Source organism: Melozone crissalis, unplaced genomic scaffold (assembly GCF_028551555.1).
Source record: "Melozone crissalis strain CALT ecotype California unplaced genomic scaffold, PUWL_Pcris_2 ptg000009l_1, whole genome shotgun sequence".
In the NCBI taxonomy this organism is placed as follows: Eukaryota; Metazoa; Chordata; class Aves; order Passeriformes; family Passerellidae; genus Melozone; species Melozone crissalis.
Window position 1 is genome coordinate 11,507,125 of NW_026535787.1, and position 144,179 is coordinate 11,651,303.

General features: G+C 41.1%; 1 protein-coding gene across 2 annotated transcripts; it reads right to left on the minus strand.

Moving 5' to 3' along the window:
* Positions 1 to 13,823: 13,823 nt before the first annotated feature.
* On the minus strand, positions 13,824 to 83,649 carry NRIP1 (nuclear receptor interacting protein 1). Of its 2 annotated transcripts, XM_054270407.1 has the most exons (4): positions 83,573 to 83,649; positions 76,808 to 76,892; positions 33,448 to 33,496; positions 13,824 to 19,229 (listed from the first exon to the last, which is right to left on the minus strand). In XM_054270407.1, the coding sequence occupies exon 4, from the start codon at positions 18,868 to 18,870 to the stop codon at positions 15,382 to 15,384; it is 3,489 nt and encodes a 1,162-aa protein (XP_054126382.1). In that variant the 5' UTR covers positions 18,871 to 19,229; positions 33,448 to 33,496; positions 76,808 to 76,892; positions 83,573 to 83,649; the 3' UTR covers positions 13,824 to 15,381. The 2 variants fall into 2 exon arrangements, with proteins under 2 accessions (XP_054126382.1, XP_054126381.1); XM_054270406.1 differs by lacking the exon at positions 33,448 to 33,496.
* Positions 83,650 to 144,179: the final 60,530 nt, after the last annotated feature.

Here is a 144,179-nt window from a genome sequence, read left to right on the forward strand (position 1 = left end):
GGTGAGCTAGCATACAAGCAAATATTTCAAAAAATATTTCTTTCAACAAGTATTTGCTCATGGTACACAAATAATCTTTAGAGATTCTTTCTCAATAACAGATATTTTTTCAAGTAGGGCCACAGGGTCTCTGAGCATCCCTGGAAGAGACAGCTGGAAAAAGCAAATATGTTGTCAGGATGGTTGAATTCACTGGCTTAGAAGCATCTGCACTGATATGAAATAAATGTAGGAGGCTATAAATTTCAGAAGCCTTGCTCTGAACTGAGCAGTTGGGGAATGCAGAAACTGAAGACAATGGCAAACTCCCCCTCCCTGCTCCCAAGTGAACATTCAGATATCTAGAAAAGGGTATGCACTTCACCTAGATTTGTACCTAAATGTCCTGTTCTTCAGCCCAAGCCTCTGTGTCCCCCACACAGGAGGTCAGCAGGGTCAGGCTGTAGAGGTGAAGTGTATCCACGTTTATTATGTTACACCACAGGAGAGCCAAAGGTCTCACCCAAAAGCAACAGGGCTGCTCTGTTTGCCCAGTGCCAAAGGTAGGGCTGGGCACCCACAGCTTGACAAATCCAGGGGCAGGAGATGTTCTTGCATAAGTTTTGAAAAGGATAAAGAATTCCTCCCTGAAATTTATGATCTGGGAAGAAAGATTGCCTGCTCCTTCTCTCCCTACTTTGCTTAGGGAGCAGCCAGGATCATCTGCTACCCAAAACTTGGCTCCTCTGTGAGTGTGCAGCCCCACTGAGAACACAATAATAACATGAGAAAACAGAAGGTGCAAGGAGGCTCTTTTATAATTTATAGAGTGGGCAAGTGTTGTCTTATATATCAGGAGTTCTATTATCATCATAGTGCAAGGATTCCACATCACCAGAATTTCATACCTGCTCAATGCTTCTTGTAGGCATCTCCTCTAGGCAGTGACTCTTCCTTGTCCTCACAGCAGCCAACTGACTCCAGTTCCCACCAATCCACTCTTTTATAACACTCTGCTTATTGGCTACAGCTGTGGCCTGTTGACATCATACCTGCTCCTAATCTTTAGTAATTGGTTCAGCTGCAACTCTTTGGGGGTAAGATTACTTTCTACACCACCTTTATTTACCCATACTGTATCCCCCTTCAGGTAAGATCTCCTACTTCATCAGACTCTGTTTAAAACCATGGCTGGTTTGAAACCTGCCCCAGAGCCATGGTAAACCAGCCACAATTTGTTATTTTCTTGTCCCTTGCAACCAGAAACCAGCAAGATTCCCTAAAATTCACTGCAAGGAAGTGCCATTGCATTCTTTTTCAGCTTGCTGTGATAAGATGGCATTGTCAGCACTAGCCTTTAACCAAGCAAAGCCTAGCCTTGGGTTCTGCGTGGGGACCACCCCCACAGCAGGATATACTTCTCTGTTAGTTAAAACCACCTCAGTATAAACAAAGGGAGGCACCTGGCCACTCAGAGTCAGCTCCTTCCACGTGGCTTTTCCTGATTTTACCTCACTGCTGCTCATTTTTCAAATCCAGATGACACTTTTTTTTTTGTCCTCTAGGCAATTTAATAAGCAACTTCTCTTTCATCCCACCTTTGATCTTCCCTTTTCTTCCTTCATACTTATTGGGTTTATAGATTTATTTTTTTAATGTTTCACTGGACAGCCCCACAGCAATAGGTCCCCTTCTGTTTTCTGATCACCTCCATAACACAGGCCATAGATAATAATTTTTGTTTTAAATTAAGAAACAACACATACTTGAAATAAGGATAGGCAGTGCCCAGGCAAGGAATTAATTAAATGAAGCTGAATTAATTAATTGAAGCTTTCCCCTCCTCTACTCTTGTTTTATTTACAATTTTTCTACATTTCCTATGGTATTGAACGCTCTGGATTCACTCAGCTCCCAAAAACCATCTCAGTACCATCTGTAACCAATGTTCCTTGACTAGCTCCAAATCAAGCTCAGTTGTCATTGTAGCTCCATGCATCCAAATTATTTCCCCTTTCCTTCTTCTCTTCCCTTCTTGATCTTCAAAAGCTCCCTCAATTCCCACCATAAAACCTTTCCTTCCATGCCAACCTGCCTCACTTTTCTCCTCCTTCCCCCAACTGCCTCTCCAAGTGGGAAGTCATCTTCCCCCAGCATCAAGGATAAAAGTCAGAGGAGAGCAGAGGAGCTGGTGTCAGGTCCACTTAAGTCTTGCAAAGAATTTCACCTCAGATGACTTTCCCCTCTCCTGCTCCTCCTCCAGACTCATTCCTTTCACAATGCTTTTCAACAATGACCTCAGCCAGATTCCTTCACTACTGCTAACTTGTACCAGCACTTAATGTACTTTATGTGCCCGCAGTGGCTTTTTCTGAGTTTGTAATAGGCTGCAAATTCCTTGAAGCATGTCTCATTATATTTTTGTATAGCTCAACTCACTCTGCCTCTACTTAATAAATAATGGCTACTCTACAGGAATGCTCACTACGCGCCCCTCCTGCTTTAAATACCAGCCCTTGCATTGTCAGCTTTCTTAATTTTTCTTTTGTCTGCATGAGTCATTGTACCATCTTCTGTGTGTGTGTGTGCTTACACATTCATGCTCATTGACATTTCTCTCCACAGAAAGAAATGCTAAAGTAACCCTCTGCACCAAAATTTCTGACTTTGCCCATAAATCTGAACAGTTTGATTTAGCTGCAGAGTGTCAGCTTCAAAAATTTTCCACTTTTTTATTCTTTTATTTATTTTATTCTACATTTATTTTTATAAAAGTTTCCAAAAAAAAAAAAAAACAAACAAAAAGCCTAACCAGAGAGTATAAAAGCACTGTGTTCTCCAAGAAAAGCTATTTTAGACACGAGACCCCATGTTTAACTTGCCCTGCTGTTGCTATAAGAAATATATGGCAGATGATAAACAAACAACATGCTAAAAATACACAGAAATCTTGACTACTGGAACTAAGCCTAAGTGAAAGAGCTTTATCTTGAGGGGCACAAAGTGAAGTGGAGCCTGGCTGAGAAAAACACTGGCTCCCACAAGCCCAGTCACAATCAGGCACTTTCACTGCTGCAAGGTCTTATTTACCTGTCCAAGCCTATTAGGGGTTAGACCTGCTCTGCAATTGCAAGCCTGGGGTCAGCTTTCACAGGTTTCAGGTACAAATTACAGCCAGTGTCCTGTTTCTGCTTTGGTTACTCACTGGCTTCAGAAACCTTTCTTTCATTTTCTTCACTCACACTGGCTTTTAAATTTGCTCATTTAGCACGCTGCAAGTGAGCTACATTTCCAAAATGTTCCTCTTGCAAGTACGTTTTAACCCAGTTCTACTCAAAGGTCTCAGGTGAGATAACCCAAGCAGGGGCAGGGTTAGGGAGTGTGATTTAAATAACCAATGCAGGCAGGAAGCTCCATCAGAGCAGTGGAGCTCACTGTCTGCTCTGTGATCTGTCGCTTGTCCAAGTGTTTCTGACCACATCATAGCATTCCCATCACTGCCAGGGATGTTGCCATCTGATAGGAAACCTCACGTTCAGGTGCTTTAAACTCAAAAGGCCAACCCACATTCTATGCATTTTTAACACAGCCAAACTTGAAATACTGCAAATTACATTCTCTTGTCTATGTCACATATATGTGCAGCTGATATTCCACTAGCACTGAAGTCTCTCTAAAACAAGAACTCTTTTTTCAGCTTTTTAGCAGAGAAATCCTGACATATAGTATGGCCATAAGCCCCACCTGAAATTTCATCCAACTCCAGAGTCAACTGCAGTGCAATCTGGGGTTCCTCAGTAATAATTTGCAGACCATCCCTATTCTCTTCTCTGTGAGAATCATGGTAGGAAATCCAACCAGTCACAACAGGTTACAGACAACCCCTGAAAACAACACAGATTTGTTTCACATAAATGCTGTGGAAAGAGCCACCCTTGCTCATGGCAGGAAAACGGCAGCAATTACTGCAGAGCCCAGGTAAGCAGAGATGAGATAGCAGCTGGAACTTCTGCTGTGGAAAAAGAAAATACAGTAAACAGGATTCCTGCTGTCACAGGAGTCTTACCACTTTGGCTTCATGACCTGACCTTGTTTGCTCAGATGCTGAAGCACGGCATCCTGGAACCACAGCACTCCTCTGGAGGTGCTTTTCTGCATCTCAGTGAACTCAACACAGCCTGGGGATGGAGCATCTGCCCACTGTGCATGCCCCAGCCCCACTGAGCACCAGCAGCAGCCGCTGTGGCCAGCAGGGCTCCCTTACACTGCCCCTTTTAGAGCAGCACCTCTTTTAATCCCTGTCAGGTGTCAGGAATTTGAATATCAGATCAAAAAGAGCATCTCTCTGAGCACTCCTTTGACCAGTATAGTGCTGCTGCTGTGCCCTGGCCTTAAGGCATTTCTGAACAGAGGTTTCTGTGCTTCATCACCTTCAGATTTGATCCTGAGGGTGATGAAGCACAGAATTTTGCCCCACAAATGCTGCTCTCATCCATCTGCCCCTTCCCCTCCTGGTTCCCCCTCCAGAATAACACCTGTATTGAGCAGAAGAGTGAACCCTGAGCATCCGGAGTGAAACTGCAAAAACAAGAAGCTGTGCCCTGCCCTACAGATGTTTCCACACTTGTCAAGAACTTGATCTCCTCTGCTTCTCTGAACTCTCTGCTTTCCCTGCAAGGCACAGCATTCCCTGCCACAGGCAGCCACGTTCCACATCAAAGGGGACAGCACCGTCCCGGCTCCTGTGGAACCGAGTTTTCTTCAGGCCAGCTGGGCACAGGCTCAAAGGGTGACACTGGCACAGCTGCACCATTAATGCAGGCTAACAGGAACACAGGAGATGACTGGAAACCAGCTGCTGCTCCTGCAGCCCATAATGTACGGCCAAAAATCTCCATATCCCCTTGATTCCAACTGGGAGACAGAAAAACTGAACGAGGCAGGAATTTCTACAGAATCACACATGACCAAAATTACCATTTACTGCTCCAGGCACCCTAGGAGGAAGGCACAGCACTTAGCCTGGGTCAGAGGAGACTTCTGTTCCATGCAGGAGCTTCCTGGGACTGTCAGGAGACATTTTGCAGCAGCACTGTGCAGAGTTACAGGCATTATTTGATATCAAACAAGTGATAGCAAGCCATATTGTTCTACTAGAAGCACAACAAAAATGGTTAAAAGAAAAAGAGATAAAGATGGCAGGAAAACTGGAATAGTACCTTTCTGACTAAAGAGAACTAGGCTTTCAAGTGGTAGACATATGGTGGAAGACAATGGAAAAATCTGTTGAAAATACTGAATACATAAAATTTGGTTTTTTTCTTATGCAACTAGTTTTATCCCCAGACCTTTTAAGTTTTAAAGAGTGAGAAGTATTCAATAGGATAGCTACTGTCAGTTTCTAGACAATTATTCCTTCCACCTCTAAATTAACAACTGCAAATCTATGCCATGCAAAACCACAGGATGATTCTTTGGGCTGGGAACGTTTTCAGCAGGGGATTTCAGTGCTTTTCCTTCTTCTACCAGGAGCTGCCACAGTTTTGTCTGTGTTGGGACCAGTTCTTTGAATCAGATATACAAATGGCAAAATTTGGCCTCCCTGGGAAACAACCACTACCTGCACCACCATAGTGGGAAACAGGTGGTGGGAGCAGGCAACAGGCTGCCAGGTAGACCATGCTGAGGAGGACACTTAAAAAAAATAAATAAATAAAATTCCCCTCTCATTTTCCTTTTCTGACCTTGAACCTGCAGTTTTCATTCTGTGCCATTTTCGAAAGGGAATTTTTTGGGGGGGAAAAAAAGCTTTGTGTCATACAGTTTGCTTCTTTCTGCCACAGTAAGCAGCACTCTAAAATAAAGGGGGGGCTGGGGGTAGCTGCTGTTAGCTGCCATCACCTCTCTGCTCAGTGTGCAGGCACGATGCAATGCCTTGGGTGAATACTTTCAGAGAAGAGACCAAGACACAGCATTCAGTGCAGAAAATGCATAACACACAGTACCTTAGGCAAACACTTATTTCAAAGGAGTTGTCTAAAAATACACACTTCTTTTGTCTCCTCTGCCCTTCATGGGTGATGACTGGGCTCCTGTGTAGTTTAAAGATGAGATGAAAGGATTGAAAATAATAGGTAAGAGGAAGGGGGAAAATAGCATGAGAGTCAACAGTTCCTTACACAAGAGACAGGCATCACTCTATGCAAGATTACCTAAACCATTCTTTTCTGATTTTAAACATATTTATATGCTGACCAACCTGGTACTTGTTATCTCCTGGTACTTGTTCATAATGAAATTTAAAACTTTAAATTTTGGACCAGGAGTGGGCAAACCTGCATCAGTGATACTGCATGATTCAAGTTGTGGTATTGATCTCTGTACACTCAGCTGAACTTTGGATGTGCTGGGCTCATCCAGAGCCCCGTGGGCAGCAGGGCAGGGAGGAGATTCTGCCCCTCTGCTGAGACCCCACCTGCAGGGCTGCATCCAGCTGCCCCATCCTTGGAAATGTCCAAGGCCAGGTTGGATGGTGCCCTGAACAACCTGGTCCAGTGGAAGGTGTCCATGCCCATGGCAGGGGGTTGGAATGAAATTATCTTTAAGCTCCTTCCCAAACCAAGCCAATCTACAACCTATGACATAAATAGCTACGCAAGATTTTTGTTTCCTGGATCTATCAAATTCTTGCTGCAAATGCCAATGAGGATTTTTTCACTATGGCCATGTTAAATAGCAGAAAATTACGCAGGATTAGAAAGTAAAAGGCACTTGGGAATAACATCTTGTAGCTTGCCATCTTAAGATTCCCCTTCACTGTCCTTCTTCCCTCTCCACTTTAAATAACTGGGCACAAAAGCCAAGAGCCCCAAGCCACTGGTCCCCTACTGCACACACAGAGGACAGGACACAGATGCACCCCTGTGGGGACAGCACACATCCCTTGAAGGGACACAGCTCCCTTGGCTGTCCAAAGGTGAACCATTGAGCCATTTGTGAGGCATGTGAGAGTCAATGAAGCTTCTTGAAAAAAAACCCAACACCAGACCAAAGGATTCTTTCAGAGTAAAATGTGAATACAGGGAAAAAAAGAAATGTGCAATTTTGTCAGTTAGTAGAGGAACTTCCCTCTTCCACAGAAATTCTTGCAAAGCATTTTCCAAGGCACAGCATACAAGAGACTGAGCACCAGGGCATCCACCTCCAAATCATCCTTGAATTTCATCACTTATTCTCTCTCAGTACCTGAGATTTGGGCATGGGATCTAGTCAGGCAGAACTTGAAAAGCTGCAACACTTTGCTGGAGTTCCAGAGGTGCAGACAGGCAAATGTGGAGAGGTAACCACAGACTCCATGTATCCATCTCAGTGCCTACCCACACTCATCTGCAGAAGTAACCTTTGGGCTGAAGTTTTTGAAGGACTTTGAGCACACAGAAGGGTCTGACTCTCAAAGTCAGCAGCAGCTTCAGTGAAGACTGGGGTCAGAGAGCCCCCACTAAAATAAGGAGTAGCCCACTTTACCACCCCCTGTTTAGTGAGAAATTTTCACCACCCTCCCAAACTAGCCTGAAGACAATCCAGATCATCTGTAGTGAGGATGAGGGCAGCTGTCTCTCCATCTCTCCCCAACACATCACAATGCACTGAAGGCACAGGCTGACTTTAATTGTGGAAGCAGGCATCAGGTTTATCTAACTGGCATATTCACAAGTCAATTATGTTTGTTCTGCACTCAGCTAAGTTCTGAGTAATTTAACCAGAAAACTAATCTGGAAACAGTGACAAATCTCTTTATTCATTAAGAGCAAGCACTCCTTAGAAAGCCAAATCAAAGTGGGCTGCTGTGAGCTCAGATCAGCATATGCTCCTTCATTAGCAGCATTGATAGCTACCAGCAGAGAGGATTTTTATGCCTCAAGTTTGTGCCATGCTCCCTTTGAGTCACTCTGACAATCAAAAGGAAATAAAAATATTATCAGCAATTACTGCCTGCACATCCTAGCCTCTGCTCCAGGCTCATATCAAGTCCCTACAGACATTCCCAGGGGTGTATTCCAGAGCCCTGATGTGCCAAGCTGTGCCATACAGCAAAACATTGCCATTGTATTCTTTAGTTTCAAACCCACATTTTTTTCCTTGGCAAGTTTACAGTCAGTGAAGAATAATTTGCTTTACTTTTCTTATTTAAAAAACATGTCTGTACTACTGCAGTAAGTTTCTCTATTCTTACAAAGGCTTCCACAATGCACATCCCTGCAAATGATCTATCAGAGTCCACAGCTGTCCTTGTGACCGTGTTCACAGGGTCGTAGATTGAGAGATGAGGATCTGACTCCATGTTTCAGAAGGATGATTTATTATTTTATGATACATATTATATTAAAACTATACTAAAAGAATAGAAGAAAGGATTTCATCAGAAGGCTAGCTAAGAATAGAATAGAATAGAATAGAATAGAATAGAATAGAAGAGAAGAGAAGAGAAGAGAAGAGAAGAGAAGAGAAGAGAAGAGAATGATAAAGGTTTGTGGCTCAGGCTCTTTGTCCAAGCCAGCTGACTGTGATTGGCCATTAATTAGAAACAACCACATGAGACCAATCACAGATGCACCTGTTGCATTCCACAGCAGCAGATAATCCATGTTTCCATTTTGTTCCTGAGGCCTCTCAGCTTCTCAGGAGGAAAAATCCTAAGGAAAGGATTTTTCATAAAAGATGTCCATGATAAAGTGCCATGAACAAACACTACTGCTGTCCCCTACCCCCCTCCAGTTTGGAAATCTCTGAAGCAGAAATGAAAATTCCCTCATCCAGCAGCTGTTTTGTGAAAAAAAAAAAAACCATCACCACCACATGCAATTTTCATTCTGTGAGGAACAAACTGGGGACCAAGACTATTCCATGGTACCACAGGTCTGTCAAGAGCTCACTGGCAGAGTGAAGCACTTCTGAGTGAATTCATCCTGAATCACCAAGCAAATGCTGTTCACATTCCCTCAAAGGGGAATGGTTTTTGGGATATCACACCCATTCCACATCCTCATCACCCCACAGGCTGTCCAGCACACTCAGCTCCACAACCCTGCTTGTTCTGGTAGGTGCTGTGCAAGCTTTACTTGGTGTTACAGCACAACTGAATAAATGCAGTGAGTTTACAAGTGCCTGGAACCCCCACCAAGTAATAACAGAAAAGTCAGAGACACTCAGGTGCTCCATGGAACTGTCCGGGGCATCACCACTGCAGAAACAGAGGCAGAGTGCTGGCTTTGCCTGGTGGGCAGACTCAAAACTGAAAGAAACACAGCACTCATTAAACCATGTATTTCAAGAAATTATTTCCAAGCTGCATTGCCATTAGAAGGTGAGACTGGCTCCTTAACAATATTGCTTTTCCAGGTGGTATTGCTTTTCCTTTTGGCTCAGCCCTTGATCCCTCGCATCAAGGCTACTTACAGAGAGGAGTCCGGGCAGAGGCTGGGTCAGGTCCTTTCCCTCTGAAGCACAGCTGGGCATCACTGGTGGCACTACATCCATACTGATGTACCCAAAGTGAGACAGCATCCCCATGCTGCTCCATTTTGGATACTGGACAATTAAAATGCTCAGTTATACACAGTTAAGGAAGCCTCAGCTGAGATCTATGGAGTTGGAATTACTGTTTTAAAATTACCTTCATGTATTTTCTGCTTTCCAGAATGCTCCCAAAGAACCTCAGGCACACAATTTATTGCTGGGACCAGGAAGCAGAGGATGATTCATGAAAATAGGTGTTACTGTTACCCAAGACAGTCATGACCTGTCCTATGTGCTTGCTTGCAACTGTGCAGATCCAGACACTGTCTGGACACCCTGGAGCAGAAATTTTCTGGAGAAACAGCACTTGCACTAATGCTGCAATCCATCATTTGCACTATGCCATAAGCTGACTTAACTCCAAAATACGATGAAGTGCACTGCTAAACCTTTGTGTGGGCTTCATGGGCACACTGTGTTCACTTATTATTCTATTTATGTTCTTAAGCAAACATGAAGAAACTGAGAAGTCTTCTTTGTGGCATGAACCAAAGTAGATTCTAGTGGAAAAACACATCTTTCCACCCTGCACAAGGGACCTGAACAACGCTTTAACATTCAAAATTATTTTCACATGAGAATTCCCACTTAGAGGTTTCCAGTTTATGGTCACTGATTTCAAATTAATAAGCAGAAGGGTATTTAAATAAAACATAATACAGAGCTTTGTGAAGTAAAGCTGCTAATCTCATTTAGATTGCTTCATTTCCAGCTCCACAACACTCAGCTTCCAGTCAGTAGCCTTGCTGAAGGCTGTGTGTGCCTAAGTTTTTTGTTGTCAGAAATCTGCATCAACAGCACTGATGCAAAGAGCCCACTAACACTCCAATAATGCAAGTACACATGAAATAAAGCAGATTTAAAAACCATCAAGACAATGCATTTTTCTCATTTATTCAAATCTTCTGCAGGAAGTAAACACTGAAAGATTTAAAAAAACTTCACACTGCAGTATGTACAGTTTTGTGACATCACATGAGGAAATTAATTTCTAATAAAAAAAATGAGACCAGTTAAATTACTGAAGACACATCACAATAAAACTGGTTGTGGTAAAATCCCAAATTCTTATGTATGGCAATGAAAATCAATACTCCTTTGTTTTACAGGGATGGAATAGTCCAGGTACAATATTTCAGTTATGCAAAATGGAGTCCTGAACTTACATGACTTATTATAGTTGTATGAGCACTTCATGTTTTAAAAGTAGGTTTGCAATTTTTTTCCCAGACCCTTTTGAATTGAAGCACATTCTTTCACAAAGCTAAAATACCACAGCAGAAGTCATGTCCAGAAGTGGAATACTGTTGTGTTTTGAACTGACCTGACTTGTTAAGACTTTTTTTTTTTTTGCCAACGCACAGATGCACAGGGTCCCCCATGCACTTTTCATGCAGCAGTTAATCACAACTTTAAATAAAAGAATTTTTTCTATACATTCTTCCAGACTTGCAACTGTATACATACATGCAAAAGTTTTTAAACCTATGTGATCATATTTACACTTATACATGGAATATACATAACAAAAAAGATTAAAAGGTTTTTTTTTCCTTTGCATTAGAACAATACAAAATATGTATTTTTCATTAAGGAAACCACTATTTACATCACCTTTTAAAAACCAATTTCAACATATTATAGGCGTAACAAGTCAACATATTTACATTATATATAAATATATATATAATATATACTTACCAGTTTACTCCTCTGTAAGATGTGGCAGAGAACAAACTGGTAATATCATGTCACTGACGTCAATGAGAGCTGTAATACTTTCACCAACATTGAACAGGGAAAATTTAAACCACTCGTTTCTTTCTTTTAAAAACATTTGTAAATTAAAAATTTAAAAACTTCACTAAGAGCAAATGGCTACGAAAAGTAAAAGTTATGGCTGAATTCCCTTTTGATCTCATATAAACTTCTCCAACTGAGCTGCCCAGCTCTGTGGTATCAGCAGAGAAACCCTCCAGCTCTCCGCTTTTGATTCTGTGGTCAAGCCTTACCCACCGCCTTTTCCTCAAGCTTGGGCAGAGGAGACACTAGGACCTGGATATCTGAGTGCCAGACACTTCCCTCTGGAAAGAAAAGGCCAATCTGCGTGGCAGCTCCGAGTCCATCCCCAAATGCAGGCGCTGCTGACGCCCCTCCAGCAAGGCACCGGGGTCTCACAGCTCCAGCTGCAGCCCCAGCCCTCCCAGCCAAGGCGGGCAGAGTTAATTCAGGCTAAAGCTCCAAGGGGCTGCCATTGCACTCTCAGTGTGGCACAGACACAATTCCCTAACTCACTTCCTCCTGCTCTGAGAGCTGGAGGCAGCTGTCCCCAGTCTGTGCTGGCTGTACCTGGGATGTGCCCTCCCTTCCCGCCCTGCTCCTTGGATGGGGAGATCCCACACCAGCACCCCCTGATCCTGCACTGCTCCGCCTGCACAGCTGCTGCTGCCAACATCTGCCAAGACCCCATTTTGCTCCAAATTTGTACTCTGAACACCTAGAGGGAACAGGAGTTGCTGAGAGTACCGAGGGCTACTCAGGAGATGACCTTGGTTTGCAGTTCATCTGCAGGGACTGGTGGAAATCAGGGATCTTAGAGCTGCTTGGGAAAACATGGCCAGCCCTACCAACAAACCCAGCTCCCACACCCCTCTTCTCTGATGGAAAAGTCCCCAAGGAAAGAAATAGCAACTCCTTTTTACTCACCCATGCTATACAAGACAAAAAACAGTTAAAGAGCCTTTGGTCCTAAGGTGTCAATGCTGTAAATGTGGATGGGGTAGATCCAGAGAAGACCTCTCTTCCCTAGGGAGGGGTAACGCCAGGGATACTGGAGAATTCCATACAGGAGGAAACAGGTGTTGCCCTCCTAGCAGCTGACTGAGCATTCCCTTGGCATGTCCTGCCCTCTCCCAAGGGCCCCATTCTTGTTACCTGCTGTTTGAGAGGGCAATGCCTACAGGAGATAAGATTCTTCCATGAACACCATGTCCCAAACTTAAATTCTTGTATATCAGGGTTTACTGACGTCTGTGAGGATGGCAATACCCTTTTGTTAACATCAACTCAAAAGAAAGCTAAATCCTTAACTGGTCAAACTGTTAAAATTTTAACTTAACTGTTTTACAAAACTTTCAAAACTAAATGTTCAAAAGTATATATTATAACAATAGACTACCCTAGAATAAATACAAAGGTCAGCACATTGCTCGATTCCAGTATTATTTTTTGTTAGGGTCAGAATCTCTTCCCCACTCTTCATCTCAACTTAGCTTTGGAAAAGTTTTTTCCAACAGATAATTCCACATCCTCTCACGCTGCATTTTTCTGTGGAGCTCTTCAAGCAAATTATAGCCCTGTATTTAGTCTGGGGACCATCTATTATTCTATATTGTATATATTTCCTACCTATATACACATTGTTTCAAGAAAAATAATCAATTAAGACTTTAAAAGACATTTAATGGATGGAACAAATACCATCTTTTTAATATTTCTGCTGGGTTGACTCATATAAAAAGAATTCAGTTTCACTGTCAATCCAAAATATACTTTATCTCATTAATGATTATTCTATGAGACGTCTGAATTGTCATTGGGCTACTTATAAATGCAATATTAAAGACAAACAAAATTTTATTCATTCAGACAATGACATTTAAAATGATATTAGATTTGTGTGAAGGTTTTAAAATATAAATCTTCTTTGTACAGCCCATTAATATATTATGCTTCACCGAAGTAACATAAAAATATATCTTTAAATTGCTCTGTTATTTCTCATAAAAACCAGGGGGAATGTTTTATACCAGATACTGCCAAATATTTGTGTTCCCTAAAAGAAGGTATCCCCCAGAGGGGGGCAAAACAGAATAGTGGTGCATTTTCCAGCTGTCAGACAGAAGAAGTCCCTTTCAGTAGGAACTGCACTGGAAAGAGGAGGAATTGATCTCGGGCTGGGGACAGGGACAAGAGGGGGACAACAGCCTGCTCTGCCTCAGCAAGCCAGGAGTCTGGGAAAAGCATCTCGGAAACCAAACCAGATGGAAAAGAGCAAAATGCCCCGTCACTCATGTCTGCTATGCAGGCATGGGATGCACAGAAACAGCAGTTTTGTCATGTCACTGGCCTGCAAGGGTGAAAACAGACAAAATTAAACCAGAGTGCAGCTCTCATTATCTGTGCAAGCCAACTGCTTAGCTGCTTGCTGATGGCAGAGAGGATTATCTGTGAAATCACGAAGCCACAGAGAACTTCATTTTTTTTTTTTTTTTTTAGAGGAGTAAAAAGTTCAGCAAAACTTCTTCTTGCCAATAATTCACATAATTCAAAGGAGCTGGATTTTGTCCTCTTCCTGCCCCCAGAGAAATAAGGGCTGCAAATGGAGTTAACACTGACAGTGCTAACGGGAAAGCAGAGCCACACGACTCTTCCCCAGCCAGCAATTCTTCTAAGATGTCTCAGCTCTGACTGCAATTTTCAGTTCCTCCCATCTCGGGCTGATACTGCCAGATGTTACAAATCACAGCACAGGTGGGGATTGAGGAAAAGGGCAGGGAAGGATTTCTCAGATATATCCCACTATCCATTACAGAACATGACAAAACCACAGTTTTATCCTCAGTGCTACCTGGGAAATTATTCTAAAGCCAGATTTTCTGCAGTGAAAGGGTAGTGCATTAAACCATGTATCAGCTGCTCAGAGAGTAATAAATATTGGCAGATTATAGATTCTTTTCCCTGGTTGTAGGAAGAGGCCAACACATTTTTCATTAAAATCCTATTCCATCTTAGAGTGGAAGTCTGATGTGCTGCTCTAGTGCAGTTGGTGTTCTTCCACAGGGAAGCAGGATGGTGCTGAACACACAATTCTGTTCATCCCCTTCACAAGCTTTCCAGCATTTTCCTCACTGAATACATGTACTAAGCCTTCTCAATCACACTACTCCAAGAGGCATTTTAGCTTTCCCCTTTTAGGCAGGAAAGTGACAGGAATGTGCCGACAAAAGGACTCGTGCAGTACTTGCACAGCCCATGAAAATCTGCCTTTTTTTATAAAAACCTAGAAAAAACCTTTAATTCTAACTAGTAACTCATAACTATGGCTAAGAATTCTGAGGAAGGCATTTGTTGAGAGCAGGGCAAGGAAGAAAAATAGATTTTACACCACTATTCTGGCAGGACCACAAACAAGATTTAAAAATAACAATACAAATTTTGGAAGCACTAAAAAATACATTTCAGTGCACTTCAATTATTAACACTGACGCAGGCTTTCCAATATGACGAGCTAATACCTTGGACGGACTGCTCCACTTCTTAAAAGTTATTCTTAAAATTTCACAAAACATATTAAAACATTCAAAAAAAAAAAAAAAAGAAAAAAGTACACTGTCTCTATGCTCAGGCTTCAAAAAAATAAGGATTATTTTACAGGGAGGGAGGAAACGCAGCATTACCACCACCTAGGCTGTACGCTTACACTTTATGTTATACCAAAAGCTTGCAGATCCAAATAAGACTCTGATCAAAGAGTACTCATAACTTAATCTGATACATACAGAAACGTCTTGTACAAATTACAACCCTTCTAGTTTCCTTGTGACAATCTACTGTAAAGCAAATTTTATCTACATGTATTTTAAATAACATCACCAGAAAAATAAAAAGTTTATCAAATGAAAACATTTCAATTAGACCATGCTTTTGTTTTTTAAAATCATGCTCAATTTATACAGTAGTGAAGTTCATACTCATTTTTCTTTTTTTTTTTTTTTAACAAAGATTCAAAACCGCTGATTGTAAACTCACTGAGGAGGCTGCAGTTTATTCTGGCTCTTTTTTGATTGTTCGCACTTTTTCCAGAAGTCCATGCACTTCTCCATTCACACCACCGTGCTGATGAGAGGTGTTACTCCCCATATGGCTGTTGTAAGGGCTTCTCAAGTTACTAAAAGGAGTTTTGAGCTCCGGCTCAGATGTCAACTCCTCTTTGATTGTAACGCGAGTCGAGCTCTCGGTAAATGAAGGCTCATTCCAAATTTCTTTGTCGTGTGCTTCTTGGCTGCTGACAGAGCTGCCACCTTTCTGTAACATGTAGTACAATATCGGGTTGGTTTTGGTCAGTCTCGGGGAGTCTTTCTCGTAATCATTCTTGTCCATGCCCGTGATCACCCATCTGATGGGGCCCTTCTCACTGGGCACGGAGCACATGCTCAGCTGGTCGGGCTCCAGCCTGGACACCGTGCTCCCCAGGTGTTCGGGGAAGGGGGAGCTGGCCGGACTTTTGACTGCTACGGGGTACTGAAATGTTCTGTGATCTACACAATTGTTCTGCTGCACGGGGCTTCCCACCAACGATCTTACTGAAGAAATGGTGAATTCAGGTTTATTGACTGTTGCACTGGTTTTGCTTCCTTTTTTCTTGCCCTCTGTTAGTATGTTATTCCTATGTTGTGACAGATCTCTCTCACAGTTTTCTGAGAGAAGCAGCTGTTTCAACACATTAAAGCCTTTACTATCTCTAGACCAACTCCTATTTTCAGTTTCACTATTTGAACCATGACTTACACCGTATTTAAATTCAGCATCACTTCTGCTGAATTTCAGTTCTTGCTGGTTCAGCAAAGGCCCGTACAGCGCCTCGGTAGGAGAAGCGTGATTGTTTCCAGCATCAGACACATTACTTTTCATCTTTTTTAATGGGCTTTCCAAAGGCTCAGCATGAAGCTTCCTCTTCTTCGGTACTGTGCAAAGACTCTTGGATTCGAGGTGTGTCAGCTCGTTGTTTCGGTGACTCCTGTCAGGCTCATCTGCAGGGTAACTGTCTTGATTCTGTCTCAGCAACCTACTTAGCAGACCATTTTTGGAAAAAGAGAAATCTTGAGGTGAAAGAGGCTCAGATTTCACCTCCTCGGATGCTGGAGAAGCAGCTGTGTTTCTCTGCAGTGAATGAGCAAACCCTTGGAATTTGTTAACCTTGCATTCTCTTACTTGTTGTGCATTTGAATTATAAGGAACATTTGATTCGTCAGATGGTTCCGTTTTTATTTTCACCGTCAATATTTGCTCATTCAAAGCCTTGTCTGTCTGTTCTTGAGAACTTTCATCTCTTAAAAGCACCCTCTCTTTCTTTTCACTTTTACCTTTATTGGGAGTTCCCAGAAGCAGCTGAAGGACAGTGCGCCTTTCAAGGAGATTTTCTATTTCCGAACCTGGAAGTCCTTGTTCAGCGGGTGCGGGCTGACAACTGAATATTTTGTTATTTTCTTCATGCATACTCAATTTATTCGTAAGCAGAGGGCTGTTCAATCTATCAATCAAGCCCACAGGTTTGTCCATGTTCCCTGCCAGCAGCTGTTTGCTAGCTCTTTGTTCCTCACTCGACATGGAACTCTGCATGCCGCACTGAGCCAGGTTCTGCAGCAGCTTGCTGGCGCTGAACGCCGACGAGTTCTGGGGACTATCAGTCCTGCTCAGCTTAGCTCCTTGAATTTCCTTGCTTTTGGACAGGTCTATCAAGTGCTTAGATGCAGAATTCATCAGTCTGTCTGTCTGGATGCTGCAGGCATAGGGCGGCGAGCTGCGCTTGACAGCCATTGACTGGTGAGAGAGGTTTATAGGAGAGTCTGCTTTTGTGGAAGCCAGCAAGGGCGGAGTGCTTAACGGAGTCATGCGGTTGGCACTGGGACTGTCAGCAACAGGAGTCCTTTTCCCAGTCTGTACAGTGAATTTTGCCACATCAGCTGTACTGTGTGGTCCCTGAGGATCGTTACTCTTGTCTACCTGTTCTTCACTCTTATGCCCAAGTAACAGCTGCAGTAGTGTTACTTTCTGGTGGGGATTCAGCTTAGAAGCTTTCGGAGTGTCTTTCTCCTCCTTGCTCTCTGGACAGGAAATTTTTGGATCCCAGTTACGAAGCAAGGACTGAGTGAGGTTATCCAGCGATGCAGGTGGACCTGCATCTGGCTTATCTGTCCTCTGTTTAAAGGATAGGTCTATAGGAAGACAGTTAGAATGGGAGCTTTCGTCATCACTGCTGTCTTCTGTAAAACTGGGATTGTTGTCTGAATACTCATCAACAGTTGTCGGTGTGCTGCTGTCTTCAAAAATGCTGGCTCTCTCACTCTGCTCACGCCCTTTCACGTGCTTGGTGGTGTTCTGGCTTTTCAGCAGATGTAAGAGCAAGCTGTTGCTGGGAGAGGTTTTCAGGTTACTCCTTTCCACAGTACTTTTGTATCCCACAGTTTTGGGAGGCGAGTGCATGATTCCCACCGAACTCTGAAACGGTGCCACGCTGCCTTTGCTAGGGACTGCTTTGGGGGACGATCCTGCCTGACCATTGAGATGGCTTGTCATTCCTTTGGCCAAACCAAATTGGCCCATGTCCTTCTGAGCGCTCTCCTGCAGCCTGGCCATGGCTGCAAGCCTCTCGCTTGCAATCTGGTTGGCATTTTGTGCTTTTAGAGCGTGTTCCCTGGAGTACTGCTGCAAGTGGGCCTCGCTGGAGAGCAGCAGGGCCAGCTGGCTGCACGCCACGCTGGGCTTGGGCGAGGCAGCAGGGCTGGATCGTTTCTCCACCATGCTTGCAACAGCTTGTAACCTCGCAGCACACGACAGGGGCTCGTTCACCACCTTGGGGCTGCCCTGCACCGCATGAGGAGATTCTATAAACCTCTCTTTGGGCAGGTTCTTGGTGATGTCAGGCAGGCTGTTGTCCAGCTTCTGATCTTTTGCTTTGCTCTTCTTCAGCAGAGTCTTCAGGTGGCTGGATGCAACACCATAGCACCTTAAATCTTTCTCCACTTGCAAAGAATCATGGCTAAGAGAATAGCCCTGCTCCTTAAGACTCTGTCTAATCTGCTGTGACAGAGCAACACTCTGCAGCCTAGAGCTGAATGACTGAAGCAAAGAGGCAAGTAATGTGCTATCCTGTTTGCCTTTAGGCACATTTTCAACCATGCCAGCCAACAAAGCTTCCTTTTTTCCATCTAAATCCACGATGGAATCAGACAGCCGCCTTCTCTTTGCTGCATTCCAGTCTTCTGAAGACTGCAACAGTCTTGCTTTTTTGAGGTGCAGCATGCCGGATCCCCGATACGTACTCGTGTTGAGAACTGGACCATTACTCTGACAGCTGGGAAATATATTTCCTGAAATCTTAAAGTTTTGATCCTCCCCACTATGCCCAGTGGACTTTTTGTCAACTGCAGTACCTGAGCCTCCTGCTGCTTGATGCATTAGTAATCCCTCTAGGTAAGTTAGAACAACAGAATCCTGGTGCATCTCAGAGCCAAGCTCTTCTCCATGAGTCATGTTCAATAAAAGTTTCAAAAAGGCTCTGTTTCTGTTCACTTCAAAGGCTAGTTTTGCTCAATCACGATGCAGGGTTAATAACAGGTAGATGTCTACAGTGTTTTCTTAGAGACCTTCAGAAACAACAGAAAATGTATTATACTAGGCAGGCTTCTCCCAGTGTACACTGTTTGATGAGCCAGGTTTCCAATCATAGCAATCCTCAGCTGAGATCTAGGATATTTATGGACGATGTCTAGGAGAACACTCAAAACATGGTTTCACAGAAAAACAGTTCCATCAAATATTTGCTGCCTTCTTGCTTCTGGAGGCCAGCTTGCTTTTCTTCCTTTTCCATCTCCACCAAGCACATAAAATTCCTAAGTCAGAAACACAAAACAGAAAGAAAACATTTAGGATTAAGATATGATTGCATAAAACATTTTTTCCTTAAAAGAAAATCCAAACCCAACCCCCCATGCACTGTCTTAGGCAGAGATTCAGGATACATAAACAACACATATTCCAGAAGAAACTAAAAATCAAATAAAGAACAAAATACATGGTATCCAATTCAAAGAACATTGTGAAAACAATTCTGAGATGAAGTTTTACACAAAAATTAAGCTTACTTATCGTAAGCACAGCTACTACAAGCTTTCACTGAACTTTACTATTCTGCAGCTAAAAATAAGGAACAGCAAACCTGAAGGAAAATCTGAAATCACTCTGAACACAGTTTAAAAAAAATCAATTGAATTTTACTTCAGAGTTGCATGAACTTTTCTTCTGTAAATGTAAATACACAGGACATGCAGCCTTATCACTCTTAAACTGAACTAATAGGAAAAGGCAGGCCTAAAGTCAATGTTTAATTTCAGGTTGCATATGTTCTGAAATAACAGAACAGACAGCACCATATATATGATACATTTCTGTTTGGCAGGTGGATGGTATTGCTGAAAGTAGAAACAAAGTTGTTAGCACTGCCCAATGCACCAATGCAAAATCCAGTATGGTAACACAACAGGGGTGAAATCTGCTGTTCTTACAACACCCAAACACCACAAATTATTAGGACAATCATGTGATAAGAGTGGGGAAGAGGTTGCTTATGCTACTGATGCAACATAAATCCTGGCATCAAAATCCTCCCTTCCCTGGAGGATTTTCACCTTTGCATTATTTCTGTACATGAAACACACGATGCCAAAACTAAACCAAACCAGTTCTTCCCTGAAGTCTTGTTATTCTTCCAGAGCATGTAATATCTCTACTAAATACCTCCTTGGATGGGGCAGTGTGGAATAAAAAGCTGTTTTAAAATGCACAGCAATGCCACTTGTGCTGGATGCATCCCTGCAGTTTCACTCACAGGGCTGGTCAATGGCAGCAGGAACATTTCAGTCACCACACCTCAATAATGAGACCATTACACCACACATGCATCCTCCTTCACTCACTCAGCACTAAACTGGCTAAATAAATATTCAACACAAGCAAAGGTAAGTGTCCTTCTGCATACTGAACTCTCTAATTTGCTTTCATGGGCTAAAACTCCATTGAAAATTTGTATTTACAAGTTTAAAAGGGATGTACACAGATGAAATCCTTGCCTCCTCAAAGTGAATGAATATTTTATGATTGATTTCCCAGAAGCAAGTTTTAAATTCAAAACCTACAGGCAAATAGAAGTCAGAAAATAATCAGATCTTAAAAATGTAAAGAATAAGAACTACTAAATAGCTGTAATATTAACTGTCCTTAATCTCCCTGGGCAAATATTTCCTTCCTTGGTTTTAAGTCATCTAGAAAAACTCTAAAAATGGAGATATCTTAAAAAAAGAAGCCAAAACCAAACCCAAACAAAAAATCTAACCAGTAGTGCATTGTAAACGTGTGTATCTATGCATTTAAATATCAAATGCAAAGCTGTTAGCTATTATTGAGGTCTCAGTACTTCTCTCAGAAATACATTAACCAGCATTTTCAGATTTACCTGTGGAAGACACAGTGCTCCTTCAAACATGCAAGAACTTAAATGTGGATTCAGCTAACTGAAAATGACTGATCATCTTACTGCTCCTTCAAAAACCTCTGTACCTCTGAGTGGGCTTTTACAGTTTCAACCCAAAAAAAGAATAAAAGTCACAAATAACAAATCCCTAAAAAAAAAACCCAAAACCCCAAGATTTCCAATAAAACTATTAAATATTCAGCTACAGGAACAGCAATACAATTCGACTAATTTCCTCAAATATTTGGGAACACACTTTATCTGGAGAATATATTTTTCCAGCTTCCAAAAGTATTGCACTGAAGACAATAAAATTGAAATTATGTCAGGATTTCTGACAATCTGGTAAAAGCAAGGCTTACAGGACACCCTTAAGGTACAGCCCCAAACAAAAGCATCACTAAGCCAATATTCAATACAACTTTACTCACACCTTTGGGTACTTCAAAAGAGACAATGCATTTATGCAAATCCCTCAGGTACTCCAAAAGCCTCTTGCAGGAGATGACACTTGTAGCCAGTACAGTTTATATACAATAAATATTCTAAGAAGTGTTCTGCTGCCTTTTTCATTTTATTCTTTTATTTTAATTACCCAGTGCTAGGGAAATACTGATAAATTTAATGAAATCGGGTTGCTGCAAAGAAGCTTCTTTAAAGATAATGAAATCTAGAAAGCACTTGACACATTAGAACAGGACATCAGCAATGCTTTTAAAAAGCCTCTTTTGATTTAGGGCTGTAACAGATCTTACAGTGCTAAAATCTCGCATGACAATGTTCATCTGAGGTGTTGTCATGACAAATCCAAAGCAGCTTTGGAAATTAATGCTCAGCAGGACACTAAGGCGACCATTCAGCTACCTTCTAAATACATACAAAGTGTATAGAAGAACTTCCCAGGACCCACTGAAATGTTAATATTTTTTCTTTAAATTAAATATTTAAGAAATTACCAGAGCAGTGCTAAGGAAAAAGAAAAGAAAGTTAAAAGAAAAGGCAGAAGAGAGAGAAAGGAGAAGTCACCCACCAACAAATTTCTTATTTCCCAGCAAGGGCCGAAGCAACTGCTAAGATCTGAGACTCTCTAGACCTAAATATGATATTTAATTACTATGAAAAAATAAATTGCTAAGTTCATGAGTTCATGTGCTTTCCTGACCACAACTACTGTAAATGCAGTCTTTTTTTTGTCACTTCTACTGTTTTCTCCCAGACATCTGTGCCATAAGAAATAAAGCAGATTGTTGTGCAGAACCTCCAGGAGCAGCAACCCAGCTCATTAAGCCTCATATTTACCTAGACAAAACCAAAGCAGCAGCAGAATCCAGAGCACAAACGCTGTAACCTGGTGAGACACTCCCCAAGTGAAGCACACCATGAGAAATCAGTTCTTCAGCCTTTTAAAGTGTGCCTAAGGAGAAGCTGTAGGCAGTATAGGGAAAATAAGGGAATATTAAAATGTTCACTGAACTGCATACATCCAGAAAATTAATTCCACTTTTGCAGTTGTTGAAGTTTTTCTTTGTTTATTTGCAAACTATAAATATATTTATCCACCACAAAGGATATTATTGATATATGTTGTTATTACTTAAAAGGAATAATAAAAACAAACTTCAAGATCCTTTGCTTACCACATATTACTGCTGTAGAAGATAATGAAATCTGAGAACACAGCTTCTAATATGTTAAAGCACAACAGAACCAATTGCTTTTTGCTCCTGAATATTTGTTTTTGATTTTTAACAAATTTTTTGAATGAATGAAAACCTCAACTGCAAACCTGATACTCTAAACAAACAGCAGACTTTTAGTTCACCGAATAGATATTTCCTGCTATTTTAGAAATTCTGGACAGTTCACAATTTAACTAGCAAAACCACATTTGTGAGACATTTTCCCAATATCTCAAACCAGCATTTGCAGTTAAATCCTTTTGCTAAATGGAACCGAGAACCACAGTAAATTAACAACACTAGACAAACATAATTTGAGTACAAGGGTTACATAATCTATTAGGTAATTCAAAAAACTTGGTATTATCAAGGTGTCTTCTTCTGAAGTTTCAATTCAAGAGTGTAGGAAAAAATCTTACAGAAACCATTAAGGTATTCATTTAGGAAACTGGCAATGGCCAGCAGATTGCCCACATGAACATTTATTAGAAGACACATTACCCAAACTCATGCACATTGTTAGAATGATTAATAGAGGTGGAGATTATTATATGTTCACACAGATAAAACATTTTTATTAAGTACAATTTCAGAGTTCTTTCATGACTATTAAACTCCTGTAGCAATTTTATGTTCCCTTTTTAAGCTGGGATGAATCAAAACATGCATTTGTAAAGCTAAAATCAGACTAGTCTGAGAAATAAAAATCTTCAGTTATTTAATAAATTTGGTGTTGGAATACTTAGCTACTACTGGAAGAGCCAGAAAAAGCCTCTTACCAGCCTCACTGACTTCCTATTCTCATATTCCCAAGTGCACAGGCTCCAGCCCACCACATCAGCCAATGGCCCAGACTGTCATTTTAATTATTACAGATTTGAGGAATGCAGTACAGTGATTACAGTGGCAGCTTGGGATCCAGGGGTCCAATTACTCACTGTGCTGCAGACAGGCTGTCTGACTTCTGGTTTTACTTCTCTGTACCCTGTTTTCCCAGATGGAGTAATAATAGATGGGAACTTCAGAAAGACAATTGAGGATAAATACATTAAAGGCTGTGTGTTACTCAGCAGCTCCAGTACCAGCACTAAGTACCTAAAACACAGGATTTTAAGTGATTCCTCATCCTTATGGCTGCCTGCAGTGAAATGCTGAAAAGCACAATGAAATTAGGATCTCAAAAAAAAAAATCCTGGATGCACTGGGAATTGCAGCAGAATCTTGCAGTGAACTAAGAATGAGTGGGGGTAATGAGACTTGCTGTCCTAGAATAATTTTGTTATTAAGCTCAATTTGCACACCTTTGATTTTAGCAGGAAGGATGCTTTCAGAGTGCTGGTAAAAAGCACTTCTGTCTTCAGTTGGCTCTTTTTGCAAAGGTTCTGAGCAGGGAAACAGCCCTGATCAACAACCCCGGCACCAAATGCACAGAGCTGCACAAGAGCAGGTACTTCAATGGCACTTGAGCACGTGCTTTAAGAGAATCAAGTGTTTAAGTGCTTTGCTTTCCAAAATCCACGCTTTATTTGTGTCAGAAATCTGTTCAGATGAATGGAGCAGCTGAGACCTCTTCACAGTTTTGATTCAGGCAGCCAAGACATTTTGAAGGTTCCTTTTGCAAATGTAATTTGGAAAAAGACAAAAAGAAAAAAAAAAAAAAAAAAAGAAAGGCAGAAATGATCAGATGGGGGAGCAAAACTCAGCAGTAAGTGGGTGAATTCTCCCACACCTGCACTCCAAAGAACTTGGGAATCCAGAAGCTTATTTTTTTACAACTAATTCATTTAAATGAAATGAATCAGGCTGCTCTCCTACAACTGCAGGGTATCGGTTTGAGAAAGCAAAAATAAGCTTCTTCCCAGGAGCCTGGCACATAATTCACTGCTCCTAGGCCTGCTGACTGACTCCAAAAGACATTTTAAACATGGGAAGGACAGCCTATCCCTTTCAGACAGCTCAGGCAGGAGAGGGCACATGAGGAATCGAGTTGCTGGCAGGAGCTCCTGCTGCTGCCAGGAATTCTGAAGAGGCTCCCGAGACTGTGACCCCACCGGGGCTGGCATTCCCCATCCCTGGCTGGGGCTGTTCCCTCCAGGCTGGCACGGAGCACACGGCAGCGCCGCTCCCTCTGTGAAACACCCCTTGGATAATGCAGGATTAGCAGCAGCCACGGCTTCACAGCCAAATTCTGCACCAGCACGGCAGTGGAAAAGCCTTTCCCCTGTGTTTTGTTAAACTGTGTGCTGCCAAACCCAGCTCCGACCTGACTTTGGGTTTTAGACAACAGAAAAGGTGTTTTCTTCACTATGGGGATGGGGCAGCAGCAGGATGGGGTGTGTAGAAGGAATCAGACCCAAACCAGCATGATCAAACCTTCTGATTATTTTAGCAGTTTCAGAAATGGCATTTTGAAAAATACTAGATCAAACCAATTCTGTAAGAGATGATGAAACAGTTCAAAAGAATGCAATATCTACCGTTTTATGAAAACTCTAAGTAACTGAATTGCAGTTCACCCACAAATCCTCAGTAACTGAATCTTTAAGTCACACAAAATCGACAGAAACACAGAACCAAGAGCACAGCAGGCACAAGACACAGTTTCTCCTCTGAGAACAAGACCTGACAGACCACTGGACTGAAATGTTAGAAAACCTACAACTGAGTTGGGAAGAAAATACCCCAACAGTTCTCGTGGTAGAGACCATTTAAATTTACTCGAGCTTTTAAGAGACCACTAAAACGTAAATGCTGATTACTCTTGTTAATAGCAGAGCCAGAGGCACATAAGGAAAGGGAGGCTGTTCCTACACATTCCATTTGGGGCGTGGAAAGGGGGATTCAGCCACCTCATCTCAAGTGTCCCTCCACTCCTCAGATTTCACATGGGATTCTCCAGTGCGGGAATCTGTGACTCACTCCGACCATGGAACACCACCCCATGACAACAACGAGGAGCTTTGGGATAGTATGTAATGTATATCAAGGGGGAACACGACATTTCCAGCATGTGCTGGAAGGAGGTGTGGAAATGTCAGGGAGATTTCCATTCCCACGCAGAGGGGGCTGCCTGGAGAGGCAGCAAGGCGAGGCTGTGCACCCTGCCAGGAGAGGCAAGCAAGGAGGAACACTTCAAACTCTGTGAAAAAGCTTTGCTCCGTGGAAAACACAAGTTCTGAGCACTGCTGGCTACACTGAGACTCATCCAGTGCTGGTTCTCAAGCCATCTTCTAGATCGTGGTGCACAGCTTGGAGAAGGCCACAGGCAGACATTTCTCCATAAGTTACATTGGTTTTATATCTTACTTCATAAAGCTACCAGTAAGGAAAGGGAAAGAATCTGAAAATGAAAATAAAAAGAACTAACAAAAAGCCAAACCAACCAAGCAAAACCCTACCTAAGAAATAAAAAAATCCCTCATCCAAGACAATCCCAAACCTAACGAAACCCCCAAAAGAGATGAAGTACATGGGAAGGAGGAAATGGGGAGCAGACAATTGCCATTAAAGTTGAGTTTGTGAAAGCCTTAGGTTCACCTCTCCAAGGTTTACAGGTACACTTAAGCACCATACACAGCTTAATCCAAATGTGGCCTGCTCATCAAAACCTCCTGCTGCAAAGTTCAGAGATGAAAATGCTTGGCCATTTTTCATGCTGTGACACTCTTCCAGCAATAGCTCAGCCTACCTTAAGTACATATTTCTTATTCTAACAAGCACAAGAACAGAGCATCACAGAAATGATCACTCCTAGATACAGAATACCCCACGCTGTTCATATAATTTGCTGGTGTTTCACAGACATTTCAGTCAATTCCTTACTCAGACTCAGGCTCATGTATTTATTCTTACAAATAGTACTGGAGGAATATTTATATTTTGTTCTCTAATGGCACTGTAAAGGACATCTTGGAGTTCACTTGTTGATTATGGCCTGCTAACACTCTAGGCATGAACTCAGAAACACACTCTCTGCCAAGCTTTTGCTAATCGTAGGGAATGAGGAAGAACAGACATTCAACTTAGGGACACCACCTGTGAAGGAATCAAGTATTTGACACCTAAACCTATCCCATGAGTCACTGCTCAATGGTCTTCTGCTGCTGAAAACAAAAAGGGCAGAAACTAAAAGATAATGCAGAGAAGTTACACCCCCATCACACATCCATTAAGGACAGGGATCCAGAAATAGCACGTATCACTGAATCTCAACTAACGTGGGAAAGGGTGTTGATCCAAGCTCAGAAATAGTGAGCAGAAAGGCTATTGGCTAATTGAGTCTTCTAATTCAAGAGACCAAGAGCAAAAAATATACGAAAATCTACACAAAGACTTGTTTTCAGAGCAGAGGAGGACAATATACAACATACAACAATATATATGCCCCTTCCAGTGTTTGGTAAACCACTTGCCTATAAATAAGCAATTAAAAGGAAACTCAAACAGATTTCCATTCCCCCTGACACCTACAAAACCAAGTCACTGATTATGCATTTAACTCTACATCAGCTCCCCAGGAATGAAGTGTGATTAATATACACTGAAGAAATCAATGTCCTCTCCTGGGTAATGCTTTTGAGTTATGATCAATGCATGCAGATAATGCATTTCCACACAACTCTGACCTCCTGCTTGTTGGAGGGATCTAAAGATACAGGCATTTACTGATAGCAGTGACCTAAAATGGTGTATTTCTTGGAACAACTATGTTAGGTGGTTTGGCATATGTTAAGTCACTTTATGTTATTTTAACCAAGAATGGGTTTCAGATGTCAGAGTGCAACAAAGGACTAAAAAGTAATGTACAGTATTTTATTGACAGTAATAGCTATGTTTCATTTGGGACCAAGCATTTCATGGCTATGAATGAAAGCCACTTTGTAGAGTTCTCAACAGAATAGGTTTCAGCTAGCTGAACACAAATACATAGGAATTCCAGGCAAGGTGAAATACAGGATCACAGTCACATAGCATTCAACTACATGTAAAACCCCCATAAAACCATGTTAGAGACCCAGATGATTTGTGGTTTGGGTTTGTTTGTTTTTAAAGTGAGTGGAGGGGACACTACAGCTTCTGTTTTAATAGGAGGTTTCAGCTTATTGTGGATGATGTTTACAGTGGTTGTTGTGGACATAGAAAAGGTTCATATATCTACATTTAAGTGTGAAAGGAAAAATCTGCATTAGCAAGATGGTATCTACTAGCTCAGTTCAATTTTTTTTTTTTTTCTCTCCAAAACAGCAATGAAGCGAAGCAAAATTCAAGAGAAAATGTAAGAACCAGCCTTAGTGAAACCTTGGGAGAAGGTTTGGGAGAAGAGGCTCACAACATCCTGTAAAGATAAAAGGACAAAGAGTCCTTATCAGGATGCCAGAGTTAATCTAAAAACATTCACAGCATAAATCCCTAAATAAAATGTTAAAAGGACTTGGACATATAAATGTATACAGACGATCATCTGACCCTCACACATAAAGAACAGGACCTCACCTCTAGCCATGAGTCAAATGAAAATAATTAAAATACCAACTTAACTCAAAACCAGTGAAAATAACATTTACTGCCACAAAGGCATTGCAAAAACAATGGATAGCTGGTAAGGGGAAGTGTTTAACTATCCTTCACTGTAAGGACATACACTTTGAAATAATTTCCTAAAGTTTATGTTGATAATGGTGCCATGCATTTCAAGAAAATAATATGCCATCACAAATTTGTGGAAAGGAAACATTTGATATCTGTTTTTAATGAGTTCTTCACGGAGAAAACAACTGCAATAGCAAAAAAAATAAAGCTACTTATTATTATTGCTTGTTCCATTACTGTCAAGAGAGTTAAAACACTCTATTATGCCAAATAATACAAAACAAAGTAACATAGATGTGTGACTGATTTTAGAGGAAAGCATGTGATTTTCTACATAAAATAACATTAGCCCAGAAATAAAAGACCTGTTAAAAATAAATCTATTACTCCATACTTGCACACAAGTATTAGCTAATTTGGGACCCTATTTCACAACGCCCCTGAAACCAACAACCTCACTAAGGCTTTATGAACCCACATGCCCAAAGTGCCAGCGTTACACCAACCACCTCTGCTGCCCTGTTTGCTCGTGCTCAAAATAAGGGCTGTGCTCAAGAATCTGCTGAGCGCACGTGGCACAAAGCTCCTGCAAGGCAAGCCAGGCTGAGGAGCTCGTCACAGTCCAGAGAAACCCCACAGATCCTGCCAAGGATCTGTTTTTGCACTTCTCCCCGTGGAAACATGGGATTACAAGTGGCATGAGGCAGGACAAAGAGCAGGGACTACTTTCAGTGCTGAACCTCACTCAACGACAAACTAAAGCACAGCCACTGGTGAGATGGCTGGAGAGAAAACCCCATCTCCATGCAGAAGGTCCATGCTGAATTTAGAAGAGTTTATTGGTGAGCTAAAGATGTCTTTGTCAGAATCATTTCCCAAGAACAACAAAGTCAATGTCTTCACACCCACTGAAATTTTAAAAGATGACTGAAAACTTTACTGACCCAAATATTTTAATTTTTATATTTTACTAAGGTACCCTGTGAAGCTGGAGTTTAAATCCTATTAAACTGAACTTAGTTTGTCCATCCCTAAAATAGATTTGACATACAAACACAAACACAAGGTCAAGGTCACAGATCAGCACGAAAGATTACAAAGAGGACTGATGTAAGAGCTGGCATTTGATCAAAGCTCCTGGATGCATCTTTTTTTTTCAGACTTACCAGAAATACCACTACACTTCGTTTTCTTCACATTGCTACACTGCATGTTTTAAGCATTCCCTACATTTAAGAGCAGCTGCTCTGTCCTTATTTATTTTGATAAGAGCTATTAGGCAGCACAGCAAATAAACTAAGGAAAAGCTCTTATGTTAAATGAAAAGGAAGTGAAAGATACTTTTTGCCATCCTTTTCCCTCTATTCAACCATTGCTAATACACATTACATTACAAATTAAATTGTAAAACCCACTCAGACACATAGCAAGACCTGTGCTAAAGAATCAGGACCTCAGGTTTTAACTTGCAGCAGTTCAAGACATTTATCATATATAACAATTGTATATTTGGGTGTGCACTTCCAAGCGCAACACTTGATTATTTATCCTAATTATCTGTGTGCACAGCATATATTTCTCAATTAACAAAAAAAAAACCTCAAGGTCTGTGCAGAACACAATCAAACTAACCTCTTCTGTAATCAGGACAACATTTACCTCCTAGAAAGACTCTCTAATGCTGAAGGCTGAGTAAGTGAGCAGATTAAACACAGTAGCAACAGTTGAAAGACTCATTAAAACTCAGCTGCTGAAAATAGTCAGCAATGAAAGTAATTTACTGATCTATCCATCCATCCATCCACGCACTGATACATTCTCCAAGCTTTAAACACATGCAGGAGATATTCAGCTTGCAGGTCACGTCTGCCACACGCACCCTCCTGATGCCTGAACACGAGCAAGAGGTGCCTGGGGTGACACCACGGCATTCAAAATGCACTGCTGGCACAAAGTTTACATGCTCATTGTAATAGGCAGCAATTTAAAGAATAGTGTGGCTTGTACTCTTCATTCTTAACCCCCCCTCTCAACACCAGCACTGCTCTGATGTTAGTCTAGACACGAGTGGGAGCAATTTATATTTAGACAGAGAGATGTCTATAACTACGACTGCCTGTGTTAATATTAAAGCTTTTACTGGAACCCATTTGGGGTGACCTAGCTCACTAGTATGTGGGCATCTTGGACATTGCCAGTAAAACCTTCACACCATCACATACCCTCCTGCACCTTGTTTCAGCTATTAAACTTTTGTTTACTGATTTTCCTCCATTTTTGCAGAGTTCGTACATTTGCAGCTCTCTGCCTGTATGACTGGGTTGTCTCAGCTACTAATGAAAAGGCCTCAAATGAAAAAAAGATAGGAAAAAAAAGGTTTAAAAACTTGTCTCCTTTTTGAAAATATCCTTCACAAGAATTAGGTTGTCACCCTTTTAAGGTATAGCACTGCCTGAGCTACTAGGGCCAGATACAAATCACTCCTGGAGCCTGGGATGCCAGCTTCTCAGCACTGTGGTATAGGTGCTTTTAACTCTGATAGTGACTCATCAGACCCTAAAACAGTCACTGGTTTAAGATCAAATTGATTTAAGTTGTAGACCTCAGGGCAGTACAATTCTGCTCTTCCTTAGTCCCCCTTCTGCAAGCGCTTTCAGCAAAATGGGAGAAAAGGGGAAGTTGATTATTTTCTTTTTCCAAGCCGAATTTCTATCCTTCCTAGTTTGTGAAAAGCTGATAAAGCTTCTCACTGCATTGAAGAGTTAGAAAGGGAAAATAAAAGAAAGTAAATCAGACAATGATTACAACAACCCAGCAGAAGATCCTTCCAAATCCACAAATCAGCAGCTTACTCTGACAACCAAGCACACATGAAAATGTGTATAGAGGACATTTCACAACTAAAAACATTGCTAGGAAACATATCATTATTAGCAGTACAGCTGCCCAAAATGTGAAACCCTACAGCAAGTTTATTTGGAGTCACATAGCTTTTTTTTAAAGTTTACAAACACATGAAAAAGCCTTTGCTTTAACTGAGCTGCATTACAGTGAGTAACTGTTCATTCAGTGTCACGGCAAGTCTTCTCTCAAGCTTATACTATAAAAACCCTCTTTAATCTTCACAACCAAACCTTTGATAAAACAAGCCAGCAGCCATTGTGGGTTTGGGTGATACAAGCTCACACTCTTTACACACAAAACCTGCAGAGGCAAGAGGTTTCTGCTTGTTCTGAACTTTGGATCAAATCCCCCATTTATTGAGCAGCAGGGATGTGCAGGCTGCTGTTAGCAGCCAGTGGTGCTTTTGGCTGTGACACCATGTAGAAAATATCTGCAATCCAGCTCTTATCCATTCCTCTTTGGAGAGCTGGAACAGGCATCTTTCCACACAGTGATCCAAATGGAAAGCACTTCAAGGGTGCTGTCTTTTAAAAGGGGGTAATGACAAACAGGAGCAAACAACCAGCCAATACAGCAACAACAATAAACATAACAGCTAGCAAAAAGTACTTCTGATCAATTCAGCAGTCAACAAGAGCCCACAACAATGGATTATGTTAAAGGACTGGATGGCTATTAAGCCCCAATTCTGTAAAGGTATGATTTTTACTAATTTTTTAGAAAAATTATTGTCCATAGTTACATTTAGATGTGTGAAACATCAAATAAGTTTCTGAAAATCTTAAAAGACCCTATTGATGAACAGTGTAGTAATAAGTTCTTGAACTTTGTACTTCCTTTTTACGTATTTTCCCTGATGTAAGTACACCTATGAATTTTAATGGGACAATAAAATAATGGCAAGGTTATGCACACATGCAGATCTGTGCATGAGAGCGGCAGCTAAATGATTAAAAAAATATTAAAAGCTACAGACATATGCATAGGACAGAGGGGTATCTACCATGCTAAAACCCAGTAACACATCACCAGTTTAAGCATCATGACTACTAAAAGCAAATTAGTTCACATTAAAATTTCAATATTCTTTTATCATTCCAGACACAGCATAGGATTTCCAAGATGTGCAACACCAGTTACCCCAGAGTTGCCATTCCTTCAAGTTGTTCAACACACAGCAACCACTGCAGGTGATTTGGTTTCCCACATGCTGGAAGTCTGGTATCGATTCATAATCAAATAAAATTTGTAACAATGAAAGGCAGCGGGAGGTAGGTGGTGAATTCCTCTCTGCAAATTTTGTCTCAGCCTTGGGGGAAATAACTCAAAATTACAGTTTTAATTTATTCACTTGATGAGTACTGAAGGAATGCAGTGAGAGTAGGGGAAGTTGTCATAACAAAAGGCCTAAAAGTCAAGAATCTAGCAAATAAACAGGTGAAACTGCACCAAAGCAGCTGAAGCCATGTATGATGTAGTATAAAGGCATTATCTGATAGTTATTATCTATAACCCAACTCTATGGATTCAGCTGATCAGTTATCCATTATTTCCAGTTTACCCTGCCAGAACAGAGATTTGGACATGGCTGACGGGTCACAACCCATGTTCTCTGTGTTATATAAAGCCATCTTTCCTTGATGTAACTGGAAGAGTCATTTCCCAGCTCAATGTAACATCAATAATGCCAGTGTTTTCTAAATCAATATATAGTAAGGCGTTGTCAATAACCTGAAGGCAAGTTTCACTGACTGCCTGCATTACTACAAAAGCAAATTTTTTGATTTCTTTTCTTTTTCAGTCTATACATAATCTTGCTTAAGAAGGATAGTTTTGTTCAAATTCTGTTGCTCAATTTCATCAGTGAGTGAGACCAAAAGAACTCAAATGAACACGACTGTGATTTCATTCAGCAGCAGTTAAGACTTGTGAGCACCTGCAGAATCTCACAGAACCACAAACAACTCCCAAATACCAAATAAATGCTGAAGCAAATCATATTGGAAAGGGAGATACAAGCCAAAGAGGGCAACAAAGGAATACCAGAGGAGAAAAAGCCCCATAAAAACCCACAACCCCATACACTTTGTCAAAGGGACTTAATGCTATTAAAAGCATACAATTTAAAATCCTTTTGTTGAGAAAAAGCCAGAAGTTCTGGTAGGCAGGTGAGCATGTCTTCAGCCTCTCAGGAAACTCAGCAGACTGTTACCTTGGCACCCTAGTTAGCAATGTCAGGAGAATGAGATCAGGACTATACAGGGATGTGAAATGAGCCATCTGACTGGGAATTCCTGAGAGGGATAAGGACCAAAGCAAGTGTGAATGAGATAAAGTTACCACTCCATGTCCAGGGTGAGAAAAAATACAGGTTAATAAACTTTCCAAGTTCAGGGACAAAACTCATACCTTTCAAATGTCAATGCAGGATCTTTGTGAATCTGGTTTTCACTCCTCCCTGCCAAAAATAAATACATTATAATCAGGATGTAGAAACTTACGGTGGAAAATAATTCTATTTCTACAGTAACAGGAAAGCAATTTGGTTAATTCAGTATCAGCTCACAAAAGGGAGCCTGTCTTACTTCTTAACAGGGTACAAACAGATTAATATAAAGTTTTCCCCAAAAGCTGGTTATACTTGTGGTTGATTTGTGAGAGTATCAGAACTTGACGAATTAAACTGAGCTGAGCAAGCTGGAAAGGTAACCTGCCAGGAGAGAGGGGACAGCCCTCCTTGCCTGGTTAATACTACTCACTTTGTAAAAAAAAGCTGTCATCAGAGGATTATCTTTATTCTAACACTATCCATTTATTCCCACTATCCATTTACCCACCATGACAAAAAAGAGCCCCAAACAAACAACCAAAATGAAATCAGGAACACACAACACACCCATGGTAATGCATTCAACTTCTCTAGAATCTTACTTATTTTCTCCTGCTCTCATCATTACTCTCACTCAATCTTCCCTCAGCTCCCCACTTGCACAAGCCACACTTGTGTAGCATTAACAACATCCAAAGGCCATTCCACACCACACAAAACACAGCTGTTATTGTAATCTTTCCCCTGAAGACACTCTGTTCATATAACCCTTTATTTTAACTTTTTCAATTGTTTTTCTCTTGCTCTAGATTAAGTGTAGAATTTCTCATCTGAATTCTACAAACATTAACAACTTTCATTTCTATCCACATAACCTAACCACTTATTGTGTCCCTTTTCCTTACCCTTTTGTTTCCACAAACACTCATTTCTACTGCAATACCCAGGCACCTCTCACACAGGAAATTCCATTACAATTCTGCACTGCTCCCCAGGCGAAGATCATCTACACTCTGGAGGCTCTTTCTTCCTCTCTTTCAGCAGTAAATTACCAGAGCAAAAATTAATCCAAATCCACCAAAATACCTCCTGCAAGACCACAAGCCAAAACACAAATGATATATGTTGCTTGCCCTTCCTCACTTGTTTGTTCCCTTTTCCTCATCATAGTCTATATGAAGTTTAAAATAAATACATCTGCACCTGTGAGATACTGACAAGTTCAGCTGGACAGCAATTAAATGAAGCCCTAGAGCAACACTGGCCTCCAAAATAAGTGTTTTCTCTTCCTCTTACAGAAGAAAAAATGCATTTATTGGTTTTGCAGTACAACAATACGTGCTGCTGTAATAACAGTTTGCACCCAATACCTTTCTTTTACTACGTATGATTGGAAGGGAAGTAAAGAATGATACACCCTAAAAGATCAACAGAACACAAAGACTAATGATAGGAAGAAAAGGGTACAAAAGGCCTAAAATATAATGTAGAAGGGCTAAAATATAGCATCAAAGGGCTCTCCTTCCCTTGAGCTGCTACTTTTAAAAAGTCTAGTGAAAGCTCTTTCACTTCTCCAGCTGGTACAATGACAATATCCCTACCCTCATGCAATCTGCTCTCCCTTCAGAGGGCACAGAGGCAAGAAAGAGCAGAGAGTGAAAAAATACTGCTCCTGGGAAAGAAAGGAGATACCTCTCTTTAGAGAGACCAAAACTACTTACTTACTTTTAATCATGACAACAAACAATGACATGGATGAGGAAACTTTTGAGGAGCAAGGTGAAGGCTGAGGGAGCGCCTAAGTATAAACCCAGACCTCCTCCAGTGAAACCAAGGAAGCTTTCTGTGCCCCAGCTGCCTTCATCAAATAACCTCCCCAGCCCAAACAGCAGACTTAATACTGCAAGTTTCCATTTTTTTGAACATAATTTCCCCACCTCAAACCAGAGTGGTTTGATTTACTGGGTCTACGTCTGAATTCTGTTTTACTGCAAATAAAACGTAACCCTTGCTTCCAAAGTCACCTCAGTATCTCTCTATTAAATCATGTACACCAGAGCTTGCTCATAGCACTTTGGAAGGTGAACAGTTTGACTGACCAAGAATAACCTACCAGGATGCAAAATCCACTTGCCTTCTTTATATGCTGCCAGGTTTATGAGAGCAGGTCTGTCTGTGCTTGACATTTGGCATAATTACTATTGTAAAATGTTTTATATTCCTGTAAATTCAGACTACCACTCCAAAGTGCTTACAAACTGAGAGGAGAGGCAGAGATAATGAAACAGAAAGGAAAGATGTAGGGGAAAAGTAGGTGCAAAGAGGAAGAAAGCATCAATGCCAGGAAAGACTGTGAGACTGTTCAACTTGCCTGACCAGCATGGAGTTCTAAACTATAAAAAATGACAAGCAGAAACATGTTAAGGTAGGATACTGCACACTGTAACACATTATAATCAATCTGCCTCACTAAAATATAAAACCAGAGGTGAAATTCCAGGGAGCCTACAACACCAGCTGTATTTCTCTACCATGTTGTATGAAGCATTTCCACTGAACTGCAGTAAACTTTGTCACAATGCATATGAATGGAAAGTCCAAAATTTTCAGGGGTTTACACTATTTTTACAGTGATTTTGACCAAAGGAACAAGAGGAAGGATTGGAAGCTCTAAAACATCTTGACTCTAATCTGTTGCTGAAAAACAGGTAGGAGGGGAAAAAGGTGAAAAAACAGTAAATTACTGTGTATCCATCACCACTCAAGACCAAAAAGCTCCACTTATATGGGAGCATGGGGGATAAGATTCCAAAACAAAAGATTAACAGACTTTAAACCATTCTTGCAATTCACTTCCACATGTAAGAGATAAAGCATGCACTGAATGCAACTTATTTTTGCCAGCTGCTCAGTAAAACTTGAATGATTCAAGAACATGGAGTAACAGGCAGCTCCTTTTTGCTAATATATCTGAAAAAAATCTTTCCACTGTTTCCCACGAATTCTTGCATTTCACTTCAGTTTCCTTACTTGAAACAAGGGTATATTTTTCAAGAGCAAGCATGATCCATGTTCCTCACAAATAATAACCAAAGGAAAGACAACAGTATTTATGAAGTCTTTCTCATGCACATCCAGAAAATCCAGATTACTTGACAGGGATTTGTATGCACAATCTTTGCCACTTAGGGTACTAAAACCTCCCTTAACATTTCCCTTTTGTATAATTGGCAAATTTGATTATGAGCTTAATTTTTGCATAGTAAAGTCCATCCAGCCAGTTTTAATTTCAAACTGGCTTGCACTCCATCATGACTAGCTGAATGCTACAAAAACCTTTGACATCACAACCTCATCAATCTTGGAGAACAGAAGAAATTTTTGTAGGAGTGGGAAACTGTTGGTAAGATACTTCTTCCACCACTGATTGCACTCAGTCAGCTGTAACTATGTGCAAGTGTCCACACTTGCCAATTACAAAAAACATGCATCTGAACTACCCTTCCATGAAATTATATTCTCTGCTAAAATGACAGTCACAGGTAGAAAAGCTGAGAAGAAGAAAATGTTTGAAGTTGACCAAGCATCAGGGGCTTTTTTGATGAAATATACAACCACAATTTAAAAACTTAATAATAATACCAATAAAAAAATAATGTACTCCACCACCAAGCTGCAGAGTAAAAGCAACATCCCAAGTACAGAAAGGACTTCCATAGACTTATCCATTCACTACATGAATCTGGAATTAAAATCCCAAACTATTTTGGATTTGCATGAACTACAGAATTAAATTACATATTGCTTATACATAAGCTGAGGTCATTAAAAAACCCCACTCACAAGCAAACTAACAAGTAAGAGGCATTTCAGCTACCAAAGACCTGTTTCAATCTGACATCTAAATATCTGATGTTGGATGGCTGCTGCTATTTACAGACTGATCACAGTAATTTCACTCCTCCGTTGTTCACCAGGACCTCTCATTACATGCACTGTGTGGGTCTAAACCATGTTGGAGGCTACTGGGAACTGTCAGAATTGCAAGAAAAGAGAGATTCCATCTTGGAACAAAACAGAACATTTTAGGAACATCCATGAACATATCACAGCAGTGCTTTGGAATATTGCTACTCTACGCAAGAGGAACAGCAAGAACAGGGGAAGATTAAGCAGCTTGCTCAGTAGCACATTAATTCCATATCCACAACAAATAAAGAAAGATTTTCTGAATTTCAGCTGAATTATAAGATATTCTCTCCATAGTTTGTGGGTGTTTTGGTTTCTGGGGGTTTTTCCCCTATTAGTGAAACCAAACAATAATCGGGTACCCTAAACTTGAGGAAACAATGGTGCTTACTACTAAAGGAGTAGGAATTGCACACTACAGTAAATGCCTTTCTCTTCCAAAATAAGACAAATTACTGGCATTCCCATCACCCTCAGGTGGGCCTGTATGTCAGTCAAATGCAGTAATATGGGTTTTCCACTTTATGTGCTGAAACAATGTTCTCTCCAACGAAACACCACATCAGCACTGAACTAAAGTATCAGTACTGAAGCAAACATGAATGATGGCATTACGATCAAAAATATAATTCCACCAACTTTCCCTATTTCCCAAGGATCTAACATGAAGAAGCAGCCCTAATAAACCGGGCAAGAACTATTACATGGACTGGAGCTGCAAAAGCCACTGCACAGGAGCTCTTCTGATGCACTGACCACTTTCAGTCTCTTTCCTAACCAAGTACAATAAAGTCCCTTCTATCCTGAAGCAAGGGTCTCTCATAGCCAAGTGTGTCTGTACACATATCTAAGCACTTTCTGCCCAAACAGGTCCATTTTAAATTCCTTGCTTCAGAAAGCTGTTAAAACCTGTCTTTTACCAGTGTAACTCAGCTGCAATACACTCGCAGCTCAGATGGGCCAGAACCCAGGGTGTGCATTCATCCCTGGTTCCCCCAGTGCAGAGGCAGAACTGCAGCAGCCTGTGCCAGCAGCAGTGAAGGGGCTGATGCTGCAGCCCCAAGTGAATCCAGACACACAGATTTTTTTGCATGTGCTGAAGTGCTCAATGGTGCCCAGCCTCTGGAATGCTGAATTACTCCAAGCCTGACTGAGCCTCCTCTACAAGTCTCCTGAACAGCAAGAACTAAGCCTGCAAAAACGAGTGTGCTTGCCCTCACTAATCAATATTAGCGTTTTTCCCGATGAGTTTGTACAAACTCAAATTCTGGCTTCAAATGTTGGAACTTTACAAATTGACCAAAGTTAGCCAGTACCTATGCTCCTCTATCTATTCATTTGTTGAACTCTCAGATAGCTGCCACATTGTTTTCTTTGCCAGAGTGAGAGAAAATGGATCAAGCAGTTGCCAGTGGCTCAAACATCTAAGTCTGGGAGGAGGGGAGGCATCCCCAAACCTTCTAATTGCTAATAGTCAGTGCCACCTTTGGCTGAGGTTGCAGAAAAAAAGATCCAAAAAAGAAAAAAATAACGTTTTTGGAACTTTTAACAAGGTTTTATAAATGGCTTCAGAAGAACAGATAACACAAAAAACGACAAATAATTTTCATCTATTCTAGATCATTTACCACCGTAGTACTAGATAAGATGCTAGTATCAAAACCAGGTCCAAATTCTTTATACGATTTTCCAACAAAAATATCTTAAAAATACACTGAAAGTTTCAAGTGCAGCTTTCTATTTTCTTATCTCACCACACTTGATTCCTCAAGTAAAACTCATCTCGTTTTTATTAACGGCTCCATTTCAACCAGGCTCTGTTGCTGCAGCTGCTTGGTCCAGTGGTCAGGAAAAAGACGCCAGGGAATATTTCATCACACCTTACAAAATCCTCCCCCATCACCCCAACAAACTACCAGCAACAGACTGTATTTTCTGGGAAAGTTAACCAACACAACAGACACAACAATTCCCTCCAGAGGTTTTGCAGCAGTCTCAGTTCAGCACACAAGGCCATTAATTACACAACTGCCTTTAGCATTAGCAGGATTCTGGTGGTGACAGCACTGGTGGAGTTAAGGCTGCCTTCAGTATCTGCACCAAAAATCTATTTACTTCAAGTTATGCAACACCTCCACTTCCTCTCTTCTTTATTATGGTAGACCATGGTAACAGAAAGAAAAGGGGTGGAGATGGGGAACAAGCATTTCGTAATCTCAAGCAGGCCACAGCCACCTTTCAAAAACAGATCTAATCTGGAATTCACCTCTAAAATCTGCCTAAACTGACAATAACACTCAAGCACCAACTCTTACTTAAAACTTAGATTAAGTATTTCCAGAGGAAAAGCTGTGTAATACAGGTAACCAATCCTGGAATCAACTGCATACTCCCATTAAAGGCAAGAATTGGTTTTAAAATCTGATTTATTTGGTTGGGGATGTGTTTGGTTTTGAGTTTTCTTCCTCATTTGGTGTCTTCTCCATTGCCCCACCCACAATAGAGCAGTCTACTCCAGGCCAAATAGTATTCCAAAATTCTCATCAAGATTCTAATGTCATCAGTCATGCTCAATCAGTAAAGTTGGCAGCAAAAGTTTCAATTCAGCAAACATCCTTCTACTTTCCTTTAAAAAACCCAAACAAACAAACAAACAAAAAAAACCCCACTAAAAACCTATGAAAATCACAGGCTATTCAAGCTGATATATTCCATGTCACTACGAAAATCAAGACAAAATGAAAAATACACATCAGTCCCTCTTATAACTATGATCTGAAGAGTCTACCTCATATCTCTAATGGTAAACTGAGAATTGACAATAAATAAAATGAAACAAAATCCCCACAACTCTAAGAACTGGCTCTTCTCAACAGAGGAATTATAAGTCCCAAAGCAGTCACAGCAATCTTGACTGGTAAAATGTTTTCAAGGACTTGGATTTAATCACATGTCATTTTCTTTTCCTCTGATCATTTATTTAAAGTCATAGGTTGAATTATTTATGAACAAAAGTTAATTGCATTGAAATGCAGTACTGCCCAGTATTTATCTAACACCTTTTTCACAACTCAACCTCCTGTCACCAACTGGTTAAAATCTACAAAAAATGAATACAGAATGTGAGATAAGAATTAACCATTTCTATAGCATTACTGAAATTCTCTTAAATATGGATAAATATGATCAAGTCCCTGGATCCTCCCATCTGCTGTGTAAATTGTGCAACTGTTCTTACCAACTTTTCCTTACAACATGTGTTTATGTTAAAAAAAAAAAAGTAATTAAGGGAAAGAAGAGGTTATTCACAAAATATTTGGTTTGAACAAGCAAGTTTTGACTGATTAGTTGCAACTAAAGTCATCATATTTTGAGTCCAAACAGTCACATCACAGACCCTCCCAAATTGGGGTTCTTCAGAAATTTTCTCAGCTGTCAAGAGATCTCAAAGAGATCAACAATTTGCACGTATAAGGCTGTATTGACACTCTCTGCAAGGTGTAAGATGGAAGCTCAAGGGTACACTCATATAAACATACCCCACATCCACAAAGCGTTAATCTTAAGTCAGCAAGGCTGTATGACAGCAGTAACTATTACACTGCATGACTGCTGCTCGGGACATGGAGCATTTTCCAAGTCCCTCATTTCCTTAAAGCAACTCATTTACTTGGCACCTGCCAGGACAAAGAGTAGAGAGCGGATTTCACAAATACCTCTGTGGCTTGTGCGTGGTGATAACACACCAGGAAAGATAGATTTTCATTTTCTCATCAAGTTATTAGATTAGGTTTACACGCAGATTTAAATGCCCAGGAGGAGTCTGCCACCTGTCCTAAACTTAATTAGTCAGGAATGTCTGCATGACAAGAGCAGATACTTCGGATGTTTTGGAGTGACCACAAGCAAACATCCAAATAATCAGCAATAAAATTTCAGTGATGCCAAGAACGAGCCACTAAGCACAGCCCTCTGTGAAACAGCCTGAATTTTATTAATGGAGTGCTTCATACTTCCCACACAACTGACATCAGCTGAGCATCTGTAAAACCAGAGAATCAACTATGTAAAGTCTACAGCTGGGTTAAGGAAACAAAGAGCCCTAGATTTCCCATTAAAATAGGGGTGTATATTTACACATCACTAAAGGGGGGGTGGTGTGTGTGTCTGTGTGTGAGATATGAAGACTCAAATCCTCTCAGACTTTTCCTCAGCTTTGTTCTTGTGCTGTTTATCATAGCAGCACATCAAAGATTTGCAGGTTTTTGTACCTCCCCTAACCCCCTCACATACCCCCCCCACCATGTAGGACCATCACAGCAGATTAATAACTAGGAAAAAACAACACATTTTCATTTAAAGCGGCAAACACACCCATGTTCAAGTATACTTCACATTAATCATCTTGCAAAAAGCTAAACCCAAACCCCCTTAAAACATTCATTAGAATTTTATCTGTGTAGGTACATAGCAACTACTGACACTGATGTGAGGAACTGAACAGAAGACAGAGAATTCAGTTAATCATCCCCTTACGTTGCCATTGGCACATAAATTTGTCTCATTAGCAGGGGCTACTTAGTTCGCTGTAGTAAACAAAGCTGCCGATACGACAGCCCCGCACACTTTCCATTCATTCACATATTTTCCTTTCCTCAGACTTCTAGCATGTGCCACCGAAGAGCCGAATGTTAAACATTCCTGGAGTGTCACAATATGTAATACAATAAAACAGATTACAACCATACCTTTCTTTCAAAGCAGTGGTGCCAAGCACAGGTACACTGTAGCAATCAATTTGTTCTGCAGACAGTAAGGCTTTCATAGAATACTAATGCAAAAATCTCTTTTCTTTCTCCTTCGACTTGACTCCCCAATGCCTGGGTCCCGACCAATACAAGGAGGAGGGCAGAATGTCTTCTGCTGAGATAACCACAACTACTAATCAAGTATACGTGTACAAGGGCACAGGATTAAACCTCCACCGGGCTTGACTCGGGCACGGACAGCAGCTCAACACATGCACAGCAAGGTCAGAATTAAACACACACACGCACGCACGCACGCGCGTCTACTTGAGTGAACTAATTTATCACACTTTGCCACTGACGGCTTTTTACCTCGGGGGAGTAAAATTACATCCTGGTGAACTGACGAGGCTCAGACACAACAGTTTCCCACAACAAATCAGATCTCTCGGAGAAGGGAACGGAGCTCAGAGGTGAACGCTCCTCTCCTCTCCCAGCTTCTCACAAACTCCACGCCGAGTATTTGTGCATGCGTCCCTGTGTGTGTGTGTGTGTGTGTGAGTGCACACACAGGTGTGACACACACCGCCAGGCATTGGCTAAACCACAACCACAGCGGCAAAGTTCAAAAAACAGGCACTAACTCCCTTCGAGAGAGTTCTCTTTCTGATTATATTTATCTTTACCTCTTAACATAATCAATCTATCAAGTCTAATTACTCCAGAAGAAAGCATTTTATTATTATCTAACATAGCAAATGTCAAACAAGCTGTTCATTTACCTTGAAGTTTATTAGCATAGAAATGCAACATGAAGATGCTCTCAAAACATTGCCACTTGTATTCACAACATTTTCGAAAAACCACTTAGCAGGTTTTTATTGCCTGGCATAGTTGGATGCTGTTCTAGTTCTTAAAATAGGAAGGGCATTATCTTAACTGTATCGCGCTTGAGCTGATATAAATAAGACTTTTCCTTTAAACACCAAATTTATATTTAACTTTTCTCTTGGGTTCTCTTTAAATAAAGACTTCTCCCACTTTGCAGTTAGCTGTACATATGTGGATACATGTGCTTTCATAGAGGTTCATAGATGTGCCTTTCAAGGAGTAAAAAGTGAAACACTGTAATTTCAAAGCATGGGATTTTTTTTCTCCCTTAAGTTCTGCCGTGTCATGCATCCTCCCTGGCATTTTCCTCCCAGTACTACCAGATGTACATTTTACCAAAAACATCAAGATGAACCCTACAAATTATCATCGGCAGGGTTTTAACAACACTGCTTTTGCACACGATCTGAACTGAGAAGAAAACACTGCACAAATACCCCCCAAAAATAATGCCCGGCACTTTACCTAGGAAAAATTCGCAAAGTAATTTTGAAATATCAGTGGCTTTGCAGAGACACCGGCAAAAAAAAAAAAAAAAGGCAAAGCGGCGTTAATCAATACTGATGAGTTTGTCCTTGACACGGTGACCGTGTCATCGGGCTATTGTCATGTGATATCATGTCACTTCCCCACCTGGCTCATGACCTTGTCCTTTAAATGACCCAAAGCTTCCCTCAAGTAGCAGGAGGCCCCTCCCCGCTGCCTCAGCAAGGTCGAACGGGTCAGCGTGTCCTCATCTATAATCCAGCACCATTTGTCAGCAGGGAGGCTGGAGGAGGCAGGCTCGCTACAAGGGGAGAATGCCCAATTAGGCAGCTGTCACACAAAGCATAGGCTGCAAAATTATCCCCTGTCAAAAGAAAGAGCAGCTGCGGGTGCCAATTACAGCAACCTTTCAACCCTTTAGGTACTGGAAACTACACAGAAGTAAATGAAGTACAATTAGTGATAACAAATCGATGAATTAGGACAGTAAATTAGAAATTACTAGCAGGTGAGCTTAGGTCTCCCATAATATTAAGGGCGCAGCACACCCCAGGCAAGGGCAGGAATATACAGATTTCACAGAGCACATCAGTTTTGTCTCATCCGTGTGTGGAGCCTGTTTGCCTCTGTCCTTTTCTTCTCTCGAGCCTCGCCTGAGCCAGATGGTGCAGGGAAAGGAAAAAAGAAGTTGTAGCACCCTATCTTCCCTCTTTATCCTGGCAAATGCAGTTTCCTCCTTTCTCAGGAGGTCCTCAGAGCCAGCACCATCTCTTTCTAGTAAGCTCACTCTGTCTGACATTTACTGCACTGCAAGTTCCAGCTGAACAAGGTTTACCCCGGAAAAAAAAAAAACAAAAAGAAAAAACACAACAAAACAGGAATAAAAACAACCAGAAAAAAACAAATCCCCCAGTAAATTTTATGTCAGTTACTCTTGAAACACTTAAATCTGAGTTAACTGCTAGACTTTTGATGACAGGAGAAGACTAATTTCTGCACATGTCAGTTCTCAGACAAATCATGCAGTGACATCTCTGAGAATATACAGAGCCCAAACTCTGCAAGCAAAGTTTCTATTCCATGATTTTTATTTTTTTTTTCTTTTCCCCCTTAGTGAACAATTCACAAGTGTTTTTTTGCCCTCACTGTTTTATTAAGCATACAAGCTGGAAAGTTACTGTGTGCTGGCACCAAAAGGCAGGTCCTACAGTCCACAGTAAATCCAGCTTCTCCTCTGGTGCATCAGGTCAATCCTTTTAACAGGAGAGTGCTACCCGTGGATAGCTGGGGCTCTGCATGCCCAAGGCAACCACAGAAGGGTGGCCACCTTACCAGCCCCTGGCATTTACAGAATAAGAAGCTTAGAAAACACAATAAGGAAAAGAAAAATAGGAGGATAGGATTAAAAGTATGAATAATTAACACACAGCCACATGAAACCATGGTTGAGACAGTGGTACCAACACCTTTTTATTTAGGTGCTTTGACTCAAAGTGACAAGCAAATTCAAAGAACAAAATTCAAATGCATCTCCTCTTCCCAGCTAGCTCACAGTCTGTTCAAACTAAGTGAAATTGCTATTTCTTGTCAATTCTCTCTTTTCATTTCTCATTCCCTAATCCCAAAATCCACCTTTAATATGTTCTTATGCCTTGCCACCACGCTGAGCACTGAGGACAGGAGTCCAGATTCCTCCCAGAGGCAGCTCTGAATAATACCTGTATACTTGCACTATATTTCATACATGTACTCACACATGCATACATATATTAATGCTAATACATTCATCAAAATATGAGACAGAGCAGAAATTAAGCCACTGATCTCCAACAAGCAATTTCCTACAGCTATCTCTTGATTTCTAGCCAGTGAGTATTCCACTGTTTATTAAGAAAAAAAAATCTTGCTGTCATAACTCTGATAAGAGACAGGATAATAAAACACTAACTATAAATAATGTAAAAAATGCTCATTTAACAGTAGTTGCAATAATGGTCATCAAGTTTGACATTTCCTTTTGAACAGCATATGGAAACCATAGAGTACTGAAAGAGTTAATGTGTTTAGAATTCAGTTTCCATCATACTTGGGTGACTATCTCTTTAAATAATTTAAATCCTCTCCATCAACTACAAAGCTGTTTTGAAGCCATTTAGCTTTGTTCTTTACATGTGTTCTAATTAAGAAATGACCTTGTCATCACACACACCAGAAATCCTGGATTATTTCCTGCAGCAAAAAATCTACGAAGCCAAAAAAAAAAAAAAGACAAAAAGAGAAAAAATATATATAGTTCTTCCTTTAGTGAGGAACTGAGGAAGTTGTTGGTTGGCTGAATGCTGAAGCAGTTTCACCGCATAATTTTTGTGTGTGTGTGTGCTGTTGAATGTCACAGGGCGGGTTAGTGTGACCTTGAGCTGCATCAGCAGCACAGCAAGGGTCGAGATGCCTGCAGGCGCCCTTGTACTGGATTTGCAAGACAAAAACCTTCAAACTGGCTGAAGGACATCTTAAATCTCTTCAAAGGTTTTCCCGAACTAATCTGGGCTGCTCTTAGCCGGATCTGTGCCAGTGTGAGAGGCAAAATTAAAAACAAGGTCTTTGACAGGATGTTGTCTCCTCTTAACCCTTCCCGCGCAGGCGGCAGCGGGAGGGACGCTCTGCGAGGCACCGAGGGAGGCTCAACCCGCAGCAATTCTTTCATAACCAAATTATATAAGGCACCATTTACTGGGAGCGGGGCTCCTGCTCCCCCCCAGCCCCCAGAGGGCTCCCCCTCACCGCCAGCCCTCCCCCGCCGCTGGGAATGCCATTTCCCGGCTCTGCGGGGACAGACAGACACACAGCCCGCTGCATGCACAGGGGAGCTCGGTGCCTCCGCTCCCTCCACAAACATCCCGGGAAAATGATGGGTGGTAGCACCCATCATGGCATGTTGTGCATGCTAAAGCCAGGGAAGCAGGAGGAGGAGCAGGGTCAGGAACGTGCTGTGGCAGACATCAGACATGTTTTATGAGAAGGAATTAAAAAGTGACCACTTCTCGTGCTAACCTGTGATTTCCTTCCCAGTCATCCCGAGCCAAGCAGGAAGCGGAGCAGAGGGCATTAACACGCCATGGGCCTACCAAGGCTTGGAGAGCATGACTGTACACACAGGGGGAACAAAAACAAATAAAGCAACTGCCCAGCCTGCCTGGGACTGCTCATCGTCCCACAGAGTGTGACACAGAGGCAGAGATAACCTCTAGGAACACATGGTTACTCCATGAAACCACAAGTTTACCCAGTGGATTTAGCAGCTTTATTCAAATACAGCTATGGGCACAGTGAAGGGATGGGGGCTTCCTTCAGAAGTGTATTTGCACACAGAATCGCCAACTCCACCTCCAGTAAAATTCTGCCAAGTAGGAGAATGCTTAGTTAGAAAGCAACACGGATCCCCAAATTGAATGAGGAGAGAAAGGCATCACCACGTTCCCCCATCTGCTTGAGTGGTGTATGTTAATGGTCAGATTACACTGTCAGTTTCTACAAGGGAAAACAAAATAAATACAAATGGATTAAAATAACCTCAGTGTGAGCTAGCATCACACTTCAGAACTATCTTTTGCTGTTTTTAGGATATCCACCAGGCAAGTCCTTGAGGAGGAAAGGAAGGAGTCACTCGCACCAGCAGAGGGTGTTGTGATTCTTCTCTGCTTGAGCACGGAAGGCTCCGTTTGGTCTGGTTTTGTACAGTCGTTTTCCAGGCACTACAGTCTGTTACACGGTAACAAAACGCATCTAAGTTTACTGAAGAAGGACACAGCTTTGGCAGTTATGTCACAACTGCTGTAACACCACCCTTCACCCACCACTGAAATAGATGCACTGCCTCCCTCCCAAGAACCACAGCTCTCCTCACAAAACACCCTCCTCCTTAGAAGGCTTTAACCATTTTAAGCATTAGTTTTCAGTAGCATCGGTGATGGTGTCTTCTGCATCAGCAGAGGAGGAACTTGCACCATACAGATGTTTTTCCATAGGCCTATTATATTTGGACAGAATGCCACAGTGTTCCCACAGTGCTTGGTTGTCAGAAAAAACCCCATGACTACTCAGAGACCCTCTCATCTCTGCTCTGCAGCCCCAGGGAAGCAGGAGCCTGGGGGTGGCACACACCTCATGTGCCTTCTCCAACCCATCACAGACCCTGGAAATGGAGACTGACCAGACCCACACATGATCTTCCTGCACAAAGGTGTTCTTTTTGCAGCCTTTCCATGATGGGATGCCATGCAGGCAGCCAACTGTGGTGGGTTTAATAAAATAAAGAAAAAGAAAATAAAGTTTAGCCACTTGGTCTACAAAACAGTTACTGCAGTACTGCATTCTGTGCTGTGCTTCCTAGAAAACTTCCCAGCTCACCCCAATTACCAGGAAGAGAGATTGAAGTAGCTCCCATGTTACATGTTAGCCTAGCTGAAAACAACTAAAATGAATTTTCATGGTATGGCCATGCAACACCCCCGATTTCTTAAGCTTCTCCAACATGTAACAAGACAAAAATATATTATGGTTTTTCCAAGCACCAAGTGTTGTGAAAATCCCCAAAACAAAAACAAAGAGCTCCTATTGCAGTGTTCCAGCTGAGCAGGGTGACTCAAAGATGCAACAAAAGCTTTCAAGCCACACAGTCGCTGCTGCCAAGTATGGGACACGTTGTGTGGCCCTGCCAAAACTAGAAGCCAAAAGCCAAAAATACAAATTAGCAGCTTTCTTCCAGGGCCACAACAGTTCAGTAAAAACTTCCAAATCAGGCTGTGCCTAGGAGGTTCAGACAGAAGCAGTGAGTGCAGTTACACAGCACACCCACCCACCCAAACCACAGCCATCGTGACAATGTCACATCTGTGGAGCTGGACATCCACACAAAGTGGGCTTTGTGGCTATTTCAAACAATTTCTCATGCATGGCAAGCTGCAGAGGATAAGGCTGCTCCCTGCCTGCTCCTACCACAGGGATACTCACAGGAGTACACACAAGCTCTGTCTCTACAGGACAGGATGAGCATTTTACAGACCACCCAAATACAGGTTGCCCACTCAATCTTAATTCTGCCATTTTCTAGCTGTTGATTCTGAGTACACAACATTCATATTCTTTAAACCTCAGACTTATTTTGTACATAGTGTACCTCAATGCAGCAGAAAAAAAGAAGGGATAAAGGTGGCAGAAGTTAATATAATGTATTCTTTTCCATTTGAACACCATTATTAAATAAAAAATATCTGCTAAGGATGCTACTGACAAAACCATTCTCCTGGAACCATACATCCCACAAGGATTTCCAGAAACGGTTGAAAAATCATTTTGTGACTGACCACATCTCCCAACATTTCTGGCCTAACTTCCAACCAGCACCCAAAGAAGCCCTTGGTCTACCAGAAAAATGAAAATTAATACTACTGTAAAACATTAGGTATATTTACTTTGTAAGAAGCTTTATCAGTAGTGTATTATTTTTAAGTAAGATATAGCTGGCCTTCTTATACTAGCATAAGTCAATTATTGCATACTATACTAGTATATATATATACACTATACTATATGCAATAACTGACTTATGCTAGTATAAAATAAATTAATATTGTAATTAGTACCTGACAGTAACAGGTAAGGCCAAGAAGTACTGAATAATGTATATTAAAGTGATCAAATATTGTCATCCTTTCCGTATTCTCCATATGGAGAGCATCTACACGAGGGCCACAAGGATGGTAAAGGGCCTTGAGGGGATGCCATATGGCAATTGGTTGAGGACACTTGGTCTGTTCAGCCTGGAGAAGAAGAGACTGAGGGGAGACCTCATTTAGGTCCTCAACATCCTCACAAAGGGGAACTGGAGAGGCAGACACTGATCTTGTCCCTCTGGTGACCAGTGACAGGACCTGAGGGAATGGCCTGAAATTGTGACTGTGTCAGGGGCAGTTTAGGTTGGATATCAGGAAAAGGTTTTTCACCCAGAGGGTGGCTGGGCACTGGAACAGGCTCCCCAGGGAAATGGTCACAGCATCAAACCTGACAGAGCTCAAGAAGATTTTGGACAACACTCTCAGGAAATAGAGAGCTGCATCCAGCTCTGGGCTCCCAGCACAGCAAGGACAGGGACCTGCTGGAGCCAGCCCAGAGGAGGCACCAAGGGCATCAGAGGGATGGAGCAGCTCTGCTGGGAGCAAAGGCTGAGAGAACTGGGAATGTTCAGCCTGGAACAGAGACGGCTTTGGGGTGAGCTAATTGCAGCCTTTACAGTACCTGAAGGGAGCCCACAGGAAAGATGGAGAGAGACTATTTACAAGGGTCTGGAGTGACAGGACAAGGGGGAACGGCTTCAAACTGACAGAAAACACAATTAGACAAAATATTAGGAAGAATTTCTTTACTGTTGAGGATGGTGAGGCACTGGAACAGATTTCACTGAGAAGTTGTGGATACCACATCCCTAGATTATTCAAAGCCACTTTGGATGGGGCTCAGGGCAACCTGGTCTAGTGGAAGGTGTCCCTGGCTCACGGCACGGGGCTGGAATGAGATGATCTTTGGGGTCCCTTCCAGCCCAGGCCATTCTATGATCCTATGGTACAACTGAAATAAGCCTTTTCTGCTGAGATCTCAACAAACAGCCAGGCATCTTCCACAACTTGCTAGTAAAGCCCAGTGCTTAATTTAGGTCTCCCACTGGGTCTCAAATTCTCACTGCAGCAACCTTCTCCAGATGTTTTGCCAAAACCAGTAACTCCCAAACCTGGCACACCTTTTCCAAAAGTGGACTTCAAAAAAATAAGGCTGATGACCCACCCAGATAGCACCATTCACTTTTGGGGGGTTCATTTCCTGCTTCAATCATCTCAGATACTCACTTAGGGACATTATCAACACTTCATACTATATACACTCACAAATACATTTTATTATAATATTTAACTTGTGTCCTGATTGTGAATTACATGAGCATTTGCAGAAGAATAAGGACTGTATCAATGTTTAAGACTGTATTTTGCTGAATCAGGACCCTGAACTTTTCTGCAGGTTTTTCTCATTGCTGTGCCAGTTTATTTTATTCAGTACAAAGCCACCAACAACCTTTGAGTTCTTCTGCTCAAGGTCATTTTTAACATTCACAAGCACAGCTTTTTGGCTGTCTGCAGAGCACAGAATTTTTTTTAAGTGGTTTTCAGAGCAAAGTGATGTCTGGAAACATCTTTAAATAGTGGAAAAAACACCCTTTAAAGTTTCCTTAATCAGTTGCCTGTTAATAATTCTACTTGGCTACCTTTAATACCATAGGCTCTAATTTTGTCTCCATCTCTGCACCCACCCATATCTGGAAGGTATAAACATGATATAAAATCAGTTTCAACTCCTGCAATCTCAACGTCTAAGCTACACCTCCCACTCTTAGCCTTTGAAGGCGTCCAGTACACAGTCAGGTCCTTGAGCTCCTTCCTCTGTTCTGCCAGACACAACATTTTCTAAATTTGCACTTAAAAGGGGGGCAAGGGTGGGGAGCTACCTACATTCAACAATAATTTGCAATATTTAAAAAAAAATCCAGAAGTTTGTTTATATTATGTTTTATAAAGTTAAACATAATTCCTTATTCCTCAGTCATCTTCTTTCATCACCCCAACTAACCTTCTTAAGCTTCTGTATCACTTCCTCCTGCTTATAATTAAGGATGTGGGATTGAAGGGGGTAATATAAGGAAGCACTTATTTTATTTACACTTCTGATTGTGCTGCATTAAATATTATTAGTATTTTATCAGCATCTGACTGATAAAGAAACATCACAAGCCTATGAAATGAAGACAACAGTATGTTTTGGGGTTTTTTTGTGTTTTTAATATATATATCAGTCTCTGCATCATCACTGAAACACTACATTGCCAAAGTTCACCTTCAAACACTCTTGTTTAAATACTCCTTGTTTTGTCTGTGCAAATCTCAGTACAAAGCAAAAAGCAGCATACTGATTACAGAAAATACAGCTAGCCATGAAAATTGAAAAGATGCAATGTCTGGCAGGCAGGCATGTTTTGTATACACTGTCCTTCCACGTGTGTGCATCTAGGTTAGGCATGCACGCTTCATGCTGGTACTCCAGGCCACTGAGAAGAGAAGCTGACAACCAGAGAAGCCCAACAGAAGAGTGAATTACACTTGTGGGGTTCCAGCAATGACCAAGCTGTAATACTGTTTCCGTGTGTCCAGCAAAATAGCTGCAGCCAACAGCAGTCAGCAGCGATTCCTGGGTAAGTGTATTTATGCGCTCAGCTGCCAACAGCACTTCCCTCTCCAAAGCAGGCTCCATTAATTCCTAGGACGGGCAGTGGCTCACACTGCCTGGCTCTCCAGGGTGTCCGAAACCCACCCACCACAACTGTTCTCTTGCTATTTTGTTATTTCACTTTACAACAGGCTCAATTTAGAATTACAGGTGTTTTGTATTCTACTCAAGCCAGAGATTCCCACTCTACTGCACACATCTATATTTGCAACCTATTAGGCTCTCTTTTTTTTAGCCTTAGAAATCCAAATGGTTATGAATCTCCAATATCTTTGTAAGATTCAGACCTTCTGACTACTTCTTAACATAGAACACAAAAGTGGTATCAAATCTCACATTAAACTTAATAAAAACTTAAGTAGAGGGAAGTTAGATTTATCCTGTTCCTAGTCAAGCCAAAAGCTTAAGTAAAGACCACTTCTTCATTTACTTAAAACCCAATAGTTTTAAAATACATTACAATAGAAATAACAAGAAAGTTTCTAGGCAATTATCCTGAGCTGCTCTCCTCCCTTTCTCAGATGGATTCTTTTAGAAACAAAGCCTCTGATCTGTCTTGTAGCAAACACAACCCCTCGGCCCAAACACAATGCCTCTATAAAACAAATACACAACAGCTCCATACTCTCAGCAATTTTTCCAACTACAGCAGGTCTTGCCAAACTACTGGCTTAGGAAAACAGAGAGCACACTAAAATTGTTCTGCTTTTTCACAAGGCACATTAGGTTTCTATTTAGTGCATACCACAAAAATTAAGTCCAGTTTCTCAAGGTGTGCAATGGTTCAAGTTTGTCTAATTCTTAATATTTTGCCAATAGTACAGTTGTTACCACCACCCCCCCCCAGGCTGGCTGATTTAAAGAATCAGAAATATGAAGCTTTCACAACTTTTTTAAATGCACCCAAAGATTTCAAAACATTTACAAAACCCCTGTCACTTTTCAATTATTTTCATTTACGGATGACTAACAGTATGTCTGTGCCAAACACAGACATGAAAAGCATTCTTCAAGAGACATGAATGTACATAAAAACACAGATTTGCCAAATTAAAATACTGGGAGAACAACTATTTACCTCAAACAAAAACAAAAAGCAACTTAAAATTAATTTGTCATTTTCCCAAACTTTCACGAACATCACAAAAATGGCTTCGTATTAGCAAATTAGGCAAAATAGCTTAATATTAGCAATGTACATAATGTATATAATTATAAAAAACCAGGATTATTCCATTGTTTCATCTTTCCTGATGTACAAGTGAACCACTGTTGCGAAACCACAGATAAGCAGAAATGCAGCATTGGGAGAAGGCAAACTGAGTGCTAATTTGAAAAAGCTGAAGATGGAATGTTACTACTCTAAATATAACTCACATAATTTATAAAATAGTTGTATAGATAAATATCAAATCTATCTATGTCCTCCTAGAGGCTGTCTTAACTTTCTGTGGTTAATGGATCAGCCATAGTAGGGAGAGAATTGACAAAACTCTCAACCTTTCCTCCTTGCTATGTTTATGTGTTGGTACTAACAAACATCAAACAAAGCATCAACAACAAATTACTGCCCACAGAAAAATAAAAGAACCCAGTTCATTTGCTCACGAAAGCAAAACAAACATTATAGTACTCTCCAAAAGCATAAGATGACCAACAAAAACAAGTGTACATACAGTTCACCTACACACATGGCTCTATGTTGTGTACTCCCACATCACCCAAAGGATCTCCCATGCTCATGAGCCACCCTTCTCCCCTCATCTGTCACACTGACAACTGGCATCCAAAGAACAGAAAAGAAATGTATATGGGAAGAACCTCGTGGAAAATGTCCTTCCCTTAATTCTCTTATGTATGAAGTCCACAGCAGGAACATTTTGGCTGTGGAATATTCATGCTCACTACCACCTGACATCAAGGTTCATTTCTCTGTGAAAGAGCCTCCAAAGGATAATAAAGTAAAAGCCTGAACACTTGCAAGAAGCATGTAATAATGCAGAGAAGCAGTAAAGATTATTCCTGCCCTAAGCAAAGGGAATAAATAGATGATCACGGAAAAGAAACTACTAAGATCTTTCAAAAGCCTGCTGCTTAAGAACACAGGAAGAGCCTGGTTTTTCAACATAACAACCATCAAGATCTAATGCATGGCTTTGAAGGCAAGCTGGAGTCATATAAATTCATATAAACCTTTTTTTTTTGCAATCCAAACCGGAATGCCCAAGCTGCAGCCTGCTGGCCAGATCCAATCCACTGCAACAACTCATCTGGCCAGCTGCCCACTCCTTACTGTCCTCCTTCCCAATGGCTAATTAGATATAGGAAGGAAGCAGGCAAGGGCTTGGGGAATTACCCTCACATCTGATTTCCCACTGCTGTGTTTCATAGGGGCCTGCAGCCCCTGCTCTATCAAACAACAGGGCGGAAATGACCACGTGTGGTGATGGTGCTCGTGTAACTCCACATGCCTGTTAATAAATACCATTTTGCTCCATGTCTGCTAACACTGCCAGCCCTGTGTCAGCACAAATGTGTGCTGCCCACATGTTTCTGTTACAGCACATCATGCACACACCCTACCCCAGTTATCACACCATCACCTGCAGTCCTGACCCTCTGCCACCAATGCAGCTCCCTGGGAAAGCTGGACACCAGCACTACAAACCAACAGGTTTTACACCAATCCAGGCAAGAAATGTCTTGAACTGGGGTGAGTTTCTTCCAAAACAGGCCCAGCTCACGGAGGAAGGCTCTCCATGCTCCCTGAGTAACATTTAGCTCTAAGTTGAGAGTGACTGCTAGCTGCCACAACTCCATCAGGGCATGCATACTAATGCTCTTGGCCTGCTGCCATACCATCCATATATGCTTTATTACAGCTCATCTCCTGAACGTGCAAGACATTTATCTTTGATTCTTTCAAAATGAGAAAGAAAAAAAAAAATCCTGACACTGTAGAACTGGTTTTAGCGCTGTTCAGACCATTTAAACTGGGTCACTGCAAGCTCTTCAAGCAGATGTTTCTTTATCACCACATACAAGTAGGAGCACCAAGTTATTTCTGCCATATTAAAAAACTCTTCTAGATTATAAGGGCTAGAATTCTTAAACAATGATCAGGTAAGCCTCTAGCCACAGTTTTCCCATTTGTCAGCAGAAAGTTTAAACACTAAAAATACAGAAAGAGCAGGTTAATCACATGAATCAACCTACCAGCCTCAACACTAGTCAGTCATGGGCAGCGGGAATGACAGATGGGTGATGGGACAAACACAAAACTTGCAAATTTGAGTCCACAAATGCAAAGGCAGATCAATGACCATGACTGACAGGAGAGTAAGTAGATCTCAGAGACACCAACCAACCATCCTCAGAAATATGAATCTCTTCCCATTCCTTAGGTACACAGTGAGATCAAGGAATGCAGGTGAGAAACAGCATCATTTCAACAGCAATGCAAGCCCATTGGTATGTGCTCATTGGAACAAAGTTACTGAACTAGAATGCATTATTTTAAAGTAGTGAAACCCTTGGCTAATATGGTTTATTTTGAAAATAAATTGTATGAAGTGTCCTGCACAAACACGACTTGCCCTAGAAACCTGAGAACTAGTGGTATGGAAGAAGAAGAAAATAAGTAAAACCACCAGAGTTCAAAGGCATACTTCGATTGACTTGACCAATTATTCATAAAAATTTACCAACCCACATAAAAACAGGATTTGCTCGTTTTTCATAATGATAAAGAACCTTCTCCATTCCTGCTCACTCCATGCCCAGTTTGTTGCCAAAAAATGTATAGCACAAAACATCCTCACAATCCCTTTTAAAAAACTTAGAGGTTTAACAACCAATTATTAAAACTCAGTAATGTCCCTGTAAAAGATTTTACCCCTTTGGTCAGATGTAACACATCTTAACTCTACTTTTGTGGATGTAAACAAAAACACTGAGTAGACAGTCTTCTACCCTGAGAACAGGATTCATTTAAGAAGGAAAGTGTTCTTGGCAGTTGTTCCCTTGAGAGGGAAGCAATGCCAGATGGTGAAGCTGCTTCCCACGGAGGCTGGCAGGTAAGAGGTGAGCCCTGGGATCTGCTGGTCCCCTTTCCAGAGCAGCCACTAGTGCAGCTGAGCACCTGGGATAGTCCTTTCCCTCACAACAGCCAAAGAGAACAGCAGAAAACAAACTGCAGAGTTATTCAGTTTTCCATCACGTTTTGTCTCACATAACAAAACTTTTGCAATAGGCACACACAGTTGCAAAACCCCCAAAGAAACTCTGTCATGCCAAACTTGGTTTTTCATCACCAAATTTTTACTACTTTTTTCTTCCACAAGTTTATGGAAAAAAACTTACTCTAGGAAAAGGTAATAGGGGGAGTATATTTTAAATAATCCACACTAAATTTAAAAGAAAAGTGGATGGGTACAACTGTTGAGGGCAAACAGGAAAAATTACTGGTTCTCCTTTAAGGTCTAAAGAAGGATGAAACGTCAACAAAACACAAAAAAGGTGATAGTGACCACAACTATTTGTAATGAAGAGGGTAAAAAATCCAGATTGATTCCTCATCAAAAAAGAAGACATTCTGAAATAACAGATTTTCAAAGCACTGACTGAAAACACATTAAATAGATCTGTTCTACAGAAGTACCAAATGCTAAGGGTGGCAGAATGAATTACTGCAGGTGGTGGCTGAAACAGAACACTTATACAAGTTCAAGGAAAACCAAAATTAGTTTCTAAGTTAATGATGGAGCAGCAGCTTAAAATACAGTCACTTTGCTTTTTGTTCACACAAGGTAAATCTTATTATTACATTCCATCATTTTAGTACACCTTCTAGGTCTTTAATATTGTACACCATTTGCCTTTTTTAATAAAGTAGGTTGTACATCCATTTCATTAAGATGTAACAGTGATTAATCTCAAGTAGGAAACACTGACACCACACCAAATGTGCAGTGCTCACACATGGATCAGACTGGCATTCCCAAAAATCGTATTTTACATGGATTCAGGCCACTCCAGAGCTCAGACATGAGTGAAAGGCATTCTGGAAAGGATGAGCCCTGGTAGTACAGCTCCCCCAAGCTGAATCCCACATACCAGCCAAGGCTGACATCCTTCCCACCTCATTTTCCCTCCCTGTGTTACACAAGAGGAATCATTACACAGTCCAAGGCTGTGCAACTATTTCAGCATTAACCTGTGCCTGCAAGACAACATGAGCACAGACATCCAGGGCTATGCTGAGCCTGAGCACTGTCAGAAGTTTGTCCTAAACTCTCAAAACATTTGATGTTGCTTCTATCATTTTCAAGACCTGACTAAAGAGTAAATCTCTTTGAATATGCCATGAAAGAGACACGGAAGATATACAGCAAAGTAAACACTGCTTAGGGATAAGGCATAAATAAAGAAAAAAAAAATTAAAAAGAAACAAGAAACACATCAAAAAGTACCCAACCCAGATTTAAAAGAAAAAAAGGCAAGGATCCAGAAAAAAAAAACCCAAAAAACCAACCCAGACAAAACACATTAAGAGAGCACATCATCCCAAACAAACAAAATAAGTAATAATACAATGAAAAGCAAAGAGATTAAGAACAAAAAAAAGTGTATCAGATTTTAGCCCGATACTTTTGGTCAACCATGTTACATTATTTCCTACATTTCCATCACCATGCACGCACTCACCCAAACATCGGTATCTTAATCCACACCAGCTTGGTTGTGCTACTCAGCTCCAGATGACATCCTTGTCCTTCCCAGAAGTGAGAGACTTTGCTGGGGTTTGGTTATACAGCCTGCCTCATCACCCAGGGCACTTTTCAGATCAACAGAGACACCTTCCCTCAGACCTCTCCAACCTCTCCAGCAGCATCTTCTTCAAACCCTGCAAAGTCAGTGCCTGGGTCACTCACAGCCCCAGCACAAGAGCAATTCCTCCATGGCTGCAGGTCAGAACACACACATGAGGACAGGGGGAAGACTTGTGGAGGGCTGGGGAGCACGAAACAGGGGAAAAAACACTGGAAGCATAAAAGGAGGGGGAAAAAAGAAAGTGGTATTTCCAAATATGAAGTGCCAATTAGGGCGAAAAAAGTGAGAACCATCTCTTTAAAAATATAACTTTAGGCTTTAAAATACATTAAAGGTGAAGAATCAGCCCTAGTAGTCAATTAGCTATGGCTTTGCTGGGTATGAATTCAGCTGCTACTACTGCCTGAGCTTTCTCCACCCCCCGCCCTCCCCCCAATCACTGTTTCATTGTGAAAGAATTTAATTATTATTTTCATTACCAGATGCATACATTATAAAATGAGCCTGCACAGAGACAATGAGCACTTTATGAAAATAGGTGTAATAATGAGAATGATATGTTTACATTTTTCTGCAATAAAAATGAAGACATTCTCAACTAGGCTACTTTTTAAAATATACTTGAATAAAATCATTCATAATAGTCATAACACTAAATGTGACACTACTCCTTTTCTTAAAAAAGGATTAGTCCCGTGCCTTAAATTTTAATACAACTTAAAATCAAATTAAAATGGGGGTTTTATTAACTTCTCTATCAAAAGCTTCCACAAAAATTTAACTTGAACACATCTCACAGTGATGGAATAGTAAAGCTTTTATGTTTTGTTCTTAAAAAAAAGTTAAAAAATAAAATAAAAACTCTTCCAGAGACAAAGTATACTGCATACCCAAGGAAAGAATACTGCAGCCACCATATAATATGCTAGTATTCCAAATAAACCATCAAAAAATTCAAGAGAAAATAAAAACAACTCAGTTTTCAAATTAAATACGGATACATGTGTATATTTATTTGGGAGTTCTGCAGCATAAAGAAAAATCACAAAGCCATGAAGCAATAAAACCACATTTGTATGGATATAATAGAAACAACACAATGGTAACATCTTATAGTCCAAAACTACTGACTTAGTAACAACAAAACCAGAGCTCTCATGTTTTATGTGACTCTGTTGAACAACGCAGGGCAACACTGATCCCACCCAGGAGCCAGGTTCAATAAATCATGAGCTGCCCATGGCCCACCAGGCATGCCTGGGGTGATTTACAGGCAGCACCAGGGCTGTCACCAGCACAGACCCTGCTCTCCATGGCAGTGTCCCCGTGGAGCTCACCTGTCACCCCGCACAGGCTCACCTGTAAATCACTCACTGCCATGGGCACACCTCACAGCCACTGCTCCCAGCTCTTGGAAGTTCCCCCTGCTCCAGAGCTGGAGGAACTGCCCAGGTTCACTCCCATCTCACCAGGACTGTGCCCCCAGAGCTGGGATCCACCCCTGGTGTCCATGGGCACCAACACCACAGGAGCAAGGAGTCACCACAGGCTGCCCGTGCAGAGGTGGCACAAGGGCCATGCCCTCGCAATGCCTCACCATGAACTGCTGGCCCTACCTGGGCAGACCTCTGGAGGCCCTGGAATGCCAGCTTCCATTGTGGAGAGGTGCTGAGTCTTTACTCAGGTAGGATGGAGGGCATTTGACACCTAACCACAAGCCATAATAACAGAGCAACCTTCTCTCCCCATTCTTAGATGTGGATGCCAAGCCAGGATTCACTTGACCAAATGAAGATGTTTACAGGGTAGGTGTCTGTATCCGAACAGGTCATGTTGGCCTCCCTGTACAACCCATGGGAAGAACTCAGCTCTTGGACTGAACTCCTCCTACAGAACATGTCAAAAGGAGGTCAAATGAATCACATCCTACGAGTGCCAGCTCCTGCTCCTCACCCGACAGTTCTCCAGGACTCCTGTTTCTCTTTGCTGGGTACATTCAGGGCTTTCCCTCCAAGAGTTAGACCTTAATAACACAGGTGAGACAAAACCCACACTGTCTAACATCAGCTTATTCCTCTCAGTTTAAAAATTTGTAACAAAGCACTGTTTGTGCAAGTTCCCAGCATTTCCCACTCAATAAAGTGGGTGCCTGATCCCAGGTAACACCAGTCCTTCATGTAACTGCTTTCAGTTACATGATTCCTATTAGTGTGTTTATTTCAACATTATTTGTCAGCTTGCACTTATTCCTTCAGTACTTTTCCTCTCAGATGTGACAAGAATTGCCTGACTCTGGATAGCAATTCTTCTCATCAGCACAGACACTCTTTGTTGCCAGTCTTCAAAAAAGACTTAACAAAAGATCTCTCTCTTTAGGTGTGACCTATATATTTTCTTCTACCTTATTTCCTTAAGTTCTCAATTTCCTAAACCTTCTTCCTTTTGTCCTACACTTAAAAATACTACCCAGTATCTGCTGAAACCTGTGAATCTTCATTTGACTTAGAAACAAGCCACCTGCTCAGGTTTATCATCTCCATTATCTCTTACTTTTGTTTGTAGTCCTCATTTTTACTACATAGACAAGAACTAAAGTAATAAACATTCTCAAGTTCCCTAATTCTACTTCTGATTTATTTCCTCACCTTTCCCAGAAACAAGTAACTTTTTTCCCCTTACTTCCTTCTCCTCCTAAACCAGATTCCCAAAGCTCTCCAGAATCCGGACTGACAGGAAAAGGGTTAAAATATGTTCAGGAAAGGGAGGTAGGTGATTTTTTTCCTATCCTGTCCAAAGCAGACATGGCAAGCTGAACTCCCTCATCCTGTAGGGCCAGGCAGTGTACCACCTGAACAAAGAGAGATGTAATATTGATGTACTGCTAGAAATTGGTTCCACACTGAACTAACAAGTCTCAGTTGCTTGAGATGAAATTTATCTCCCCTCTTCCTTCCTCGTATCCTTCCACAACCAGAGTCATCTCGGTTGGCTGTTGGGCATTTGCCAACAAACCCTCAGACATCTCCCAGCAGTTGTAGAACAGAGCTTTTCCAGGCCAAAGTTGTGACTGTATTTATATTCCAACAGCTCTTCCAAAGCTCAGCTTTGGCATGCAGCTGCCATGTAGCACTCCAGACAAAATCCCTCCTCCTCAAAACTGCTTTTGATGCTGAACATTTTGCTTCAACAACTGATCAACGAATGGCACAGCTAAGAAAAACTCACCAAACACCTTCCCCTGGGGCAAAGTGGGCCCTATTACAGCCTGCTCAGCTGTGAAACCTGGAGATGCTGCTTTAAGCTTAGAGCACTCGGTGATGGCTTTAGTGGTTTGACAAATCTCTCCCAGCAGGAAGGAAACTTTCCATGCCTGGCTGTAGAGTCTTTCACAAAGCTGAAAGAAAATAGCACTTATCTAAATTTAACTTGCCATACTTTTAAACTAGTCTGTGTGAGGAAACGTCTTTTGCTTTCATTTCATGCAAAACATTCAATTAAATTCTCTCAGGGAAAAAAAACCTTCCATACTAAGGCACATATGCTATTTTTTCTTTCACATATATTTCACTTATCTTCCCACATGGCTCCAAGTGGAAAAACCTTGGTGCAGTGATTATAAACCCACATTAACCTGCTTTCCTTCAGGGGCAAAGGAGATAGGAGAAGCAATGGGCCATTCCTCATCTCCATAGGCAAAGAAACAAGATAGGCCTGGCACAAAGCCTGCCCATCAAGCCGACCCCAGCAGCCCAGGTTGGGAGCACATTCCACAGGCAGCAGTGCTTCTCAAAGAACTTCCTGCCAATGGCTGCTTGACATTAAAAACCAGCATGATCTAGGTCAAGTATCCCAGTTGACATTAATTGCTATGTTGGATCAAAAAAAAAAAAAAAGAGAAGCCAGAGCTCAAGTCACATTAGGCATAAAGTAACCGAGGCCAAAACCTTGAATTGTACCCAGAAGCCAAAAGGAAGGCAGGCAGCTGTTGAAGAACTGCCCCAGCGTGTTCTTGCTGCTCCTCCCCGGCCTGAGCAGGGGAGCACTGACCAAGGAATGGCGATTCCCAGCCTCACACAGGGGTCACAGAGTCACAGACAGCCCCTGGGACAGCCACCTCTGAGAGCATTCCTCTGTGTCCTCATGAGGGCCTGCTGGCTGTGCCTACCTCAGAAAACCAGCAAGTTACAAAACACTCAGATAAAAAGACATGTGAAATGCTCCAGAGGCTGGTAGACTATTGCAGCACCTGCCTTTACTGCTTTATCTCTGTTGGCTGCTTCTTTTATCTCTACACACTCTGAAGGTAAAGCATGTGCCATGTCCAGCTGGAAAGGAAAGATTACCTGGAAAAGCAAGTCATCTTTAGATTGACCAGAGCACAGGACCAGGTGACTCTCAGTTACCCAGAAAATCCAATGCCAAGGAGGTCGGATCCTGGAATAACTGCTACCATGTGAAGGGTATGTCCTTCCATATATTCTTCCAAGTATTTCTGAAAATGTCTTGCAGCAGATGAAGACCATTTTCAGGTACATAATGAGTTCATGACAAGAAGGAACAACTCCATGAGCCCTCACAATTCATATAGCTGAAAGAGAAAACAACTATGGGCTCATCTTACTTATCCACACACCTTGAACACACAGCCTTTTATACAACGGGCATAAAAGGAACAAATTAATTTTTAAAGAGCAAAAGATGAAAATACATAGCTGTGCTCCATAACTCATAGAAGGTTTCCAAATTGTAATCAATATTTTCTTTTGCATTTAAGAACTGCTGAATCTTAATGCTTTTTAGATGTCCAAGTGCCAGAAATAATAATTTTATTATAGATAACTGTATGTGATTAGAGTCTGACTCCAGTTTTTGAAGTTCTCTGCAAAGGCAATATGGGTTAAGTGCCCATTTGTATTGTTATAAAACTTCTTTACAGTACTGTAATACAATACTTGGGCAGCAGACTCAGAGCTAATATTTAGCACACGACCTGATAACCTCATATAGACCCAAACACAGCTGGAAAACCTAAAGTCTACAGAAAGTTCAACAGTATTTGTATTATTTTATTCAAAAGTTTAAAAATACAGGTGTCAAAATAACTCCTCAAAGCAGGAACAATATTTGAGAAAAGGAACTTACCAGTCAATGGAACTATTCAACAGTTACAGCAGGTGCAGTACCATGGACCGCTGACAGCTTATTTAGTCCAATGAAAACATAAAAAGGCTTTCTTTCCCCACATACAAGCTCTTTAGCCAGTAAAAATAACTAGCACTTTGTCCAAAATTTTATAAATAACAGTCTGGGGCCAAGTACAAAGCTATGTCAAGGATAATTTTCTAAAAACTTCGCCAGTTCCATTTAAAACTAAATAATCAAAATCAAATCAACAACAACAACACAACCCAAATACAAAACATACAACTAAAACATATTTACTTAAGAAGCTGAGGTGGTTTTTCTACTTTACGGAAAAGATGCAGGCAAGGCATAAAATGTTCAAATATTATGACAATTAAAATTAACCCTAAAAGCACTTGTAGGAATAAGTGCATAGCATTCCTCCATGTATGCCAAGAGGAAGCACCACAGTCTACTTGTGTTACTGGAGAAAGTCTGGTGATCCTCCCAGCAATTATGGACTGGAGAGATCTTCCCCATCCATGCCCATTTGGATACCAGGAAAAGGCTGTTCACTGAGAGGACACTCACTGGAACAGGCTCCCCAGGGAAGGAAGGGGTCACGGCACCAAGGCTGCCAGAGTTCAAGGAGCCTCTGGATAACACTCTCATCATGTGGTTTAGGTAATCCTGTGATGAGCAGGGACTCACACTCAGCAAACTCTATGGATCCCTTCCAAACCAACACATTCCGTGACTTTATACCATATTTTTAGTCACCAAAATGTTGATAACCTATTAAGACTTTTCAAAAGGTTTTTCTGATTTGGAAATATCCAATTGTGCTTTTTCTACTCCTTCACTCACAGAAGGGCATCAGTACTTTCTGACAGGTCTCCTGCAGTCTTCAGAGCAAAGCTCTTGAACACCAGGGGTTGCCTACAGAAATTCCTAATGCAGACAGCTCAGCTGCACAGATTAAAGGTGGAAATGAGCGGTCTTTGTAAATTCTTTTTTGTTTTTGTGAGTTGGTTTTGTTTGTTTGAATTAGTTTCGATTACGAGATGCATGCAGAAGTTACTGTAGCAATATCTGCCTTTTCATCCAATACTAGGCTAGAACAGTCATTTATTAACCATGGCAGAGTTCTATTTTACAAAGAAAGAATGTAAAACTGATGAGTCAGGGCTTGTGCTTTAATAAAATTTCCTTTAGCAAAATTGGAGCAGAGTATCTCATAAACCTGATTCAGAAACATTCTCTATTTGTGCCTTCTTTACTTTGGAGAAGTGCTAAAAATAAATAAAACTGGAAAATGAAGACAAAATCAAGAGGGCTTAGAAAGCTTCAAACACTGACACAGTCTCTCAGAAGCAACAGTCACCTTTTGGTTCAGAGAATCACCTAACATATGTTACTCATTTAATTTATTAACTTTTACTGAACCCAACTCTTGCTGCTGTTCTTGATTACCTGCAAGGAGGCTCAGGTGAGCCTATTGAGGAGGGAGGCAGCAATAAAATGTGTAAAATAACCATCATTTTCAGTCTCTCCACTCCCACTTGTGTTCTCATGCAAAGCTTTCCTCAGACATCCCCCAGCTCTCCAACTCTGATCAGTAGCACCACTCTATTTTCTCATCCTGCAGCGGGCTCAGGAAATGAAGATGGCACAAACATTTATGCTTTTAATATGAACAAATAACTGCATGTCTCTAAAACTGCTCCCATAAGGGCAATACCACAGCCCTGCCTGTACCAGTGAAGTGGCAGGACTGAAACTGAGCTTAGTATCAATCTGAGCACTTCGTCTTTATCTGTAAGGAGTCACTCTTGCTATTCTCTTGTATTTCCATATCTAATTAAGTGAATATGCCCAAAATTTCCCTCACATGTGCAATGCCAGTAAAATCCCTCATTATTTGACAGTGGTATAAAATGAAAATTCTTTATTGGGGCTAGACCAGTGCCACTGGTAACACTGAATTCTGATTTCACCATTCATTCACACAGGTAGCAGAGCTTCCTGATGAGCCCAAGTAAGAGAGGTACTTTAATTTCTCAGACTAAAACACAGCTGCCTTCTAATCTCCAAGTCTAGCAAGAAGAGACATAAACATAAAAATCAAAATAAAGGCTATTTGCTCTATTTTTTTCTAAATACAGAAATTTTTTTTTCCTGTCTGGTGAGAGGGTTACCTGTTGTCATACCTGGCCTTGGTTTTGTCCTGTTTCCTCCACAGGCTAATCTCATGCAATGCACTGCCACGAAGATGTTGCCCTTCCTGCTAGTTCTATGCAAGCATCTTTTTCCAGTTTTATTGTTAAATATTGTTAAATATTCTATTGTTAAATAGAATATTAAGTTATTATTAAGTTATAATATTAAGCTATATTAAGCAATGTTAAGTATTCTATTGTTAAATAATGTCTCCATGCAACTAAAACCAGGTGTTTGTCAGTGCTAAACTGAAGTAATGCTGGCATAAACCTGTGGGACCCTGGGATGGCTCTCTTGTCTCAGACTTCCCTTCTGGATGCTCTGGCCAACTTAATATCCCACACATTTTAACCTGTCCAATTTTAACAGTCCCATTCTTACCCTGTTTTAGTGTGTGCATGGGGCTTTCTGCTCCAAAACACAACTAACTGAGTGCTATTTCCAGCCACCATTTCTGTGCTCCTGTGTTACAAAACACTCATTAGCATAGGAAATTAAAACCACAGACAGAATTGGGGGTGGAATCACCAACCTTGCCCCCTAGGTTCTTCTAGCAAAAGGAAAGAACAATACCCAAACCACCAACTCACAGAAGACCCTACACTTTCACTAATTTTCATGTAAGCTCCCCCTGAAATCAGTACCTGGTATGGGGTTAAGGGAGTGACTCCTCTTTGGAAAGGGCACAATTACTGCAATGTAGCTACTAAAAGGAACAATTAAAACAAATGTTAGCATATTAGAAACAGTGTGAACTGGTCACAAGCTCAACCTTTACCTCTAAAATAGTGCTCACTTTGTGCAGGCAGTGGGGCTATTTCCCCTAAATTTAGGTGTGTTCCATTTAAGCCTGATGCTCTCTCACACTCAGTGTCAAAGCTTATGACAGCAGGAAGCACTGAAAGCAAACCAGGACAGGTTTCCCTTAAAAACAAAATAAATATTTTTAAGCACCAGAAACATGAAATTTGGCATGTTGAAAGAGATACAAACAGCTATCCCTTTAAAAAGCCTCTTTTAGGACCAAAATATTTCACGTTCCCTCTCTCACAGCTATATGTTCACATGCTCCAACCTATTTTTAGAATGTCCTTCCTAGATTAATTTTTAAACTTGAGTCTGGACACTTCTCACCCTCTCTCTGCCCAGATATCCCTGTTGAGTCTGTTCCACCACTGAAGGCTGCAAGGACATGGAAGTCAGCCTGCCACAGGTTTGCATCCCACCCTTTCCCACTAAAAGCAGAGAAAAACAACACAAGGATAGGGAGCCTGTAGAGAGGAACAGGGCACAGCACTTACAGGGCAAGAGCCATAACTTCCTACAGCAGGCATGCTATTACTGCACTTTCTGTCACAGTAGATGATGACTTAAAGCCATCTCATTAAATGCTGCAAGGCTTAAAAAGGAGGGAAAAAACAGCTGTTCCCAAACTTTCAAGGAAAAGAGTATAAATAAGCATACCTGCCTTCATCCATAAAGTAACCAGCCCACACTTAGATTTGACAATATCTCTCTAACAAAATAAACCCACCAGACTTCACAGGATAAATACATAACTATACCTTCTGGCAGGTCTTTTCACCAAAAATAATTCTACAGCTTTGGCTATGTTAGCTCACAAGTGTGACAATTTTAACCCAAGCCTGTTTATATGCTTTTATTTAGAAAGGTCTTGTACCTGCAAAGTCTGTATACATCACAAATCTTTTGAAAGGAAACAGACTTCAGACAACCACTGATGTCAGTGTGAACTATTTCAGGAGTAGTAAGTTGCTTTAGACTAAGCCAGCTCTTCCCATTCCCCTTAAAAACAGCTGGGGGAAAAAAAAAAAAACAACCAAAACAATGTAATGGTGATTAAAAGGTAGGAGGGTAGGGATTTAACCAGAAACTTTTCATAAGATGCTCAATGAGCAATTTCTGTGGACTAAAGTTGAATCTGACATTAGTTCAGACTTCTGTTATTTACGTGTGTAGTCCCAAGGAGTGGTAAACAGCACTTGTAAACTGAGAGGAAGCTGTGCCCACAGACCACAGCATATCAAAATACCCAACGCAGGTCAAATCCAGACAAGTCTCCCAGCCATATCATGGCCTCTGAACTCCTCAAATAAACTTCTGCATTTCCAGAAAAAAGCATGATCTCCACATTACACACGAGTAATCTGCAAAGACTAAAAAGCACACATCTGGTAGCCAAGGAGAGCTAATAAAAGCACAGATATTACACCTTCTTCTCTTCTGTGATCTCACTTTGGTAATTACCAGCTATTTCTACCTATCTTAAGAGACTCACTTGTAAATAACAAATATAGGAACACACCAGCACATGTACAGGGAGTCAGAACTCAGGAAAGTGAGTTTACGAATTATGTTTACACATTTTTAATGTAGTCTAATGATTAAATCAAAAAGGAAACTAGGAAGGGTATTTGCCCTTATCTTAATTAGCAAGGCTGTTTATGCAGGCTGAAAGGTAAGCATGTGTTTGTTTCTCCATCTCATTTCTATGTACTACAACTGAAGAGCATTGCATTATTTGAACTCTCAAAATCATAAGTAGCTTCCAAACAATTTTTCCACAAATGATACTTAAAAATTTCACATTTGATCCATCCAAGCAAGACCTATTTCACCCAGAAAGAATAAGGCTCTCACTTACCAGAAAGACTCAAAAGCATGCAAAATAAACACAATTCCCTTCCCAAACTTCTATCAATACATTCTTCTCCCTAAAATTTCTACAAGTAAATTGCATCACTACAAGTTCAATTATGCCATAAAGTGGCTTTTTGCCCTAATTCTTCAAAACAAGAATGTATGAAGTCATTTGATTGATATCTTAACTTCAGAATCTACACTGGGATTGAAAACCAACCAACAAAACATAAACCCTAAATTGAAAACACCTAAAAAGCTGATCACAGTAGGTGCTTCATCCCAAATAGATGGAAGGGGTTCAGGAACGGTAAAACTGGTTCCCATCCATTACTTCCCTCTCACTCACTCTTAGAAGTATTTGCTGTTCCCAGTATCACCAGTTCTACTATACCTATTTTACATGCCCTTTCACATAGTATTTCTCCTATCTACGTGATATCTGCAATACTCAGAAATATTGCAGTATCTTAAATTACTTTCCTGAATTATTTGAACAACCACTGCTATTTCTACAATGCAGGACAAACTGTCAAAGTTTTCTGAATCCTGAAGACGATGTCCATGGGACATGGGGAAGTTTTTAGATTAAAAAAAAAACCAACCAAAACCACCCATGGGACAGCTGCACCTCCAAGCAACTCTCTCTGCTCAGCGAGGTCCAGAAGGGAGTGAGGAGATGACACAGCCTGGTTTGTGCCATCCCCCTGCAGGGGAGGGACCTTCTGCTCAGGAACGGAGCAGGTCACCAGGGTCAGCAGCACCACCACGGATAAACCTGAAAAAGTCCACCTGCCACAGCACCAAGCAATAAGCTAACAAAAATCAGATCAGATAGCAGACCTCCAAGTGTTTATAGCCCATGACTCAACTTTCCCTCCTGTACAGTGACCTTTACAGAGGACAGAAAAGGGAGGTGAGCATGCTTATATGTTAAATTCGTACAGTCCATTATCCAAAAGAGTAGCTGGTATCAGAGGCTCCAAATCTACTTAAGAAGCAGAGCAGCAGTGGCCTATGATATCCCCAGAAGGCCAGAACAGAGGAAATTTGATTGTTTTTGTGCTCCTGGTGTCTTGTGAAGCATGCACAATTTTTCCTCAAAAAGTAACAACAAAGTCATAAGGTAGAAGACACAGAAGTGGTGTGATCATCAGCACAAAGAGGATATTTTAAGACCTGCCTAAATGCTCAAGTTCAGTTTTGCAGAGACAGAATAGACAGAATACAGCTGACATTTCCCTGGACAAGACATCAGAGCTAGAGGAATACAGCACTGCAACCCAAAATACTCAGCATTACCCCAAAAATAGTGTCCAAATACTGTTCACTTCCTCTATCAAGTGTTAGAATACTCTGAAAACAAAAGCAGAGCAGGGTAAGGCAAAAGTGAAATTGCCTGGAAAGCCTGAAGGGCACACTGAACAGATCCTTTTTTCCATGTAGGAAATTCACAGTAGAGTATCACTAATGGTAAAACTTGAGGTCCAGAAGATAAAGTTCAGCAAAGTGACCTTTTTATGCATTTCAGATCAAAAACCAGTTGGGTCATATGCATGCTCAGATAGCCTTGGGCATATGACAAACAAGCTTTAAAAAAAAAAGGTTTGTGAGTAAGCACTCCAGACAGCTGTGCTCAAGAGCTGTATCCACCAGACACGCTCAAACTTTCATGTTTGATATTGTAATCTACAGACGAGCCAGAGTTCAGTAAACAGCAAATGTGATTCTGCACAACCTTGTTATCTTTTCATCTCAACAGTTAAACCTATGTGAGGGAGTGCAAAGAGGTTACAAAATACTATCAGCACAGTTTATTAAATGGTCTTTTTGCATTTATTTTGCAGCAGGATAAAATTTAAGTCAGCAGAGATCTAAACATCAGTAAGTCAGAGGACCAGGGCAGATTGCTGAAACAATCCTTTGGAGTTCCAGAGGCAAGAGAAATTTTTCTTCATGAAATTCTGCACTCTTACATAGCCACTGTTTACCAGATTGGAGCAGTTGTGCTTTTAGTATGTTAGCTAAGCTAAACTGAATGGCAAAGATGCATAGATTCTTCCCTTATTTTTCATTAATAGGATCCAAAGTAATGGATTACAGGGATTTTTTCTGCTGGTTTTGCCTGTCCTCCCCATAGCCATGCATCTCTAGAGAACCATTATTCTGGGAGTTCTAGGACTTTAACATATGATCTTGAAATCTGGTGAAATTTCAAGATCATATGGAGACGGACTTGGAGCACTCAACAGCACCACTCCTGATTTCGAAACTGAAGGATTTCACACTTATCTGTGGTGTTCCACCTCCCCAACACCCCCAATCCTTTTGGATCATTATATTCTGGTTTTGAACTTCAGCTTATCTTTCTCACATCTATTTTGCTATCCACCTTCTGAAAGCACCTTTAGATCGTTTCAATTTATGGTTGTTAATATAAATTCAAGAGAAAACAAGCTACTGTCCTATCTTCACACTTTGGAAGAAGAGAATAGAACCTGAAACCTTCAGCTCTTGCAAAAACTAGGAGGGCAAGGGGTGCTTTTGAGTTTCAGTATCTCCACAATCTAGAAATAATCAAATAAGACTACCTATTGAATTAATGAGCATTTGAAGGATATTCTCATTTGCATAATTACTTTAGCATATAAAATTCAAGTAACCAGAAGAAAGTTAGCTACCTCAACAGTGAGGAGCCCACATGCTTCTCTTGTTAGATGAGAGAAATGACAAAACCCAACTGCTCTGCAAAATAAGGTAAACACAGCCAGTAGTCCTTGTTGCCCAAATGGATCCAGAAATCTGAGCAGACAGTTGTGTCCACATTTCACATAGGTTTGTCCACTGTAGGACTGGCAGAACACCCTTGCTTGGGCCCCCCAACCCAGCAGGGATGTCTGCTTCTCCATCAGGAAGCTGCAATCCTAGGAAAACACCATGAGACAAAAAAGGTGTGGGAAAAAGTTTTTTGAGGTCTTTTTCTTCTGTTTAGCATGACACTTGTCACGTACTCATCTCTTTGCCAACTACAAAAACTCCTGAGTGGAGGGAGAAAAAAAAAAAAAACAACAACCCACTCAGGCAAGCAATTTTTTCCATAAGTGATAAGCAAAACAACTACAGTCAAACAAAGTTGAAGGCTACTGGCAAGAAAATAGAGGCCTAGGCCCAGCTCTTCCTATTGCCTGAGAAATGAAGGCAGAAACCAGTATCTTGATGTTCTTCCCTGCTGTTTCATGCTGCTTTCTCACCGTGTTTCTGCAGCAGTGGGAATAAAGACAAAAGGAGCACCAAAGAACAAAGCCTGAATCTCATTCTGGCAAAAACAGGGAGGGGGAACAAAAGACAGGGTGGAAGTGGATGGACTACTTATAGCAATTATTGTCAAACATTTTTGCACTTCCTTCCTTAATGTAGCTCCTTTTGTACACAAAGGCCTCCAAATAGTTCTGAGAGGTTCCCTTTGTAAAACAAGGAGAAAGGAAAACTGTAATAAGACTATGCAATGAAGATAAATCTTCCCAATAATGCAAGCTCCAGGAAACACATGGAGGTCAAATAAAACTATTATTTGCCTTTTCAAACACTATTTTCTTCAGCTGCTAAATAAAAACATTATGAAGCCATTTTACACAGTAAAATTTAACCTTCTATTAACCTTCCATATTAAGTAAACAAACCTTTCTAGCCAATAAGCATCATTGTGAACTCTCTGGGATGATAAGCAATACCTTAATTACATTCATTTACATGACTTTGAAATTGTTCCAGACCAAAGTCAACAACTACAAGGTCAAAGAGTATGGAAATCTAAAATAAGGAGAAATCCATAGTCGGCCAGTTCACAAGGATTGTGCAGCATCTTTCTAACCCACTTTGCAAAGGGTCAGGGATACCAATCAAGTACTCACTTTTCATCAATTAGATCAAAAAAGCAAATCCTCTAAAACACCAAAGATAGAGTCCATTCCTTCTTTTTTTTTTTGAGGACTATGCAAAGTTAAAAGCAATGGACATTTCAGAATTGTTTCTAATGCCTAATGGCCAATCCAGCTGTAGGAACACCTTATGCAAATGTTTTATAATATTCTAAATGAAAGGCACAACATAAAATACACTTTTAAAAAATACATCCATATCACTGAGAACTACTGAATATTTGGTATAGTGCTTTTATACGTGGGAAGCTGACAAGTTTGCAACTTTTAGAATGCTACATTAACACCTTCATTGCTTCATCCATGCTACACTTAGAGTGGGAAATGCCAATAATGCTCAAACAGCAATTACAAAAAACTTTTTTAACAATGACTGTTGCAAGAAACTTCATAAAGTATGACATGCCCTGAAACAGCAGAAAAGTATAGACACAGTCCATCCATTCCTAAGATATTAGATAATGGCTCAGATATGATCAATAGCAATCAAATTAGCCAGAATGGAGCACACATGCACGCTGCACTGATGGATCATTTCAGGACTACATTTTGTGTATTATAACCATGAAATTATTACAAATATACATATACAAAAATCTAAAGTACAGCTTTTGGATTTAGGCAGTCCAATATTGATACACTGCAGCTGACAACATTTTCTTAGTATTAAATTAGATAAATCTCCCTGCACCCTACTTTACTAGCAAAGCACTTTTTATACAACTCTCAAGCCAGCAACCTTCTGCAATTTAAGTGTGATTTAGTGCAAGAGAAGCAATGAGTATTATAAAATTTATGCTTGTTCACCTTCTCTCCCCACAGAGAAGGGCAAGACGTTTTTTCATGTAAATATGTATTAGATCCAAATCATTTAAATAGATATTATTCCATAGAGAACATGATGCTGCATATGCCCATTTCAGCTCCATGTTACTAAATAAACTGCAAGATAATGATGTTGCCTTGCTCATCCTAAAGGACACTGTAAATATTTCTAGGCATTTCAAACAGAAGTAAAAAGAGGAGACATTCACAAGGAAAAAAGAAAAACTAGGGTGACTCTTACAGAGCTTCCTAAAGTGAAGACAAGTTACTGGCAAATTAGGAAATCTCTTTAGGAACAGGTCACAGCTGCCACAGAAAAAATGTAACTCAGATATACGGAATCTTTTCAGTATGAATAGCATATCATTGCTATCATCCAATTTCATTTTCCTTTAAATGAAGAAGGGAAAGATAATCACATTTGCAAGGAGAAAACCAAGAAACTTTAGACAGGTGACTACTTCTAAAAATTAACATAGAAATGCTAAACGCAGGGTGCCAAATGCTAATTTGTCTCTAATACGTCTCAGTTATATTTAGCTACAAGTGTCACTGCTTGAATGGAAAAGAGACAGAACAGGGAATCCTTAAACAGTGCCTTAAAAATCAGAGCTTTAAGCATGACTTTTAGGTCAATGCATATATCTCCCTGCTTTTCACAAAATGCAACTGAAGTTAATCACCATCTTATATAAAATGCAATATAAGTTAACAATTTATTTCTAAGCCATGTATATATTTAAAGTGAGGAGGACTGTCATTTGACTTGAAGCCATCACATACCATTTGGGCCACAGTCAGTTATCTTACAATACAGTCTGACCTCTACTTGATTTTAAAATAGGATAATCACCTTCAACTGTGTATGAACCTTGAACATTATCAAAAACAGTTTTATTGCATCAACGATTTATTAATAGTCTTATATTAATAGTAATGTAGCTTTGACTTTACAAAGTCATAAAGATGACGAGAAACACAGTCAAGACTTATTGTGCTACCTATTTTATTTTAGGCTTCTAAGGCAACCTCATGACACAATCAGAAAAACTATCCTGAAAGCAAGAGCTACAAAGGAAAAACAACAGAATACGCATGTATCGTCCCAGTTCAACAGCAGAGCAGGAAGGATACAGGCAGCATAATGAGTTCAGACAAATGCTGGAACCTTTCATGTACCAAAACTGTCCTGCAGCCAGCTGTGCTTGGAACTGCAGGAGTGCTCGTGCTGCGACAGGTGAGCTCTGGGCAGCAGCAAGGAAAAGGTGTGAGCCCGACTTGGGAATGTGCTAAACCAGATTCCCCTTCCAAGGAAAGCGCTGCGGGACGCCCAAAGCCTACAGGCTCCCATGCAAAACAGCCCTGAGCAAGGAGGAACACGGAGGAACACGGAGGAACAAGGAGGAAATGTTCCTCCCCAAGTGTTTCTGGTTCCCAGCTCTCACCCTGCCGTGTGTGCGGTCACTTGTGGAGCTGTTGGCCCCATTGCACCACAGTTCAAACAAAGAGCGCCTAAGAAAGTACAATATTCTATAACTGGCATTTACAGCATCGGCCTTGGACTCCTAATCTTTACCAGACGGGCACACAAATCAATCTATCAGCTCATAAAGGTATGCTTTTTAACCTCCAAAACAGATGGGATTGGCCAGAAACGTCTGGCATGTCAAACTGCTAATCGAGGCTGCCCTTTGCACAAAATAACCCACTTAAGTTGAGGCATGGTTGCACTGTAACAGACATTAGTCTGTGGGAAACCCATTTAACTGTCACATACTCCCGCCACTCTTGCTCTCCCTTAATTAAGCCTAATGCCTTATGCTTTGACCTTTTGTTGTAGCCTATTAACCCTATCTAGTACAAGTTCAAATATGTTAAACCTAAAAGTTTGCTTTTAATATTAAATGCCGAGCTGCAGAAAGAGTGAGGGATGCTTCTCTACCTTGCAAGTTACCAACCCCTGTGTTAGTCCCCAAAGACAAAATATGTTCAAACACTGATCAGTTTCACAACAAAAAAGTGGAGTTTCTTCCACTGGCATAGTGGAACACGCCAGATATTTTTCCTCTTCAGAGGAAGGTGAGGGAAAAAAAAAAAAAGTCAAACTTCTGCAAGCAACTTCATATCCTCAGGCTTTTGGGTTTTTATCCAACAAGAAAAGCACATGCTATCAGCCAAGATCATACTGCACTCATTTGCTATTCTCTGAAACCCATCATTAAAAAAAAGACATAATTGGTTTACAGTGACCAATTTCTCCTCAATTAAAGGCTGCCTCTGCCAACCTTCCTCACACTGAGTCACCATCTCGTTCCTTTGACAAGATACTCACACTTACTATTAGTATGTAATTCTCATATGCATCTCCAGGTGAGTTGCATCCTTTGAAGTTTCTCAGACTTGCACAGACTTAAACAAAGACATAATTTATTCATTCTAGCTACACACTTTTCCTCTTATGCAAGCTCAACTAAAGCATGGCTGCCTTCTGCTCCACTATCTCTCAATTCACAAAGGTTACACAGCACCAACAAGGCCAGCAGATATGTTTTTAAAGCAGTACTCTTTTGGAGAAAGCCTACCCTAAGGGTCCAGAACCCTAACTTAAACAAGAACTCTAATCCCAGTGACAATAATAAACCCCTGATCAAGACACTACTGGACTCCACAACAAAGCTATTTATGAATGCAAGCAAGCTTGGTACACCAACAGAGGTATTCCACAATTAATGCTCATAACTAGTAAACAAACCTATTCCCCACCCCAAAAAAAACCAACAATGACTGCCCATAACTGCTTTATAATATAGGTTAGAAACAGAAAACAGAATGCCAACTGTATGGAGATCACCAGCTATGTGTACACTGACAAACATGTTCTCAAATCTTTAACTTGACCACCTTACTGACAAGCTGAACATCCTTCTTTAGAGTTTATGCTTCTGCAACTCTGACTAAAAAAAGAACTCCTTTTACAAACAGGAAACAATCTTGAACCAAAGCCCTGAATTACTCTGAAGATGTGAAAGATTTCAAAGGGCTTATTGCCACAAAAGCCACTGTCTACTAAGTTCTATAAAAGCTGTATAAGAGACCATCTGCTGCTGATGACAACAATTCTCCAGTTTTAAAGTGCTAATTAATTAATTATGTTTTAATTCCAAAGTGCCTATCTTACTGATTCTGAGACCAGCAAGTAATACCATTAACTTTTCTGTAAATACAATTGCTCAGACAACTATAAGATGCACTGCAGCAACATTCAACTTCTTTTTTTAAAAAGTCAAATAGAAAAAACATTGTGGGGAAAAAAAAGATTTCTAATCTCAATTTCTGGTTGTTTCCAAAGCACTGATTCTGGTTAAAGCCAGATCCCTACAATTTAAAAAGTGCATATATTTTATAGTGATTTCACTTGGCCATATTCTATTGTGTTGGAGATACTCAAACAGCACTACACAGACCAATGTTGTATTTGAGTAAAGTCCAGCAACGCACGGAATTATTTAAAATAAGAGAAAAACACATCCCTGCATCTGCAATCTGTGTCATTACAACGGATATGAGAAAGCTCTGCAGGCTGGGATTTGGTATGACTGCCTCCAGCTTCTAGACCTTCCCTACTAATGCTCACAAAAGTTGCCACTGGAGGCAATGCAAATGAGTCCTAAGAGAGACAAGAAACAAAACAACAACTGCTTGTCAACCATTACATGCCCAAATTGTATTCTTTATGCTCATCAGCATTCTCAAGTTCTTAGGCATGCATGCAGGCCCACCGAGGACAGTGGGGCTACTCAAGTGAATAAAATGACTCACAAACCAAAGTGCATATATATAAGCAATCACTGGACAACACTCAGGGAATTATTCCCTGGTATCAAAGAGAAATAGGATTTAGGAAATGGGAACCAAGGGAGCAGATCTGAACCAAATGACAGCGATGCTAAATGTCTACAAGCCATTGTAATGTAATATCTAATAATGATTTTACTGTGACGGTCCCTTGCCACACAAGCTCAATTTGGATCTGTTTTATTTAAAAAATAAGAGAGATGGTAACACAGAAAGTGTTATTTAATCTTCTCTTTCACTCTGAAATTATATGTAAATCAAGTTCTTCACTATCTAACTACTTACCAAACAGGTGGGCTAAATCTCCAGAACTTAACAGCAAATTACACACAAAAAGTTCAGATGTTACAAAAACACTTATTTTTCTTTAATCAGCACACATATTAAAAAGAAACCCAAGTCTTACAGTAAAAGAGAGGGATTAACTTGAACATTTATCACTTCAAAACATATTATAATCCTAAAAGTCTTATACAAGGCACACAGCTGTCTGACAGCTTTGGCAAGACAAAGAACAAACCCCAAACCAAAGACACAAGGTAAACAACCCAAAAATTATTTACCTTGAATGTGGTTCCATTAGGAAAGCTCTTCCTTCAGGAATCCAAGGACGCAGTAATTGTCTTCCTCAAAAATTTCATGCTTGATCTGAAAAGAACAGCAGAAATTGCCCTATGAAATTCTGCAAATCATTCTTTCCTACCTAATATGCCTTGATCTACTTTCTTCTGTTGGTGTAAGAGAGAGCAATGCTTTATTTCGTTTAATACAAACAGCAAATAACATTTTCATATCAGAAGAAAAACATAGTTCCAAATTTCAGAAATCAAGATCTTCCAGACAGAACCATGAGTAAAACTAGTAGAAACAACTCATGGTGTCTAGACTTGTACTAAGGGACATTATTCTGCAAGAACAAAATCCACATTCAACTCTAAGCCAGAATCCTCTTTTCCTTCCTTTCATTCAAAAAACAGCTGTGACATGAAAGCCCTCCTTCCTATGTAGTGGTTACTGCTTAACACTTCAAACTTGCACCCATGAACATCAAAATCAGTTTTTAAAGAGCCTCTATTAATTTACATATACATAAGGAAAAGACAAGAGTATAGTATAACAGGTGAGCTAAATGCAACAAAATTTGTTCAAAAAGAAAATAAACCAGCTGAAATTGTAATATTTGCTTTTGAGAGATTTAAGAATAGTATATAACACCATTTTGTTTAAGTAAAGAATGTTATTCATTACAATCCCAACCTTAAAAGCTCTTCTCAGCACTTGTCCATTATTCTTAAGTGAAATTTTGTTAAAGGTTGTAAACTTAGAGCTAGCCCAGATCATTCTTATTTCTACTATTTCAGCCTTGTTGTTGGGACAAGCCTCACTATTAAAGGTCTTTTTTTGGCTATCACCAAAGCAGCAAGCTTATTATGCATGGAGTCAACTTTAGATACAATAAAATACACTTTAAAAAATTTAAAAGCAGATACTTTCCCCACCATTAAGCTGAACTTTCCCCTCCCTCCTTCTGCTTGGCAATAGGAGAGTTCCTCTCCTTATTTCAACACCTTTAGCCTCTGTTCCCACAAAAAGAAAAATGCTTACAAAAGCTTTTTAAACACAGAATTTCTCTAGCATGGAGGACCCTGCAGGTGGATCCAGGTGGGTAGGATAGAGGGGAAGAGTGGGAAGTGTGTGTGCTGGGGGCACATCTGAGCATTTCCCCCTCCAAAAAACCATCTGGGTTCAAGCCAGATTGGAGAAAACATCCAACTCTGACCACTGCAATGTGCTTGCTAACTAGAAAAAGAGATACAGGTGTTGATCAATGGGTCATCATCCAAAAAAACACCTATTCAAAGCTTGCAGGGACATGAAATGACAGCAGCATGCTGGGCTACTGCCAGCACCAAGACCCAACAAAAGATGCCCAACAATAGAGCCAATTAAGCTGAAAAATAAGTAAATACCCTGGAATACTACATGCAGACACTATTTTAAATCCTTCTTCCACACAGATAACAAAATGAAAAGGTAAGTTGCACCACAGAAGGGGCGCAGTCCTCAAAATTTGTATTTAGTAAGGGGAGGAACAAAGATCTACCATCACAGTAGAAATTAACAGAGAAATGACAGGTACAGTGACAAAGGTGCTAACAAACAAACACAGTTCAAAGCCTTCTCAACTCCATTTTACTGAAAGGGTAAATAAGCTGGATCTGGAATCTTTCATAGACAATGAAAAACAGGACAAGAGGTCCCAAAGAGCAGAAGAAAGCAGCGCTATTAAAAAACAAGCCACCTGAATTTGAGAAAAATAGTTAAAAATAGTTAAAAGTAAATTCCAGTATTACTGCTCTATACTATAGATGTAGACAAAATGCTTTGAACTTAGTCATTCTTAGTGCCAGGAGAAGAGAGATTGCTATGTGGTAGGGAAAAACACAGAACAAACACAAAAATACACTCCATACAGTATTGCCATCAAGATTAAATGTATAGATGGGATTTCCTCGAGGTCAGCATTCAACAGTCTTTTTTGTATTATTCCAAGTGACTACAAAAGGTTTATGAGAGTTCACTGAAAAGACAACAACAGAATTTGTTATTTTTGGGGAAAATTCCATATTTCTTTAGTAGGTTTTAAAAACTGAAGAGAAAAGAAAAACTTTTCCAGAGTAATATTTTACTCCCAAACTCTTTGCATCTGAACCACTCACTTGACACACCTTATAGTTTTTGGAATGTTGATTTGTGTTGTTTCATGGACTGTCAAAAGCAGGGTATGTGATAACACAAACACCACCACCAAGGCCATTTCCTGGGGCAAGAACCATCATTTCTTTCTGCATCTGAGGCAAGCCCTGCTTTTGACATCACAGAAAAGCCTTTCCAGTTCACCTTCCCTCTCTCTTTTCACAGTGGGATGGGGCACAGAGAAGAAGCAGAAAGCAGGTAGATGTGAATCTTAAAAGTTTGCTATGGAAAAAAAAATCAGAACAACAATACCAACTCTAGGACCAATGAGAACAAAAATATGGTTCATCTGTGAGCAAGATGTAAGATCTGTAAGCAAGATTTACTTCCTTGGATACATTTCAACATAGAACTTCACGGACTATTTTTGGGGCAAGTAAATACTCCCTTATTTGTTTTCAAATAATAGTTTCATCCAAGACTGGAACACATTTTACATCTAGCACCTGATCTCTCTGCAAGGACTCCCTCACAACTTCCTTTCTTGAGAGGAAGATCATCCTCTCAGAAGTCTTTCCCAACACCCAGTTTCTCTCCTACATTAAACTCACACTCTTAGAAACCAGTGACTAAAACAGAAGATCTGTAGCTTCTGCTTTTAATCTGATTTTGTCTACAAGCAACATTGGTTTTCCGCCGCTGAAGGCAATTTGGAAATAAGTGGTATGAAAACAAAATTTCACTCAAGACAGGCAATTAAACAAGAGCAATGAGCTCCAATAATAATTTAAGTATGAGAAGACTATGCCAGGAGGGGTTTGACCCAAGCTAAGATGTCTAGCAACTGCTTCTTCCCCTTTCTACACATGAATATTTATTTACATGAGTTTTAGTTTCTGCTCTCCTTCTTCAACCATCAAGCCAAGTGACCTGCAACAGACAGCCAAATAAATTACCAAATTAATTCTTTCAAGTGCTAAATAGGTCTGTGAGCATTTCCAAGTATTTGAAATAAATAATCCAGAAACCCTAAAGAGCAGGCATTCCTCTCTAAACAAAGTCTCTCTGCCCACTTTTCCCAAGGAATATCTTCCCACTGGTAAGCACATGAGTTTTCACATGATCCCAGATGTTCACATAGAAGTACTGGGTGCCAACCCTTGTATGCTGCTCTCTAATTCAGTCTTTTCCAATGCAACTAGTGAATCTCTAACACCAAAATGTGGGAAAGCAATGCCACAACCCTGCTAAACACTTCCCCCCCTGCTTGCTGCAGGCAGGCCAGCACAGCTCAGAGTTACTGCTCTTATCGTTTTGGCCTGTTGGCAGGAAGAAAGAGCAAACCACAAATGCTGTTACCATTAACCTTTTTGTCTTTAGTTCAAGGCTGTTTAGACAGACTGTCAAATTTATGCTTTCTATCTTTTTTTGTACATTTATGCATATTCTTTCACACCTTCTCCTCTTGCTCAGGTTTCACTCCCTACCTACCTTTCTGCTTGTTTGTCATCGCCTGCCCTCCTGAGCAGCAATGATTTATACCTCAAACTTTGCACTTCTTGTCCCGAAAGGGTATTTAAGCTTTTTAATCCATAGGATAGCTATCCTATTAACCCTGCCCCCTGCTCATCACTCAGCAGGTGGGAGATGATGCAAGCACCACGCAAGGGAGGGGTGGCCACCAAAGCCCCCCATGGAAAAGGGGTTGTGCCCCCAAACCAGGCACCCAGCTGGGAACCCCCAACTTTCCCCAGGCTCTCTTCTGGATCCCCTCCACTCCCTGTACATTCACAAACAGGAAAAAGAAACACAACCAACAAGACTTTTGGGGTTTGAGGTACAGGCAAGCTCTGAAGAGCTATTCTAAGATTCTAATCCAAAGATCTTATGGTCTTCATGTCTTCTCTGACAGCTCTGCAAGGAGGTGTCAAGCACAGCCCTGGAGCAGGACAGCTGACTGGGGGAAATGCAACTCCCTGGCTTTGCCTTGGGCAAGTTTATACATGTGCTTGGCACGGCGCAGAACAGGGTTTATCTTTTATTGTAGCCATGGCCTGCACTGTCCCTGGTAAAGTTAACAGAGCTCTCACTGCTAGTGATAATAAAGCTGGCACTACAGAAACTTTTTGCCACTGTTCAAAGCCTGAAAAATAAAGTTCACTCTGAAGAGACAAAAAAAGCTTTAAGCAAGCAAGACTTTGTCAATTCTTTTAAACAAATCCTGCAATAAGCAAAACCACAGGCAAATACGAGCACCATGAAGTTAATTCGTGTTTGGATTAACTGAATCATTTGAAGTTTTTCTTGATGCCTTTTACAGGACAAATTTACCCCAAACACTGCAGGTGATACAGCCAGTGATTAGATCACCCTTTTAAGTTTACAATATAAAAACACTATTTACTTTTACTTCTTTATCAACATAGTTTTTATGACTATAATAAATTTTGGTTAGCACATCTTTCACTTCAGAAAAAGAAACAAGCATGGGAAGCAGAGAGGAAGAGCATGTTTTCATCTGCAATTTTCTGCCAAAAGACTAAAAGGGAAAAAACCCCAAAAACCTCAGTCCAGCATGGTTTGGCATTTGACTGCATGCTGTATTCTGTGCATGCATGGCCTACAAAACCTGAAAGCCATTGATAGCTCCTGCTCATTAGATAACCCAGAAGCACAGGCCAGTCTAGCAGCAGGTCAGATTTCACCCCTGCCCAAAACAAGCAGCCACTACTCCCTTCCTCCTCCATGGCACACTCAGAACACAAACACCCTTACATACACATTTCACTCATGACTAACTCGCTGCCTTGCTCTGGAGTCCATGTCAACTCTATCTCAGAACCACTGACAGAACAACAAGTCAAACTTCTCCACCACAAGTTTGGGAACACAGCAGCAAAAACCCCAAAGCTGCCTGAGCACCGTTCTCGATGAGAACTTCTGCCTTCCAAGATGTTAGCTACTCATGCCCATAGAGCAGAATTACTCAGATGCCATTAAATCTGATCCCAACCACAAGATATCCTCAGCTCAGAGAGCTTTTGTCATCTGGCATCTTAATGTGTCACTCTCTCATGTGTTCAGTCAGCTCTGGAAGCAGCAAATCGCATTTGTGTATTAAAGAAAATGTTCCCTGCTCGCTCAGGAATACACATCCCCCCTTCCACAAGTGACTGCTTCCTCCCCACAGCTCCTCGCAGATTGGATTCGCACTCTTTGTTAAATAAAGCTTTACGGTATCTCTGAACATTTATAGTGCCATGACTCAGTTAAATTCTAATCAGCCTGTGAGCTGTCTGACACTGCAGCAGGTCCCCTCAAAATAAAACCAGGAATAATATAGTCTCCAGATTCCAGAGAGATGAGGCAAAAGAGGACAACTTCCACTTCAGCCTGCTTAACAACAACATAACCCCAAAGCCAGGAATCCCACTGGTTTTTTCCAACACCTCCAACATGTGTCAAGCATTTTATCTGAATCCTTCTTTAAATTAAAAGCCCAGTAAATCAGCAGGATACACAAGACCGAAGAAGAAAGGTGCAGCACAGACACAAGGCTGTCTGCTCGCTACAACGCTGCCCCCGTTTTGCCTCTAGTACGTTTCCTTATGTTTCACTACCTTCCAACTTAATCACCCACTGACACTTCGAAAGAAGAGCCTCAAACAACACGTTCTGTAGGGAAAAACCAAGGGTGGAAGTGAGAGGAAGAAAAAATTTTAAAATTCACCTTTAGAGGGCTTCGGGGACACACACACAAAAAAATAAAAAAAAATAAAAAAAAAAAAAACCCACACCACGTCTGGAAAAGTAACCTTTAGTCTAGAAGGGAAACAGCGACGTCCCTAAGGAGCCCGGAGCGATGAGAAGGCATCTTTGGGGGGCGCAGGGAGCCGAGCCCGAGCCGCGGCCGAGCGGGGCCGGCGGCGGCAGCCCCGGGCTGGCTGCGGGCCCGCAGGTGGCGGCGGGCGGGCAGCGCCAGGGCCGGCAGGAGGCGGCGGGGGCGGCGTGGCCTTGCCCGCAGCCCCGGCAGCGAGGCCGCGCCGCCGCAGCCGCTGCGCACCCGGGGAGCGCCCGGCCCCGGGGACCGCTGGCACCGGCCCACCCAAAGGGGGGCCCGGCCGTGCGCTCGGCGAAACACCGGCGGGTCCCGGGGGGACGGAGTAGTAACTTTTCCGTGCCGGCGGCTCCCCCGACCCCACCGCGGCCGGGCAAACTTTCCGCCCGCGCCGGGGGTGCCGCGGGGCGGCCGCCGGGCTCACCCCGGCATTGTTCCCCGGTGCCGCCGCCCGGCAGCGCGGCCCCGGCCCGGCCCGCCCCGCTCGGCCATTTCCCCGGCGGAACAGCGCCGCACTCACCCCGCAGCCGCCGCGGCTCCTCCCGGGCGGGCTGCCCGAGCCCCCCGCAGCCGCTCCGGCCGCACGCCGCCCCGCTGCCGCGGCCGGTCCCGGCGCTGAGCTCCGGGGGAGCGGCGGCTGGCGGAGCCCAGGCGGATGGACGGACACACGGACGGGTCCCCGCGGCTGGAGGACAGGACAGGACAGGGCTGGACAGGGCAGGACGCGCCGCCTCCCTCCCGCCACCGCTGAGCCCGCGCGTCCCCCCCGCCCCGCGCATCCCCGCGCACATACAGGGCGAGCCGAGCTCCGCTGCGCTGCTCTCCGCGGCTCGGGGCTCTGCTGCAATGCCTGCGAGGCTGACTTTCAAAGCCTAACCCGCAGCCGCGATCCTCCCTCTCCGCCTTCCACCTCGCCCGCCGCGGCGCAGCCCGGCCCCTCCCCGCGCCGCGCCATTCATCTCTCCAGCCAAGTTTCTTAACCCTTTGGTGCCCTCCCGGCAGGAGGCAGCGCGGGATGCGGGAAGCAGGGATGCGCCCCCCGCCCCGCCCGGCCAGGGCAGGGCGGCCGCGCCGCACGTACGCGCATCCCATCCCCTCCTGCCCTCTCCAATTAATCTCACTGAAGTCGCGGAGCCCCCGGGAAACAAAGTTACGAGCGACAGCGCCGGAGGACACGTATCTAATGAAAGCGGCAGTGGCTTAAAAATAACACTTTTTTTTGTTTGTTTGTTTTTTTTCCTTTTCCTTTCCCCCTTCGGCTGCTTCGGAATAATGGGGGGGGGGGGGGGGGGGGTGGTCGCTGCTAGTGTTACTGGTACTTATCGGTTTAGAGCTTATGTTTTCAGCATTTCCTCTGAAAGACACGCGCTAGAAACTTCAGTGCTATTATTACTATTGTTATTGTTATTATTATTGTTATTGTTAGTACCGCTATTTTGAAGGAAAAGCCGGGATGCTCCTGGCACGGGAGGGCAGCGGCCCCGGCACCTGCGGCTGCTCCCGGCTGGCGCTGCTCTCGGCTGGCCCTGCCGGCTCCCGGCACGGCTCCTCATCCCCTGCCCAGCCTCCCAGGGCACCGGGAGAGGGGAGCATCCCTGCCGGCTCCCAGCACGGCTCCTTATCCCTGCCCCAGCCTCCCAGAGCATCGGGAGCAGGGAGCATCCCTGCCGGCTCCCGGCACGGCTCCTTATCCCTGTCTCAGCCTCCCAGAGCATCGGGAGCAGGGAGCATCCCTGCTGGCTCCCGGCACGTCTCCGTATCCCAGGGCACCGGGAGCCGGGAGCATCCCTGCCCGCCTTGCAGGGCGCCCGGCGCTCCCTGTGCCGCGGGGGAAGGAGGACAGGCGGGGGAAGCGCTTTCAGCATCGGGGCAGACTGATCAAAGCAATGCTGTCTGCCCACGTGGCAAATAAATACAGTTTGGGAGGGGAAAAATAAAATATAAAACAACACGGAGCTGGGCAGTGCTTCCCAAGAAGAGTCAGCCCTACCTTTTGGTAGGCGACGTCGCCAAACCTCTGCTGTCAGAAATTGCACTGAATGTCAAGTTGTTCTTTAGGCTTTGCTGCCACCAAAGAGAGTACGCAGAGATACAGGCTGAACTTGGCTGCATAAACGAAGCTACAAAGTGCATGCGACCTTCATCGCACCTCCTGTGTGCCCGTGTTTAACAAACGTCTCGACGTGCCGCACACTGTCTGCCAAACCTCTGCAGAGCGCTCCATGGTACTTCACTTCTGCGAGTCAAAGACTGACGGAAGAGAAACAAATTTGTTTGCAAGTCACATATAAACTGCATGGTAATTACTGCATTAACACATGCCAACCTTTTAGTTTTAAAGCTCAGGTAAAATAAATGATCTGCTCAAGCGTCTTTTTAGTAAGAGATTAATATTAAAGGAATGTCCACTTTAAAGAAAGCAAAAGGGTGTTACATTTATGAAAAGCTAAATATTTTAGCTGAGAGATAACATGAAAGAAAGTAGATGTAGGAATGTTAAGCAAAACCTCTTTCACTTTGGAATGTGCGGATTGTGTACAGGCTTAGAGTGGAGCTAGTAATGTATTACTTGACCTATTTTTTTAAGCCAATGAAAGATATAGGTTAACTTCATCATGTGTTTTTAACCACTTTCTTCCAGACATGCAGCAGCATTTTCTAAAGCCATTGCATGTCACAGTGTTTATACAAGCCTCTTTTTGAGAGCATAAGTCTCATAATGTAGCCTGATCCTACTTCCATTAAAAGAATGGGTTTGCTCTTCATTTTTATTATAGGCTCATTAGCAAATTTTGATGGTAAAGAAATTAGCCTTAATTTTTTTATTTCACAAAGAATCTTCATCTCAAATTTTTTTCAATGCTAAGCAGCTGAGTTATCCAGGGAAAAGGAAATTTTCTCATTACTGCAGCAATTTATCTGCTATTTCAATCAAGAGTGTCTGTAGTAGAGATGTCTTTCATTCTTAACCTTAGGGAATGTATTGCGTAGATGAGAGACCTACAAAATGAGGAATCTTGGACAAGCAACAGAAAAAAAATGTGTGTGTGGAGTATTTCTTAAAATTATTGTTGTCAGGTAACATATAGTTGCTTGAGGACACAAGTTTCAGGAAGATACCATCAACTGAGACTGTTTTAATAATAAAACATAAAGATTTAGTAGGTTATTTCCACTACTTAATAGTTGTATCACAGTGAATGGTGCCACTAGCCCATGTTTACTTAACTATGAGAATTCAAACAATCTACCAAGTAAATATCCTGTGCAAGTAAAGGAAAAAATCCACCAGACAGTGAAATCCACCTCTCAAGAGGTATGGAAGTACTGATGTGTATTTGTTGGTCCTTTCTGAACGTTCTTCAAGCAAACCTAAACACAAACATAAAATGTGAGCATCCCTGGCTGTACCCACCTACCATCCGTGGATGGTGTCTCTACCTTCACTTTCCTATAGGATCACAAAACAGGACACTTTGTTTGATTTTTTTTTTTTTCTAAGGGAATTCATCACTATAAGATGCTGTTAAATGGAAGGCCGACTGTGACAGGGAAGCATAAACTACCTTTGCACCAGTCTTGGAAGGGAAAAGCTTCCAAGTATTTATAGAGCTTACATTAGAACTCACTCCCAGAACTGCAAGCACTTACTGGAGAGCTATTGGTGTCATGCTTTGGTGATATCAGCAAACCATTAATTTTTTACATTTATAAAAGTACATCATAATGCACCCCCTCCTTTACAAGACAGAGGGATATATTTTTGGCCTAGGAAAACTTCTATCAAAACCAAAATATAACTATGATTCTGACATTCTTGAAGAACAAAATTAATCTGTCTGACCATTTAAAAAATGGTTAAATAAATAGTTGATGCACCTAAAACTTCTCTTTGATAATTTTGATGATTACGATACTGCATTTAAAAAGACAAGAAAAGATGCATCTTCAGTAGCAAACTTTGTCTTTAACTTGCTGAAGTAAAATACCCCGTGTTTTGGTCTGTGCCATATGGTTAAAAGACACATATTATTATCAAAAAATAAATGCAAATGCTGTTTTACTATTCCCAAACCTTTTTAAGCTAATGCTAGCTTATTTTAAATCACATAAGGTGCTTTGAAGAGCTTGGGAGAACTACAGTTACTTTTATTTTGATTTTTATTTAAGGTTATCTCAGGCTCTCCAAAAGCTAACCACTATGAAACTACCTTTTTCAATCACAATAATTAAGGCCTTGCTTTATGGCATCCAATCATGATATGAGAGGCTTAGGATGTGGTCGAGAAGCTAGCTGGCTTTACAGAAATGCATTTCCAGACTAAATCTTCCTCTAAAATAGTTTGTCAGCCTTACATAGACAAATAATGAAATTCTGTCCTTGACTCAGCCTAGTTCAATTCACATAATATGTCAGATTAGCCACCATTTCAAAGGTGCCTTCACAGAGGATTAAATCACCTAGTTGTTACAGAATTTAGGGAGGCACACACACACATACACCAAAAAATAGAAAATAAAAAGAAAAAAGGAATCATTATGAATCCTGTTTATTCAATAAAGGATTTCAGAGGAGGTTTGCTTTAAGTAATGATCATCATGTAATGGGGTTCATCCATAAGTATGAAGTAGTAAGGTGCAAAGTCTGCTGTTCTTCAGGAGTACTGTCTGGGAGTACCTGAAATCAGGGGAACCTTACAAGGGTTATCAGAAGAAAAACTGGTCCAGGGAAGGGCTCCTGCAGGGGCATCTCCTGTTTTCCTCATGCCAGCAGCAACTCTGCAACTGTTGGTGGTGGAGTTGAATTACACAATAACGTGTAAAAGGAAGTGTAATACACTCTACAGCTGAAAGTTATAAAAACTACACACCACTGCTTTTTCTTCTACCTACATTTAAAATTATAAAAGTATTTGTATGCTTACATCTGTCATTCCCTACTGGAGCTGTTTTCCACTTCCTTTTTTCTTTTGTTTTTTTTTTTTTTAATTACAGAGTCTACTTCCATTTTTACAAGCGCTTCCAAGCAGGTCATCTGAGAGGAATGTACCCTTAGCAGCTCAAATTAATTTTTTTTTCCCCTGCATTATTTAAAAGTAGACTTCAGACCGCGACTATTTATTCTAAGAGTAATAAGCAAAGGACCAGATGCTAGAGTCTTTTCAATTACAGAAACATTTAAAGACAGCTGTACCATATAAACTCTCATGGAGGAATCATATGCTTGCAGCATCTGGTGGGTTTTGGCCATGCCCCCAGCACGCTGTATCTGTTCTGAGGCACGAGCTAGGGTGAGGTTTACTTCACCATGTGGGTTTTTGGGGTAGGGGTGTGCTGTTTTTTGACCCTAAACGAGGACTAATGTGACCCACAGAGGTCTGAGGATGAGGTAAGAGACGAGGATCTGACTCCATGTTTCAGAAGGCTTGATTTATTATTTTATGATACATATTATATTAAAACTATACTAAAAGAATAGAAGAAAGGATTTCATCAGAAGGCTAGCTAAGAGTAGAATAGGAAGGAATGAAAAACAAAGGCTTGTGGCTCAGACTCTCTGTTCAAGCCAGCTGACTGTGATTGGCCATTAATTACAAACAACCATATGAAACCAATCACAGATGCACCTGTTGCATTCCACAGCAGCAGATAACCATTGTTTGCATTTTGTTCTTGAGGCCTCTCAGCTTCTCAGGAGGAAAAATCCTAAGGAAAGGATTTTTCATAAAAGATGTCTAGGACACACTAACACTTCATGTCTTGCATTTAGTGGCAGGAAAGAAACACTACTTTACACCTTTTATAGAAGAGTCAAAAGGGCTGGTGCTAAATTGACATGACTACCTGACATTAATTGTTTTACCAGAATAAAATACCAGGATTTTTATCCAGAAGAGAGCATCCTGTACTCTTCAATTTCCTTCAATTTCATCCCACCTGCACAAACATGAAGATTGTATTTCTGAGAACAGTGTTCTGATGAGTCACGTTCCTGGTAGTGTGAAAATACATCCAGAAAGTAACCAGGCTGGAGTCCCTGTTCCTAAACCAGCATGAGAAAGCACCAGTAGAATATTCCATTGTGTGTTGATGCCCATGCAAAGATAGCATTTTAGAAGGTTATGGGCATGTATCTGGAACAGTTCAGAATGTTCATTTCCCCTCCAGAATTTGTATTTGCCTCTTTTGTCTGACAAAGGAGTTCCCCGTGTCAGCACTAACAGATTGAGGGAGGACTGAGGAATCATGCCCTCTCTCACACTCTGCTTTCAGAAGTCACTCTCAGTAACAATTTTGTTTCACAGCCCCATTTTTCTGGCTGTCTAACATGAGCTCTGGGTAACCCTTTGTCTGGATCTCATGGTGACACAAGGCATGTTGTTGAAACAGCATGTTCTAAAATGAAATGAACAGTGCGTACAGATTATACACACACGGTCTGGCAGCCAGTGCCACACTGCAAATGAATAAAGTTCTGGAGAGGACCATTAAGAAGCACTTAAAAAAGCAAAGCTCAAGTGTCCTGTGTTTGCCCTTCAAAATAACACAGGTGCTGGACAAACATTTTAAGATAAATGAACACTTTAATTATGTATTAAAATTGCAATAATATTCTTCAGTACAAATGATACTAGAAGCTCTGACTCAAGTACAGGAAACTGCTGTGTTAAGCTAAACTGTGAATCTCATGTATTTTTATTAAATCTATTTCCCTCCCCATATATTAGTTATGTACAACTAAGAAATTCTGACAAAAATCTGGCTTCTTTGTCTAGGGACCTAAAGGAGACTGTTTTGTAAACATGGTTCCAGTTCTGAGGATGAAATTTTTCTCAAAAAAAATTGTTGCTTACCTACCTAACATCACAAATTTAGTCACAAGTGATTAATTAGTTTTTCTGTTTACATACAGATGCCTAATGAGAAAATCCATTTAAATTGTGCATCAAAAAACTTAAAAGAACTCAAACCACTGGGCCATGTAAAGTTAGATAAGTTTCTGCTTGATTGTATTTTACATGAAGAGTTTATCAGAATCGTATTAGCTGTGCTTTTACAACTGATCCAGCTATATATCTTTGCATATTTTTATTAGCATACAAATATCTGGGTTTTATTAGGAGACATTAGCTCCACTAAATGTTAGGTATATAACAAATCCAGCTTTGATGCTGTTGATCATTACACCAGCAGTTTACATCTGACATAAAACTGTCAGATGCATAGGAGTGACTCAAGTCACCATAAACCACAAAGCAACAACTCTGTTCACATAAGTTACATCGCCTTGCAGAGCTGGGGAACTTCCCCTGCCACTTTTTGCATATATTTTAGAGATCTGCATGGCCAAGACTGCCCTGGCTTTAAAAGGAGTGGGAACATGAGGATACTGCCATATATAAACAGCAGATACTATGCCCTGTTTCTATATATGTAATTCTAATTTTGGAATAATTGCATCTCTTTTTTCTTCTTTGATATATGATTGAAAATAAAAAGGTGGAAGTATTTTCTGTAGAGAAGAAAAATTCATTCTGGGTTTTGATGACTTAGCACAGAGAATATCTGGGTTACATTCTTAATTTGAACAACATCCATTTTGCTGCATTACAGTGGCCAAAACAACCACTTAAAAATGAAAGCCTGACTAGAGAAAATAATTACATTTTGTTAATAATTTGAAAATTTTGTTTCATGATTATTTGGTTTGGAAAAATAAAAAACTTTAAGTATAACTTGCTGAATTTTGTCTAACCTGCGCTCAGTTTTTGCTTTGCTTTGTTATTTTAAATAGGCAGAATACTGTCATCTTATACAACATGCAAATGGATCCATGTTTTTCTGAAAAACTCCTTTCAAAATTATTCCATCCCCTAAAATCCCTTCTTTAATGTAAACCATACTGAAACTCTTAGCACATCATACTGTTGTAAACTTTCTTAATATAGGGATAAGGACTCACATTGCTTCTTACAGGAAGCCCCTAAAATATATGTTTCACATCCCTAATAACTCAAATATTTCAATGGCCTGGCCCATTGTCCACCAGCAGAAACATACAAAAACAGTTGCTTGAAAAAATGGAAAAAACGTGTTTGATAAAAAAAAAGAATTTTCTGTGTGGCTTGTCTAAAGCAGATTTAAACTCTTGAAAAGGTGATCACTAGTCCCAATTATTTAACAAATAATTATCAAGCAGTTAAATTGGCCAGGTTAAGTTCATAAATATTTTTTCACCTCTCCCAAGCCACTTTATATACCAGTTATTTGTAATTTTCCACTCATGCTGTCTGATTAATGATGCTCATATGGATGCTTAAAGAAAGTTAATAAATGACACAACAAATCAGATAAATTCTTGGATTTCTGAAAGAAATATTTTCATGTTCTTTCCAGAGTTATTACTTCAATGGTAAATAGATTTTGTTCATGTCCTTTCTATAAAGAAAAAGAAAAGATATCAACAATTTACTGTGTTATGACTCTCACTGTTCTCTACTGAAATTCTTTCCCAGTACCAGAGATACACTGCAATTCCAGTAATAAGCTGTACCTGGATTTATGAGCAAAACACAGCGTAAATCATGACATGAAGACATGTAATTCTGTTTTCTGTGACTCATCAGCTTTTTTTCCAGTTCCCACCTTGACATCCAAAAACCCCACCTTTTTAAAAAAAATATAAAAATTGGGATAAATTGTATGGCCCAGACACTCCAAAGAAGAATACTTTTCCTCTGGTTGCACACTGTTTTCTTCTGAATTTTCATTCCTTCTTTCCCCTATCTCTTCTCTGAGAGCTGAAATATCACTGAACATTTTCGCTGATATTTCTGATCCTGCTAGAATGCTTCTGGTAGAAAGAAAATCTGTACCAGAAAATGAAAAGTAAACTACTGATTTTTTTCCTAAATTCTCAAAAAGTGGTAAAAAAAATCATGATTTGCAGAACCTGTCATCCTATAATTAGGTTAATTGTCTTTTTATTGTCCCTTCTGATTTTAAATGAAAAAAGAGTAGCAATAGCATTATTCAGTTGCTCAAATCTAGAAGAAAACAAGAAGTGCCACACCATGCAATAATTCTGTTTGTTACAAGGTGATACACAACATGAAACATAAAATCCCTCCATGAATCTCTGTGTTAAAACAGAAAACAGCATCACCAAAAGACATAAAGGATTTGCTTTTGACTTCAGTGAGTAGGGAAACAGATTCTATATTTTGGGTGGGGTTCCCACTACTTAAAATTTTCAGCAGGAGAGCAGAGATGTAACCTTCTCCTAAAGGCAGGCTCTCATACACCATATACTCTCATTTTGCTAGACCTTAATGTTCTTCTTGAATGCCTGAGGAGCTTTATCTTCCTATTTGGCACAGTTCTAAATTGGCTTAAATCATATTTATCCAACATTTACCTACATTATATTTTCAAGGGTAATTTGTGTCCTTCTCCCAGAGCATTTATTTTTTTTTGTGCTCTGTAGGGTTCCACTCTGGCCCTGTTCTCACTCAGCAATCTGAAGCTGCCTGTGAGCAGTGCTGGTCACTGGCATCGTTCTGGATATCATTTCTATGCTGACAAGACACAGATATTGTCAACCAAACCAGCAATTTCAGATGATGCTATTACCATATTGACGAGCTGGTAAGCATAAAAGCCTCCACAAGCATCAATTTTCTTCAGTTAAAATCACAGAAAAACCCTGAGCTGTTCATGGCTGGCTCTTGCCATCAACCCACACCCACTTGAACTCCTAACCCAGCTTGAAAATTCAATGCAGGTTCATTGGCTGAAAACCTTGTATGTTTTATGATTGCAAGCTCTTCTTTCAGTGTTGCTGTCAAAAGATTAAGGCTTCTTATTATTAGTTGAACTAAATGTGCTTTGCTTATTGCTCACTCATGCTTTTATGTTCCCTGGGCTAGATTATTTTAATGCCCAGCTTGTTGATCCACCGAGGAGGCTGATTATCAAATTTCATCTTGTGTAGCAAGGGCTGTTTCCAGAGCAAGTATTGTACAGACTAATGCAGGTTTCATACCTGCTGTTCTCTCACAGTGGTCACTAATACACCACAAAATCTATTTAAGCTATTACTGCTCTTATACTACCAAGTGTTTTCATGAACTTTGGCTTGTTATAGGAGATATTTGTCAGGGGGCTGATTCTACCAGGGTAAGGTAACAGAAGCTTTATCACTGACTTCAGACTAAAAAAAAATAAATAAAATGTCTGACAGTTGCCGTGAAATACTTAATAAGTGTTTAATGTCTAAGCTGTTTAATTTTATTTTTATCTTTCCTGTGAAAAAGAAAATTTTAAGAGTTTTGTTCCCAGGACTTGGCCTTCAAATGACCAGAAGTTAAACTTACCAGAATATTGTCATTAGGACCTTTCCTAAGAACACAGAACTTCAAGAGTCAGTGGTGGGGAGTAAGAGGATTTAGAACTCTCTAGCACTGACAACAGTGCTAGAGAGTTATAAATTTATAACTCTCTAGCACTGACAACAGATTTCACAACACACTGCATAACTCACTTGCTTATAGAAAGTCCTTACAAGAGCAAGAATTTCTGCACAAAACATTTCTGCCACCATTTAAAAGGAAAAGAGCAGTTATAGAACCCCTAAAGTTGTAGCTGAGAATATGGGCCTACACAGATTGCACTGAAGATTAAAATATTTTGGCTCCAGTGTCTGCTGTAATGAGAATATGTATAAACTAACAGAGCTGAAAAGCATTTAATTTAGATGGCAGCCTACAAAAATTAATGTGAAAATGAGAATTGCTTAGGGGTTATAGATTGAGGATACAAGACTCATTTTTTAAGTGTTAACCTTTTACATGACAGTGTGATACTGTAATTAAAATGGCAGCATTCTTTGTTTGGGGAATTTATTTACATTCTTCATTGTTTTGTAGTCCCTATGTTATAATTTTTTTCTAGCAACTTCTGACTGACAGAAGTCGAGTATTTTTTATATCAATACAATGGAATGAGTGAGCTTCATTGTACTGAGCAAAAGATTAAGCAGCAACTTGCTTTAATTGCTGTAAATTATTAAATTAAACTATTCCTGAATATTAATATTTGTTCTTGTCTATTGTGAATGTGAACATGGGAAATCAATTGATTTCTTTCTAGTAACTGGATCCTTAAGAACTTACCCCAAACTTTGAGCCACTTTGATGTTCAAAGGCTGAGATCAGAGATGAGAAGAAAAAGAATGGAGACCTCTTCACAATATTTTTACCTTTGAAGTCTCAGGTTAAAAGTACTATTTCTGTGTGCTTAAACAAGCAAGAGAATGAAGGATAAGATCATGAATTATGATAACAGACAAGTGACAAATGTGTTGCATGAAGTACTTTTCCTTGTCGGGAAAGAGAATGTTCTTCTAAGAGATTTCCAAAGAGACTGGCAATTTCTAGAGTCAATTATTGGGAAGGAAGAGATATATACTCTATTTGGGTTTAACTGTTTAAGTGGGAATAAAAGATTCATTTGGAGCTTTTCCCCTTGTTTCCCTCAACATTTCATACAAGTGGTAGCAAACATGCACATTATCCAACTGTCAACAAATCCCCTAGACTCAAGCCTGGAACAGCACATCCCACGTTTCCCCCATGAAAACCCTTCATGAAAGCTCCTCTGTCATTCAAGATCATACTATTCCCTCCTCTATTTATTTCTAAGTGTCACTCAGCTCCATTCCACCAGCTTGGAAAAACGTCAAGAACTTTTATCTTCAGAGTCAGTTGCCAGTTCTGTTTAGTGAACAAGCCAGCAGGGACCTCTGGTGCCATCAATGCCCCTCTCTTCAGGGATGGAGTGTATCATTATCCCGATGGCTGGACAGAAAAAAAAGCTGCATTTTTAGAATAGTTCCCAGGGAGCAGTTACTGGAAATCTCCTCCCTTGAGACAGACTATTGGCAACAAGTTTTGCTGCTGTGACATGAGGTATTGCATCAAGGCCCAATCCTGCCACTAATAAAGTTAGTGGGAAACGTGCCATTCTTTTCAAGCGAAGTCAACAGGATTAGTGTAGCAAATCAGGGCTAAAAAAACGTACCTTGCATCTACAAATGCAAATGGAGAGCCAGGTCCCAAGTGAGAATGTCATTTTATGTCTGGTTTCAGAATCTGGCGATGCGTCAAATCAGACTAAGTCCCTTCCCCAAATTTCAAACTGACTTTATAGAAAAGGGAAGTTTCATTTTCATGTTGCAACACTTCCATTTTTGGTTTTAGGGGTGTTTGTTTAAGTTTGCATCTAAAATAAGCCGAGAACAGACTGTTTCAGTGTTGGATTTCTTTTCCCTCTTTAAAAAAAACAATTAGTTTCCTCTAATATATGGCACATGCATTGTACAGATTTTAATTCTTTACAAAACTATTTTCTGATAGAAAAGGCTTCACTTTATGCTTTTCCTTAACCAGCTCTAGCAGACACTTTTAATTACCAACAGACACATTACACAGATGTGCTAGGAAACATTACTTAACCTGCTCAGCCTGAATGAGGAATTTTTGTGGATGTCAGCTGTCAGACCCATAGGCTCTTGACTGCAAAAACAGGTAACAGTCCCACTCTCTTGGCAGGGGCTCTTTTCCTATAGAAAAATAACATGGTGCTGGGTTATTTTAATTTTTACATATATGTGTGTGTGTTGGTTCATTTTTTTTTTCATAAGATATTATCACACTTGGCAATACTGGCTTTAATTCTACTTAAAATGACAGAACTGGATTGTCATCATTTTTAATGGGTAAAATCTATGCAGTTCGTCAGAGGTGCTGTAAAATCTAATCAGAAATTAGACTGTAAAATTAATAGGGTTATATTCCCTATAATGCTGTTTTATAAATCTGGAACTGCAGCAGATTTGGAGTTCCACACATGGTGCAAACCAGCAGTGGTGGAGTCTTCAATTGAAACAAACAACATGTGCAGGGACTGGTACCTGCAGTAACTGGTACCCCGTGCCAAAGAGCTGCTGGCTGTGTTTTAATATGAGTAGTAGGATACCAAATCCTTTCATTCCATCCCTGGGCTTACACTTGAATGTATGTCTATACCACAGCTCTAGGCCATGGGATAACTTCCCCCCAGTTTGTTTTTATGCAGCAGAGGGTAAGAATGGCTGTGAGACACTGATTTTGACTATGCAGCCCTTGTGCGCAAATATCCCGGTAACTGTCCTGTTAGTCAAAGAGGAGTGATGAGGGAAAATGGACAGGAGAGGCATGGGAGAAAATGGACAGGAGAGACACAGGGCAACCTGGGGGAGGTGAACAGCTCTGTGGAGAAGGGGAGCAGAGCCAGCATCCCCCAGCAGTACCCAGGAGCCGGGCGGGAGGAGGAAGGTGAGTGATGCTTCCAGCATCCCCATCCCTGCGCTTGGCAGCACGGAGCCGCAGAGCCTGGTCCCCAGGCTGCCATCCCCATCCCCTGATGGGAAAATCCCAAGCGGGATCCGCAGGATTTTCCTGCCCGTGAGAGCAGCAGAGCCTCCCCTGCCCCCGGCAGACCGGGCAATCTGGCGGCACATATGTGACATATGTGACATTATGTAAGGAGCGGCTGCTGCCGACCGGGAGCCGTGGCAGGGCAGCAAGAAGAGAAGGCAAAGCCTCTTCCCCCGCGCTGGAATGAGTCACTTCCAATGGAGATTTGCACCATTTTAATGCCTGGTACCTCCCTGTAGTGATTGTACAGAGGTACTATAAAACCTCAGGGTACATCGGCAGAAACATCCCTTACGCCGGAGCTCTCTGTGGAGACATACTTGTAAAAACTGGTGTGAGAGGAAGATTAAATAGATAAGAGCATAAAACAGATTATAGAATAAATACACTCTTGTATTTATTCTGATTCTCGTGCTGAATTCTGTAATGCCGGGCAGATTCCTTCACCACGTTTCCCACCTCAGTTTCCAGATGTGAAAGGCCTATTTCAACTCTTTCTCTACCTTATCTAAATGCTGTAATACAACAGAAATGCATTCACTCTTGTCCAGCCTATGGAATCTGTATCTCAGTTTAATCTTCAAACTTGCAACAAACAATTATCAACATATAAATATGCTTTCTTATGGTTTTGGATTGTGTTGCCTTTTCTTGTAGATCCTGCTATTCATGCCATCCCAAGACAAAAGTGTTTGCCAAAGGTAAAAGAGCAAAATATTTTTTTAACAACCTGATAGAGAATAAAACACAATGAAAAAGATACTTTTTTTAAAAATCCAGTTTAAAAAAATCCTTGAGTAATATTTTTTTATATTAGTAAAGCCATTGCCTGAAGTAATCATGCACCATTAGTGCACAGCAGCATAAAAGAAGGTGAAAATTTTTGAGAAAGAACTTAGAGGAATGAATTTGTAACAAGCAATACACTTTCTCTCTGTCATAATTGCACATTTAAGAGGCCTCTGCTTTACCAGTGGCAATTCAAAGTGACAATGCCTGGCTTAGTGCTGTTGTCTTTTAGCTACTATTATAGAAATTGTAGCTGCAGAATTTTCAAAGTGAACAATTTTATGCAGTTAATTGTGTAACATTGTTTATGAATTTAAACCACACAATGAATGTATTATTCACAGACACACATAATGGACTCTTTGTATTGAATGATGGTTTAAGAAAAAATGTAACTGATTTTGGAGCTACAATGATTGATTTATGAGGTAAAATTAAAAGTGCTAAGTATGTATTACTTGTCTACTCACCAGCTAAGTGGATGGGGGTGGTATGAAAAATATCTATATATAACTAATTGCAACACATGGATATCAAGGAATCAGAGAAATTATTTCAAGCAAAGCAAAAGGATTACCCTAGAAGCAAATGGTGAAGATTTAAGAAAGGCAATTGGCTATCAAGGGAAACCAGACAAGAATTAGATGTTCTTGCCTATAAAAATCTTATCTAATATATAATGGAAGCTTTATTCTTAGAAATTTTAAAACAGCAGGATCGAACAATATCAAATTAAAAGACAGCACTCCAGTAACATCTCTCATTAATATCTTGCTTTTAAAGTAATGGTGGGACTTTAAATTGAATGGTACCAAATATGAATAATGGAAACTACCTGCCTTTAATGAAGGAAGTACTTCTGTGGTACCAAGGGATGTGACTTCTTGGTACTTACCAAGAAGTACTGGAAGTACTTTCCATTTTTAATTCATTTGGAAGGAAAAAATTATCATTATACATGGTGAATATCATAGGGATTCACAAGCAGTTCCATTAAAGAGCCTTAGACCAAGTAAAAAGCTTAGTTAGTTTAGATAAGAGCTATGCCCTGCTGCTCTGCTGTAGCTTTTTATAATAACAGGTTTTAACTGAAAAACAAATTTAGGAGGTACTTGTTTTATTTCATTTTCTCAACTCATACTTTAACAAAAGGATATAAAATCATATTAATGCACGGGGCCAATTTGGAAGAAACACACCAAAGCAATGCACTAAACTTGCTGCTTCCACCATCCACTTCTACTAAGCAAAAAAGTCTCAATTCACTGTTAGCTGAATCCCATGAACATCTTGCTATCCCTTATTTGAGCTAGCCTGCTTCAGGGTAAAAATTCCATCTACAGGAAAACTGCTTTAGTAAAGGACAGTTCCTCCTGTCAAAGGGCTGAAGGAGATGGGTTTAGCAGGGCAGTTTTTATAATTTAATAAAAAAGTTAATCCAAGTGTTTCCATATTGATTTGTCTTGATTTAAGCTCTATAATTAAGGAAGGTTCATATTTCTATGAAACAGCCATGAACAGCACAATATATTATAACTCACCTTTAAGCTGGAGCAAAATAGCCCATTTTTCCTAGATTGGCAACTGTCACACATTTTCACATAGAAACAGGACAGATTACTCATTACTTTGATTTTAGCTACCTAATTCCATCAAAATATTACAAAGCAAAACCATTGCATCAGCGGGGAATGTTTTATCCCTGAATTTTTGATGGGCAAAATAAAATAAATTTTTTCCAGATCTATCTGTAAATTCCTATGCTACAGCATTTTGTGTATAAACAATGTAACATGTCTAGCATATATAAAAGCAGTTTTCTCTTCACTCAGATTCACATTATTGTCTATACCATATGACTTGTAATTGGTTAAGTATCAACTTCAGTTCATTTTACCACTCAGCTCTGTACTCCTCATCCATTTATTCTCCTGCCAAAGCAACCTGACCCTTCTTCCACCCGAACATTAACACACATTATAAGTTTCAATTCTTCCTCTTTCTGGAAATTTATCTTCATACTTTGTGAACTTTGTAACTCATATTTTCATCAAGTTTCAGTCAGGACACTCTTATAGGTCTGAGTGACCACATTTTGAGTGTGTTTACACTCTTATGTCATGTGTGCTAGAGTGACATTATGAACTCCCACCAAAAAAAAGCAGAACATGCACTCAGTACATCAATAATGTTTCTAACATGTCCCATAGAAATTAAATGGAAGTTCTGACACTATTGCCTTTTCTGGTGTAATTTATTGAACTTGTGGCCACCAATTTGAAATGTTTATACATGCTAACAGTTCTGTTCACCCCCTCCACTGGCAATATTCGCCCTAAGAAAGGATGGCCATTAGGCGCAACACAAAAACTCATGGAAAATAGAACCTCACATTTCAAAATCTAGCAAAATACTAGTAGAAGACTAGCAAAAGAATAGTAGAAGTTTACAGATAAATAGCTGCAGTTATCATAAATTTGAAAGAAAAAAAACCAACAAAACCCCCAAATTTATCTGCTAGATTTCATTTGTTATTGAGTAAATTATAGTACTCTCTACTACAGATGACCTGGTGGCTGTCTAGGATTACAGATTGGAGCAGGGGTGATCCAGCCCAAAGGTTAGGGCCTGTGTCCAGAGCTGGAAACGAGGCAAATGTTCATGGCCAAAAATCAGGAACCAGAAAGTCAAACCAAGGGTCAGCAGCCAGAGATAGGAATAAGCATCTGCCCAGGAATCACGACCTGAAATCAGAAACCCACAAGGAGAAACGGCAGCCACAGGGCACAGTGCAGAGGTGGTTCTGAAATATACACTGTGATGTGTGAGAGGATGCACCAGGGCTCCACCTGGGACCTGCTCCTGAGCCGTGGCTGATGGGTCCAAACTGCAGAGACCCTGATTTACTACTCCAGGAGAAGATCTTATCACAGATTAGCAAATTTTACCTGAAAAACATGGCAAATAAACCAGCCTTCTACCCTCCAAAACTCTCTGGATGTTGAGAAAGATGAAAATTCTTTTCTCAGTATCACACTTGTTTAGGTAGATCCATAGAAACCTTACAGCTCTGCTGCAGCAAATCCAGCAAGTTCCAGAGGAATTACATCCATTATATCTCTATTTTTTTTAAGATGCAACTTCCAAATTGGTTAAAAGCAGGAACGAATTAAAACAAAGATACAGAGTATGGTTCCTTAAAGTTTTGATAATCCTGTGATATTCCTAAGGGTTTTTGTACTATCATTGGAGAGAGGGGTGTCAAGTGGTCAGACTAGATTTTTACCTGTAATTGTGGATGCATGAAGCAGCGCTGGAGGAAGGTTGTGTGCAACAGGGCCTGGTGTGACAAATCAAATCAAAAGAAAAGAAAAGTAGAATGGTTGGGTTGGAGGTCATCTGGTCCAGCTCCCTGCAGTGAGCAGGGACATCTTCAGCTAGACCAGGCTGCTCAGAGCTCCATCAAACCTGACCTTGATCAGCTTCCAGAAATGGGGCATCTACCACCTCGCTGGGCAATCTGTAACAGTGTTTCACCACCCTCACCATACAGAATTTCTCTCATCTCTAGTTGCAATTTACCCTCTTTCAGGTTAAAACCATTACATCTTGTCCTATCACAACAAGCCCTGCTAAAAAGTCTGTCCCCATCTTCCTCATAAGTCACCTTTTCGTGCTAAAAGGCCACTAAAAGGTCTCCCCATATTCCTCTCTTCTCCAGAGACCCCAATTCTCTCATCCCATCTTCACCTACCTTGCTCAGAATATCTTAGGCACATTAAGAATTTAAATATGCAAATATCGTGCAGTGGGTCAGAGCACCCACATATTTCTTAGAAAAAAAATCATGTTGAGGATTTTGCTATGACCTCACCCTATTTTTCTGTGGGAAAGAAAAATATTGTCTGACTTCCCTCATAGCATATTCTACATCTTATTGACAAATCACTTATGACACTAATTTATTAGCATAGAAATATTACTACACTCAAGACAGCCTGCTTTGATTTACTACATCAGGGTTTTTCATATGCCAAGGTCCTATCATCTCTGCTGGATCATTAAAAGTCCCTTGGCTTTTTCTTTTTTTTTTTTTTTTTTTATTTTGTGCAATGCAAGAGTTTCGCCCTGTGGCCCTGGCTAAAATCCTGAGTATTGGAATGGATTTGCTGCTCAAAGGAAGATTCACTGACCTGCTGCTTAAGATATACAGGATTTGTTTATCAAAACCATCTTTACATTAGCTCCTTGCTGAAAAAGTCAATTGCAAAAAAGGGAAAAAAAGAGGGGCATAAACACAAATTTATGAAAAGTAAAATCCAACTATTAGAGACAAGCTGCTTAAATTGCAACATTGTTTTATCCTCCTTGTGTGAAATCTACATTTATGACATTCAAAGGGAAGGAATGCAACTAAATCCATCTATCCCTTTCCAAGCAGTTAGTGCTCCAGGGCTTGATATCTGCTCAGTTTTGTGAGAACATCTACACCACTTTAGAGAAGCTGGGTGTAATGACTGCATCCACAGGCACCTCCTGAATTCCACAGAGATGTGAAGCACTGTAAGAGTCAAGAGTCTTTTTGCCATCACCATTATATTAAAAGGAAGCTGGGTGGCCAATTTCATAAGCTGTTGTTCCAAGTTTTTTTCCCTCTCTTGCATGGCTTCATGTCACTTTGTGCACAAGCAGTGACTGACTACTGGTCCTAATCAAAGTAAGCAAGCCCTGCATCACCAATATTGCAGACTAGAGCAGCCCATCCAGAAAACACATTCAGAAAAATAGAAAACTTGAGACTGAAATAAAAACTTAAGCTCTGTTCCTCACATAAATTGATTTGGTATTTTGAAAAAGAAATCAAATCAATTGACCTAAATCTTGTGGCTCAGATGAAATCCATAGAAAATCAACCAGCTTATTTTTAATTTAAGGATCTTTCCTGGACAAAGAAAAAAGTACATCTCAACACCTAACAGAAGATAACCAATTATTTTATCTTATCTCCACTTCTTCTGAAACCAAATAAGCCCAAACAATTTCACTGTTACTTAAAAATGAGCTGTCAAAATGGGATGTGAATAAAAAAAGTGGACACATTTTCAAGTCCTTCTTGCATTCTCTGAGTTCTTAATGTATATTTCAGCAAATGCTATTTTAGCTGTAGCAATAAATTTGAGCACCTGTTGTTTGTGTACCTACCAGTCTCTCAAATAGCATGAACTGGTTTATAATACAATTCCAAAGAGTATGTTCGTGTTTTGCCTGAAAAGTAAACAATTCATCTCCTCACAAGGAAACAAGTCTGCTTTTGTCAGCACAGAAAATAAATGCATGGTGATGCTATATATCCAGCATAAAATAAAACAGCACAGAGTTTTGAAATAAAAATAAATATATCAAAACAGCCTATAGGTTCAATTAGTGTAAACAAGCAAAAGCAGCATTACCGAAAATGGGCGGCACATGCAGGCACACACACCTTGGGGTCTGTGAGGAGCACACTTGCTCCTCTTTGGAGGAGCCCAGCAGCCAGCAGCAGGGCTGATAAGGCACTGAAATGCCCTGCAGTGCTCCTCTCCCTCCCCAGCAGACACGGCAGCACCGTGAGATACCCGGCTGCGTCAAGCCGCGGCTGGGGAAGCGAAATCTTCAGCAGGAACTTTGCACCCGCATACATCTAAAAGTCAACACGGCTCATTGTCGCATTAGGGAGCTGCTGCTGTCCCAGGATTGCTGAGATACTTGGCAAGACAGACAGGCAGCCTCTCTGTCTCCCCGATGGCGTCTGCCCTGCTGCGGATTTGTCACGCGATTCATCGAGTTGAACCGAGCACATAAATTTTCAGTTATGACTGGAAAGTTAGAGAATTCTCCACAGATGAAAACTACGTATCCGTGCTGATAGTCAGGCAGGGAGCACCTTGGGGAACGAGAGCAGGAACAAAGGATCACTCCCAGAGTGTCACAGTCACTTAGAGAAAGGAAGAACAAGCTAAAAGTAACACTGGTGAGAAATTAATTCAATGTTAACTCTAGGAGTCCTTCTACATTCATTCATTTTCCAGTCAAAACATCATTAAATATTTAAATCACTCCCACCATAGGTGATATTTTATTGAGATTTGTTTTTGAGAACTGAGTTCAGCAAACCAAAAGCTTCTATCAGAACCTCAAGTCTGAATTTAAAACCAGCATCTTCACAATAAACCACTGATCTCCACCCTTAACTGTGGCAAACCAGCAGCCAGACACACAACAGGGAGACCATGCAGAACCCTCCACTTAACACAGAAGCAATACAGATCTGGATTTTTATATAAAATCTCATGTCAGATTAGAGGACCAAAAAACACAAGGTCCTTTCATAATAAAGACTCAAACCTTTCTCATATGTTAGATGACATCTGTCATAATTCATATGGTGTAAGCAAATTTGGTTATTTTACTCTTTTTTCCTTTCTTAGAAAAGCTTATTTTCAAACAATATTTTCCACAGCACAAGCCATGCTCTACAACTGAAGTGCAAAAACATGAGCTTCTTGCCAGGGAAAGACTTAAACCTGAATATGAGGAAACAACTTTTGAACAACTCTTTTGAAGAGTTCTTCTTCAACTCCTTGGAAGAAGTTTGTCAAAGTCCTTACACAGCAAATCTATGTAGACCTATAAAAATAACTTCATTTTAGTCCACTCTTTCCTTCTAATTTTGTAATAATGTGTGTAACTCACCTAATGTTCCCTTGTTTCCTTATTACCAACATATAAAGTAGTGAGCTACTCAGAATTCTCTTCTAATTTTAACATTTACCCAGAGTATTTTGTATTTTATTTCAAATTTGATTTTTTTTTTAAATTGGCAAAGTTTTAGTGTGCAAACAGTTTACTGAATATGACACCAAATGATCAACGCCAATTTGGTTTAGAGAGCACTCTAAGTATCTCTACAAGCACCCTCTTGCTGATATAACACAATCTACATTAGAAATAAGTAATGGATGGTGGAAAGTTTGCCTTAACTACCCCAGGAGAATAAGGCAGTAAAGCAGTAGCTGCAGACAAATCTCTTACTCTACCCAGCCAGTGTGGTCAAGACTGAACGAAGAAGGCACTTGGAAAAGAAAGTTCTGAAGAGGAGTGCAAAACCAAAGCAATAATGAGAAACAAATATAACTTTTGGACTATTCTGGTTTGGCATTTTTCAGTATTCCTGCCAAAGGAAATCCCCCTGCATTTTCTTAAGACACCTGTATTTGCATGAGAAGGAGGAAGCCAGATGGGAGGGCTTTTCTGATTGCATTACCTTAGGAGGGGTTTGAAACAGGGACTGGGAAGTGTGTAAACCGAGAATAAAACTTTTCGCAGGCACAGATTCTTAGTAGAAAGATATTAATTCTCATATTAAAAAATATCCTGCAGGACACATTTGCATGCATACACCATTTCCTGGCCACTTTTTTTTTTTTTTCAGAAGGAGCAATAACAGTCTTCTCTTTTATGAGTCTTGGCACCTTGAATAAATTCCAACTTTTACTTACCTGTTAGATCTCTCTCAATGTAAGGATCCTAGTAGATCTGCAACCAACTGGTATGGCACAGTCCTTCTCTGGGATCTGGTTCTTGGTCCAGGCAGGCAACAGGTGGGATGATTCTCAAACTATCTGCTGAGAAAGAAAACAGGCATCTTTAAACAAAAGCAGGTACACCCAGGCAAAAATTTAAAATAAAACAAAAAGGGAGGGAAAAAGAGAGAAAAAGTAAAGAAGCAGAAAACTGAAAATAAGAATTGACCTGCAAGTAATTTTCCTGTTTATTCTTGTATTTCTAACTGAAGCCAGGTGACACAAGAACACACAACTGATGAAAATGGTTTGAGGGGAAGGCAAGAGGAAGATGCAAACACTCACCTATCTACTTCAGTGGAGCCAACAACCAGCACAGTTGCTACCTGGCAAACCCAGTCCCAGCTCCTGTTTTGCTTGATTTGGACTATGCACCTGAACTTCAGCCTGCTGCGCTGGCCCATGAAACCTCACCAACCATGGGGCTATAGGCACTCTCCTCCTTCCTCCCATTATACCTTCCCCTGAAAATATTTTATTATTAATATGTGATCAATGCTAAGAGAAAAGAATGAAGGAATCCCCCTCTGTACAGTAGTAATGGCCTGACAGGGTTCATCTTTTCAGAGGAGGCAAACCAAGGCTCAGATCTGTAGCCACCACCCAGAAGAGCTCTATCACCTGAAGGACTTTTATCAGTGCAGCAAGCAATGTACACATTTTATAGCTGTTAACTTTATCATCTTCTCCCCACCTTTTGTGCATTTTCAGTTGCCAGAAGTGCTGGGGAGGGTAATGACACCCAGAGTTTCACAGGAGACAAAGATTCCAAGGCCAGGGAGAATCAGCCTAGCAAAGAGAGGCCAGAGACTCGGGTGGAACTTCAGCAGTGGGAGCCACATAAAATGTTACTCACCCTAGCTGCTGTGTCAGGGATTTGCATCAGTGCAGACCAAATGAACTGATTTTGGATGTGCCCTGCCACAGTCACCACTTCCAACAATGGCTCAATGACTTGGCCTGCTGACTGCAGTGGTTGCATGCAGACAACAAAGAGTAGCAGGAAAAAAAAAATTCCCTAATATTCCTGAGTTTCCATAGTCCAGGACAAAAATGGAACATCACAGGTGCAGTTCCTCTTATTTCTATTTCTCAGCATTCTCCCAGGAAGGGCTCAGCTATTATAACACATTATTTTGGATCTGTGGACCTCAGCTGACCTTTTTTTCCCCCCACTTCTTCTGAAGCACTGAGTGCCTCATGCTCTCTTCCAAGTCCTCACAGCTGTGGTCTGGAGTGTTCACTGTAGGGTCCTTGTTACTTTCTTAAATATATTGCTTAGAAGGGGAAGGTCAGACCTGAAGTAATAAGAAAAGCACAGAACTAATCCACCAGAGGAAAGCTCCTCTGCTGTTTGGTGGACTCATGAATGTTTGCAGGAAGGAAAAAATCATCATTTTTAAGCACACAAACCTTTTGGTCCAGAACCCACGTTTTTGGCTACTACAGTCCTTCCATGAATCCTGGTTTTAATTGTGGCTCTCTATAATTAAATTTATTGAACCCAGACATATAGCAGCCATGATACCACAGGGGCAGACTTCTGATGTCTGAGAAAGCTCTCTGAACATGCATGTTCCTTTCAGTGAGGTGAGATGACAGCAGCCTGCTCAGACCTGCAGCATGCTGTGGGCACTGAGCACTGATGACTTGGTTTACCACCCATGGTTTATCATCCTTTCCATGATAAAGGATGTGGCAACAGATAGGAAACTTTTCCTCTATCTGTAATACAGCTACAGCACTGCCTGAAATATAAATTCCTCCAAGGGTGTTTGTACCAGCCTTTGCTCTCAGCTGTCAGTCTCCGTTCTCACTCAGGGTCTGTGCTTGGGTACAGCAGCCTTTGATATGACCACAGCTAATCAAAAAAGCTGCACAGGTGGGTTTTCAGCCCTTATGAATAAGAAAGTTGGGGTTAGCTTCGAAAAAGCCTCTGAAGGAAGTGAAAAAGGAGGATTTGAAAGCAGGATATCCAGACGCATTAAGTTCTCTTCACCCCCGTGGTGTGGAACACCGTTACCGTGGCACAAAGGGAACACAGGGACTGGTTTTTTTTTCTTTCTTGTTTCTTTTTTTAAAAGAGCTGTTTCATCTCACTGGATATATAGAATTAGCTGTTCATTTTCCCTCATTTAAATACATCTCAGGAGGAAGGAGAGCGCACACGGGCACCACTTCCCACACGCATCATTTTCCAGCCCTGCTCCTTCGCAGGGGTTCGGTGAGGTCACCCCATTATGCAGCACATTATTTTTAAACACTCCAGCGACTCCTTCCAAAAAGTTCCCTCTTTAATGAAATCTGACACGACAGAGAAGGCAAGGGGAAGGTTTTGCTGGTTGTAGTTATAATCTTAAATTGCTTATCCTGAGTGTGTCAGACAGCAGGGCCACGGGGCCAGCAAGGCCGCAGCCACTGACCTCTGCACCTCGGCTGGACCTTGCCCCGGTCAGCTCCATGGCAGGAGAGCTGGCAGACTTTGAGCCCAGCTCTGGGGCTGTGAGCAGGGCAACAGCTGCACTTTGCAACACGAACTTTGTACTTCGACACATGGACATTTAATCTCCATAAAAGAGCCTTTGTTTCATTACTTATTAACATCTCCTCCTTGAGTAAAGTTCTTTGCTAATGAGGCTTCAGAGCGTGGTGTGAGGGTTTTTTCCCCACTTTCTTGTGCCCAGAAAATAAAACTCACTACCCACCTTGATAGGATTACATTAAATGTTAAAGAGTTTAAAAAAAAAAATCAATTTCAGACTTTATACACCTTCTGAATACTGTGGATATTTGCTGTGTGCTCTGTTCTGAGTGATCAGTTCTAATAACCAGAGCTAAATACAGAAATCAGGCAATGTTCTGAGGCCTGTCTTTGCAGAGATCACTTTCTGAGATTATTCCTACAGTAATTCAGCCCACAGCGACATTCAACCTTACTTAATAAATCAGCTAAAAAGATGAAATAGTAGAAAAGTGTCAGCCCATCCACACTAAAAAGCCATACTTTATGACAGTGTCATGAGTTTTATAGTTGCACAGCTTTTTGCTACCAGTTTTACCGTGGAGCGGTGTCAGTGCTTGGGCTTCTGTGTATTTCATCATAAAATATGCAAACACACACAGCCCAGCAAATGTGAAGAGAAGACATTTGTGCCCTGTCCTTCACTAAAATAAATCTTTGATCAGGAACAGAACCCTACCTAAACATCAAATGGAAACTTCAAGAAAGAGGCCACCTAAGATGCTTTTATCATTTCTGTACCAACAGTAAAAGCTCAAGATGCCTGTATGCATTTACTGTAACAAAACTACGTGACAGAAAAGTACTGGAAGATGCTGGTAATGCTCCATTATATCTGTGTTGTCATAAAAATATGGAGCAGCAGAAGATTAAGAAATTACAGGTGTACTGAACAATTCTTCATCTGCAACTAGAATAAAACAAATAGTTGGAAGTATAGTATTTGTTACATCTTGTTAGAAATAAATTATCCACAGACAGAGAGGTCCCAGTCACACTTTTCCTATTTTTCATCACTACCATCTTTTCAACATGAATTTCCTTCCATGCCTCTTTGGTGAGCTTTTTTCTCTTTTTTGTTTCTCTTCCATATGATGGGGAAAGACACCCTCACACACACCTGACCCAGTTTTCCTTCATTTTCATTAACAGTATGATACAAAAAAGGAAATTTCCAACTAGTCTAGCAAGTCAGGTGGGTAAGGAATAAAGGATGTGAAGCGATATCAAAGCACTCCCTTGCATGTGCTGGGCTAGCTGGACTCAGAAGGGATTGGATGAGGATGGTCAGCTCCCGCTGTTCCCTAAGAGAATTCCATGACTTCTCTCACTGGGATGTATTTTTACCCCCCATACACACACCTTCAGGGCACTTCTTTGTCAGCATCATCATTCATCCAGTCTCAGAGTTTGACTTGCATGCTTTGCAGAAAGTGGACTGACAGAAAATGACACAATTACTTTTATTCTGTCACTACATTTTGGGTAAGACTGCTTCTGCCCTGCTCTGACCTGCAGAGCAGCTGGCACAGCTACAACTGTGTTACACCTTATAATCTCCCTCTGTGTCCCCAGCAAGCTGTGGCTCTCTCCTCCTGGAGGAGCCCCCCCAAGATGAGGCAGGCATTATGCATTCCTCCTCATCTCCGCCCTGGAACTCGGCCCTCCAGTCACACGGGCCCACCATCATGATCATAAGATTGAGCTGCTGCTAAGAATAGGCACAATCTTTGGAAGAGATCCTGCTTTATTCCTGGGTGCAGCCTCTGAATGGTGTTAGACAATAAAACCCTTTAGGCTGGATCCTGGATGGCACGTGCCGGCTCTTTCCATCAGCCCAGGGGTGTCAGACCTCTCCCCACGAGGGCAGGCATGGAGGTCTGTGCCATTTGCTTAGCTAGGGACAGCTGCAGACATGCACAGGAAACCATCATGTCCCTGGGAACAAAGCAGGAAAGCCTCTGGGAAGCTACAATACCTTTAATTTAAATAAATAAATAAAAATAAATAAGCTTGGAAAGAGAGCTGAGAAGAGCGACAAGAATGATTTTGTTCCGGGAAAGAAAAAAAAAAAAAAACCAAGACTCCTTCCACTCCTTCCAGTGAGACACTGAACTGAATGTATTTTGCTTCAAAGAGAAGATTATAATCTTTAAGGAACTAGACAAGAAGAAGATATTTCATAAGACTCTAAATTAGTGGGCAGACACACAACAGAAGCCAATATTTGCAAATTCAATCTGAAGATAAAAAGCACGTTTTAAGTATAATTAGCTACTGAGATGAATTGTCAAAAGATGCAGTAAATTCTCCATCACTAAGAAGCTATTTTAATTATTATATACTTAGTTTCCACTAGAGCCCAGAAGTCTCAGACAACACAAACCCAGTAATCTCTAACTTTATCTAGCATCTAGCACAAGCCACCCCCTCCATCTGAAAATTGTTCCTGTTGCTAATTCCAATGAGATTATTCTTTTCCCAAGAAATTCAAGGTGGTACAATTATGACAAGTGGATAATTAGGGCATACAACATCAGGTCACATAGACATTATTTATATAATAGGAGCATTCCTCAGTCCAGTGCTTCCAGAGAAAAAAATAAAAGGCATTCCCTAATGTCCCTAATTCAGGTTAGAAAACCAAAACAACAACAAAACCCCAACCAAACAAAAAAGGACTATTGCATTATATATAAACTTTAAAATATGCAATATTTTGTATAGCAGTGTTATGTGATTTTATCAGTCCCAGAATTCACCACAGAATGACCTAAGTTGGAAGGGACCTTAAAGATCATCTCATTCCAGCCCCCATGCCATGGGCAGGGACACCTTCCACAATCCCAGGTTGCTCAGAGCCCCATCCAACCTGTCCTTGGACGTTTCCAGGGATGGGTAATCCTGACCTTCTCTGGGAAATCTGTTCCAGGGCCTCAGCACCTTCACAGTAAAGATTTTTTCCCTAATATCTAATCTATTCTAAACCTGCTCTTTCAATTTGAACCTGTTTTCCCTTGTTCAGTCCCTCCATACTCCTCTATATAGGAATATTTACAGTACTTATGTAAAGAGAAGAAAGGTTTCAGACTGGCACTATCAGGCACTCTACAAATTCCCTCCTGGAACATTTTAGCTTTGTTCTATACCCTAAACAAAAAAAAAACACAGCTAGCAGTACATTATTTCTCTTCTGGTCCTCTAGGAGTTTACATGGGTAGCTCCTATTAACACTAATCAGAGTTAAAGGCAGGAATCCCCCGTGGACAGCCATGTTGTCTGGGGATATGTCCGTAATTAATATCTTCTGAGAGTCTAATTTTGAAACAAAAGTAATCAGGCTTAAGATGAGTTATATTAAGAGCAATAAACCTGTGACTGCATATTTGCCTATATATATATATGTATATACTGTATCCAATGTCAGACCAGGGTAGTCTGACAAATAGCTCACAAGACAACTTCTAAAAAGCAAACTATCTCAGCTCAGTTTGGGAGCATGATATCCAAGAAGAGAAAAACACAGTGGGATTTGTCTTCTTTCTGTTTCTTACTCTTTGCAGCACATTGTTATTATAAATGTTAGTGCTCATCATTGCTCCTCTTCACATCACAGTGGCTAGGCTCAGCAAAGCTAACATAATCCTAGCACTTCTGATGTTACAAATTAAAATTAACCATGCAACACCATGGGAATATCTGTAATACCAAAGATGTGGAACAGGGACTCTGTGACAAGTACATGGAGGAGATAAGAGGGATCTAGATGGCTTGAACATGAGTGGTTTTGCAAGCAAGAGATGCTGTAATGGGACAAGGAATACAAAATAGAACCATGCCAACAGAACTTGGTTTCAGTATTATTTAGGATTTCTGTCACAGAAAGAGACATTTTCAAGTCTGTGGCTGCTGATGCTCCAGCACAATTGATGCCCAAGTCATACATAATGTATTATATACAACACAGTATATTAACTCAGCTTCAAAGTGTTAATATGTCATGAAACTTAATTCAGATATCACAGATTATGCAAAGGAGGTGGAGATGTGGAGACATACTCTCATTTCTCAAAGGTGTCAGGCAGACAGCTTTGTGTCCCCAGTCCAGGGGAACACGGCAGCAGCTTGCTCTAAAGCTCTTGCACAAGGTGAGGGTTGTGTGGCTCCTCAGCCCAGTGTTTTTGACAAAGAAATCCCATACTGAGGGTAAACCTATGCATTAAACAGAAAAAAAGGCAGAAGAAAACAGCCCACTCTTTTCAGGTAAGGGCTGCATGTCTCCTCATCCCAGTGTTTTTGACAAAGAAATCCCATACTGAAGGTAAACCTATGCATTAAACAGAAAAAAGGCAGAAGAAAACAGCCCAGGTTTTGCAGTGTCACAGCTGCTGATGTATTTTACACTACAGATGTGAAAACTGTATAATATAAGCACAGAGGAATTTATGATTTTCTTTATCTACAACAACTCCGAGTCCTAACTAGCTCAGTATGGGTAAAATATTCCACTGTACCCTCTGAATGTCCATGAATAAACAGCAGCAATGGAGACAAACTGTTTTCCTGCTCAGATGCTAGGAAAAAAAGACCACAAACTGAGATGGGAATGGAATAGCATGGAGAATTACCTAGTGCCTCTGTCAGCTGGGAATGGAGCTTACAACAACCCACAGAACTTAAAATGGAGGGAGAGCTCTTCTTCCTTTTCCACATACACTGTTTTTGTGAGTCTCTCACTAACTGCTCTCTCCCTGAGGAATTCCATGCTTCACATGCTACTAAAGGAGACCATGAAACAACACCGACCAAAATTACATTGGAACAGCAGAGGGAAAGCATCCACAAGAAGCTTTTGCTCATGGCATGAAGCTTTCAAATTCCCCTTTGGAGTCACTGCAGCTGAAGGAAGAGGAATGTGATCTAAGACTAAATGTGAAGTTTAGCTCCTGACACTGCCATATTATTTTTGCATGAACTTGGGCCCTGACACTTTTAAAAACAAGAGGGAAGAGATATATTAATTGTCTCTGTGTGTCACTTCATCTGTGGAAAAGGGAAAACAGATGAAAATTTTCTGCCTACAGAGATAATATAGGTAGATAACATTAAGCATTGAAATATTAAGATATTCTGGACGCAAATTAAGTCTTTAATACAGACTGTCCATCTATCAACTTTCTGGGTGTTTAACTTCAGATTACAGAATGCAATTAGAAAATATTCTAATGCAAAATACTTAATGATTTTATTCAGAAATTCTATAGGACTCCTATTATTTGAAGCAAGAATTCAAAATATAAACCAAAGGTGGATAAATAAATGTGTTTTTCTTTGTTAGGAAAAAAATTCCACCTATTTTTAATTTAAAGACAGCTCTGTCTCAGAAGCCACACATGCACACAAGAACCCAAATCAAAAAATCCCCTTTCTAACTCTTGAAACTTTGAGGAATCTACTTTAAGCAAATGAATTGGGGGAGTTTAAGCCTCCATGATTATCTAGGTTATGGCTTTTTTGCATTGTCTGTACCAAGCCAAGAGGAAAAAGAGATGCTTTCGTTATTCAGACTTAATGAACACACTCAATTTAGACCAGCTAGACAATCCAGTGTGTTTGGAAACAAAGAAAACTAAACTAGGAAAACACATGAAGTGCAGAATTCCCTGGAAGAGAAGCCAGCTTGCAGGGCTGCCCATAGCCCCGTACAGACACTGAAGCAGGACACGTCCCTCCTCAGGGACCACTCTGGGGAGGATGGGGAGAAATTAAACAAAGCAAGTCTGCAGGAGAGGGTCCACACACATAATAGAGAAACCTTGCTGAGAGGTTCAACTTTCATTAAGTACTGAGATGTTGAGGAGCTGCATTCTGTATACTTCCACAATTTACTAAATATGCTCCGTCTACAAGCTCAACAACTGCTGCTACCAATCCCCCAAAATAACAACTCCTTGAACATTTGCTCAAGAAAACAGCATTCATGGTAGCTGATAAACAATTTGGAGTCTGTTAAGCCATCCTGTGACAAATCACACCACCAATGTAGAGCTAAACACTTTTTGTAAATGGCAAAACAATAAAATAGATGACCAGGTCATATTTGACCATCATCTTCTCCCTCAACTACTTCAGGGGGCTTCCAGCCTGCACTCACCAACTTAATTCTGTCCCATTCCGTGGTGGCAGAAGCTCCAGGCTCTCCTCATCTCCTCTTGGCCAAATTGGAGCATCCTGATGTCTCTCAGGTGCTCCTCATGAGGGCTCACTTCCTACTTTCTCCTCTAATGGCAAATCTTATTCTGGAGCTCCTGCCAAATATGGCTGTGAAGGTTTAGCTTTCCCATCCCCTGTTTTCTGCAATTAAACTTAGGATGTAATGGAGGACTTAGGATGTGTAATTAAGGCTTAGGTTGTAATAAAAGGGACGCTCGCGCTTTTGTTTAAATTCTCTGCCTTACTGTGGCTGCTTTAAATTTGTATTTCTATCATTCTCTAATTAGTATCTCTCTTCAGTCTTTAGGCTGGCTTTTCCTGTTTATAAGACTGTGGTAAAACATCATAAATCATTTAACCTAGAAAAAAAGTGATGGCACCAACAGCTTACCAAAGCTCCAATTATCAATTTGCTCTCAATACTACCTGGAAAATACAGACAACAACAATTCCAACAGAAAATGAATGTGAGAAAGGGGTTACATTAATGATTTAAACTCTTCTTCCTACACAGACAGCACAACTTCTGGGGACTTCCTCACAGTAAATAAAAATAGCTCTGTGAAGATAATTAGTTCAGGTGTGGCAGCAGTCTGGAAGGTGGTTCACCTGGAATCACTTCAGGTATTCACCCACCACCAAACAAGAAGAACATATTTTTCCCATCTCTCATCCTTGTTTCAGCAAGCATCTATCATGCAGGGAAAGGCAAAACCACCAACACAGCAGGCTCACCAGGACCAAGAGCAACCCATTAAAACAGGTACAAAAGTCAGAAAAGTGGTAATGAGGAGCTCAGAGGAGTCCTTTCTCTTGAATTCCTCTGCTCATCCATTTTCACACATGCCTCTCCTCATTCCCCTGGGACAGCTCTTCAGGTTCTGTTCTAGTTTACCCTGTGGAGAGCCTAGGTCAGTTCCCCCAGGATCGGAAAGGAAAAAAAGCTGCAAAGCAAGTCAGTCATCAGCTCCACAACAGCACCCTGCAAAACACTAATTCCTCCTCCACCCTTTGTTTCAGTCCCACAACACTCATATTCTGCACTTGCATGCACTTCTTTATGTGAAAACAATTACAACACATAAAAACGCTCTTTTTCCATTTAAAATCCACACGCTTTCAAATTCTGTCCTCTTCTGCAACAAGGAAAGTGTGTGAAGCTAGCTACATCCTAAAATGGGTTTTTGGTTCAAAATAACCCAAACATAGCATGTATGCTTTCAATGTTAGGATAAGTCAATCATCCAGGCATTAAGCACTGCTCAATGAAACCAGCCACAGCAGAGCTCTGACAGGTGTTCACAATAGATTTCACAAAACAAAAATCAAAAAGTCACCATTGACTTCTGCACTGTGAGATGAGATGAGACTCAGTTCTCTGAGGCTGGGCCATGCAGTAAAGAATCCATTCTGCAGCTTTGATCCTGCATTCCAGCCCCTGCCAACAAATCCACTTCGAAGGTACTCCTAATATTCCAAGTCCTGAGAAGCTTTAGTCTGTATTAATTAATTAAAAAAGGAAAAAAATTAAACAGATATCCATGTGCCTTAGGGCGATACTCAGCCTGATCCCTCTGACAGCTTTCCTGATGGCTTTGAAATTTATAATCTTCTGCAAGAGCAGGAGCTTTGTGACAACTTTCAAAAGAAAGCTTCTGCCTTCAACACAGGAACTGTATTTGCTTCAGTGGAAGATCAAGGTCTCCATGTGGTACAGAACAGCAATTACCCCCTGAACATAACAAATAGGCCAGAAAGCATGTAGGAAAAAAAGGATATGCAAAGTCAGAAGCTAGTCAAAACTCATCCCAGAAAGCCTTTTCGGAGCAAAAAGTTCATGGGAGAGGGGAAGGGAGAATTAAAACAAGTCTGGCTGCACATCTTGAACTTGAAGAAATCCAAAGACGTTTGAACCAAACACAGTAATTTACCCATAGAGGCTGAGTTCTTGCTTGTACAATGACTAGATGGGGGAGGAACAGAAAACTCCTGCTAAAAATTTCTTCTCCTGAGTCAACTGGACCTAAAAAGGATCTAAAAGAAACAGGATGCCTGCTCTAAGGAAAGGCATTACTGCAAAAGCTCTACCAGCCTGTAGACTTAGGAGAGCTGTGACCCCATTTACAGGTGCTAGAGCAGAACATTGGGCATGGACTCCTTTGTAAACCTGCTACAAGAAGAATTGCCTCTTTAGCAAGGTACAGGCTCTAAGTCCCACACAGACAACAAGACAGACACCAAAACCATGCCAAAAACTTCCCAGTTTTCATTTTCCAGTGGAGGAGGTGAATTAGATGAAGTCAAACCTGAGCATGTCTCCCATTCACTCGAAATGAACCTGCTTGCCTGCCTGCCTTCCTTCTACCTGAGCTGCAGCACCAGTTGAGGGCTTTGCACCTCCCAGTGTGTGTCTGTCAGTGAGGATGGGTGGATCACTGTGGCAGCCTTCTCCCTCTGCCCATCATCCTTTCAAAAACACAGGAAACAGCTGTCAGGTCAGTCCTGAAAGTTGGTTAATAATTCCACAGACTAATTATTAGCCTTTCATCTTAAGAATTAGCATTTCAAAACTGTTTGATTAATCAGTCTTGTTACAGGTATGGACCATTGTAAGCTTTGGATTTTTATTTTTTTAAAAATGCTTTTAGAGTCTTTTTTTCATTATTAAATCACCATTGAGGCTTCCAGAGGTGCTATTGCAGAGCTTGTAATAGCTTGACACACTCCACCCCTCTTTCAATTCCAATTCACTATCTAGGTGAATGACTATCTAAAATTATCAGCATACTCTCCAGATATCACTATCTAGAATAATCTGACTCCTAATGCTTAGCAGATACAGTAATAACATACCTAATTTTTAACTTTCATCATAGGGCTCCCCTGGGATAGAGTAGAAGGAAGACTGATTTATTATTAATATTATAAATAATTAAAATTAATGAAATGCATGAAAAGTGGAAAGTGTGAACCAAAGGAAGAACTAGCACACAAGCCTTAATGTAAATTAGTGGCTCTGTGTCTGTACAGTACCAGTCTGTGCTCCTTTACATCCCTGCAAAGCATGCATAAAATCTTACTAGAACAAAGTGAGATAATTTCCCACTCATTTTCCACACATAGAAGTATCCACAGAAGGTGCAAGGCAGGGGAGAGAGTGGTCAGTCAATCGTGTTTTAATTTACAGCTATTTTTGTCTGAGCCCTGAATGGCCTGCCAATTATGAACAGTACCAGCTGGGCTGTCAGGAGAGCAGGCTAAGAAGGACACACAGAAAAAGAAAACAATCATAATGTAAAAATGAGGATCAGGAGAAAAGTTTGGAGTGGGGAAGACCCGATGGGAAGCCCAGCTTTGATTTTTCAACGCCTTCACAAACAAAACCATGAGAATGATCATCACTCTTATCTGGACATAAACCCATAACACAGCTAGGACTATATTTTTGACCTCTTGGGGCATAATCCAGATACCCTCTAGTTATAAAAAATTGTGACTTTTCTGGGCTTAAATAAGGAGCAAAAATAAGAATTTCAAAGTATGAGGAAGATAATCTTTCAATGGATCTTCCTTCCATTTTTCAAATAAGAAACAAAAACTCACTACCTTATTTTTCAGTTTTTTTCTTGGGTTTTTTTTTTTTTTTCCTAAACACAATAATTTTGCAGGAGTTTTAAATCAAATTATTAAAAAAAAAAAAAGTTGACATTTTCAGCAAAATGGAAACCCTACCGTTTCAAGAACCTCTTTGCCCAGACTCTCTTGCAGGGACAACATAGAAAATAATTTTTCTAAACAAAACCTTATGAATGCTTATCAGCAGAGTCATGTCTGAGCAGCTATTGAGGGAACAAGGAATAAGCATGGGCATTAAAATACGATTTTATTCCACTGCTATTAGGATGTCAGTGCTGGACCACACTTGTGTATCTATAGAAATGCTGCATTTGGCCAAGGAGCAGTTTTGGAAGCTGATCTGCTTTTCATGACTGCCCTTCTCTGTGGAAAAAAAAATTAAGATATTTACCCCATGCTTTATTGTAATCTGCTTATTTGTGGATGCAGATCAGTTCAAAAAGGAGAAATATGTTTATGCTCATGCACTTCACTGTACATCAGCATCACGCTGACAAATTCTCCAGTATCCTCCCCTCCACTCCTTTCCACAGCCTTGTAGGAGAGGCAAGGCAGACAAGGCAGTCTGAAAAGCCAGCAGGCCATAACTCCTCTCCTCCAGACAAGTGACAATTAATCACATTTGCCAGCGAGGCAGGTAGCTCTTGTCCTTTAATACTGAAGGAAACACAAAGCTCCTTTCTCTGAGCACTGATTGTCCAGTTGATACTGGAGCTCTCAGGAGCAGCTACTGATGCTGAAAAACAAGCTAACCCAAATCCTAAATATGCCACTTTTCTGCTGTTTTATTCATCCTTATTTTTCAAGGGAGCAATGAAAGAACAACCAGCAGTTGGGATACAATGTTTATCTCCATTTTTCCCCACAAGGCCATGAAGTTGCTCCTCCCTTGACAGTGGTTCAAGGCCCTGGGGGTCAATGCAGGGTCTGACCAGCCCTGCTCAAAGACAGCCAGCCCCACTCATGTCTGAAGGAAAAAGCCACAACATTATCAAATATGTCTCCTCTGTGGGACTAAGAAAAGGATTATTGCTCTTTTTTTGGTTTTGCTCTCAAGCAACTAACCTTTCTGTTTTAGTTTTCTCCATATAAGCGTAACTCATTGATTAATTCTGAAAATTACATAATGCTTTTGAAGTGCAAAGAGAGACCAAAGAGCATATCCAAAATCTGGGACAGCCATAGCTCCTCTGCTTCTTACGCTTTCCTAGCATAGGTTTTATTTCCAAGTGAATCAGTCACATTTCAGTAAGTGTAAGAGATATTTTTGTAACCCTTCCAAAAACCCTTCTCCACTAAGATGAAATTATGTCCCCCTTGAAGGGGGAGGGGATGACAGATAAAATTTCAGGACACTATACAAAAATGTTGAGATTATCTGTGGAATCCCTCCTTCAGTCGCTCAGCAGCATCCAAGCACTTAGAAACCCACCTCCTTGGAAAAAAAGACAAGAGTTTTATTTTAGTTGCTGAAGATTATTTAACCCAGAATTGCTGAATTAAAAAAAACAAACTTTTACATGGCAACTTGATCCCCAGGTTGAGGGAGCCCTGTGATAATGTTCACACAGGTCTTAGGATGAGGGAAGAGATGAGGATCTGACTCCATGTTTCAGAAGGCTTGATTTATTATTTTATGATATATATTACATTAAAATTGTACTAAAAGAATAGAAGAAAGGATTTCATCAGAAGGCTAGCTAAGAATAGAAAGAATGAATAATAAATGCTTTTATCTCTGACAGAGTCTGAGCCAACTGACCGTGATTGGCCATTAATTACAAACAACCACATGAGACCCATCACAGAAGCACCTGTTGCATTCCACAGCAGCAGATAACCATTGTTTACATTTTGTTCCTGAGGCCTCTCAGCTTCTCAGGAGGAAAAATCCTAAGGAAAGGATTTTTCATAAAAGATGTCTGTGGCAGACCCCCTTGTTGGCTTTGCTAACTCGAGTGTAATCCCAGTGAAAGAAGAGAACTGCAGCAAGGACACGTGAAATGAGGAGCCCTGCTTGTTCTAGAGGTACCCTCATCTCCCTTTCACAAAGGCCCCCCCAGCCTCCTGTGGACCCAAAAGCTGATGAAAGGAACACTTCAAGCTTGTAAGCCAGAAGTGTAGGCAGAAATGGGTGATGACTGGGGCATGTCAATAATGTCACACTGCTGGAAGGCTGCCCAGTACGTGGTGAACAGCTGCTCTGCCAATGACTAATCACACAGGAGGAGGGAGATCAGAAAATTCTCCATTTTCAGAGAGGAGGGTACTGCTCCTCCTGATGTCACCTCTTGTAACGAGCTTCTCTTTGTTCTTCCAGGTCCATATTGTAATAGCCCAGCCACAACGCTTGCAGCAACAACATCTCATGCACCTAAGTGTGAACAGCAAGCGTGACAGTGTTCTGCCTTCAAATATTTGTCAGTACTGCTGCACTCCAGGTGTAGAAGGATCAGTGATCAGTGAATTAATTTGAGAAATTTCTGAAAACAAAAGCAATTTATAAGAACAGTTTACAAGTATTCTTCCTACAGTTACAGAGAAGAATACAATGATGTTGCTAACTTCTAACAAACCCAACTCAAACCTCAGTGCTTTGTCTATTGAAATGATCACTTCAGTAAAGGAATCACGAAAGCCTAGAGCCAAAAAGAGGCCCCATGGTGGTAGAAACGGTTTGGATGTACCTCACATGTGCAACCACAAATTCTGAGATGAAATAAAAAAATTAAAAATTCAGAATAAAATGCAGGAAATTATTTAGAAATCTCAAGTTAGTCCATCTAAATGCAAAGCTATTTCCCAGATGCTTAAAGATGATAGCAGGCAGGATAACATCCATAAAGGAAGACAGAATACAGCTTTCATCATCTCAAGTGTTTGAAAGCCCAGCCCTTGCCAGGACAAAATGTCTGGTGTTTGCCTCTAACCATGCCAGTCATCCTGTTTGTGAGGATTGCAGTGATAAACAATTCCCCGGAGTATACTGTGATTCTGCAGCACTGATGAGCCCAATATCAATGCCTGTGTTAAGGGCAAGTTCAAAGACTCTTCAGTGTTTGCTTGATAAGCTTCTCACAGAGATCATTAACTAGGACAGCTCGAGTACTGCACTCTTCATGCAAATTTTCTGCATTTCTTTCTTGGTTTTGTTTTTTGTTTCAAATATTTTTATCATCAAGATCCATTTCAGGGAACCTTCCTCTGATGCCTAGGATAACCTAAAGGGAAAGGCACACATGTAGCTGGAGTTGACACACACATACTATAGACTGTGAACCTAAAGCATGGTTTTGGTTAAAAACTCCTCAAAGTCCTGGAAAGGTTTTAACTGGCTGAAGAATAAAGCTCTTACAGGACTGGAGACAAGACAGGAATGGAGTGGAACACATTTGCAAGGCTTAGATCCAGTAAGGAAGTTATTACTTCCTTAAGGAGATGCTTAGGGTAGCTCCTGGTGATTCCCATCTCTAGTACTTGAGCATTAGAGGTAAACAAAGCCAACCAGATGAGAACCTTGGTGGTACCTCATCCTCCAGAGCTAACTGCTGCTGCTTAAACCTCTCAAATCACCAGTGGTGGGGTGGTGTCCTCCTGGCCCTGCCCATGGCAGACCATGAGGGTGACCAGGCTCAGGATGCGGTGCTACACAGAGCATCCATCAGGACAGCTCTAGCCGTCACAGTCAGCTTGGGACAACCCCTCCTCAACCAGCTCCTTCCAGCAAGCCATCTACAGAGTCTGAAACAGCTCCAGAAGAGCTCCTCACTGACACAGGAGTGCTGTCCTACCACACCAGCAGTTTTCACTCAATGGAACAACAAGAAAGAAGCAGCTGCCACTATCAATGGACCATTCCCAAAAAGCTGCTCCAGTAAAAGTCTCAACTGCATCCATGCAAGGTGTCTGCTGGTCAGACAGCACCAATTCCCCTAGCCTAGAGCAGGACAGGCCTAAGTGTCTCATAGCTCGACAGATCTGAATAAATGGCAGCTTTGTAAGGGATGAAATGCTACCTAACGCAGGGCCCAGAGGCTCCAGCAAAGATCTTTAAGCAGCTCTAAGACCCAGAAGCAACCAGAGTTGCCTGAGGCCATCACAGGCATCAGGCACAGATTATTCATCATGAGAAGTCTCAGAGAGTCCCTGTCTGTCTCTGAAGGATTCTTGTTGGCTGTTCCCCAGCCCTGTGGAGCAGAGACAGGAGCAGGATCCAGAGGTGCCATGAGTCAGAACCACCAGGAGAAAGAGACACCTGAGAGGCTGCTCTAAACAGGAAAAACAAAAGCCAGACCCTGAAAGACTTCATAGCCAGCTTTTCAGTTTTATAGCAGAAACTCATTCAAGCAGGGGGACAATTCAGCTGACCAAACCAGCAGGATATTAATTTCTTAATCAGCAGAGAGATTAAGAAACTCAGCTGGGTGGGCATCTCCCTCCTCCACAGCAGTGGAGGGGTGGTGGCAGTGGGAGTACCCAGGAAGGCTTTGAAGGGCCTCATCAGCATCCATGCAATGCCAAAGAAATTTCAGCTTTAGGAGTCCTGTCAGGACACACACAGAGCTCTGGTCCCAGAGGAAAGACCAAGTATAAATCTCTCTTCTTTTGCCCATCAACAGCTTCATTTAGATTGCGCACTCCTTCCCCAAGTCTAACTGCTGAATAACCAGCCAGAGAAAATGGATCAGGCCTCACACACAAATGCTTTTCATCTCAGAAGATCCCACTTGGGCAATGTCATCAAGTACCAAGGTTTTGACATGAAACTTTACCTTCCTAGTATCACTTGTATCACAGCCAGAGTGATATTCAGGGAGAAGAAATATACATTGTACAGATATGTACATGTGGGGGATGAAATTATTAACTGTGAGGCTGGTGTTGTTTTGCTGTTTGTTTTTAATTTAAGCTGATTTTTGCAGTGCCAACTCCACTTGAAAAAAACTTGCTTGAGTGCATAAATGATGGACAAAAAGCTATTTCAAACAACCTACAGCTACTCTGGGCAATCTGTTTAGCTTAGCTGATTGTTAAGTACTCTGGAAGTTTAGGTTTACGTAGATAGTCAATATAAAATTTAGTGATGTCAGCCTTGTTCATTTAGTGAAATATCCCCAGTCCTGTGAGCCTCAGATGTTCCCTTGCAGGAAGAAGAATGAAAACAAAGGGGGAAAAGGAAAGGAAGGGAAAACCATCCTGATACATACTTCTCTCTAGACTTCCCAACAGATGCTCCTCAGAGAGGGGCTGGCCAAGCCTGAATACTGGAACAGGCAAATATTTATATATTTATATATATTTATGCATTTATTTATAATTAGGATTACAGAACATTCTGACTGAAAGGGATCCAAAAGGGTCATCAAACCCAACTCTTAAGTGAATGAACACACAGGGATGAAACCCATCACCTTGGCATTATCAGCACCAGGCTCTGACCAGATCAGCTATAGAACCTTAGCAGACATCAGAAAATATGGATCCAAAGGAACAACACATCCGCCCTGAAAATTTTGACCACGCTTAAAGCTGTGGAATATTTTTAAATTCACAAAATTTTCCACTGTGTGCATATTTGGAGGTCTCAAAATGTAATACTATGTTTCCCATTTCTAAAGAAATATAAACAACAATGAAAGCTTAGCAATTTGGGTAAAAAATACACTGCCAAAATTGAAGCACAGCAAATCAGCTTCCCCGGATTTTACTGGTGGGTGGATGAAAAGGATTGAGAGGAGACATGCTGTTGATTTTTATTTTTCTCCCCTGCCCTTTCAGCTAATGCTGTAAAAGAAACCTTTTTTTTTTTTTTAAATCTCCACAACTCTTACACAATAGGGAAGAAAAAGAGCACAACCAAATCAATCACCCTCCAGCTGATACCACTGCAGAATGAAATCCATTCAGAGATCCCCTGGAAGCTGAACAACCCTTCAGAGCTGCAGCAAATCAAGTGTGGTGATAAAGGGGCTGCTCTCCCTTCCTCCCTCCATGACAAACAGAGGCACAGGTTATCAGCTCCAGCATAGGCAGAGCAGCTGGAATTAAGCAAGTCAGGTTTTATTATCAGCCCACCTTCCCAAGCAAGTCACTTCATACAACTGCCTGCACAGGTGCCTCTATCCATTTGTCTGCCTTGCAAAATAACTTCCAGTTTTCCAGGGCAGTTTCAATGAGGTTTTGACAGAACTTCATTGTGCAGTCATAAAAATACTGTCTGATCAAGTTCTGTACATGTATGGATGGTAGGGCAGGGGAAAGATAATGCTCCTCCCTTTCCTGCAGAGGGAAATTTTCTGTGTTAATTTATTGGACACAAGAAGATTCAGACATCCAACATAAAGCTACAGACATCCAACATAAATGAATTTCATCACTTCTGCTCATTATGGCACTACTCTTTTTCCTACAATTGTGAGATCCCAAAAATTACAGAATCTCAGGCAAACAGAAAGATGCATTTTGCACTGTACCAGCATTTTTTTTTATATAAAATACCAACTTTGGAATACATAAGTAACTGGGGTGACACAGTAATATAACAAATCTGCAATGAAAACACATACCTGATGAAATTAGAGAAGGGTCCAACAACAAAATCTCTACTTGGATTTTATGCCTCCAACTGTGTCTATGTATGTTTTTATCAGGGATTTGGCTTAGAACAATCTTTGCTGTACAAATAGGATATCAGAGGGAATGATTGTGGAATATACATCAAAATGATGACAGTAGTCACATCTCTGGCAGGTGTCACTTCTTATTTGCCAACATGTTTCCCTAACCTGCCTAAACTTTTATTCTGAGTCAAGATTTTGGTGTGTAAAATGAAAACCATGGCTTTTATTAGGTGTTTAGCCTCTAAGTTAATAGTGTTTTACTGGGTCTCCGAATATATTGTAAGTAGGAAAAAACAAGCAGAAGTATATGCTTCTAAAATTTTAGTTTGCAGTTCAATAAAAGAATCACATTTCTCAACAAAATTGTGAATATTGGGCTACAAATTACTACAGAAAGTCACATTTCTTTTTATTCTCTCTGCAGGTTACTGGGTGAAAAACTATTTGATTCTTGTTTTCTAACAATAATTGTATTTTGTCTGTTGAAAAAAACCCAAGCTCTTTTAGCTAAACACGAGGTTATCTAACCATCCTTTATTTGGGGCAATCAGCCATCACAAAACAATTCCTGGGAGTAAACACCATAGTTAGAGACATGCAAACAAATGCTAGCATTATAAATGATAGCAGCACACATGAAAGAGAAAAAAAATCAAAGGCATTACTACATGAAGCAAATCTGTATTATGCCTCCCACTGAGCTGTAATATTTTCCCTGTACTCTGCTTTGGGGGGTTGGTGTTTGTTTGTATGTTTTTCTTGTTTGGGTTAGGTTTTTTGGGCTTGTTTTTTAAGCAAAACCATGTGTAACAACAGAGTAAATCAGGTAAAACCATTATTTTATTTTAAGTTTTGGAAATGACAGAGTTTTGTTTCTACCTCTCTTCCAGCATGTCACTGTAATAAGTCTCTCAACACAGATATCAAGAAGATTTAATAGAATTTCATATAAAAAAATCCCCATACAACAAAGCCAGTGCTACACACACATTTTAAGATTTTGTCAAGTGGTTTAAATTCTAGAAAACAACCAAACAAACAACCAACCAGTGCCATAAAATCAAGTGTAACTTTCCTATTAATTTGTTGCCTTTATGTGTACAGTCAGTTACAGCCTTAGGCTGTGGGAATGGGCATTAATCTGCTACAGGCAATGAAGCAATGCTGATCTGCACCAGTATTTGATTTGGCCAAATATCTGAAAAAGACAATTACTACCTCCAAAAAAGAGGTCTCTCTGCTGAAAGGAAGGGATCCTGTTGAAAAGTTACTAGCGGGCCAGTATGTAATTTCTAAGTTTTATGCATGAATCAGCCTCAGGGAAGGTTCACAAATATACCCCTAATTAAATGCTTTTCCATTATTCCACCAGCCTAAAAACATCAAGAGAAGAATTAATTACATAGGGACAGCCCTTGAATCCATTATTTGTAAGGGATGTCCTGTGTATTAAAGACCAGATACAATATGTAAAATAGGATTAATATCATTAAAGCTCAGAGTAATTTCAGCTACTGGTAAAAGTTAAGCAAAATAATAAAAGAGCACACTCCCTGAGAAATGTAAATTGATTTGCTTTCTGAAAGACTGGTGTGAGCCTACATGTAATCAATCAGCTCAGTGCTAGAGCTGCTCTGCCAGAGGAGTAGGGGCAGATTTACTGCAGAAAGGCACTGACAAGGAGCCTGACAATGACACCAAGGTGCTCCGGGAGCTCCTTTCCCCACGTATGGCCTCCATCAATTAAAACCACAATTAACCAAAACCATCAATAACAAAGTAGCACTCCTGAAAATGCAGCAGGAAAGTGGAACATGAAGTGGATGCAGTAAAACAGAATCCCTCTGCAGCCAGGCATAGCAGCCCCATAAAAAGCTACAGAGTAGCAGGGACTGCACTGCTGTAATTCACCTGTCCCTCCCTTTCTCTTTACACTGTCTTTATGTATTGGTGTAAGCTATATATCCATCATATATGGGAGAAATGTGGGTTTCTGGGCATGGGATAATCTATTTTATTGTATGCTCTTATGTTCTCCAGTTTCTTCTTCCCACATCTGTTTTTCTTGGCTCTGTGTGTACAACAGCTGCATATTTGGGGACACCAATTTAAAACAAAGGAGAAGTATTCCTTACTTTTCTCATAAATCACTCTTCAGACTCCAGAAATTCAGATAATTAGGCCACAATGTCAGGGTTTTGTTCATAACAAAACAAATCAGCATTATTTCCCTAGTGGTTATTCCCCCCTCTACCTAGAAAACCAACCAGATAAGTGCACTTAGAAATCCAATTGTTTATATCTACTTCTGCCCCATGAATTAGTACCCAGCCTTTTATACAGCTCATTTCATGCCCTATTCATTACCACTTTCTGGACTGGAGAAAATACGAACAAACAACAGGAATTACAGTTTAAAACAAAAGGAATGGAAATACTTTGTGGTCCACAGAGAGGATGGCAGGATCCACGTTCCTTCCCCAAAGAAGGATAAAGATATTGACCCCAGAGCAATTTCAGCCAGCATGACACTGCTGCTTCTCAAAAGGCAATTCTCAAGCACAGAGAGTGAACATGACAGGAGCACATCACCATCAACACAGAAGAGCTGACAGAGCATCAGCTCCTCTGAATCCCAAGCCTGTGTATTCCTCATTTGCTAAACCTAAAGTCCTCATTCAAGCCACGGTACTGCTCAGCTTAAAAGAAGATGCACAGCAAGGTTTTAATGACAAAGCAGAATATGCAAACTCTACATCTGCCATATCATTAATAATTCTGTAATAGAAACAAAATTATATATAGTTAACATTTCCATGCTTAACCATTTCATATTTATACAACAAAGTGAAGATACTGTGAAAATGCTGCACAGAAAGTTTCTTCTGTTCATTAGATGTCCATGAGACAGTTAAGAATGTACGAAGAATGTGAAATTAAAATCAGCAAACCCTGTGTCAAATGTTATGGATTCCATTAGTTTAATGCCCTTCCCAAAATCTTTCATAAAAATCACAATGCAGCTTCACACCCAATTCATTAATTGCCCCTCTCTTGTTAAACACCAGGCAGCCTGCAGGCCTTCTGTTTGTTTGTTTGTTCTTAATTCAGAGACTGATAGGGCATCTGAGGTGGTTTAATAACAGCCCTGTGCACAATCTGATTTTTCCAGTCTTTACAGTTTCACTGCTTTTTTTTTTTTTTTTTGGAGGGATGAATGATGCTCTTAGAGTTTATGTGCAAAAAACCATGGCCAGTGCCCATGAGACAAGTACAAATATTTGGTTTAAAAGACCAAAAGACAGTACTGACCAGACTATTTCCTACATGAAGTGACTCCTGCACATGGTAGGAGCACACAGTAGCAGCACTGCAGTAGTGGGGTATGGCTGCACATGCCTGACATGCAGACTTTCAAACTGGGTGCATCCATTAGAAAGCCACATACAAGGAGCATCAGGTGAAACCTCACAATCTGTCTGAAGAAGAAAATTTTAGGCAGCCCCGTGTGTGTGCTCAGCCCAGTGCTTTTCTAATCCTGCTGTTACTTAGGGGAGACAGTATTTTACCACAGACCTGTAAGAGGCACCATGGGTGGTCTGTAACTTCCCAAGATGCTGAAAACAGGTCTGCTGGCTCCCTTCAAACAAACAAAGAGCCAAGCCCCTGGCAGTCCATGTCTTCTGGCACCATCAATACAGACCTATAGAAGGTCTTAACTAATGCCAAATGCCATTGGCCTTTGCACTGCACAGATCCCCAAAGGCAACCACAAAAGCAACCCAATCACATTAAAAAAAACCACAAAAAAACAAAACAACCAAAAGAAACAAATACAAAAAAGACAGAGAAGAAAGAGAAAGAGAGAGAAAGAGAAACAGAGAGAGAGAGAAGAAAGAGAAAGCAAGAATCCAGCCCTGAAACTTTTTTGGCAAGGGCACCACAGATGGGCTGGAAAGGAGAAAAGACGCGAGATTTCTGCTCTGCCATTTGCCCAACCCTCATTCCCTCCTGTCAGCTGATGGCTTTGCCTTCCAGCATGCACACTACCAACATTTTGCAACTGCTCAAAGAGAAACTTGCCCCTCAAACAGTGCACAGCAGCAGTGGCTGGGGAGTTCTGGAAGCAGCAGCTGGGGGATCAGCACTGGCAGGCTGAGCTGAAATGCTGAGGCATCTCTCATCACAGCTGCACACAGCCAGGTCCCAGGGCTGGCAATCAAGCACAAGTCAACAGGAGCTTTGCCCAATTAAGTAACAGAGTTTGGCTCATTCCAGCAAAGGATTACACCACAACAGCAGAAGCCCTTCAGTAACCAAGACAGAGATCAACACCCCTCTTTCCTTTACTGGTTAACTCCTTGCCTTTATCTTATTCTCTACTAGTCCTGAATAAGAGGATTGAAAGAAAGTGAAGTGATGCTGAGAAAAGCAGGGATGCAGTCCAAAGGAACATGGGGCATATGATTTTCAGCTATCTCAGTTTAACTTGCACCATGAAGATCTTTATTCTCCCCCTCTCCCTAAATAATTAGAAAACAACAACATTTACATCCCCACTGAAGCCTAACCCCAGCATCCTCAATATACTGGTATGCTCCAAACCCCTGTGTAACCTCCCACTTGCATCCAGCTTGGATCAGTTTGTGTTTCCCCTCCTGAGATCTTTCTCTTTCCCTCCAAGGAGGCTGTCACCAAGGTTGGCTGACCTGCTGAAGCCTGATGTGCCTGCTCTTTGCTAAAATCCAGTCTCTGGCTCTTTGCAAGGTACAGAAACATCGTTAAGAGAGGGGAAAAAAATCTTATCCAAGAAATGAAAATATTAACACAAAATCAAAAAAAAATAATCAATGTATCTTATTAAGTGGCTGAAGTGCTCAGACAGCATCCCAAGCTGCAGAGAAAATCATGAGAAAGTATCCTAGTCAGGGAAGCACATCCTGCAGAAAGAAATGCCATGCCATATTTGCTCCAATCCCACATTACCCTCTTGGATCATTGATTACTGGAAAGATTAATTTCTCTAAAGAATCTGAAGATCTAATTTTACATGACCAGATACAGGGGCACAGTAAAATTAGAATAGGTTCAGTGAGGAAGTCAGTAGTTCTCACCAAAATACTTTTTTGTTGAGTGTCTACCACTAGTCACTGAGAAGATAAGACCTACAAAATTTTATTATCAAGTTTATTTTGCAGAAAAAATTGTTTAAAACCAGCTTCCAATACCAGTTTTGCAATAATGCCTGACTGCAGGATTTTCAAGCTCGGTTGTGATGGTGTTCACAAGGGTCTCAGGTTGAGGGAAGAGATGAGGATCTGACTCCATGTTTCAGAAGGCTTGATTTATTATTTTATTATACATAAAACTATAATAAAAGAATAGAAGAAAGGATTTCTTCAGAAGGCTAGCTAAGAATAGAATAAGAAGGTATGATAAGAAAGGTTTGTGGTTTGGTCTCTCTGTCCGAGCCAGCTGACTGTGATTGGCCATTAATTACAAACATCCAACATGAGACCAATCACAGATGCACCTCTTGCATTCCACAGCAGCAGATAATCAATGTTTACATTTTGTTCCTGAGGCCTCTCAGCTTCTCAGGAGGACAAATCCTAAGGAAAGGATTTTCCATAAAAGATGTCTGCGACACTTCATTACCAAGAGAAAATTCTTATTGTCCCTTCTCCCCTTAAAATATAAGGCTGAATAACCAGATACACATTTAAATCTATTTTCTATTTACACTGATTTTCAGAAATGAGTGCCACGATGATTTACAGGTACACACTGCCTGTGGTCCCGCTGAAACCAGTGAGATGGGGCTCAGAGTAGAGAATCAAGCATGTGCACAAACCTTTGCAGGAGCTCAGCCAAAGAGGCTTTTTTATTGGAAAACAATAAAGGGATGCAGCCTTGTGGCAACTCTGTGAGCCAAACCCTGTGCTCAGAAACAGATTTCTCTTTGGGGCTGTGGGGTTCCAACACCCAGCCATGGGAAGGTGAGGCAGAGGCAGGCATGAGCCCTGTGCCCCTCCACCTGCAGAGTTAAAGCCCATGGAGAAGCTCCTCACTGTGAGCACACAGAGGCATGCTGGTGTGATTTTGGCTGAACACTCCAGAAAACACAATCCTCCTTGGTATTCCACAGTTCTCATTGCCATGGGGGCCACACAACAGGCATGTATCCAGGTAGGCTGGAGAAGCACGTGCAACTTTTTACAAAGGATAATGGATGGCCTACATTATTCATAACATCACTGATTTCAATTGCATTATGCTTTACTTTCCAGATTTTCAAACAAGGACATCCTAATAGGACTGTACAGGTATATTTCTTCTAAAATTCATGCTCTTCACTGAAATTAGGTGTCTTCCACCAAAATTGTTATTGAAATTAGGACTACACATCCTTAGATTGGGGCCTAAAATGTCATGGTTAAAATGTTGTCTACAATCTTCTACTTCTGAGAGAAACACAGAGAATAATGCAAAATTTTAAATTAATGACAAGGACAAAAATATTTCTCAGGAAAACAGGAAGCAATAGAGATCTAAAAGCTCTTGTACTATAATGTTTGATGGTTGCTACATGAAATAAAATAAATAAAAATATGCTTCTGAATTACCCCAAACCATCTGTGAAACAGTAAAATGGAAGGGAAAACACCCAAATAAAGCCAACAATAGAATTGCCAGGGCAATGGAGAATAGCTTGGAGAGGATATGAATTTATTTATCTCCCTTCAAATTCATAACCATGTTTTTCTTCCCCAGAGATACTTTTTATGTGCAGTGCCTTCACAACATTTCCTTTGGAAAAAGAAAACCTTGCATTCAAACACACTTGAATTTGTCACTGTCTACACTGGGACATGGCTAATTCAGTAAATCTGTTCTAGAGGCTATCACTGGTAATCCACAAAGAAGAAAACACTGATTTTCATCTCAAACCAAAACCTGACATGACCTTTTGTCCCTTCTATTGGAACAAACTTCACCACAACACTCCCCAAACCTCAAATCAAACTTCAGACTCCCACACAGAGAGAAAGCAGAGCTGGACTAGATTCTTCATTCTGGACTACCAAAAAAACCTCTTCTCTTCCCAGTATTAAGGTGAAATTTTCCTTGAAAAAGAAAGCAGAAGGAAGTGTTCTTACTAGGTATTATCACTTGTTTGCACTTTATTTCAAGAATTGCTGTTTTAAGACAACAAAGTGTTTTTTTTTTCTTTCCTTACATTCATAAGACAATATTAGATGTTGATTAAAATCAGTTCAATGCACTGGAAAGGGCCCATCAATGTCAGCATCAAAAAAAAAAAAAGCCCTGAGACCCTGTTCTTCAGTGCTGGAGAAGAAAAAGAAGCTCCTTTAAAATCTAAGCAAAAAAAAAAAAAAAAAGTGCAAAAATAGGTATTCATGAAATGTTATTGTCCAAGATAGAATAGTAGAGGCTGAGGGGAACAAACAATATAAATAGAGAACACATTTTTCCTTGCCTGCTTCACAATAGCTAAGATTCTTTGAAAAAAGAATAGGTAGAAAGATAAGACATGCATGCCTGATACTGAAGAAAAGACTGTTTGTACCCAGCATACTGGATAAATTGTTCTAGAACACTTCATCCATGTCAAGAAATGAGCCTTTCATGTTGCCAATGTCAATTAGACCCATAGTCTGTGTTAGTCAAAAGAGTCATCGCTGCTCACATATTTAAAATAAATTCACCTATTTTCTCCTAGAACTTCACAAACTCAGCAGAGACCAGTCAGGTAGGAGATTTTAGGTTTGATATGCTGTGGTTGGCATGTGTTCTATTGATGGATCAAGATCTGCAGGCAATATTTGGCCCACTCCTAAGACTACCACAAAACCTGTATGCTCCACCCCAGTTACAGGTAGAAGCAGGAGGGTGACAGATATACCAACAAAAGGAGAGGCCTGACCCCTAAACCACTAATTCTTGGTTAAAATGTCACTTCCCTCCTGCTGTTCAAGACAACATTTGTTTTAATCTTAATCTGATCTCTGGAAAACCCCCTAAAAATAGCAAGGAAAAATTCATATAAGGCTATTCCCATGGAAATTCACTATACAGGTGCATCCTAAGAAGTAGTTTACTTGAACAGGAAAAACAACAACAATGCATTAAGATGTAAATTAAATGCATGATTGTAGTTAGTCTTCCACTCAAGCAATTCCCATTGTTATTTTGACTTACTGATCAACAGAGAATTGCTGGAAAGCAGAAACCTTTTAACATCTGCTAATCAATTATATTATTCTCTAATTCCATAGTTTTGTTTAAAAACACTGATTGCAGGGAAAATTTATAGCTAAAATTAACTGATGCTGGCACTGAAATGGGGATAGGCAAAAATTAAATAAATACTTTTGTGGTCCTCACCTTTTTTGCATAAAGAGTTAATAAATAAACAAATAAATAGGAACAGTTGAAACATCCAGTGGGAGTTACTTCACAGATTTTCCTTCTTTCCAAATTTATAAGCTGCTCTTTTGAGATAGTTGCCTTGCAGAGAACATAGAGAAGACTCAGCGGGAATGCCTCTCACACAACGTGAAAGAAATAACATTCAGCCATACCATGATCCCCAATGTTATCTCACAACAGCTCTGGCAAAGAGTCCCAATTCTTACACAATTGTTGCCTGCAGACAGGGAGGTTTCTGTTCCTGAGGGTGCCCTGTTTTTCTAAGGGAGACCTAGGTGTAATTATGCCCACACTTAGCAGGCAGGATCCCTGTCCAGAGCAGAGGAAAACTCAGGGCAGGCAGCGGAATTATATAATTTTAAACAAGCTGTAGCTTTGTCCATGATGTCTAGTCAACAGACATGCACCATTGCTAATTGGCTGTCTGGTCTCATCTGTCCACAGCTGAAAGATAAAAATGTAAAACAAACTCTTCTAGAGTTGAAGGCCAGAAGACACTAAAGGTCAATTCATTTTCATGTGGTTTTTTTCCAATGTGAGTAGATTTCTCCTGAACCCTTTTAAGAAACGAAACTTCCTGTAGAAGCTTCCTCCCCCAATGAATTCATTGAAAACCCCTACCCACTTAGAAAAACCAAAGGAATAAATAAAACATCTTGAAAATCACAGATTTGTTGTGTTCCACAGTCTGCCAGCAGTTAATGACATCGCAATGGCTTAGGTGAGAGGGTAACAGCATATCCAGTACTCAATAGAGAAACAAAGAGAATGGAGAGGGAGGGGAAAGAGCTTTTTCTTCAGTGAACAAATATGATGACAGAAATCAAAGTGAAACTGAATCAAAAAGTGCTGGGAACCTGCAATATTTGCCAATATTGAAAAACCCAGGTACTCCTGTGCTGAAGCCAGACCTTCTGATTTTCATGATTTTCTATTAACCGCACCTGCCAATGATTACTCATTGAGAAAATTTTGTATTCATACTGGAACTAAAGTGGCTGTACTGAGCACTTACTGTCCTGCCTCAAGAGTGCTCTGGTGGAGTTGAAGGCTTGAACAAGCAGTGCTGAGACTCACTCTACCTTTTTCCCAGACACAGGCTGGGAGCACCTTCCTGTGCTGCTGGAGCACAAGGATGCAGAGGATGCTGAACATCCCGCACTTGTGTTCCTCTGCTGCATGCACACAGCTCCTGTTTATTTTGAGTGATGACTTCTGGCTTAAAGCTTGAGAGCCATCCCAGGCCTCTTTCTGCTCCCAAGCCAGGACACCCAGTTCTCTGTACCACCATTTCAGAGGCCCTGTCAGTGCTACCCTTCCCACCTCCTTTCCTCCCAACATCCGTGGTCACAAAGCTGTGAGAAACCTTCACAGAACAGCCACTAAGGCAGGAAAAGCAAAAGAGGTCTTTTTTTGCCTATGAATACCTGGAGGAACTGAGAGGAGGCTGAGGGGCACAGTGTGGGGAAAGATCCCATGTCCAGCTGCCTGTATTGACAGGGGAGTGATGGAGGAGATGGAGCTGCACTCTCCCATCAGTGTCTGGCAGGATGGGACACTACAGCTGAAAACTGAAATGAGAGCTTTATATATCCAGTCTTTATATCAGAATGGATGTAAAGAGCAATTTGTTGTCCATGAGGGCAGGCAGGCAGGGGAAGAAACCATCAGGCAGGCTGTGTAGGCTCTGCTGCTGGAGGCTTTCAAGAGCTGCCTGGACAAGGGCTTGAGTAGCATGGTCTGGTGTCACAGGTGACCCTGCTTTGAGTTGGAGCTTGGATGACAGATCTCTCTATATCCATCCCAACCTAAATGCCTGTATGGCCCTTCTGAAAGAAGTAAACTCAAGGCTTTGGTTTACATGAAGATCTGCCTTCTCTCTGGTGCATGAGAGATGGGATTTCAGGACAAAGCAGGTATTTTCTCCTTCAAAGTGCTCCCACTCTGTAAAGGTGAAGGTGTGGGTGCCCCAGACCTCTGTGTGGGAGCACATGAGGAGCTTTGGGAAGGCCAGGTCACGGCATTTTGGAGCATAGGCAACTCTGGCTGCTGTCACATGCACGGTGATATGGTTGTAGCTCAATGCAAGACCTTCATGGCATTGCCAGGCAGTTATGCCATTTGTTGCTGACAAACCTAGACCAGTTACGGGCAAAAGCCTTGCAGCCTTAATTGTTTAATGGCAAGATTCTCAGCAAATGCTTTCCTCAAAACCCAATAAAAATGCATTTTTAAGGCACCTCTGATATAGAATTTTTAAAAATGGCCTCCACAGGAGAAGTATTGGCAGATGCCTACACACCATGTCAATTAAAATGTAAACAGACATAAAACTATTTAAGCAGAAAATGAAAAGTATTTTTGAACAGCTCATGATTTAAGATCAAAAAATTGAGAACAAACAAAGCTCTCATACCTTCTTGGTGATTTCTCACTGGCACCTCCTCACAGCACAACCCACAAACTCCATCTCTCTCCTCACCCAGCTCACCCACTCTTTTGTAGCACTCATCTTCTTATTGGACACAGCTGCTGCCCATTAAGGGCAGGCCTGTTCCTAATCTTTGGTGATTGGTACAGCTGCAGCTCCTCAGGGGTAAGATTGTCTTCTGCACTATTCTCTTACATCCTATTCACCTCCACAGGTGGTTGGGCACTGAAACAGGCTCCCCATGGAAGTGGTCACCAAGCCTGAACAAGTTTAAGAACATTTAGACAATGCCCTCAGGCACAGGGTGGGATTCCTGGGGGATGGCCCTGTGCTGGGCCCAGAGTTGGACTCAACAATCCTGATGGGTCCCTTCCAACTCAGCATATTCTGTGATTATGTGAAGATCTATTCTGTGATTACATGAATACAATGTACTCTGAAAAGGTGAGAAGAAAGCTATCCCTTACTGTTATCATCTTATTGCAGGCCTGTTCCCTACTGTTGTCTCCTTATCACAAAAGTTTCGTACCTTTTTAATGCTTCTCACGGGCACCTCCTCAGAGCACTGACTCTTTCCTCCTCACAAAGCAGCCACTGACTGCAGTTCCCTGCTCACCCAGCCACCCCACTCTTTTACAGCACTCTGCTTCTCATTGCTTACAGCTGTGGCCTGTTAAAGTCAGGCCTGTTCCTCATCTTTGATAATTGGCTCAGCTGCAACTCCTTAGGGGTAAGGTTACTCTCTACACTATCTTTATTTTCTTACATTCTATCCCCCTACACCTTACAAGCACATAACATGATCACCAGGCATCTTTAGGGGAGGCTGTGGGGCTCTGTGCCAGCTCCATAAAACTCCATCAGACAAACCCCAAGCATGCACCTGGGGATCCCCCAGAGCAGCACAACCATGGAACAGAGCTGGACTTAACATGTAAGGGAGCCCAATACCTTTGAGGCTGAGAAAATTACCACTCATTATGCTAAGTAATGCCTTATATCAGCATGTAAATAACTTTTCTTTGTAAGCAATCACCAAAGCATTCTCAACAGAAAATTAATATATCTGATTTGTTTATGTATTCACCTAATTTAGGGTAGAAAGATTTTTTAACTGAAACTAGATATGGAAGGGTGTCACCAAAATTTTTCTGAGCTATGTGTACAGATCCATTTATATTTATACTTATACAGAAACACACACACAATTACATGTTCTGTCTCTGTGATAGGCTGAATCAGATAAGATGTTAAATATACAATCCTGTACTGTATATTAGAAGAGATTTCACACATCTTCCTATTTCTGACAGCCATAGTTTTGGTGGGAAATTAAAAGTTAATTTTCATTTTTTTTGTCCTTTTGCCTTTTTTCTTATCAGCAGTGCCTCCAAGGCATGCTAAAGTATTCTGAGAGTGACCTTCATTTTACTCATATCATCTTGACACAAGTGATTTAGCCTCCATACTTGTAGGAGTAAACATAAGAAACACCCACTGACTGACAAATATTTCATCAGAATTCAGCCACGTGTTTGTTCCTGGGCATGGGAGGAGGGTGTGTGAGATGGTGACCTCACTTAGTGAGGCACTCCCATTTAAGTTCACCACCAGGATATGGATGCCACCACCCCCTTTTGCACTCTCTACCTGGCTCTTCTTGCCTTCCTTTAAGATTTGCTCTGTTTTGTGGCCCATTCCACTGATGCTGCTGTGATTTCCCAGACGGACATAGATCCTTTAATCAAACCTGACTCAGACAAGGATTTTCCCGTTTTCAAACCTACTCCCAGATCAAACAGGCAAGGAAATTTTGAATGCTTAAACATATAGAAGCTAGACAAATAATGTAGGGAAGAGCACAGCCATGCATCCAGCTCTGCTGGGCATTTTTTTTTTCAGGACGGCACTGGCACCACTGCTCACAGTTGTCAAAATCTCTGGGCCATTAAATCCACTGGGGAAATCTGTGCTACTCTCCAATAGAAGTCCTTTGTTGGACTGGGGTCTGGAGGGCAGTTGGAACAGCTTTCAATGCATTAATTACTTGTGGCTTGGAATTGTGAGGTGGTGGTGGTAGCTTAATAGATACAGTACAAATGTGAAAAGCAACAGAGATGGAAAAAAAGTGATGGAGATAAGGGCTTTAGTTATTGACTGGGGAAAAAAAGAAAGCAAAGATCTGGCATGTAGCAATAACCTGAGTCAAACAGGCTCTTGAAGACACAGGACAACTTTTTTTCTGAAAGAATTTAATACTTGAATCATCAGAGAATATGTTCTGGGTTTTACAAAACAGATGTCACAGGATTGTCAAGAAAGGTGATTTCAGCAGTACCATATCCCACAGACCTGGGCTAGAAAACCATGTGAAAAAAGTGAAATACTATTGTGGCAGACACAGCAAAGGCCATGAGGTGACAGATACAGAAGGAAGAACATATGCACTGGAGATGCTTTATGAGTGCTTTTGGTATGGTCTCGAAAAAATAGAGTATATATAAAAAATAATGAAAAAAAACACCTCAGAGACACCACATTCATGAGCAGCTCAAACAGCAGCCAAATGAAAACTCAGCTTTGACTGCAGATGACACCACAAGCAATTTGTCTGTGTAAGGTGAGGGCACACACACCCCCTCAGTCCTGGGCTGAGAGCTGCTATAGCACCATCTGAACAGCATGAAAATTACTGGATTTTTGAAAGAACTTCGTCATGCCCACAGGAGAATGGGCAATATCTACTTCTTCCATTTGGCTTGGTGATTTACTGTGCTGCTCACAGCTGCCCATGATGTTGTGCCCCATCTTCATGCATTACCTCCTCTGCTGAGCCCACAGCAGACAAGAACTGACCCAACTGGAAGTGCCTGTTCCCTCCTGGCTCAGCAAGAGTGCCCCAGATGACTCCCTGGACACTGAGTCAAAGCACAGAGCTTAAAGAATTGACCCACTGCTCGTTTCAAGTCTGCCTCCTCTTTGCTAAAAGGGTCTCCCATCTTCTGCTGAAAGCTTTGATTCATGTCGGGGTTCATGTCTCTCTCAAAATTACCTCGTCATGCAGCACCTTTCTGTCACATACAATGGAAAGGAAAAATCATGTAGGTTCATGAGAACCTCTCTTTCTGACTCACATTTACCCACTGCCAGGCCTCTGCATGCTACTGTGGATCTTGACAAGCTATTCTCATTTTCACTTCAGATCTATGTTTTTGACTCAACACCAGCAGAAAAATAGGTCACAGAAAAATGACCTGGATACTCAACCACTTAAAGGAGATTTCTCACTGAATTTTAGAGGAGAAAAAAAAATTAGGTACTGGCCATTTAAAATAAAATAAAAATGAAAGAAATCCTCCAAACAGCAGGAGCTATCGGGGAACCCATTTCGACAAAACTGATACAAGAAGAATCAGATTACTTGGATTTACATTTAGTTTAGCACACTGTGGATGCAGATCTACCAAAAAAGGGAAACATGTTCATTGCAAAATGCAATGACAATTTTATCATTCAACAATATTACATGTGGGTTTTTATCAGGGAAAAAAGACCACCTTGTGAAAAACATATTTTGAAGAGGTTGTACCTACCAGAGCCATCTCACCAGTATGGTGAGAACAGGATGCAAGGCCTGGCCACACAGATACAGCAGCTAGGAACATGAGTCAACTTCATGAACTCAAATGAGATTGCACAACAGTTTAAAGTATTTGACAGACATGAGGTTAAATCAGTTGATCCCTAGAAAACCCAAATTCTTTGGTTGCAAAGCCTCTTGTTGCTATTTGGACATATTTAGAAAGAAACAAGAAGACCTAGCAACGAACCCATCAGGTATGTAGGTGCCATGTCATGTTCAATCCTGCTGCAAGGACCAGCAAATCTGAAAGCATGGAAGTGGAAGTCATTTCCCAAATCAGGGCACAGAGTGTGCACACAGAGGCACTTGGTGCTCCAACACCTCTGTGCTTGTGTGTGCTCTCCCCACAGGTCTCCTGCAGCAACAGGAACTGTCAGGAGATGGAATCAAGTTGGAGTTTGGGGATTGTTTGTTTGTTTTTAAAACTCAAACCTAGTCTTGGCTTTGTGTACTTGGACCAGAATCCAATTTCTATTAATCCAGTTAGGGATCAAAACCAGAGCCTGTAACTAATCTGTGTAATTTAACTTGTAGCTTTAGTTTGGAATATTATATTCCTCCAACAAATACTTGTTTGCAGAAATTGTTTAGCAAATCCTTCTATGTAGCACATAAATCAAACTGAAGTGGAAGCAAAACTAATGAAGGACTAATAGGCAACAAATTAGTCACTGAGCTCTATCCAATGCCCTCTCCCCAACACAACCAAGTACTGCATATGAATAATGGTGATACTTCTTTCTGCTCTCCTTGTTTTGCCTTCTTTTCAGGGAGAGGTTTGGTTGCTGCCATCATCTCACTAGTTAAAACATCTTTAATTACATCTGCACTTTATGCCTCTTAAATATAAGAACATACAAACACACGGTCTGTATTTTCACCTCCATTTTGCAGACATCATCTATGAATTCTTATTTTTCAAGCACTTGAATTTCTGAGTGGTTTCTTTTCCTTTCTCTGACACCTGACACATTCCTGAAAGGTTTATGCTTTGTAAAGGGCCAACACAACTGCAAAAGCTATAATTTCAAATATTTTGACATATATGTAGCACTCAAATCCAACTCAATTGGATCCAAAAATTTCATATCGACTCCTTTAGGAATTACTTACAAAAATTAGATTTATATGTGAAAGAGCAGAATAAATTATATTTAATAGCTCATCTAACACATTAAAAAAATAATTGCTAACTTTATTGAAAAATCATATTTACAGCCCATGTAATAGATTGAAAATTCCAACCACCCTTATTAATGCTTTCAGTCCTTCTACCCAGTTTTTCCTCTTTCTTCCATATTCCTTCCACTTGCTTTACTCTTTGCATCCGTGCTTCATTTCCTTCCTGCTGAACTAATTCTGCATACCTCCATACATTAAAATTTCCCTTCTTTAAAAGCCTTCTCTTCTTGCTTCCCCCTATCTTTTGAACTATTTTCAGCCTTTTTTCCTTGTCTTCTGTGGTGTCTCCCAGGTTAGGGACCATCCTGCATGGGATGGTCTTGCACAGGATGGACTCCTCTCACAGCCCTGTGGCACCACAGGGCAGGTGGTGCCTGCAGGGTGCCCTGGCCATGCTGCTGGTGGTCCCTGCTGTGTCCTGGCCACCCCTCCAGGCTGGCTTTGGGTCAGGAGCACCAGCTGCACACACTGGTTTCCTTTGCACGTGGGCAGGGAAGGAGCTCTTCTGCTCAATCCAAGCAAGAAGAGAAATGTTGTGAGGGATGATGTGTGGACTACCCCAGCCCTGCAGACACAAGAGTTGAGTCTCAGGCTCCAATTTCAAGATTTATTCTTTCATTCCTTGCCTTGCTTTAGCTCTGGTTTAATTTTCTCTTCACAGACCTGTTCTGCACCTCATGTAATGTCTCACAAAAAGGCACAAGCTTTAGCAGCAGCTTTAAGCTTCAAGTCCTCTGCTATTTCATGACCTGCAGGAACACAGGGAGTATCCTCCCCTGGCCTCTTGGTGAGGGACTAATCTGCCTCGGAGTCTGGCACACATTTCACACATGAGGAGGATTTCAGAAACTCCTGGTGGATGTGCCCACCTCAGCTGTGAGACCACAAACACCACCAGCTCTAGGACACTGTCTCTGCTTTGAAGGGACACAGAGACACCAACAGTGGCACTTTCCTACTGAGCTGGATGCTTGTGGAGATGTGCCAGTTTTGCAAAATGTTGCCTGGAACTGGGTTGAGGAGGCAAATCCCTCAGTTTTGGCTGCCCAGAATCCAGCATGCTGTTCCTTGTCCCCAGCCCTCCCAGTAAAAGCTCTCGTACACTTGCAGGTGGTGTTTGCCACATTGGCGTGGTAGGCAGGAGCCTCCAGTGGCATTTTCCACACACATAAGCAAAAGCTGGGGAGCACTAAGCCAGAGGACTGTCCTCATGCCCAGCCCCAGTGGAAGCCCTGCTAGTTTGTCTATTTATGGCATGTCCAAGTCACCCATCACCATGGCAGCTAAGCACAGGGGAAAACGCTGCAGGCTGGAGCACATCAGACAGCAGCACCTGCAAGACACAACCACAAGACTCCATGTCACATCCTCCCCTGGCTGCTGCCATGACCCAGTTATGATTTCTACCTGAAAGCTGTGCACTATGGAAAAGTTTTATTAACATACCCAAATTATGCTCTTCAAAGGTCTTACACTAGCAGTACAGGAAGCCAGAACATAAAAGCAGGCCAGAAAAAGGCAAAACAATATTCAAACTAAAATAGAAAACAAATCTCATTGAAATTAACATCACAAAATACACTGCAGTGAGCCAGGCTAAGAAGAATGCATTCAGCTTACACCGTGCCTCAAGCAGCTTCAAAGGGGAAAAAAACAACACATTTAAAGTATATACAGAAGTACCTCAGGTTTGTCATCAGCACAGAAAACTGAGGAGTGTGAATTTGGTCCAAAATCAAAACCACAGGTCAGAAGGCAGGTGCACTCTCTCATGAGTGTGAATTTGGTCCAAAATCAAAACCACAGGTCAGAATGCAGGTGCTCTCAAGTACCCTGAGAGTTTTCAGCCTCCTTCCAGCTCATTGACTTTACATTTCTTCCTCCTTTTATATGCATTGGCATTACATCAACAAAAATTAAACATGTTACTAATACTTAATATTTTCTTTGGCCATTTCCATGATCTGACATCCAGACACTATTGAGTGCAGAACTGTAGTGACCCATTTCTGCAAGAATCAGCCCCTGTGGCCAAAGAGGGAAACACCACCATATGTGAACAAACAAGTCAGAAGTGCCTTCTTTAAGGTTTCCTGAAAATGACCAAAGTCTAAATAAAATTAAAATGAGACTTTCCTTTTTTTGGCAGGACTGACCTTTTCCCCATGCAGCAGATAAAGAGACTGATCTCTGTTCACCATACATTCTTATAAAATTTGGGAAAGACACAGCATATGAAACCTGAGGAGCCAAAGGTTCAGGGTGGTTCCTACGGTCTGTGACACTCCAAGCAAATCTGTCGGACTGGCACTCCCTGCCCAAAGTAGCTCCAGGTCTTGGGACAGCAGCAAAAGATATCCTAACCCCGATCAACCCCTCTTTCTGCCTCTCTTACTAGGAAAAGGGATTAACTGGTGGGATAATCAGACATTGTTTACTCCCCTGAAGCTATGCAGAAAAGATTAAGGCCAAACCCCCATGGCAGGGGGGCTGGAACTAGATGAACTTCAAGGTCCCATTCCGTGATTCTGTGAAAGCTTTAGTAAGTGGGAACCTAAAGTTAGTAAGCCCATATCGAGGCACTTAAATGATCTGATTTTTTTTTTCTTTTTTTATACCACTGATCTCCCTGTAACTCTGTGAATGAATACCCTCTGATAATCCAACCTTTATATGTCTTGAGCCAAGATTAAGAGTGTTATTTGAGTACGAAAATTATCCTCTGGAAAAATTAAGTTTGGAAAAAGTTAAGAATAGACAATAGCACTCCTATAATACCAACTGAATACCAAAAACTCCAAGAAAAGCAAAGGAGCAAGGAGAAGGAACAGTGAAATATTAAATGCAGTTGCTTCTTCTATTTGCAGATTAATAATTCAAGACCTATATTTATTTATTCATACTAATTGACCAAAGAAGTTATGCTGTGGAATAGCTGAAGAGAAACTAATTGCTGTCTCATTTTATTTTAATAGTATATTAAAACATAGGCTAGACTGGAGACCTCTTCTCGACTTGTGCTGATGTTATCTGCCCTGAGACACTGGCAACTGGCCAGGGACTTGCCTACACTGATATTTAGGGCTAACCTTAGGAGTCAGATTAGGTGATGGTGCCTTTGGCTATAAAGGACCACAAATGTGAAGCTCATTTCTTTTTGAGATCAATCTTTCCTCCTTTCCTTTTTTTTTTTTTCCACTTAAGTTGTGTTATCATTTGTTCAGCCTGTGCAAAGGGCCCTTAAAGTAGATGTAAATGAATTTTGCAAAACCCACACAGGACCCCTTAATACCATTGGAATAATTGGGGTTTAACTGCAGTGAATCCTGCAGCACACTAAATATGGGCATTCCCAAGCCTTTCTACCAGCTCATGACTAACACTCCCACAGAAAGAAGAAAAATGAGACAAAAGAAGTGCAATATGCATTCTGCCATTGAGCCCTCTGCCAGTGCCTGATCCTTCAGTGTTTTCCCCACACAATTTCCATGCTCTCCTGGTAACTATATTGATGGCACTCACTTCAGTGAGGAGAGGCATTTTTCTTCTCCCTCCTTGCCCTCAGGTCTAGGGATGTCGGAGTTCAGGACATCCCTCTGGCTGTCCTGGATGGCCAGAACCCCTGCCAGGGGGCTCAGAGACCCTGGCACAGAGCCCAAGACACCTGTGACTTTCATTATGACCCATGGAGCAAGTTACCAACCTTATATGAGGATCTGCAGGCCACAAAAGTCTAAGTAGAATAATAATTAGTTTGTTACGGGGTGAAAAATAGATTTTTGGGGTTTTTAGAACAGAGGTTTAGGGGGCAAGATGGAGGAATCTGGGTGTCCAGCCTTTCTCCTTCTTCTTCTTGGCCTCCATCTTCTGCTGTGATGTTGGCATTTTTGGATTGGTTTAGAGTAGAAGCTCACTGTCTAACATAGGTGATAGGTATTGGAAAGTTATGGTAAATATTGTACACATAGTTTTTAGTATAAAAAAATAACACCACCCAGGGGTAGGCAGAGTGCCTCTGACTGGACCTCAGCTGGACAGGAGAAAAAATTTTATAGATAAGATACAATAAACAACCTTGAGAAGGAGAATTGAAGAGCTCTGACTCCTTCTTTGATTGCCAGGCTGGGAAAAGACTTTCTAATGCATCTTGGGGTTACAGTGACCAGCTAAAGTCTTGAGATATGACCTTTCAACCCACCCTTCCCATCTCCCACCCCTGCCCAAACCCTGCCCATTCCCAGCCCCTTTCATTGGCAGGAAGGCTGCTACCACAGCTCACGCTGGAGACCTCATGCACAGCAGCTCTTCTGCTCAGCTGCTCTCCCAGGGGCATCACCCCTGCTCCTCAGCATGAGGGGGAGCACCATGGCAGGCAGAAGGACAGAGCCACAGTCCCCAGGCACAGGAGCCACCAAGCCACACCAGAAACCTGACAGTGTTCCAGTATCTCATGTAACACATGTTTGTGTTTGCGCTGTTATGTTGTGTGTACAGCACACAAAACCCCCTTGCCAGGACAACACACACAGGGCTCCATCAGCAGCACACGGTGGGACAGGAAAGTCCCCCTGCACTCAGAGCCCAGCATTTAGGCTGGTTCACCCCACACAGCCAAACAAGAAACCACTGAGCTGGAGCCCTGGCAATTTACATACCCTTTGCATAGATACAAATAAGCTCAGAAGGTGAAAGGCAACAGAGGAGCAGGTCCTTTGAGTGCAGATGCTTTCATCTTGGAGTTTGCTAAGGACAGATGTAAAGGCAGCTCACAATCCCAGTTGTGCACATTCCTCCTTTGAAGCTCTGCCCCT

Coding starts and splice junctions, on each gene's coding strand:
- NRIP1 (XM_054270406.1), bottom strand. CDS start 18,870: ATGACTCATGGAGAAGAGCTTGGCTCTGAGATGCACCAGGATTCTGTT.